At 39.7% G+C, this 144,179-nt stretch overlaps 5 protein-coding genes and 1 non-coding gene across 6 annotated transcripts; 4 read left to right on the top strand and 2 right to left on the bottom strand.

Moving 5' to 3' along the window:
- The first annotated feature begins 62,426 nt into the window (after nt 1-62,426).
- LOC145780701 (uncharacterized) lies at nt 62,427-62,945 on the top strand. The gene has a single exon (XM_082592323.1). The coding sequence runs from the start codon at nt 62,427-62,429 to the stop codon at nt 62,943-62,945; it is 519 nt and encodes a 172-aa protein (XP_082448449.1).
- A 23,220-nt stretch (nt 62,946-86,165) lies between these two features.
- Nucleotides 86,166-89,011, top strand: LOC145780700 (uncharacterized). The gene is made up of 3 exons (XM_082592322.1): nt 86,166-87,133; nt 87,345-87,993; nt 89,006-89,011. The coding sequence occupies exons 1-3, from the start codon at nt 86,166-86,168 to the stop codon at nt 89,009-89,011; spliced, it is 1,623 nt and encodes a 540-aa protein (XP_082448448.1).
- Nucleotides 88,662-91,657, bottom strand: LOC145781376 (uncharacterized). Its single transcript, XM_082593163.1, has 4 exons — nt 91,075-91,657; nt 90,536-90,742; nt 90,075-90,201; nt 88,662-89,474 (listed from the first exon to the last, which is right to left on the bottom strand). Exons 2-4 carry the CDS (start codon nt 90,677-90,679, stop codon nt 89,440-89,442), a joined length of 306 nt encoding a protein of 101 aa, XP_082449289.1. The 5' UTR covers nt 90,680-90,742; nt 91,075-91,657; the 3' UTR covers nt 88,662-89,439.
- A 4,091-nt stretch (nt 91,658-95,748) lies between these two features.
- On the bottom strand, nt 95,749-96,572 carry LOC145780699 (uncharacterized). The gene is made up of 2 exons (XM_082592321.1): nt 96,297-96,572; nt 95,749-96,171 (listed from the first exon to the last, which is right to left on the bottom strand). The coding sequence occupies exons 1-2, from the start codon at nt 96,570-96,572 to the stop codon at nt 95,749-95,751; spliced, it is 699 nt and encodes a 232-aa protein (XP_082448447.1).
- A 25,980-nt stretch (nt 96,573-122,552) lies between these two features.
- LOC145781479 (U6 spliceosomal RNA) lies at nt 122,553-122,654 on the top strand. The gene has a single exon (XR_014290769.1). It is a non-coding gene; the product is annotated as a U6 spliceosomal RNA (small nuclear RNA).
- A 14,844-nt stretch (nt 122,655-137,498) lies between these two features.
- Nucleotides 137,499-137,864, top strand: LOC145780698 (zinc finger BED domain-containing protein 5-like). Its single transcript, XM_082592320.1, has one exon. The coding sequence runs from the start codon at nt 137,499-137,501 to the stop codon at nt 137,862-137,864; it is 366 nt and encodes a 121-aa protein (XP_082448446.1).
- The last annotated feature ends 6,315 nt before the right edge of the window (nt 137,865-144,179 follow it).

Genomic DNA, 144,179 nt, shown 5'->3' with positions numbered 1-144,179 from the left:
TGGCACACAGAGTCAAAAATCAGTAATCTATATGCTGATTTAATGTTTTTTATAAATTTTATTAAAAACTTTTAGAATTTTTGAGACTGGTAAAAAGAATATTTCCCTTTTTTCATTTGCAATCAGTATTTCATTGTAATTACAGTTGTGGCAAAACTGTGAGTCCTAATAGACTGATGACTAACGTTTGCATTTTTAAGTGAAGCATTGATCAACATTATGTTGTCTCAAAAGAATTAAGTTGAACATAGCCAACATAGCCTAATTAAAAAACGACGCACCAGTGCGTTGCGACATACAGTTTGAGAATCACGATAATACACAAATAAAGTACAAACAACTTTTAAATTTTGTAATTTATCAATTATGCTGCAAACACGGAAATTTTCATGGACCCCTTAGGGTCCGCAAACCCCCGGTTGAGAACCACTGACCAAAGTTGTTGCGACCGTGACATGTTTTAACCTGAGAATCCATTAAAAACGCCAAATTTCTCAAATTTAAGTTTAAATCCACCAATATGGAAATCCTGTTTGAGCCTCGTCTTGCCCGGTTGCATTTGGCTTCTAGTCCGGATGCTATTATAGCAACGTCCACGGGTGGAGCAACAAATGAACTGAGAACCAAAACAGTTTGAGAAACTTAAGTTGAGAAACCAATCTACAAAACTGATCAATCCACGGCAAATATTACAACTTTATTCTATACCGATCAGTTTATGTAGCAGGTGCCCTCGTTTGCTTGTATTGTTGTCACAAATACATGTCAGTCATCGGCGTATGAGCAGGTCTTTCCAGTTAGATTGAAGGGCATGAAGTCATCAGCCACTCGACAGTCTCGTCGTCCAGGACCCTCAGACTCAGTCCATGAGCACCGTGTGGAGGTCGGTGGGTTAGGCAGTGGGGAATGACACGGTCTGCGGTCTGTTCCGTGGCGCCACACTCGCATTCTGGCGGAAGAGCCAGGCCCCTCTTGTGCATGTCCGAGCGAAAGCGGCCGACACCAGTTCGAAGGCGTTTAAGCCTGACCAACGCAAGTCTTGCGAGGGACATCCCCGGTGGACGGGGATCAGCGTCGGGTATGAAGTCACGGAGCGTGGAGGTGTGGTTTTGCCACTCCGTGTTCCACATGTCGTTCGTCCAGTGTTTCGCACTCAACCCAAGTTCTTCTGCGTTTTTAAGCAGTTGTTGTGCGGCAGGCACAAATGGGCGTCTTGATTTCAGCCGCTGCTTTATAGGTGGTGATCGCATTAATGTTACATGCAGAGGATGGGCGGGGTCCAGGGCGCGGCGAGCGAGAGAAATCGTGGCTCTATTACGAAGTACAGGTAGCTCAGCAGGTTGGATGCCTGCCAGGATGGGACGCAGGCATTCAATCACAGTACGCAACGCGCCGTTGATGGCGGTATCAATATGGTGGGCGTGAGAATTACGGCATCAGACTGGTGCGCAGTACTCAGCGGTGGAATGAGCATTGAGCAAGGGCTAGGATAGCTGTTCGGAGAGTTTTGGCACCAGCCCCCCAGCCGGAACACGCCAAACGCCTCAAAAGTGCGACGCGTGTAGATAGTTTTTTGCGCAGTGACTCCAGATGTCGGCGGTACGTGAGTGACCTGTCCAGGGTTATTTGATGTTTATCTCAAGCAGTGCCTCCCGGTTGTTAAGGTGGAAGGACGCCAACACTGTTTTTGCCTTGCTGAGCTGTAGCTTCCATTTCTGGAGCTGCAGTTTTGCACAAGTTCCATTATCATATGAGCTAGGTGTCTGTCAGGGAGCTGACGGAGTAACTTGCAGGTAAGGCCGCTGTGCCATACAGTATCATAGGCAGCCGTGAGATCAACAAACACGGCGCCAGCCTTCTTCTTAGCCGAATTAGTTTACATCCTCAATGTCTTGGGTCATAAGTGTGACCTGGTCTATGGTTGCTCGTCCGTGTCGGAAGCTAGCTTGTTCACGGGGGAGCTGCGGATCTATTATCGGTTCGACACGGGCGTAGATGAGTCTCTTGAGAATCTTGAAAGGGATGCAGAGCAGTGATTTTGAGGGGTAGCTCTTCGGTTCCCCTGGGGGCTTCTTCGGCTTAGGAACTGCAACCACAAAGGCTCTTCTCCAGATTCTGGGAATTCTTCTTAGGTGGCGCAAGCAGCAGGAAAGGAAGTCTTTTAACCAGGACTTTAAGGAGGCAGCAGCATGGAGTATCAACTCCCGGCATAGGTAACCAGGGCCCAGGGCTTTAGCTGGATTTATGTGTTATAGGGGGCGGAAAATTCATCCGGGGTGAACTCACCCGAGATGTTGTCCCCGTATGGGGTTGTTACCCTCCAGAGGTCCGTCATTTCTTGTAAGATGGATCTGTCTGATTCACGTTCTCTCGGTTTGTATTTCCCGTCTCCACAAGTTGTGAGGCGATGGAATTTGCTAAAACGAGACATTGTTGACGAGGCACGTGATCTGCCAGTTAGGTTGTTCAATGTACTCCATGCTATGCGGCTGGAGTGCGTGAAGTCGATTGATTCAATGGCTTCTGTCCAGCGCTCCTTCCTCTGAGTCCAGCCTTGGCAGCAGGGCTGTGGCTGAACTGTTGGTTTCATTGCCCTGAAGGGCGTGGAGGAAGCCAAAGTAGAGGCTTTCGCACTCCTTATCCCAGCACAACATGTAGTTCTTTCATCGGTCGCGGGGAATGGAGTGTTTTGCCGCTGATGTTATTGCATCACAAAAGTCTTTGGTAGGCTTCTTCCGCGTTGTTGGTGTTTGGAGATGGGAGATACTGTGTGGCTTCGTTGGTGAGGAAGCTATAGTGGTCCCAGTTAGCCATTCTAAAGTTCCATCGCTTAACAGGCTTGCTCGGGACAAGCATTGTGAGAGTTGAAGCCGTAATGAGCGAGGGTCAGTGTTGGGACCGTGGGAACTTCTCTAGCACACATCTGTCCGGTTGGCAATTATCGAGGTCATCATGAACGAAAGACATAGCCTATCGGAGTTTGTACCAGTGTTCCAGCGCCCGGAGAGGAAGCTCGATGCACCCTTGGGATCGTGCAGTAGGGTGATGTTATTATTGGCTGATCATGAGGCCAGGCTTTCTCCGTCGGTGTTGGTGGTATTGTAGCCCCAGTCAACGTGGTGGCAATTAAATTCAAAACCACATAAAATTTACACCACAGAATATCACATTTTTATCCAATAAAAGCCGTAATTGTTATCATAGAACGGCGGGGTAAGATAAAGAGGTTGGCTGTAATGGTGGAAAAGATAAATGAAAAACGATAGTCAAATATCTTTGTTTGTTCTTTATAATTAGCAATGTCATTGGTGCAATGTTGTGATTCAACTTGTTTGATTCGTTACCTCGTTTAATTTCAGTTGGTATGGAGGACATGTACAAAATATTAACGCAATTAAATGCGATGGACGTTTCGAATGCTTATATGGTGAGGATGAATGTGGAGCTGGCTGCCCTGGTGAGTTGCAGATATTAACAATTTCAACAAAAATTCAAAATTAGTTTTATTTGTTTTTTAAATTCTCACTGAAATCGCATAAACCTTTCTGAATGAATGTTTGTTCAAGTAAGCAAAAAATCATTAACTTGACAAACGTTGTTCTGCCTAAGTAATTGTCGACTAGACCAGAGTGTCTTAAATTTTTACTTCATGTTACGATTTTATCATCAAGTCGTTATTTGACTTGATGTTTGTTTTACAATTTAGGTAAAGAGGTTAAAGTGCCTCTGACAGGTAAATAAATTCGCTAAATTTACCTAAGATACCAAAAAGATGACACTAACAAACTTCCCTGGCCAGCAAATCGTAAAAAATATCAACAGGCTACTAAGTTACACGCTTGCAAACTTTCGTTGACATCGGCGAATCTGGCACTCATTCAATTGCGAAAATAAAAACGGCAACACCGCTGTGACGTCACAGTAAGCGAGAAGGATACATTCTTTCTCTTTGATGACTTGGTAAAGTATGGTACGGCTACTGCAAAACGTGAATGTGTGGGGCTCTGTTGGTCTAAAGCATGTGCAAATTAAGAATTACCGAAATGAAAAAGTCAACTTATTATAACTATCAGGTTTCGATCAAATAGGTTAAGTTTACTTTTATCAAACAGCATCTCAATTCTATTGAAATTGCAGTTTCATAGGGCTACAATTTTCATACTTTTTTATTTGTCCTAATCTGGCTATAGCCATTTGCAGTGTAACAACAGTATCTCACAAACAGTACCTTTAATTTATGGTTGAGGCAATGCCTACAAATTGCTGTTTATGTGACATTGTCAGTGACAAAGACCGTGTGCTTTTTTTCCCACTTTCCCACAAAACAAGGTACTGAGAAGAAAATGGTCAAAGTTTTCTTCAAGTGTTCGAAAGTGGGTTGGGCCATACAAAACCAGTCGTATATGTTCATTTCACTGAAGATGATTTTGTTAATACCACTCAAGTAAAAATGCCTACAGGCATGTGTTGAAGTGTATACTACAAGGTGATGCTCTCGGCAGCAACAATCGAATTGTGATGCCGTCATGCATTGTTTGGCGAATCCGAAACAATTTTCCAGATCCAGATGGCCGTTACACAGGATTTCAATGGCCAACTGAAAGCACATTATGAGAGAGAGAAAGAACTTTTATTTATTTTTGAATAGTGATGATGAATTAAATATGAATGATGATTCGTACGATTTCTTCATTTTTCACTTCAAGTATATTTTAGGTTTTGTAGGAACGTATCCAGTACAGTTTTATTAAACTGCAAAAAACAATAAATCTTTGAAAAAAGCAATCGTTTGTACCAACTCCGACCAAACTGTGATCCACCAATTACATCTAGGAAGCGTTTGTTTCATCCGTTGCTAACGAGTTCCACTTAGGATGACGTAATACCACCAAAGTCGTCCCAGAGCAGTGAAATATGGAATTTCGCCTGTGGTGGCGCTGCGGAGCAGTTGTTTGATTAAATTACGCCCTAACCAGTCGAGCTACGAGGTTAAGATTAAAAAGTTCGCTAAGTGTAATTCTGCGCTAGGAAATGCTTTAAAAAGTTACTATACTTGGATTCAACCTGTCAGGGGCACTTTAATATTTTAAACGATATACGGACATAGCTGAGCAACGCCACAACATTTAACATCATAATATACAAACATAAAATAGTGAACGTTTTCGGCTATGCATAAGATAGACCATTTCAAGCTATTAAAAGAAAATTAATTTTACTTTGTATAAGAATTACCTGAGAAACCTACAGTATAACAACTAAAATATGGTTTGATATAAACATTTGAGAACTGCTTATCTTGCTCACATATGAAATAATAACTAAAATATTACGCAGCACAACAGGTCAAGTATTTCATAGAAGAAAAATGAAGTTCAGAGGAGAAGTGTTCAAGCAAATTATGCAAGATAAACGGAAGCACAATACGAAATTATTGCACAAAACAAAGCATAGTACGTGAAGCCAAACGCGTGACAATGTAATCACGGTTAATTGATAGGAGGTTCCGTCGGCAAACAATTGTCTGTTAAGCTCTGGGTTGGAAGATTTAATAATTAGTGTCTCGTGGATCTTTTTGTCGAACTAGGACAAACAATTACGAACAATCAGGAAAGACTCCAATGAGGGTTTATTATTTTAATACGATCGGCTGTTCAGAATATGATCTTTAATAGCACTATTTTACAAAAATTAGCTCAATTCAAATGCGCCTCCATTCTCGTGGCCAAATGTCGCCTGGACATACCAACGTATGTCGAACTCGCATCATGCGAGCAATTGAACTTATAGACGACGTTCGAACATAGGCGGAAAGGAATTTTAGACTTCAACTGAAAATAGTAACATTTTATAATTCATCAATTATGTAGCCTACAGCAAAGGTGCCCAACCTTTTAGACCCAAGAAATCCTTTGAAAGTAGCCTAACCAACCTCCTGAGATCAACCAGATCAGCGTCAACATCGCAAAGCTACAAATCGTTATCAATCATCAACATGAGCAATAGCCATAATTTGACATGTCAACTTACATTTATTGAAGATTCGAGCAGGGAAGCCTACCTGCTTCTCTTTTGCAAAACTAAAACCGGTAATATAGGCTACTGTAGATTATAAGTAGACTACAAGAAAACTCGTTAGGTATAGGCTATGCAGTTCATACGAATAATAACATGTTAGCTGTTCAGATTCACCAAAAACTACCAGTGAAATCAACACCACAGCTGTGTCGTATACAGTATGTGTATTGAATAACACGTAATTTTTCACGCAAATCTCTTGTTTCTGTCGTACCCAAGCTTACTCTCAGCAGTTCAAGATTTAGATTAAGTGGACGAGAAGGCAAGGAAGCCAATCTTCGTGTCCACTTTTGGGCACGCCTTTAAGTGTCTTGCCAAAGACACAGCCGCATGCTTTTAAGTGGTGTCGACCTGGCGCCCTTTTGAATGTCGAACCATCGCACTCACCACTCGGTTATCGAGATATCTCCTGTGGCACGGTAGAAGTGAAAAAAAAATACTTGAAATAGGTAGATCTCTGAGTTTAAAAAAGGGAAATCATATCTTGTCCTAGTGCAAAACCTGAGACGAGAAGGCAAGGTTTTCGTAGTCAGGAGTGTAGAAGCTGGTTGAAAGGAGTAGGCACGCTGCAAGGTGGTCATCAGTAATTGTTGATCTGTACTTGGACTTTATGATATTCATGTGCGAAAAGTAGACTCGCATAAATAAGTGATTAAAAAGAGCTGTCAGACTTAAGGCATATCTTTTGAGATTGGGATACAAATCTTCTGATGTCAGTTAAGACTGTGGATAAATTGCATGAAGCGGCCAATACAGAAATGCAAGAAGTTGTCAAATGGCTTGTAGCAAATAAATTATCACTCAATGTAAACAAAACAAAATACATGGTATTTGATACTAATACATGTTATTTGATACTAATACATGGTATCTGAGAGAGTAGCCTACGAAATATCCGTTTTCTGTGCCTGATTCTGAATGAAAATCTTTCATGGAAACCACATTGCTGCAAAAGCTCCGAAGAAATTTTGGCATAATTACCAAGATTAGACCTTGTCTTAATTTGTCAAATTTGATGTGCTTAGGGGAAGACGGGGCAAAGCGGGACGCGGGGCAAAGCGGGACATCGCGATTTCTCACGTTTTGTATTCTTTGGCTCCCTCTAACCGGAAGCACTAGTTTGGCAACCATAAACTGTATTTGCTGTGAAAAAATAGCGACTGGCAGAGCACAACGCGTGTCGTGAGGAAGCAAAATGTGTTTTGGCATGGTTTGTTATAAGAAAGAGATGGAAAAGTAGCTACCACATTCGTTAGCACAAGCGAATTTCTTGGTAGCTTTGTTTTTATCTTAGACATTGAGACAGTATTTGTTGGTAACAAAAGCAACTTTTACCTAAAACTTTACAGGTTTCAGCAGAGATGTGATTTTCTAAAGGCTATACTTTGGGGCAAAGTGGGACAGCTGTATTAGGGCAATGTGGGACAGTGCATTAGGGCAATATGGGACTCTAGAAGTCTAGATTGTAGCCTATCTGTGGTTCTTCTGTTGATTGAATTTTTGTTTATAACTCTTTTAGCCTTCAAGATTCTAAAATATTTATCAGCATTCATTTGCATTGTACCGGTAGGCCTACACAATTTAATTCTGACAATGGTTCGTCGCTATAAGAGTAAAACTGAAATAGGTAAATGGACGGATAGGCTTTCAATATTAAGAATGCAATAAAAGATGTGAAAAGCAAGAAATTGTCTTTGAGAGAAGCGGCTAAACAGTACCAAATCATGCAAAAATGAAGTGTCCCGCTTTGCCCCAATCAAAAAATTTTTCTTTTTTGATTTGTACTATAACAGTAGAAAGATTCCGCTTGATCTTCGAACCAAATATGCTGACCAACTAAGGCTTTCGATTAAAAAAGAAATTAACTAAATCCAACCATCACTGTTGCTGAAATTACGTTTTTACGAAAAGTGTCCCGCTTTGCCCCGTCTTCTCCTATACCATTCTTTAATTGAAAGCAACCTGAGGTATTGCATTACAACTTGGTAATATGGCAACGAAGGACTTATACAAAAACTTTAAAAAAATCTGTGACAAATTTCATCGTACATTTTCCGTCGCAACAATGATAGTTGTAGCAAGATGCCTACATCAATAGAGCAATTGTTCAAACTGGAAATTGGTGTTTTCGTATTAAATTTCACAACAATTTACTACCAGATTGCTTCTCCAACCTTTTTAAATATGTCAAAGAGGTTCACAGCCTGTCTACAAGAAACCATGATAATGATTCATTCCATACTTCCTCAAAAACGCTTACTCAGTATTCAATAGAATTCACAGGTGCGAAAATATGGAACGAATTTCCTTCTTCAATTAGAAAGACTGATAAAAAGTCACTTTTTTGTCCACAAGCTAAAACAACATTTAAGCAAAACGGATACGCAATAGAAAGACAACGTAGAAAGGCCGTTTTGCATTCTTGTGAAGATTTCAGTTGAAATCCGAAATAATTTACAAGATTAGGCCTACCTGTCACGATTTCTTTCTATCTCTTACCAGGAAAGAGACCTTGAAAGGTTCAGTGACGTAGTTTAATGGGATATTACTGAAAGGCAGTCAATCAAAATGGTCGGATAGTTCTACTAATAAGATGATAAACAAAAATTCTTGAAGGACTTTAACGAAGTTCACTCACAGCTTCTCGTGTAACTCTAATTTCGATCACAATTTATATCAGCACCAACTCTCATCTACTTGTATTCAATTACTTCAACTCTCAATCAATAACAATATCTGCACCTATTACCAGCTACTACAACAACAATTTACAACTCATAATAATTACGCAAATTACTACACCACTATTTATAGCAGGTTGATTGGTCTAGTAACTTCGAGAAGGTTACGTAATGTTACATCATAACAAACAACATCTGGCAATTGTGAAAAACAAAAGAATATACCAAGCTCGCACGTTCACAAAATGTTCTGGAAATACGTCACATAATAAAGATTTCGCAATCAGAGGTTAGTACAGAACAGTAACCGATAATAGCATATAGAATAAGAATTCCACAATCAAAGCAGCACGTTCGGTCAAGATACAAAGCAGACCGTCGCGAGGCCTTGCACATTGATTGTGGCACTACCTAACAATGTCAACTGCTTGTGCTGTACTTTTATGTTTGTAGATATTAACAACAAACGCAACACTCCATAACCAACACGACACCGTCACAAAAGGGGATGAGAGCTTCAACACCATCATCTTATCTACCAGCTCATCCATTCTATCACCCACCAGGACAAGAAACAATAACTTAAACTTGATCTCGAACCTCAATCGTAGTAGGCTACTGTGTGATGTGCAGTCTGACCATCAGAAAGAGCTCAACCCCTGCTTTCCTGGGCCACATCGAAACGAGCTTTTGCCTGAGGATGGGTTTCTTTTATGTCTGGTTTTCTTTCTACATCATATTATTATGATGATGACTGCTCATCCACATCAATATTGGAACTGGCAAATTCAATCCGCAAAACTTTTCATCAGGCTGTCATTCATTACTACATGTGTGCTTATTTTTGTTTTTGCTTTATTTTTTGTGGTTTGTTTTTGGGTTTTGTGGCCGTGCTAACTACAGACATATAACCTTCTACATAATTTTCTATTCAGGCACGTTTTAAACCTTTCAAGGTTTGGGGTTTGGAAAGCGGTAAATACGACCGTGCATGACTTAAGCTATTACACATCATGTTTCTGTAGCAACGTTTCTATTTTTTAACAGTGAAAAAACATTAAACAGACTAAAATGATGGGGCCACTAGTCAGCCGTTGGCCCCTCCTGGCCAGCGGGTAGGGGGGCGGTTAAATTTGCCCTGATTGCAAGCAAACTTTTTGATTGGGACTTCACAGGCATGATCTTCCAAATGTTAAGAATAAACTCAATGAATTTCAAAGTTTCTAAAAAAGGCAGGTCGTGTAACCATCCAGTTGCAAACATTGCACTTGCACTATAGATTCATTAAAGACACCTGCAAGCAACCAAACATATTTACATAATAAAAGTCATGTTAAGGCAATTGCCCATTCCCATGGAATAGGGAATTGAATTTGCAATTGCCCATTGATGATTAAAAGAAAGTAGATATTAACTTACTTTTTTCATGAAAACCTGCTTGCTGATAAAGACTATAATATCGAAGAAGTGGCTGAAAAAACAAAAAACTATCATTTCCGGCAAAAACTGCTGTTAAATAGTGACTTGGCGGTGACCCATATTACACAGTAGCTGTGTAATATGGGCTAATCACTGTGTAATATGGACTCCCGAATCTGCTAGAAGAAAATCAACTGTTTCTTGTCTAATATTGATTCAATTAGCTAACCAGTTCTTAAATATAAAAATAATTTAGTAATGGAAAAATGTTAATCAAAACAAGAAACCAAAAACACATCACACAGTATAAAAGTTGATGCACAAATAACAAAAAAATTTACTGCCCATTGTCGCAGAAATATCGCTTTGCCTGAGTTAGATCACCACATGCCCAATCTTGGTCCTGGTTTTTATATTTACATTTTTATTAAATTTTGCTATAAGTATAGTCTCACTGCCAGTGGTGTAATATGGGCCACTAGCCCATAGCTACTGTACAACACAAAGTTACGTGGCACGTATTGCACAACCGCACCACCTTTTGTAATTCCTCATTTTCCAATCAAATATGAACATATCACTTAAAAGTTTGAATACTGAAAAGTTTGGGTGTTCATCAGGACAATTATCGTTTCTAGCACTAGTTGCTACGTTCAATCGCACTGCAGTATATAACCTGGTGAAATTTTATTTTGTATGTTATTCGCTCTGAGGATGCGCATTGTCATGGTGCGCGAAACGTCAGTGAAGCAATAAACCATCTTGTTTGTTGTTAATTTTACTTTCAATGTCATCAGATGAACGTAGCAACTAGTGCTAGAAACTTAAAAGTTTTCTGCTACATTATACACAGATATTCTGGGAATGTTTTAAAGGGCCATGCAAGTCCAAATTGTATTTTGCGATTTTTTTGTTTGTATGTGCTCTAGGCGTTTATGATAAAGGGTTGTTGGTGAAATTTTCCCAAAATTTGATTGCGTTTCCTCTGTAGGGCCGTTTTTGTTTGCTCTATATTTGTTGGCGGCGCGCGCGCACTGAACCGTGCGATAATCACGTGTGACGTCATAAGAGTACAAGTTGATCTTCGCATTCGGGCAAGATGCATTGCAAGCGGTTGTTTGTAGTGTCGTTTCCAACAAATACAATGAACTATTGATGTCGATTGTAAGCGGCTTAGTAGTTGATACAATGAACACTGAAAGCAACCACCTTTCGGCAAGTACCATATTAGTTTGTAAAGGACTAGGAAGATTCTCTCAGGACCTCTAGCATAGCTTACTGGACATGTACAAAATTCACTCTCTCTGTGCACACGGAAAAGCTTTTCTCAAAGCAGACTTTGTATTGTGACTTTATTTCAAATCTGTATTTCAAATCGTATTCGTTTTTGTCACGTGGAAACTTCGATCTAATGGCCGAAACAACGCATGACACCAGAGGCACACGGATTGATCTACCAAGACAACCCCAGATCCACCGAACAAACTGTCTGCGAGAAATGTGCTTATAGCATCTGTAAAAACAACTTTTGGTTATATTTACTCTTGTATCTCCAAAATCCTAATAAAATAAAAAGCATCAGTCAGCTACCAGAATTGCATAAAGTAGCAGTCACATTCATTGTGACAATATTCTAACTGTACATAGCCTACCTTTCGCAACATGCCAGACAGGCAGACGTCAAACACCTGTTCAACTTCTGGCATGTGATCCCGCATACATGCAATGATTTGTGGATGGCGGTCAGTAACGAGAAGTTTCACCCGCACATCAAAGCAACATCTCTCAACGAAATCCATAGGGGAAGGGAAGGTAATTTGATACACTTTTAACATTTTTTCCTGTTTACTGAAAATTACGTGACACAAACTATTGATTTTTAGCTGAAATGAAAGTCTGATCCCTTACACACTTTTTAAAAACATTTTCACTTTTCTATTTTTGTTACTTTTTTTTAATTGAAATTTTAAAAACGTCACTCAAGTGTATCAAATTACCTTCCACGGAAGGTAAATTGATACACCCGGAAGGTAATTTGATACAGTAAAACTAACACAGAAATCCCCTTTGACAGCAAAGCAATAAATGAAAATTTAATATGTGGTTGGCGTGCTTGGGTGCAAAGATGACTGTTGAGGACCATATGTGCGGCGAAGCTTCTGCAGCGGGACGGACATGGAAAGGATGATTGGCTAGAGTTCTTATTCAAGGGGGGTGCTGTGCGCTGTTTTCATATTTTGTCAGCAGATAGCGCGTAGGCCTACTAGGGTTGCCAGATTTTTTCCTCAAAATAGTGAACATTTTGAAAGCGCGCGACTGCATCCTCAAAGTTTTCAAATCAGTAGCGTAGCCAGAAATAGTGAAAGGAGGGGGTTTGACGGCCGACGGTGTCTTCGCCAAAGGCGACACCCAGTGGTAGGGGGTCTGGTTCCCCAGAAAATTTTGAAAAATTACTTTGAATTTGGTGCATTCTGAGAGCATTTTTAACAAAAATGGGGGAATAAATATTCCTGTAAAATGGTGCTGTACGGTAGCATAGCAAAAGGATAAGATCATGTTTTTTTGGGCATTTTTCGGTAATAAAGCTACGTCTCTATGTTTTCTTGTTGCTAATTCCTGGCTGCGATATCTGAATGTTTGGTATTGGTAAAACTGGCTCTTTTAATGCAGTTTCGTTTAAAATTAGGCAAACTTTGTTTTAGAGACATAGAGACTGAAAGCATCATTCTCAATATCGTGACGTCACACGCATGCCAAAGGGGGGTTGTAACCTCCAAAACCCCCTCCTTGGCTACGCCACTATCTCAAACACATGCCAAAATACGCGCAATTGCACCCTCTAACGCATGCCATGCGCCTATATGTGTGCAACCACGCCCAAATATGCAAAGCATTATTGCATAAATAATATGCAAAAATTGTTGCAATACTATATGTGATGTTATCTGACACAACAATTTGGTTCATAAGTGATACCACATATGCAGTCTTCGAAATTAGCCTCGGCAATCGGCAATTGCCGAGGTGATTGCCGAGGCGGATGCATGAATCGCACATTAGCCTCGGCAATAAAAATGCCGAGGCCACACGAGCGCTTGTAAGGACCACAAGATTACAAAAATAACCTTAATTTTCTTAGACCACACCAGACTAGGAGGTTGATTCAATCTTACTATTGCTTGATGTTTTTATTTGGGTTACTTTCTACTTCGCCGGCGCTTAGACACGTGCCCAGTTGGGTGAATTCAATCTTTTATAGAAACATCACCCTATTTGCATTGATTCAACGCCAGTAGACGTCAAATTGTTGTAAGCATTTACTCCTTATCGCGCTTCGCCTTCCGTTATCTCGTCCAGCTGTATCAGAAACGATCGCGCCGCTTTCACAACGAACCACACAACATCAACAGACGTCGAATACATGTAAGTAATAGGTTAACGCGTTAACCTTTAGAGTGAGCTTTGTTAATTGCGGTTTGTGATAGATGTCTTGTTGCGTAACAACAACAGGTGCAATTTTATGCGCTGACAATGCTCATGTGAACTATAAAAAAAGTTTGCAACCTTATAAATACTGGCTTAATTGTTACGCAAAAGTTATTCTTTCATCGAATTCTTGTTTTTTACCAGTGTCATTGCCAATATAAATCATGGTAAAGGAAGAGAAGATACAGTTAAAAAGTGGAATTTACCTGCTATAGGTTATGAAACAGAGGGGACAGAAGGAAAAGTTAGTGTAGTATTTTGCAAAATTTGTAAAGAATTTTATGACGGAAACAAATCGGAATTCGAAAAGCTATGGGGCCCAGTTAAAATAGTACAAAATTGGATAAATGGGTACTTCGGCAGTAAAGAAAAGTAATGCTTCCGATCATATGACATCGCGCGTTCATGAACGGGCAGTTTTGCGTCTTCAAGAAACTAGCACCAGCAGCGAAAGTTTGACTCCAGGGGAGACTGCAGCGTGTGCTGTTTCGAGTACCCAAAGTAGCATTCTTCACCATATTTAGGCGCTAAATTTGCAGCAACGGGACCAACTCATGAAAAAGTTTCCAATGGCCCATTTCTTGGCTTTGAACAATAAATCTTTCAATTTTACGAAGAACTACATAAATTTGAAAAAGGCGTTTTTAATGCTGACTTGGGAGTTGGATACTCTACTGATAAGGCCTCTTGATGTGTCTGATTCCAGTGAGGACGAGACAACCTCATCCTCCTGGGGTCAGTCTTCGATGATCTGATGTCAGGTCAGCATCTTCAGGTCAGCATCTCAGGTCAGCAGCATCTGATGATTCCGATTCTGACTAGTTCTTTATCAAACAGTATTTGTGTTGCTCGCAGTATACCGTACCAATTGTGCTGAAATTATGTTAGTGTAAACGTAAATCGAGGCAATCTTCTCGCAGGGACCTATTAATTTGTTACCGGTACCTGGTTGAGCAATTAACGCTATTTTATGATAAATTCAACGTCGCTAGATGTCGAATTAATGCAAAACAAATGTAAATTTCTTATTGGGCATTGTTGTTACGCAATACAACCGGTCGGGAAAATTAAATCGATTTGTGCTGACTCAAACGTTGAATCAACCCAAAATTAACATACTTCCCCCCCCCCTCGTGAGTTATTTAACATGAATTATCGTAACAGCGTGCGTATCGCGTTGCTCGCTTTATCGCTACTTTTGGTATTATTACATCACAACAAATCAAACAATACGGTCTTGATAGACTACTCTATTATATTTTTCGCTTCTCGTTTTACATGTTGTGGTAGCCTACAATTTTTTTGTAATAAACGTTCACAGCAATTGCCGAGGCAATTTCAACTTTTGCCGTTTGGCCTCGGCAACGTTTTTGCCGAAGTAAAAATATGCTAATTTCGAAGACTGCATATGAAAATTAATAAAATTTTACTTTCTTGATCTTCTTTAGCAAGTATAGTGCTCAACTTATCACAGGTTGAATCCAGGTAATTGGCTAGCTAGTATCTTGCAGTGTGCTGTACACAGCATATCCCTACTGATGCTAAAATGGCAAGAGACCCACGATTAGAAGCGGCAAGCGCTAATTAGAACACTCCTACTTGCTTATGTAACTTAGTTTACTTAACATACTTTTCATGCGACTGCTGCTTTCAATAAAGGTTTGTTTACAGAAATTTGTTCTTTAAATTCTAAGCAGCTAAAAGGTATGTTAGAACAACTGAACTGAACTTAAAGAATACACACAACACAATTAACTTTTAACAGAATAAACAGCTAAACGGTTTCACTCATCTGTCCATATGTTACCCATAACACTGAAAATTCTCTCAACATTGGCATTAGATACAAAGATAGACATTACGTACTGGACAAATTTTAACAAGTTAGGTGCAGTTTCTTTCTGAAAGAAGTTAGTCCACTTTTCCAGCGATGATCTTAACTTATTAGTAACATCACACATGATTGAGCTGGCCTACACACACAGTCTATAAACAAACAGTTAAATGGCCAAACTTCTAGGCTGTTAGTTGCTCGGGCTAGTGGCTTTCAGTTTGTCAGCTACCTAGTGTACACTCCACTGTTGGACTTCGTGCTGGCCAAGCCTGGCTTTGGCGAAATTACACTGGGGTAGCATATTACGGGTTTTTCCGCAAAGCACCAGACTCATGTGCTTTTACTCTCTAAGCAGCAGAAGTGTATAGTCACTGGTTAATCCATGGCTATTGGCTAAAATGTATTGACAAATTGTTGACAAAAATTAATTGTCAAAATAGTGAACATGTTCACTATCACTATTAGCAAAATAGTTTACAGGGAACATTTTCTTAAAATAGTGATTTGTTCACTAAAATAGTGAACATCTGGCAACCCTAAGGCCTACGAAAGCATATATAATAGTTGTTTCTCAAAGTAGCAGGTCTAGTTAATAAAGAATAACTTATTTAAATCAACTAGATCAATGACAACATTTATTACAGTCACAAAAAAGAATTTAATATACTGTATCAATTTACCTTCTCCACATGTATCAATTTACCTTTTTCAAAAAAAGTTATAAAATTCTGCTTTTTGTATGCTTGGATGTACTTTGCAGAAAAATCGTAACATGCCCTTGAAGCCTTATCAATGAACTGTCAAATGAGTTTGGTTTCATCTTTCAGGAACTTTTCTTTAATTTTCCAGACGAAAATAATCATGAGTTAAAAATTTTACGAAAATACTCAAAAAACGCACTTTTACAATTTTATGCCACAAAAGCACGAGTTAGATGCATGGTGCAATTTTGTAGGCATTATTTTCACAGATCTTCCACCTAATAATAATATTTTTGACTAATTTTTTTTTGTACATTTCTGTAGGGGGGGTGTATCAAATTACCTTCCGTATCAAATTACTTTCCCTTCCCCTACATTTAACTAGCCCAGCCTTTTCCATCGCATTGCTGCCACCACATACATTTCTCTGCAACAACATTCAACATATCAATTTTGCACAATCTGCTTTTATCTACTCTTACCGGGAAACGCTATGGCCGCGAGTGTTGTATGTGCCGATTCGATGGGAGACGGCCATGGCCGAAATTTTTCTTGAAATGGCAATGGGAAACATGTACCTTGTACACTGTACACTGTACATTGTACATTGTACACTGCCAAATACAACTTGTATTGTTTCAGCTATCTTTCAGAAATAGCTTAGCATCAATAAATCATCATTACGTTGCTGCTTTCTGGGCGAAGTTGGCCTGTTTACAAGCAGTTTTGAGAAAAGTACCCATATAGCAAATCAGTCGCTTTTTTACATTGATTCAACGTCTGCAGACGTTGAATCAATGTAAAAAGCGACTGATTTGTTATCTGGGTATGTTCACACTGAAACGACCATTTATTAGGTTTAAATGAACTAAGAAACGAAGTACATCTGCAAAACACAAGCCAATTATATAAAACGAACAAATTAAGTCAGTCTCACACAGAGAAAACAATCAATGGAAAGCGCGCCGAGCAGAGAAACTATAACGTACAAACATACGTAAAATAAACGTAAATTTGTTATAAGACACACTGGCTTTTCAATGGAGTCATGTAAAAGAAGCTGGATTTGCTAGCTAAAGTGTAAAATGTACTGGCTGAAGTCCATACCTGAAGAAGTTGCAAATCCACTATTTTATTCAATCTTGTGTCCATGATCGTGTATGTGCCGTGCTTCCCACAATGTCCAGGAGAATCTACCCTTCCATCTCCCGCTAACATGAGGTCAATACCATCACCTTCCAATTGTTGAAGTACAGTATTCTGCTCAATGACATATTAAAAATTCTTATCAATGACATTATTTTGAAGAAAAGATTGAGCACTTCCGTATACAGTATGTGTGTGTTTCCATACATCAGGAAGCATTCATAAAATATCTGTAGCAGATATATCATTGTTTACAAACTTCTATTTGAATAAGTTTATACTGATGAAGCCTCACTTGTGTGGCGAAAGCTCTGTATTTAAATAAACTGATTCTTCTGATTTGGTGTGATATTGTTTAATTTATTTAAAATGTTTTGTCACACCGTGCATCCCAGTGGATCATCAGTTGAATTATAGGAAAATTTGATGAAAAGTTTAGGAACGAAGTTTTGTTTTGAAATTTTGCAAACTTACCCCGGCTTTTTACTACATTCATTGGTAGACACCTCCGAAAATGTAATTATTGAGAAATTTGGATAGTGCATTTCATTATCTTCAAAAGATATGTCTTGCAAAGCCATTTTTGCTTTTTTGGGAGTGGAAGTAAGGTAATCTGGTGGAATTCGTTTTCTTTCTTGCAAGTTGCAGGTCACACCTACAGAATGTGTTAACACCAGGGCATTAGCCTGAGTTGCTGCAATAAACATATTCCAAATCAAGCAAAGCAACTTTTACAGTATTAAAAACAGAGAGAGACTGTTCACCAGGCATTTTACAGTATTATTTGGCATCACTTCTCTTTCCAAAGCTATTAAAATGTACACTACTGTTATTTCATAATATGTCATATTATAGAGTCAAAGTTTCTTACCTTTCGCCGCACTCATTGGCTTCAAGGCAGCTTGGCATCCTTTTGATGAACAAGCACGGAAATCTAACACGTCATATTGTGTTACAGCATCACAAGTAACCATTTCTGAATGGCATGACACATTAGAATACTGGGACAACTATAAACAGAAGAATGCACAATAGCACATTACAAACAGCACAACAGTAACAAATAAAACCCACATTTATACACTAAACATTCCTGCAATTGTGTGTATTCAGCTTGTTCATTGTCAACACTAGTGCTAGCCACAGAAATAGAATAGATATAGAAAGCTCATAGAGCGCTTAAAATGGCACCGTCGCAACTTGCTAGCCGCCATCTTTGTTAGCGCATGGTATTCACCGCTGGAGCTTTCTCAAGTTGATATACGTGCTACAAATAGTTTACAAAATGCCTTATTGTGCAGCTATAAACTGCACAAATCGCCACAAAAAGGGCTGAGGGAAAACTTTTTCAGGGATGGTCGAGCATTTTCAGGGGTTGTCGAACATTTTCAGGGGTTGTCAGGCATTGTAGAGTATAGCTACTTTCAGGCATTGTCGATAATTTCCAGGCATTGTCTAGGATTTCCAGGCATTGTCGCTCAATATCAGTGGTTGGCAGGTTTGGTAGTCATTATGGAACATTTTCAGGCATTGTCGAACATTTTCAGGGGTTGTGGAGCATTTTCAGGGGTTGTCAAGCATTGCAGAGTAGCTACTTTCAGGCATTGCCTAGGATTTCCAGGCATTGTCGATCATTATCAGTGGTTGACAGGTTTGTTAGGCATTATAGAACATTTTCAGGCATTGTCGAACATTTTCAGGGGTTGTCGAGCATTTTCAGGGGTTGTCAGGCATTGTAGAGTAGCTACTTTCAGAGATTGTTGGGAATTTCCAGGCATTGTCCAGGATTTCCAGGCATTTTCGATCATTATCAGTGGTTGACAGGTTTGGTACCGTAGTCATTATGGAACATTTTCAGGCATTGTCGAGCATTTTCAGGGATTGTCGAGCATTTTCAGGGGTTGTCAGGCATTGTAGAGTATATAAGCTACTTTCAGGCATTGTCGATAAATTCCAGGCATTGTCTAGGATTTCCAGGCATTGTCGATCATTATTAGTGGTTGACGGGTTTGTTAGGCATTATGGAACATTATCAGGCATTGTCGAACATTTTCAGGGGATGTCAGGCATTGTAGAGTAGCTACTTTCAGGCATTGTCTAGGATTTCCAGGCATTGTCGATCATTATCAGTGGTTGACAGGTTTGTTAGGCATTATAGAACATTTTCAGGCATTGTCGAACATTTTCAGGGGATGTCGAGCATTTTCAGGGGTTGTCAAGCATTGCAGAGTAGCTACTTTCAGGCATTGTCTAGGATTTCCAGGCATTGTCGATCATTATCAGTGGTTGACAGGTTTGTTAGGCATTATAGAACATTTTCAGGCATTGTCGAACATTTTCAGGGGTTGCCGAGCATTTTCAGGGGTTGTCAGGCATTGTAGAGTAGCTCCTTTCAGGCATTGTTGGGAATTTTCAGGCATTGTCAATCATTATGAATAGTTGACAGGCTTGTTGTTAGGCATTGTCAGAAATTTTCAAGCATTGTCGAACATTTTTAGGTGTCAGGGGTTCTCAGACATTGTAAAGTACCTTAGATTCTTTCTGGCAGGCATTGTCGGCAGTGGCGTAGCTAGGTAATGTGCCGCCCGGGGCGGATTCAGGTTTTGCCGCTCCTTCAAGAAAAAGCATGCAAAACCAGCCCGGATTTAAGGGGGCAGAGGGTGCAGGTACCCTGGACCCCCCGAATTTTAAAGGGCCCCCATACGTGAAAAAAGTGTGATTTTGAGTTATTTTTTTTTTAGGTTTGTAGTTTCTGAAAAATGCTGTGCAGTGGTGGATTAATGCTACTGTAGACGTCGAGGGGGTGTTTCGCGAAAAATTTTTTGAACGGGGGCCCTCCGATCAAAAAGTGCCCCGGGCCCCCATCAGCTAAATCCGGCCCTGTGTGAAAATGAATTGCGTTTTTTTATCAGATTATAATCAAAATCAAAAATCGTTGTCTGAAAGTGCCGCCCCCAGACGTGCCGCCGGGGCGGTCCGCCCCTCCCGCCCCCCCTGAAAATGTTCGACCATCCCTGAAAATGTTCGACAATGCCTGAAAATGTTCTATAATGACTAAAAAATCTGTCAACCACTGATAATGATCGACAATGCCTGGAAATTCCCAACAATGCCTGAAAGTAGCTACTCTACAATGCCTGACAACCCCTGAAAATGCTCGACAACCCCTGAAAATGTTCGACAATGCCTGATAATTTTCTATAATGCCTAACAAACCCGTCAACCACTGATAATGATCGACAATGCCTGGAAATCTTAGACAATGCCTGAAAGTAGCTACTCTGCAATGCTTGACAACCCCTGAAAATGCTCCACAACCCCTGAAAATGTTCGACAATGCCTGAAAATGTTCCATAATGACTACCAAACCTGCCAACCACTGATATTGAGCGACAATGCCTGGAAATCCTAGACAATGCCTGGAAATTATCGACAATGCCTGAAAGTAGCTACGTACCGTTCTCTACAATGCCTGACAACCCCTCAAAATGCTCGACAACCCCTGAATATGTTTGATAATGCTTGAAAATGTTCGACAATGCCTCACAAGCCTGTCAACCACTGATAATGATCGACAATGCCTGGAAATTCCCAACAATTCCTGAAAGTAGTTAGACTACTCTACAATACCTGACAACCCCTGAAAATGCTTGACAACCCCTGAAAATGCTCCACAACCCCCCAAAAAGCTGACAATGCCTGACAATACCTGATAATGCCCGACAATGCCTGACAATGGGTATTTAGAGGTACCGGTTGAATAGGCTTTCACGATTGGTTGTGCTAACAAAGATGGCGGCATCGCGGTGTGTGGAGCGTGAATGGGAATGAGCCTTCTATATCTATTCTATTTCTGTGGTGCTAGCCAGTGGGTGAAACCTAATTCGTACCCTGAAAAGATCGAGAGAAAAAATTAAAAAAGCCGAAGTCGCTGATCGCAGTTTCCGTTTTTCCGCAAACATTTTAAAATTTCCGGTAATGATCCTAAGAGTTTTTGTTTGTTTGGGGAAACTCCGATCAGCGACTTCGGCTTTTTTTAAATTTTTTCTCTCGATCTTTTCAGGGTACAAATTGAGGGTAGGAATTGTTCAGGGTACGAATTTGGGTGCATCCCTAGCCAGTAACTGAAAAAGAAAACAACAATGTATATACCGGTATGAAGGAACATTTTTTGTTAATGCACTTGGTGCAGACTTGGTGAATTATACATGGGACGTTCTAAAAGCGCATGTAGCTGGGAATCACTATACCAGCAGGCAGCATACTGCATACATATTGTAAACTTATGGAAAACAATTTCTCAAGGATGCAACTTCATTACTGATGTACGGTACTTTATAACAATCATGTAGTAATATATATAATTGTTAGCTTAAAATTACCTCAAGAACTTGCCGCTTCCTAGCAGCCGATCGCATGGATGAAGTGGAATTTTGTTGTGGAGTTGTCTCTCCACTGGAATATGAGTCCAACGGTTGCAAAGTTGTTGAAATGTTTTTGTTTGGAAAAATTAAAGGGCATGCATTAAGATTTAAATTGAGACGTGTGGCATGACCCATGTCAAATTGAAAAAGATTTTGAAAATCTGTTTCCTTGAAATGGAGTCGACATATTGTGCTGGACTCTGTTGATCCTGGCCAGTGGCCACACTCTTGTGGTGTTTACAGACTTGTTCCATTTCTTTTTATGGTACGATTTTTTGGAAAATGGAACAAAGAAATTTTAAGAACTGCCAGATGAACAGTTATATACGGTACAAGTACAACACACCGATTTGGCATGATGAGTACCAAATTGTAACAGGTTTAGCTTAGTTTACTCACACAGCACTGGGGAAGAGTGCATATTGAGATATAGGCCTACTTGTCTAGCCAATACACAATCACAAATTGAAATACATTAGTAAATACTGAGACTGGTAGGTAGGCCTATCGTGCACACAGCACAGGATGCAGCACTGACTAATCATGAAATAAAAAATAAATGCAAATCTCTGCAACCCTTGACTGTCTGAACCTCTTGCTGATAAATACCATCAAAACTATGCAAACACTGCAAGGTCTAGCCCAAAATGTTTAGGTTAAACGTCCAATAAAAAGTTTAGTGTAGTCTGTAAAATGATGTAAGCTAGCACCAAGGCTACAATAAACTAAATTTGAACTTCAATTGTAACTTGGAATAATCTTATCCACTGCTGCAAACGCATGTCACATCCCAGACTCAAAGTCTCAAACAAGTAAAATATTTCCCCAGTTCAGGCCCCAGCAGTACGGTACTCTCATGACGTCACCCGAGAATTTTTTTTGTTTCGACAACAGTTGATGCGATGTGTGTTCGCATTGCAAAACCAAAGCTTTGTTTTAAGATTACGTGAGAACAAATGAGTATTTTTTCATAAAAACAAGTGCAACGTGTTTTTGAATATCCCCTTTATGTACTTCAACTCTCAATTTGCATTTGAAAATGGACTTGTCTGCCCCTTTAAGCTTTTAACCATTTTTCTACGCGCACTAGCTCCAACACTGTAACCTATTTGCGTTCAAGCAAAAATTACAACAACTCCTACCAAAAACCAATCACCACGCTGCTGCATTCACGCAAACAAAATTTCCATCAAACTTTGCGTTATTTTCTTTGTCGACAAGTTTTCTTTCAAGTCGTTCAGGAACCGTGACCTCAGGCCCAAGCCCTTTTTAAATACGCCACACAAGGGTGAACCATATTATACCAACTGGCCCATATTACCCTACTATCCCCTATAGGCTATAAACAAAGCAATAATTGGCTACACGCTGATGAGAGCCAGTAAATGTGATCTGAAAGGCAGTTGAAACATTGTCAATTAGCCTAATTACCCGTTAGCTCAATGGTACGCGCCCGGCTCAAGATCACGCGGCGCGAGTTCGACTCTAGGGGTGAGCGCTTGAGCAACGCATTTTCAGGACTGCTCTCCATTCAGCGGCATCTAGTGAATGGAATAATTCCCCGGCAACAACACTTCAACAATCAGAAAACTTCACTCTGACAATCTCGGCAACCTGCCATGTGTCAAGAGTCTCTACAAGTATGCGAAACTACCAGGATAGTTTATTTTTTATATTAGATTATAAAATGAAACGAATTAACTACATTGTGTGTTTGTATTACAGAGGAATCACCTTACTGCGATTGGTGGGATTGCATTCGGAATGATCGTCAACCAAACCCACAACTACAAGGCAAATGCGGTGATCGTTGCGGGCCACATCCTTGGGATGCATGCGATAAAAGGGCATATTGCAACGACAAAAGTGATGAAATGTTTTGTCCTCTTCTGAAGCATTGTGACGAAAACGATCCTTCATCACCAGTTTATCATGATCATTGTGCGGGAGACAGGTGAATGGAATAATTATTAAATTCTGTGTAAACAAATTGAGGTTTCATAATTATGGACAAATAATAGCATTTATTGCGTCCCATGCACTGTATTGTAGGTGAGGTCAAAGTTGCCAGTTTAGCGGTTTTCCGGCGAAATTGGGCTAGTTTTGTTTCGGAGTTGCGGAAAAATTCAGCAGTCGGCGGGTTGTGGTGTTTCGGGCTAATTTTGATTTGGTTGCGGTTTTTGGGCTAGTGTTTTATATCGCGTATGACCCGTATGTTTTTTTGGTTTTTGATTGAAAGTGGTGAGCTTACATTTCACGCCGTCATAAGCAAAGCTATTATTCTGTGCGATGTAATTTTTTGGCTTTGCGCGTAGTCATACGCATAACGACAAAAGTCACACTGTTCACTGAGCACTGATTGCCTTACTCAGTGTGTCTGTAATAATAAATAAGTTTTGCAAAGTGAGCTGCACAAAATTTTGATGTACCGTACTGCGAAAAAAAGTTTACACATTCAAAACCTTTGCGCTAGTTTTCTTTTACATTTGTTTAAGATAGTGTAGTTATAACTAAACAAACTTAGATTAATTAGAAAAGTTTTGGCGAAGGCTGGGCAGGGCAAGTGGGTTATACGTAGCAAAGTTTTTAAGAAAGTTAGAATATTAATTGAATTTTGGTAACTATTTCTTAACGACAATGTTCTGGCAGAACGTTGACTGGTTTGATGGCCATTATAACGTTAATGTTAATGAACATCAAGAATATCAAGGTTGATGCGATAACATGATAAACTTGTTAATTTTACAGGCTGTAAGGTTTGAAATTCACTGGTTGATTGTTTGAATCTTTATCTTCGAAATGCTGGCAAAACTTCGAACGAAGGTTTGACAAGTGTTTCCAGACTAAAATTTTACATAGATTTCAAAAGTAAACTTCTTACTGATACTGGTCTGACCGTTTTTGTTATATTAAGCATTTTCCGAAATGATACCTGTCAATATCGCTACATCCGTCTGCTACAGTATGTGACTGAATGCTTCTCAAGATGGTATACATCACAGGAAACAGTAATAGGCAATATAACATGATTTTAATGAAAAGTAAATTCGAAGTTAAAGATGTAGGAACAACATGACTTGATATTATGATCAAAATTAACACTTTTGTTTGATTATACGCAACATGGTAACATGCAAAAAGTTTCAATCACCAGACAAAATACTTTGTAATTTCTCTGTAGCCTACGGCAGGGCTTCCCAAACTGGGGTTCGCAACCCCCCAAGGGGTCGAGTAACAAACTTCAGGGGTTGCAGAAAGTATAACCTACCAATTTGCACAAGGTACTGCATATTAACACTTCTGTGCGAAATGCTGACAGTTATTAACTTTATTAAGAGTCGCACACTCAATAGGCTGCCCGTATTTTTGAAAATTTCTGAGGTGAAATGGAATCGGAGTTAAAAACTCTTTTACTGCATCGCGAAGTGAGGTGGCTTTCAAAAGTCAAAGCTTTAAAATGGTTAGCCAATTGAGGTAGAAAACCGAAATCGTAATTTTTGCAACAGAATAAAATTCAGTCTTGGTCCACCATTTTTGCAGTGACATCTAGCTTTTGAAATTATGCAAAATGTCAGATTTGCTTGAAAAATTCCGGGACATAAGGCTAAAACCACATTTTTTCTTCCCAGGTTTGAAACAAACTTTGGTAAAAAAACACTCCATTTCTTGTGTGTGCAAGTGTGGAGTGAAAATTCACACGATATAAAAGATTTACCGTTCTATTGCTTTAAAAAAAATGTCAAAAGCAACTGTTACATGAATATACATGCGTACTTTAACCTAAGTGCTCAATACATAGGATAACTTACCTTTACAGTATATCATCATATCGTACTTATTAATCTTTGTTCTCTACAGTTAGTAGCCTATCAAATTGCCCTGTTTTTGTATGCTTTACATAAAAATTGTTGCAATTCGGTGGTGGTATTCACGTTTTTCCCGTTATTTCAGAAAAACTTTCGCAAGTGCTGTAGCCTATTATAGCACACAATCACATATTGGTCGTTGGTTAATTCTTGGTCGCTGGTTTGAATCTTCATCCTCGGCTTACTCAGTCTGAGAATGCAGATTCAAACCAACAGCAGTTGTTTTTCAATCTCAGTGGCGAACCCTTTTTATTCAATGAAGTAGTGTGCTTGCCTCTGCACACTAGTGTGTATGAATGTGTAGTTAGATTTACTGTGATGGGGTGGTGGCTGACTAGATGACTGCTTATGGTCTTTCGCTACCATCCTGATTGCGCCATAATCTAACCAACAGTTGTACAATGTACAATGCATTGTTTTGACAATTACATTTTACTCTGATTGTTTGTTAATATATGGCGCTGTTAAAACAAAATAAATTGACTTGACTTGACAAACTGAACGAATTTAATTTGTCCCTCCTAGGAGAAAACATCAATATTTTGAATTGAAATCTAAAAATGAAGCGTTCATCAAAAAATTGAACATCTGGAAACAAAAATTTCAAACTGATTTATCTGAAATGTTTTCACTTCGCCTACAGTTCCAGCTTAAACAACATTGAAACCGCCTTGAGACCTGCAATAACAAACACTGAGCCACGGCTGGACTTACTTTGTTCACACTGAATAAATGTGTTCACACTGAACTGAATAAATGTTTGTTTTGTTTCCAGCAGGCTACCCATAAGCATTGTTATTATGGTCAGAAATGAATAAAAACAAACTGAACTGAGAACGGTAAATTGTTTTTGGTTTTCGTTAGATTCAAGTTTTTCAATAAATATCACAAATGTATATTTCGCACTGTTCGTCGTTTTAATCGTAAGGAGCCGCGAAACGTTTTAGGTCTACAGGAGTGTCCAACCTTTTTGGCCAAAGGGCCACATGTAGTTTACGAATGGTTGCGCGGGCCACTTGAGTATTTACTGCTAATTTGTAATCTTAAAAATGACTGTCTGATAATTTCTAATTAAAACCCTCACACTCAAATTCTAATCTTAGAAATGTGTTTGTACATTTTATGGGTTATATAAGAAGAGTGAAGTTGGTTTTAAAGTAGTTTAAGGTTTTTAGTTGAAAGCAAGCCAGCAGCAAAGCGTAAAAAATGTTAAATTGGCAGTTGACCCTTCTGATGTTGCCGGAACAGCGGAGTTGCGCGTCCCGTAATGTATTGTCCGGCTGGCCCTAGGTTCGTACACGAAAAACTTGCTCGCACAAGTAAGTGCTGCCGAATAATGATGTCACGAAAACTGCCAATCTATGAATCCTCTGATCTTTTTCTTAAGAAACAATTTTTTTTGTAAAATTCTAGCAATAGAAAGTTTTGAACTTCTCTCGCTAAAAGCAAGAAATATTGCTGATTGACTGACTCTTGAAGCACCAGTAGCCTACTATTGTGTGGAAAAGGGTGGACGTAACAATGTGGAAAATGTGATGCGTAACAATGTGCATTCCATTGTGATACAATAAAATTAATTTGAACAGTTGCGCACCCCATGCACTAGGGATTATAGAGTAATAGAGAAAGAAAGCAAACAATAAATGCCAATTTATCGGAATGTAAGTTCGCCATAAATTACGGTGGTGATTGAGTTGATTATATTATGTAATTTCGAAAAATATCACGCGGGCCACATGTGGCCCGCGGGCCACGGGTTGGACGCCCCTATTTAGGAGATTAAAAGGGGTCGCGAGCAAAAAAGTTTGGGAAGCCCTGGCCTACGGTACCGGTATCTAGTACATTCCGTAACTATGAAAGGTAAATAGAAAGTTTAGATTTTATATCTTACATAGAACATAATGTAAACATAGACAGTGGTGGCTGGTGCTGTTTGTGAGCAGTGGGGCTGCAATAAATAGTGGGGGGAGGCGAAGCCCGTCGCTGAGTTCGCGGAAGGTGAACGACTTTGCGGAAGGTCTCCTCCCAGAAAAAATTAAAAAATCGCATTAAATTTAGTGCGTTCTGAGCATGTTTATACCCAAAATTTTGAAAAAATGCATTTAAACTTTATTGCAAAGTTGATGTATTCCTAAGCTGTATTTAAAAAAAAAACTAACAGTATTGCTTTGGAGACAAACTACCAGTATTGAGCTTACTCTTGACTAGCCTAGCCGTTGCATATAAGGTTCAAGTGATTTTGAGATGCCCTAAGGCTGGACTAGCACTTCCGATAACCTGTTGAATACCCTAACTCTACAGCTATCACTTCTACATTTATGGCTCATCTCTACTCTGCGAAATAAAAACTAACTTTAAAAAGTCTGTAAAGTTATTCGGTTTGGTGGGGCTGTTTTTTATGCAGCCCCAACAGATTCAAAAATTGCTGTAAAATACCAAAAGAGGTGGAGCTTCAAGGATAATTTTAGCCAATCAGAGCGCTTGAAATCCAGAATCTCGGGCTGCTGTGAAGTTTGGTAATGACTAGAACATCACACAACTAAGGCAAAAGAGCCAAGTCCATTGAGTCCTCTCTTTGTCATGAGCTACCAAGGGGGGTGGGGGGACTTGTATACCAGTCCCAGGTCTCAAGCAATCCCAGGTCTATACCAGTCCCAGGTCTCTTAGGTTAGGGTTAGGCTAGGGTTAGGTTAGGGTTAGGTTAGGGTTAGGTTAGGGTTAGGTTAGGGTTAGGTTAGGTTAGGGTTAGGTTAGGTTAGGGTTAGGTTAGGGTTAGGTTAGGGTTAGGTTAGGGTTAGGTTAGGGTTAGGTTAGGGTTAGGTTAGGGTTAGGTTAGGGTTAGGTTAGGGTTAGGTTAGGGTTAGGTTAGGGTTAGGTTAGGGTTAGGTTAGGGTTAGGTTAGGGTTAGGTTAGGGTTAGGTTAGGGTTAGGTTAGGTTAGGGTTAGGGTTAGGTTTGGGTTAGGTTAGGGTTAGGTTAGGGTTAGGTTAGGGTTAGGTTAGGGTTAGGTTAGGGTTAGGTTAGGGTTAGGTTAGGGTTAGGTTAGGGTTAGGTTAGGTTAGGGTTAGGTTAGGGTTAGGTTAGGGTTAGGTTAGGGTTAGGTTAGGGTTAGGTTAGGGTTAGGTTAGGTTAGGGTTAGGTTAGGTTAGGGTTAGGGTTAGGTTAGGGTTAGGTTAGGTTTGGGTTAGGTTTGGGTTAGGTTTGGGTTAGGTTAGGGTTAAGGTTAGTTAACTAACCCTAACCCTAAAATGAATCGTTCTGTCAACCTAACGTCCTGTCGACCAAACGTCCTGTCGACCAAATGTCTGTCGACCAATTGTCTTGTCGACCAACTGACCGGGTACCTGCATTTCCTAACGTATCTGTTGTACTAAGAATGTATCTTTGTCTGATGATTTCTAATTGTTGTAGCGAGCGCTCATTTTCAGTGCTAAAAAGAGTAAAGAATCAATTGCGTTCATCATCATCATCATCACGTGCCGTCTCCGATCCGGAGGTTGGCTGTCACTTTCTTCCACAAGTCACGTTCTTCCGCTACTCGGTTACTCGATTACTCCTCGATTACTACTCGATTAATTGCGTTCATGCATTGAAAACAAAGTTTTGTAAAAAGTAGACACCGATGATGTTATTATCAGCTTTCTTTTGTCTAAATCCAGAAAACATGTCATTTGAATGCATTTAATAAGTAAATACTGTAGTTCGGGTAGAGCTGAGCGATATTGGTAAAATAATTTCGATAGGATATTACCAAAATAAAACGATATTATCTAAGTTTCGATATTTTACGACAAATCGCAAAGCACGGCTTTCTACAACTGCATGAAAAACATACTGAGCACTGGTACTGAAATGAACAACATTTATTGCAAACAATGCTGCGATTTAACTGTCGCAAACTAAAGATTTTTGGACAAAAATGTCAGCATGTTGACAGTGCAAGGCTTTAGGCACGATCTCTTCTTGGAAACAATTCCGCCACTAAGTGAAAACACCCTTTCATTACTAACACTGGTGGCTTGAATACACAGAAGTTTTCTTGCAACTGTTGCAAGTGCAGGAAAAGTCAGTGCATTACCTCGCCACCATGTACAGATGCAGCTATACCTGTTGATAGTTTTTGATGCAAAATAGAGATGCAGCTCTGATCTTAGTTTTTCAATTGCAGTGCTTTCATTCTCATCGGTTGGTAATTTTGGTAAATCAGTGTCTTCAAAAAATTGTGACATGCACAACCGGGGTTTTCTAACCTCCAAAGCTGTGTCATCAGCTTTTTCATCATCCGATTGTGAATGGGTCAATAAATTTGGATGTTCGGATACATACTCTGTAACAGCTTCCACAGGATCATCGAACATGTTGGAAAAGTTCTTGAATCGTGGATCAACAAGCGTACAGAGCTGTAACAATATAACAACGCAACACGCAAACACGTGGGAATCAATGAGCAGGATTACGTAATCACGAAGACTGCTTGCAATGCGTAAATAATGCACACACGCCTGAGGGTTGTCTCCGCATGCGATGTCAGACTGCTCGCAATGCGTAAACAATGCACACACACTTGTGGGTTGTCTGCGCATGCGATGTCTGTGTCACTGCGCATGCGAAAATGTTGCTATAATTTCAGTACATTTATAAACGATAAAATCGGAGCTTTGTGAATAAATATCGCTGCCGAAAAAATATCGTACCGTATCGAAATATCAAAATATCGAAATATCGCCCAGCTTTAACTTCGGGTATAAATTTTGTTATTTCATTTTAATTGTGATTGGTACAATGTGGGGAATGAAATATAGGCCTTAGATTACCATATAGCCCCAGGTCTATCAAAACCGTAATACGGCCCTGGCAGTGTTGTACGCGTCAATGAAATAAATTGACTGCGTCAGCGCGAATTGCCTAAACACTTTACGGCGTAAAGTACTGCGTCAGCTCTCAAAGAAATTGACGGCATCAGCGTCAACGCTAATTTCTAGCGCTATTTTAGCCAGGGTCTCACAAAACGGAAGTATTTCTACCAAGTTTAGGCTTAACAATAGCTATGAATAAAGAGCAGGTATTATGTTTTGAGACTGTATTGTAATTAGCCGGTTGGCCTATTAGTTATTTCCTTGTAGAAACACAAGTATTTCAATACGTTTGTCTGACAATCTGCTGCATTTGGGACGCATAATGTCATTTCCAAGTGAAAACATGTACGTGTTCCACAGCAGCGCTGGATGGTATTGGTGTGTTATATTTCAAAAATATGCCTTGAAAACGTTCACTCGGAAATGTATCACTGTTCCAAGCGATGGGTGATGGATGGTTTAGCATATATAAATCTTTTAACGAGGTCCACTGCAACAAAATCGCTCTTTTCAGGGGCATAGAGTTCTTGAAATAAAGTTTCTTCAACCTCTGCGATGACATTCATTGATTTTTCGCTTTCTCTCTCTGATCCTTCGTTTTCGATACTGCTCACGATATGAGTAATCACCATTTGGCGAACTTCTTCCGCTTGTATTCCAAGTAGCCATTCCAACCAACGCGAAAGCCGGTAATTCTGATGAGTCGCGCTGGCCAAATACATGATGAAACTCTCATTGTGAAACGATATAACAAAAAATGGCGCATAGCGCTTGACGCTTGAAATCGGCAAAATAGTTGACGGCGCTATCACTTCCGTCAATTAACTCTTTCATGCCTGGGCGAGGGCATCTCATGCCTTACGAAATTTTAAACGCTGAGAACCATACGATAAAACTATTCTAAAAAGCTAAAATTTCATGACTGTCACAAAGTTCATACGCATATTGGAGATGCTACTCAAAAATTTGTATCTCAGATACTTTTTGAAATACAGTACAACGTGGTTTATGACACCTTGTCAGAAACATTTTTGCAGTTTGCTCTTTTTAGGAGCAAAAGTTTCTCCTGTTGTATCTTTATTCGCTGGTGTTACGCGCTGGTGCATAGCACGTGCCCAGCTTGGATAATTGAATCTTTTATATAAACGTCACCCTATTTGCATTGATTCAACGCCAGTAGACGTCAAATTATTATGAGCGTCTACTTTTCGTGCGTCGCCTTGCGTTAGCTTGTGCAGCTGTACCCGAAATGATCGCGCCGCTTTTACAAGACATACACAACATCAACAGACGTCGAACGCATGTAAGTAATAGTTTAGAGTGAGCTTTGTAAATTGTGGTTGGTGAGGGATGTCTGGTTGGGTAACAACAAAAGGTGCAATTCTGCGCTGGCAAAGCTCTTCTAAACTGTGAAAGAGTTTGCAACTTATAACGTGGACGCTTCATTGCGAACGGCGAAGGCAGTGTAGATTTACAGCCAAGCGATGCGTCTTTTGATGTGTCTTACCCCATCCTCCGATACAGCATCTCAGTGGCATAGCCAAGGGGGGTGGGGTTTGGGGGTTACAACCCCCCCATTTGGCACGCGTGTGACGTCACGATATTCGATATTCGACACGGGCTATTTTAGCCCCGTGCTAATTAATCGCTAATAACGGGAGCTATGAAAATCACAGAGCCAAAATATTTTGCAAGATAATAGCCATGTGTATTGTGCGTGTAGAAATTAAAATTTTACCCCACAAAGTTATTGACATAAAGTGTTTGAGATGAAAAAACGATAGAAAGTAGGTTTTTATTCTAATTTCCCGAAAACAGCTTCAAAATTGACCGTTCGAACGCATATTTTTGAATTATAACATGGAGTAATGCTAAACTAAACAAAAATTTACTTTTCCTTATAAATATAAGTCATTTTTGGGCGTTTTTACATTACAAAGAAATTGCACTAATATATATAATCTACCATATAATTTGTTTGCTCAAATATCAAGCAGCGAAAGGTCAACTCTGGTTTGCCGCTCTTGCCCTGACCTAATTGTCATCGTAGAGAAATAAGCACAGCTTGATATGTCCTATCGTGTCATTGCGAGTGCTAACAGGTTATAGATACTTTGCTGATGTCGATACAACGTTCAGCGGTGTTGGGATACAACCTAAGAAAATCATGAGTTTGTTTCGAATTGCATACCTCTAGAATGAATGCTTTTTTGTTACGCAAAACTTTTGCAGGAAATATCGGCCGCTTTACAACGGTTCACCATCGTCAGACGTTGAAACAGTACAAACATTTGAACTGTGAAAGTAATGCCTATCAGCGAAAATGGAAACACATAATGTTATCCAGGCACTGTTTATTGAAAATGAAGACATGTAGCTCGTCATTGCATTGAGAAAAACTGACTTATCAAAATTTTTCGAAGACAAGAAATTCCAGTCACAAAAAAAATATGACTTGTGCGAAATATTGTACAAAACAGACCGTATTGCAAGTGTAGCAAATTAGCATCGTCAAGTATAATGGTAATGAAATTGAACCGCACAGCTTATAAGTAATATTTCGATCAATTAATAGATAGAAAAATACTCCGCTTTTGAATAAAACGTTGATGACCAAATCATAATCATCATCGGCCATGCCTGAATAAGGCGTCGGCTACCGTGAGTCTCCACAACGATCAATTGTCCATACTTCTAATTAGATTTTCAAAATTTTGGTTTGTCCATGTTGAAAGATTTTTGAAGATTTCCAAACGTTGACGCCCCTGGTGTCTCTGACCAGGAAATCGCCTCATCATTGCCGAGTGTTCAATTCCGCGTTTGCGGTAGACATGCCCGATAAATGTCATTTGCCTTTTTTTGATAGTTGTGATGAGGACGCCAGGGGTGCACCCAGAGCGTCTCCACACTTCTTCGTTAGTGATTTTATCCATCCAGTTAATTCCCATCATTCTACGAATGAACCAAATTTCAGCACTGTTGATCTTCTTCACTATCTTCGGGCATACAGTCCAGGATTCACAGCCATATAGCAGAAACGACCAAATACTGTGATTAAAATATCTAATGAAAACCACTGGTAATAGCAAATTTGAGTTTGCTGTTAATCTATGGTTTCGTCTCAAAAATGTTGACATTGTATGGCGAAGTGACCCACGTAGAATAGGTACATCATCCAATCGTCTAGACATGTGTGGTTTGACTAATGACATGGCTAGCTGCCACTCCTCCACAAAACTTTCGTCTCCCTTGGCTTGTGAAAAGGACAACTCGCGGTTCAAGTAACTAATGGTCATCGCATTGACCTGCGCAACGTCTAAAATGTAAGAAAATGCAAACACAGTCCATTTTGCTGATTTCGGCTTGACGCTATAATATGCCATCTTCTGGTCGACGACATCAGTCCCACCCTTGGTAAAATCGTAGAGCTTGATTATTGCAGGTTTTTCCTTTCCGTCATCTTTGGTTACTCCAAGGATTGGCTGCATAGTTGATAACACCAGAACATTGATTTTACCGGTAGATTTTGGTTTGACTGCGTACGACGTAACGGTAATGTGGTTTCTCGACTCCTCCCAGTAAATTGTGGAACTGAAGGCTTCCCAATCAGTGAAAGATTTTAACTCGCTAACCCCTTTTCTATTGCTTTGCCATTTTCCAACTAAAGTTATGTTTTTGTTCCAAAGCCATTCTGCCTAATCAAGTGAAGTGTACAAGCGATCAAGGTATATGTTTCGTCCTTGAAGCGAAGAAATTCTGTCCAAATTGTGTACCAACGTTTCCACATATTCCATAGTGGAAGTCAGATAGTGTGGTCCTGGTACACCTACTGGCTTACCCGCATAAGCTATGGCGGTATAGGTGAATGACATACGCGCACTATTTATGCTTTTTAGAAACAAATCATATTTAGCAGGCTTATTTATTGTCTGAAGCTTATTGCCTGAAGGACACACCAACGCGGGATAGAAACAAAGTCTCATCCAGTGAAAGGAAGTCTTCTGGTATTAAAATCTTTTCACAATTGCCAGTAAAATATTGGAAAAGTTCTCTGATTGCTGTAAATCGGTCACTTTGCCAGCGATTGGCCCTAGTGCTTTTATCATCAAAACGAATATTTGCAGACAGAAGTTTGAATCGGTTCAACGACATTGTCGCACTAAATATAGGATGTCCATATAAATGGGAAAAGCAATCTTAATTCGGTGAAATGTTCGCTTGAGTAGTCCTCTAATACACCACAATCCAATGAATGCTTCTAGTTTCATGGCATCAGTTTGCTGAAAATGTGAAGCATGCCAAGATGTTCGTTGAGCCTCCGATATTCGCGATAGCCTCTCTCGTATACATGTGCTGGTGCTTGAAACAATGATGTAGATCATCTCTGCTGTAAATAAGAAACGCCATGCATCATACGACGTCGTTGCATATTGATAATCGCGCTTTACTCCTGGTAAACTGTGCACCACATTAGCAGAGTTTTGTCTTCCTCTTATTGATGGTTGCTTGGTACTCCAAACAATTTTCACTCTACATCTTTAGTCAACAACCACCGACATTCGCTCCTCTTCCTGGTCAAGCAATGTATGGTAATTTTCCTCATCCAAGGCGCTATCTAATGATTTGACGGCATGGCTCCTACGACGTTGGGACTGCCTATGTCTGACGGTCACGACCTCATCTTCGTTACTCTTGTCAGATGTTAGCGGACCACCTTCACCATCAGATAAAGGCAAATCAACATCACTATCCTAAAAATTTGCATCTCTTTCATCTTCGGTTGCTAATAAATTTGCCGTTTGCCTTGTGTTCTTTCTTTTTGATAACCGCTATGTATATGAGCTGCTATCCAACCTGTCTTCTTCCTAACTTTCGACTCAAGTTCCACATGTGTTGAGTGAAGATTGATGGTATATTGTTAACAAGAGACGGGTTCAATTGTGATGTGGAATAGTCACTTCACACTCTTCTTACGTCCGTTCGTTAGATTCACACATCGTAAAAGGAAGACGAAGCACGTTTGGATAACACAAGTTAGAAAATTAGAGAAAGAATGACGAGAGATTGTCGCTCAAGCGTGACAGTGCATCGCAATGATGACGTCACGATTACGCGACAATCTATGTCACAATACGGAGACAGATAACTTGGCCATAATTTCGTGAACACCTTGCATCATAATACACATTCGAAACCATAATTTTGAACTGTGGTATAAGGTACACACGGGCCACTTGCTGAAACAAAATGACTTCATTTTGCAAGAAAAATAAATCCAACATAGGGTGTGAGAAGATTTTTTTCTTCAACTGTTCGTGTTTTGACCAATTAAGAAGTTAAATTTAATAATACAATAATTGGAGGAAAGAGCAGACATTCGTTACAATTATTATTCAGACGCTATACTATCCCTTGATGGCAGAGTCAGCCATTTGCATTGATTCAACGTTGGCAGATGTTGAATCGTTGTTGAGTGACTGATTTTGATAGCCGAGGTGACTCAACTACTGTATCGCATTTTTCGCTTGATTTTGCCATTGTAAAAACATAGCTTCATTCTTACTTTTGACTGACGATGAAAACAGCAGTTTTCGAAACGTTTGAATAATATGTTCGCTAATGTGTTAGCTTTGATATTCATAGTCCGAATTTCCTCTAAATCCTACGGTTATGCTCCGAAGTTTATTACTTTACTTCTGGCCTTTTCAATATCAAATTAATTGGGCCATAAAACATATTTTTTTCATATAGCTTAATGATGTAACCTGACTTGTAATATCGCCATGGTATTGTGCATTTCTATATTACTCCTGTACGCAACGTTGGTCTTTTAGTCCGGCAGCCCGTGACGTATTTGTAACATCATAAGGTACAAAAGGTTTGAGTGTTTTATCAACCTTGCCCCACTGTGGGATGTTCAGAAACCCACATCCGAGGTTTCAGTGCTGGGGCGTTTGGGGGCTACGGCCCGGTGAAAAATCTATTTTGGAGGCCAAAAAAACATCATAAGGTACAAGAACAAAACCTACGCCAGATTTTGTGCCTTCACTTGTAGACTTTGGAACAAGTCGATCTGGGTGCCCCAGGTGGGGCATTCCCGAATAAGGGGCCTCCAAAGTTGGAGCAAAATACGTAAAAATAACATCATAAGGTACAAAGATGGAACTTCTTTCATCAGTTAGGGCATGTTCCACTGAGTTCGAAACAACTTTTCTTATGGCCCCAAAGTGGGGCTTAACCTCATTTTGGGGGTATAACTCTAAAATTCACAAAATTAACATCATATGGTACATGGATGAAACCAAGTGTAGGTGATAGCACTTCACTTACGGATTTCAGAACATTAAAATTTGGTTGCCCCAGGTGGGGCATTCCCGAATGCGGAGCCTCCAAAGTTGGGGCAAAATACGTAAAAACAACATCATAAGGTACAAGGATGGAACTTGTATCATCAGTTGGGACGCGTTCCACTGAGTTCGAAACAACTTTTCTTATGGCCCCAAGGTGGGGCTTAACCTCATTTTGGGGATATAAACCCTAAAATTCACAAAATTAACATCATAAGGTACATGGATAAAACCAAGTGTAGGTGATAGTACCTCACTTACGGATTTCAGAACATTAAAATTTGGTCGCCCCAGGTGAGGCATTCCCGAATAAGGAGCCTCCAAAGTTGGATCAAAATACGTACCGGTAAAAATAACATCATAAGGTAGGCTACAAAGATGGAACTTCTTTCATCAGTTGGGGCATGTTCCACTGAGTTTGAAACAACTTTTCTTATGGCTCCAAGGTGAGGCTTAACCTCATTTTGGGGTATAGGCCTAACCCCCAAATTCAAGAATTTAACATCATAAGGCACATGTAGGCTATAAAACCAAGTGTCTCTCGTATATATTTCAAAACGTCTGCAAATATTTTGGAAAATCAACGAAGCATGTAAGATATAATATCTACACAGCGTAACATTTGCTTATTAGGTTAAAATTTATCACTATGAAAATAGATATTGTACGCAGTAGTGGATTGGCGGCTAATCATTAGCAGGGACGTGCAGTCAGGGTAAGCAGGTGAGGCAGTGCTTCACCTGCCAACATCTGGCAAAGCAAAATTTATATCAAAGATATGGTTATCACAGAATAAATATTATTTGTTAAAAAGTAGTAAATATTGCACGTTTTTTAGGTGCTTTTATCTGTGTGAATTGCTGTAGTCGTGCCCCCCTTCCCTCAAATTTTACGTTTCTACATCCAAACTGTGCTTTAATTTTTTCTGTTTCTGTAACGATATTCTTATCGAGCGTTCACGTGGTCAAAATCGTTGAAATACTCGAGGAGAGGCAACGCCAAGCTGTGCCTCACTTTAGATCAGAAAACTTCCATACACTTCATTATGCGTGCCTTTTTCTTTCGCAAAGTCGCCCAGAAATCATCATGAACGATTTAGCTACGATTTGAGGCTTGCCTCAAATGTGATGTCACAGCTATGAAACCTTTTTCGTCAAGCTGGTATGCCTGCATAGTACGTGGTATGTGACTTCTTGCAGTGTAAAGGATTGTTTCTTATAAAATTTAACTAAAAAATGGAGGAAGATTTAGTATCAAATCTGAGAGATTTTTAAAAAATAAACTTTCAATCCAAAGTTGAAGTCATAAATAAAAGAAGACCGGTTTTAAATTTATAAGGTTTGCATCAGACGACTTAACAAAATAAAAATAACTTGCAACTTTCAAAGAGATTGCTGCTCAAAAAAGAAGTGGCTGTGTGGCTATGCTTTAAAAATTGCCTTTTCTGCTTTTCCTGTCTCTTGTTTTCAATATCTAGTGATAATGTTAGGACTAAAGAAGGGTCTATACAACAAAGTCACAAATGTTTTAGTCCAACAGGATAGGCGCATGGATTTTATTTTTAATTTAATGTGAAAGCATGCTGCTAATTTTTTTCATTAGTATGATACCATTTTTGTTGTTAAAAAATTTTATTGTAAAAGTGACTTGAAAAAGTTAGTGCCTCACCATCTAGGAACCTCACCGCACGTCATTGATCATTAGCCTACTGGGAATTCGAGAACGTTCCCGGTTGGCCGGTCAGAGGGTCACTGTCCTGTTTTATGTACAAAAGAAAATTTTATTTGAAATGTAATAGGCGTAGCACTATATCCTCATTCTTTGTTTGAATAACACTGACAATGATTCAAGTTACAAATCGAAGCTTGCTATACAAATACGTACAATGTCTAGTTTTATAGCCTACAAAAAAAAAACACAAGAATAAAATAGTTGATCATGAGGTGGCGCGAAAGACCATGTTTCCGATGTAAAAGCGGCCTCGTATTGCGACACTTTCACAAACCACTTGCCAATTTCTTTCGCTTTGCTTCAAAGGAATCTGTACCGACCGTGCGCTTACATTTTAATTGTAAAATTCACTTGCGATTGCCGATTGCAGCAAAACAACAAGAGACTTGTTGCATGCATTTCATTGCATTGCAATTTGCAACTCTAAAAATTATTGTGTTGTCAGGGCCGTCGCTGCAGGGGGGCGTGCCCCCTCCCCTGACAACGACCTGTGTACACACACTTCAGGCACTGAAGAAGAACTGGTTTTAATTTTAGTATCATTAACTAGGTGGCTAGTAAAAATATTACTTTTCATGGTCTTTCCACTTGTGTGTTGATCCGAAATAAAATTTATCGACGACTATCGGCGATAATCAAATATTGCCTTTTTGGCGATAACGATAAACGATAACTGAAAAAATAGTTAAGCGATAACGATAAGCGATAAAAATTTATCGCCGATAAATTATCGCCGATAATGCCCATCACTGATTACACTAAATTATCTACACTTGCAACAAAGAGTCAAGACAGAAACAAACTTGCATCCATGATATGTCATAATTTCAAGTTCCAATATTAGGTGGTGATAGTCATAACGATTAAAAGCTTAAAGAGTATCGGTCCACATTAGTAAATTACACTGCATTCAACTTTAATACTCTGCAATTAGATAGTTTTTGTAAAGTTTTTTAAATAAGTCAAAAGATTTTTTTTTAATATCTAGTGGGATTGAGATCCATATTTTTACTCCACTAAACTTGATGCTTCGTTGAAGTTTTGTAGTAGTGTCACGGTTTGTCTGATTTACAAACTCGCGCGGACTGCTATGCAAGAAGCACTTTTTGTGTAGCCTTTAGTCACTTTATTAAATACAGTTTACAACATCAATCAAGTCTTATTCAAATAGAATCCGAGCATGAAAAACAAAAAGAATGGCGGTTAGAAATACATAGCACACCCCAGTTCTCTCAGTTAACCAAGTAAATGGATAAAAATTAGTAGTTAAGTTACTTACAGTCTCATTATAACTGCAGAGCTGGACTAACTGGTCAGATAAATATTTAATCAGGCTAAAGTAACAATTATCTAGTTATTACAGACGACAGATGATAAACGACACTCTTACTTAGCTATAACAGACTAATTGACCCTTTTTCTTAACTCTAATACACAACAGTCAAAAACAGATAAAGTAAACTTTGTCTAGTAGCAACAAGCCATGCCTCAGCTAAAATGAACTTTGACCAGAGTTGCCAAAATAAAATCACACAATGACATAATAAAGCAAACGGGACCATGATAGGTCACAAAGACTGGGCTTGACTGAAAGCATAAGCAGCAGAACAATTGAATTTGTGACATTTCCCCCTGTCAAGAACAAAATTCTCAATTTTTGTCAACAACACAAACACAAATTCTATGAGCAAAGTACGAAATCGTACAGGGTACATACACAATAAACCATGCAATTAGTTAATTCTACTCATGCAGTCAGCACCAATATTATCGCTTCCCTTTATACATTGATACCTTATACGATAATTCTGCAAAAACATTGCCCAACGCATGACTATCGTTGATGAATTTAGCTTGGTCAATATACTGCAACTGCTGATGATCGGTTTGCAAAATAAACTCAATACCACACAAATACATCATAAATTTCTTAACAGCCCAAACAACTGCCAAACATTCACGTTCAATAGTGGAATAACCCTTTTCAGCATTGCTCAACTTTCTGCTAGCATAACTAACAGGAAACAACACATCATCATGCTTCTGCAATAAAACAGCACCCAATCCAATTTTCGAAGCATCAGTACGCAGCACAAAATCTCTGCCCATATCAGGCAATTTTAAAATAGGTTCACAAGATAAACAATACTTCAAAGCATTGAAAGCATTCTCTTGGGGTTTACCCCACTCAACCAGATTGGGGTTTCCCTTTCTAGTTAAATCAGTAAGTGGCGCTGCCACCGCTCACCGCTGCATAATGCGGAATAAAATCACGATAGTAACCGGTGAGCCCTAAAAATGACCTCACTTCCTTTTTAGTTTCAGGCCTTTGCGCATCTTTAATTTTTGATACATTGTCGCGATGTAAACCAACGATGCCGGTCTGAGTATTATGCCCCAAAAAATCAACAGTATTGGAACCAATAAGACACTTCGACGGGCGAACAGTTACACCAGCATCTTAGAATCGCTGAAACAATAAACGCAAAGTGCACACGTGCTCTTCCCAGGATTTCGTGTGTACGATTACGTCATCAATGTAATGTTTAACATTGTCTAACCCATGTAGCAGTAATCGCATAGCTCTCACAAAAGTAGCGGAAGAGTTCACCATGCCAAATGGCATCTTGAGAAACTCGTAAGTCCCATCGTTAGTAACAAAAGCTGTTTTGTGCACATCACCCGGTGCAACTGGGATCTGCCAATAACCCTTGGTGAGATCCAATGTTGTAAAAAACTGATCATCACAAAGCTTTTCGAAAATTTCACTGGTTGTTGTCATCGGTTCTGGATCAAACACAGTTATCTTATTTAATTTTCTGTAATCAATGCAGACACGGTTCGAGCCATCTTTCTTCGGTACCACCACAGGTGAGGCATAAGCTGAGTCCGACGGACGTATGACACCACTCTCAAGCATCTCATCATGGTCTTGCTTGAGTTGAGCTCGTACACTGAACGGAATTCTGTACGCTTAGATCTAACAGGCTTTTCAGACGTCAAATCAATCCTATGTTCAACAAGATTAGTGTTGCCAGGTAAACCACTAGAAACATCACCAAATTCTTCTATCAGTTCAGCAGCTTGATTTCTTTCATTCTTTGACAGCTGTTGACCATAGTTAACTTCTTCAGTTGACTCTTTGGATTTCATTGGTATAAACTCCAGCAAATTTTCATCAGCTTCTTGTTCTGGCATAATCTCAAGTTCTGCAGCACCAACATCAATTTCACTCTCGTCCTCTCGCACATAATACTTCTTCAACAAATTTACATGGAACACTTTCAACTTTCCACCAAGATCAAGTTTGTAGTCGTTCTGGCCAATTTGACTGATTACCTTGAAAGGGCCTTTCCACTGCATCAGTAGCTTGTTGTTATCAGTACGTAGGTAGTAAGATGAGAACAAGGTCATCACTTTTAAATGTTCTCTGCCTTGTCATGCGATCAAAATTTCGTTTGTAACGAGTCTGGGCCTTTTCAATTTCGTTGCTCACAACCTTGAAGGCTTCCTCCATTCTCTCTCGAAAGTCAAATACATACCGATAGCTGCTCAAAACTTCGGGCTTGGTGCTCGAGTTGGACCACATCTCCTTTAAAATGTGCATCGGGCCTCGCACAGATCTGCCATACAGCAACTCGAATGATGCAAATCCAGTTGTTTCTTGCGGCACTTCTCTGTATGCAAAAAGTAAAGCATTGATGAACCTGTGCCACTGTGTAGGTTGAGCGCTACACAACCGCTTCAACATCATTTTCAACGTGCCATTGAACTTCTCTGAAAGACCATTGCACTGCGGATGGTAAGGTGTCGTTGAAATATGCTTAACTTTTATCAGTCGTTCTACTTCTTGCATGCACTCGGAGACAAATTGCGTCCCCATATCACTCAAAATTTCCTCCGGAATCCCAAGTCGACTGTAAATATCGACCAGTGCTTCAGCGACAACTTCTGTGGTAATGCTTTTTAGAGCGACAGCTTCTGGGTAACGCGTGGCATAATCCACTAAAGTCAAAATGTACCGATGACCTTCAGCACTGGGAGGCTGAATCGGTCCAACTAAGTCCACTGCAACTCTTTTGAATGGAATGTCAATAATAGGCATCTTCTGTAACGGAGCGTGTGGTACCCGACCTTTGGATATCGTCCTCTGGCATATGTCACATGAAGGACAGAACCGCTTCACGTCATTTTTAATGCCAGGCCAATGGAAGTTTGTCAAGATTCTGTCCATTGTTTTCTTGACTCCCAAATGACCACCCATCAAAGCATCATGAGCCGCTTCCATGGTCTTTAATTGCAATAACTTTGGTACCACTAATTGCTGGATCCACTTCCCACCATAACTTTTGGGTGCTGATACCAACGATACAGCAAACTTCCGTCCTCTTTAAAGTAAGACCTTCCCTCTCCTTTGATTCTTTCTTCAGTCATGGATCGAAGGCAAATGAGTGAATTATCTGCCTGTTGAGCATCTTTAAACTCTTCTCTGTTGACTGCATGCCAAGGGCTGCTTTCATCAATCTTCAGAGGTTTGAGGTCTTTTTTTTTCTTTCGAGCTTGTATTCTAGTTGTCACAGCAGATGCTTCCTTCCACACTGGGTCCGGATCATCTGGTTGTCTGACTCCACTGATATTACCAACCACCAGGTCATAAAGAGACTCTTCTAGACAAAGAGCATCCACTTCACCTTTGTAAAACGGAGTGTCAATTAGAATTCTTGCAATTGGAGCATCAATTTCTGCTTTGTTCAAAAGCTTCAAATGACCAGTTGCTCCTGTCAATTGAGAGTTTTTCACTAACTCTCGTTTAACAATTACTCCATTGCAGCCAGTGTCTCTAAGCACAGTGACCATTGTTTCCCCAACTAAACCTTTATTAACAGGAAACTCCTCGGATACGGTACACGATGCCAGACATGCACAGTAGGGTGGATCGTTTTTCAACTTTTTTTCTTAATTGCTTATTAATAGTGCGGAAAAGTTGTGCACTGACATTATAAGCACAACACAAAAAAAAAATTTCAAAAATTTTAATATCTTGGGTTGCCCCAAAGAAGTTGAAATATTGGAAAAAGTGGAAAATTTCCAAAAAAATTATTTTTTGTTTTAGTTTTTAATCGCTTTTTAAGAGCGCGGAAAAGTTGTGCACTGACATTGTAAGCACAACACAAAAAAAAATTTCAAAAATTTTAATATCTTGGGGTGCCCCAAAGAATTTTATTTTTTGTTTTAGTTTTTAACCGCTTCAGAAAATTTCTGAAAATCAATATTTACTTCGCATTGCTGATGTCATGGTTGTCTGTATCCTGTTTAACCCTATCTTAATACGACACGGGGTCAAATGAGGACGCCCCACTCTAGTAGTGAAATATTTCACAGAAGGAAATATGCTAGAAATGTGAAATTTCTTGACTTTTAGTTTTTATTCTTTGCGAATTTTTTAAACCTACTCTGGTCTTTTTTCTACCTTCCTGCCCTTCACAATAAGCATTTTGTCCCAGGTGGCTAGACATTTTCATGAAACTGCCTACATTACAGCAGTTAATTGTCGTGGGAAGTTTTTCTCCCGCTGTGTGATCCAATTATCCAATATATCGTTTTAGGACATTCGTTCTAATCCTACCCCGAGGCGCTGCTTCGCCGCAAAAGCGTAAAATAGGATTGTGAGGTTTTAATTACAATCTTGTGTGTGTTCGAACAATGCCCTTAGAATTGCGACTGCTTTCCACATTTTGCTGCTTTCCAGATAGAATAAACAAGTTTTAGTCCGTTACAGAAAGGCTGTTCCTGATATTTCGTCGATGCATTTCTACGTTGAATCAACGTAAAATGCTTGATCGTTATTGTAACAATATGTTGCTTACTTTGATTGTAGCGTATCGCACAAACTAGTCAAACATTACGATTTTATCTTTTTATGTGCTCTACCCTTGTTCGACGACATTACCGAAGCCATAAATACGCTTGTTTCTTAGAAGATGCTGAAGCCCATATTTATTTTTGATTTGATTCTTTTTGATGCATGTTGTATTCCCATAATCATAACAAAATTGCTCGATTATTGATTTCACAACGCCTTATCGTACCCTCCCGTACTTGTTACCTTGCCGTGGTGGGGAGGCTTGAGTACCTCAAGGATCCTGTGGGCTATACCGACGGGGGCTCGTAGCCCCTGGCAGGTCTAACCATGTCGGACAGGTTACAGGTGAGAGGTCAGACAAAAGACAGTACAACAACAGCCGGGCAGACGGAGCCCGTCAGCCTTGGACGGCAGTTCGTCTAGGGGAAGGCAAACCCTGATTCCAAAACCTCCGCTGTCTTGCGGCTACATCCAGTCCTGGAAAAGGCTACGGGAGTCAACCCAGACAGAAAATCCGGAGTGGAGTACGTGAGGCGGTCGACTGTCAAACTCTGATATCCTTCCGGCAACTCCTGCAGCCAAACCGTCGCCGAGTGTCACGCTTTGCGTTCCCTCGGACCACGCCGGAGAGGCAGAGAGGGGGGTCCTGTTGTGTTTTTGGGCAGCGCAAGACCTCCATACAGACGCCCAGGCCAGCACTCTGGAGAAGCCACTCCAATCGCCCCCATTCCTGGGTGCGTAAAACAAACCGGAGGACAGCAGTCTACGGGTTATAAGTCTTTGCTAAATTGACGTAAAAGCTAGACGCCACGGGTTGTCTTCGACAGTGGGAAGGATCCTCGAAATCCTACTGGTTCAGCTACCGCCCGCTTTAAGCCGGGCAGCCCCCGGCCAGTTAGGTGCTGACCCGTCACGACTTACCTGCTTCATTGGGTGTGTGGAGCTTAGAGTCTTACTCGATAGGTGGGTTGTATGCCATACACCAGACAACAAAGTAAGAAATGACAGAAGTAAACAGAAAACTCCACCCATTCGTATTGCAAGCTGGAATGTACGAACTATGCGTACTGGTCTATCCGACGACTTAAGAGATATACAGGACTTTCGTAAGACTGCAGTGATCGATCGCGAACTCTACAGATTGAACATTGATATAGCTGCTTTGCAAGAAACAAGACTTCCTGACAGTGGGTCCCTAAAGGAGGACTCCTATACCTTCTTCTGGAAAGGGAAAGCAAGGGATGAAACCAGAGAACATGGGGTTTGCTTTGCCGTTAGAAATACCATGCTGCACATGATAGAACCCCCTACGGGAGGCACAGAAAGAATCCTTACACTGCGCCTTTCCACGCATGACGGTCCTGCAAACCTCGTGTGTGTGTATGCGCCAACACTGCAGGCCACACCTGAAGCCAAGGATCAGTTCTATGAGCAATTAGACAAGGCTGTTCAGGAAATCTCAGCATCAGAGCACATCTTCGTCTTGGGGGACTTCAACGCCAGGGTGGGGGCAGACAATGAGTCTTGGCAAAATGTGCTGGGTCACCATGGGATTGGCAAAATGAACGACAACGGGCAAAGGCTCCTCGAGCTTTGCTGCTACCACAACCTTTGTGTAACAAACACTTTCTTCCAAAACAAGGCTATCCATAAAGCATCCTGGCGACACCCCAGATCGCAACGATGGCACCAGTTGGATCTAGTCATCACACGACGTACCTCTTTAAACAGTGTCTGCAACACAAGATCATACCACAGTGCAGACTGCGACACTGACCACTCTCTTGTTGCCTCAAGGATATCAATAAGGCCCAAGAGGCTGCATCACATCAAGAAGAAAGGCCAGCCAAAAATCGATGTCAGCAAAACCTCCCTTCCAAACAAAAACCAGAAGTTCTTTGAACGTCTTGAAGAAAGCCTGAACATTGCCCAGACTCAGGACGCAGAACACATGTGGGAGTCACTGAGTAAGACCATCCACCGTGCAGCCGTCCAGACCTATGGAGAGAAGGAGCGAAAGAACACAGACTGGTTTGAAGCACACATCTCTATGTTGGAACCTATTATCGACCTGAAACGTAAAGCACTGCTCAGCTACAAACAAAACCCGAGCAGTCAGAACCTACAAGCCCTAAAAGCCGCCCGACACAAAGCTCAGCAAACCTCACGCCGCTGTGCTAACAACCACTGGCTTCTGCTGTCAGAACGTATCCAGTTTGCATCAGACAGTGGCAACATAAGAAAAATGTATGAGGGCATCAAGCAAGCAACAGGAAAACCAATCAAAAAGTGTGCCCCCCTTAAAGCATCGACTGGCGAGATCCTTACAGACAAGAACAAGCAGATGGCACGCTGGGTGGAACATTACCTGGGACTATATTCAACAGAAAACTCAGTCTCTCAAGAAGTGCTAGGCAACATTGAAGATTTACCTGTTATAGCAGAGCTTGATGCAGAACCTACTTTAGAAGAACTGAGTAAAGCCATTGACTCTATGCAAAGTGGGAAAGCACCGGGAGAGGATAACATTCCAGCCGAGGTCATAAAGTGTGGGAAACCTGTCCTGCTAAAACCACTGCACGAGCTACTGCGTCTTTGTTGGAAAGAGGGCCAAGTACCGCAGTCCATGCGCAACTCCAAGATCATTACTCTGTACAAGAACAAGGGGGATCGCACTGATTGTAACAGCTACAGAGGCATCTCTCTGCTTAGCATCGTGGGAAAAGTCTTTGCCAAGGTGGTCCTTAGGCGCCTTCAGGTATTGGCCGACAGGGTCTACCCTGAATCTCAGTGCGGGTTTCGCGCCCAGAGGTCCACAACAGACATGATTTTCTCCGTACGACAGCTTCAAGAGAAGTGCCGTGAGCAGCAGAGGCCGTTATACATCGCCTTTATTGACCTGACGAAGGCTTTTAACCTTGTCAGCAGGAGAGGCCTTTTTCAGCTACTGCAGAAGATTGGCTGTCCCCCCCAGCTGCTTAGCATCATCATCTCCTTCCACAAGGACATGCAGGGTGTGGCCAGTTACGACGGGGAGACCTCTGAACCCTTCGCAATTCGGTCTGGTGTGAAACAAGGATGTGTCCTTGCGCCGACTTTGTTTGGGATTTTCTTCTCTCTGTTACTGAAGTTTGCATTCGGTCACTCCACACAAGGTGTCCACCTACACACCCGCAGTGATGGGAAACTGTTCAACCTGGCCCGACTGAGAGCCAAGACGAAGGTTCGCACAGTGCTGATTAGAGAACTGCTGTTTGCCGACGACGCAGCACTGTCAGCACACGCCGAGCACGAGCTGCAGCAGTTGCTCAACCAGTTTGCACACGCCTGTAAGGAATTCGCACTGACCATCAGCATCAAGAAAACAGTAGTCATGGGCCAAGATGTCCCCAAGCCACCTGTCATCACCATAGGACCAGAAGTGCTCGAAGTGACAGACCACTTCACCTACCTTGGTTCAACGGTCACCAGCAACCTGTCCTTAGATAAGGAAATCGACAGACGGATAGCCAGGGCTGCAGGAGTGATGACTCAACTCGGGAGGAGAGTGTGGGACAATAATCTTTTGACACTTAACACAAAACTCAAAGTGTACCGTGCGTGTGTTCTTAGTACTCTGCTGTACGGTAGTGAGTCCTGGACCACTTACGCTAGACAAGAAAACCGCCTTGAAAGCTTTCACCTTCGTTGCTTGAGGCGCATTCTTGGTATTTCCTGGAAGGACAGAATACCCAACACCACTGTTCTGGAACGTTCTTGCTCCCTGAGCATACACCTTCTCCTCTGCCAGCGACGTCTACGCTGGTTGGGGCATGTATCCAGAATGAAGGATGGGCGCATTCCAAAGGACATTCTGTACAGTGAACTTGCCACAGGGAAACGCCCAGTAGGACGACCCGCACTGCGTTACAGAGACGTTTGCAAACGAGACATGAAGCAGACTGACATAGACCCTGCCAGCTGGGAACTGATCGCAGCAAATCGCAACAGATGGCGCTACGAAGTCAGTGCGGGTCTAGCAAAGGGTCAGTCGAGGCGGAGGAAGCAACTAGAGGAAAGAAGACAAAGAAGAAAAGAGAGACAGCAGCCCCAGAACTCCTCTGATTTCATATGTCCAAACTGTGGACGAGACTGCCACGCCAGGATTGGACTTCAGAGCGATATGAGAAGCTGCCGTACCCAGACTGCTACCATCATCTGAAAAGATGGAAGGATGCCTACTACTACTATCGTACCCTAGATTCTTGTAAGTATATTCACTTATATTTATCTCGTAGAGCGTCGATACAATATAATATAACACCTGTCATGCTACATAACATACATAACGTGTTTTGTCAGCACCACGGTGTAATGAACTTTAGGTCATTGATTTTCGTTATGAGTTCATAGCGTCCCTACAATAAATAATGAGAAGTACTTCAAGCGGTCCCATCATTGCTAAAAATCATTATACGTTTCACATATTTGTGTAATCGGTTGTAACCGTCAAATTATGCCAATTTACTGTCATTCAACCTATTTAGACAAATATAGATGAGTTTATATCGGACAGAAAACAAAGTATCCTCGCTCATTTTAATTTCTTTGCGCAAAATTTATAAACTTTACGGCTATTCTACGTCATTTTGATGTCTCATGGCACTTTGTTATTTATGAGATGAAGAATACTTTGAATAAGACACAAAGCATTCCTGATTATTGCGGCAAACTCTTGAATTATGTAAAATCGTAATGATGAATTCCTCCAAAGGTGCGATATAGATTATCTGCAACAAGCTGGCAGTATATTTAGCTCTGGGAGTACCATGAGCAATTGTCCAAATAAAACGACATCTACGATATGTTAGTATGCTAAAGACCAACTTTGCGTACAAGAGTAATGTAGAAATGCACATAATACCATGGTGATATTTACAAGTCAGGTTACATCATTAGGCTATATGAAAAAAATATGTTTTATGGCCCAATTAATTTGATATTGAAAAGGCCAGAAGTAAAGTAATAAACTTCGGAGCATAACCGTAGGATTTAGAAGAAATTCGGACTATGAATATCAAAGCTAACACATTAGCGAACATTTTATTCAAACCTTTCGAAAACTGCTGTTTTCATCGTCAGTCAAAAGTAAGAATGAAGCTATGTTTTTACAATGGCAAAATCGAGCGAAAAATGCGATACAGTAGTTGAGTCACCTCGGCTATCAACATCGGTCACTCAACAACGATTCAACATCTGCCAACGTTGCCTGACCAGGAAGAGGAGCGAATGTCGGTGGTTGTTGACCAAAGAAGTAGAGTGAAAGTTGTTTGGAGTACCAAGCAACCATCAATAAGAGGAAGCCAAAATCTGCTAATGTGGTGCACAGTTTACCAGGAGTAATGCGCAAATATCAATATGCAACGAAGTCGTATAACGCATGGCATTTCTTATTTACAGCAGAGATGATCTACATCATTGTTTCAAGCACCAGCACATGTATACGAGAGAGGCTATCGTGAATATCGGAGGCTCAACGAACTTCTTGGCATGCCTCACATTTTCAGCAAACTGATGCCACGGAACTAGAAACATTTATTGGATTGTGGTATACTAGAGGACTACTCAAGCGAACATTTCACCGAATTAACATTGCTTTTCCCATTTATATGGACATCCTTTAGTGCGACAATGTCGTTGAACCGATTAAAATTTCTGTCTGCAAATATTCGTTTTGATGATAAAAGCACAAGGGCCAATCGCTGGCAAAGTGACCGATTTACAGCAATCAGAGAACTTTTCCAATATTTTACTGGAAATTGTGAAAAGATTTTAATACCAGAAGACTTCCTTTCACTGGATGAGACTTTGTTTTCATCTCGCGTTGGTGTGTCCTTCAGGCAATAAGCTTCAGGCAAAAAATAAGCCTGCTAAATATGATTTGTTGCTAAGAAGCATAAATAGTGCGCGTATGTCATTCACTTATACCGCCATAGCTTATGCGGGTAAGCCAGTAGGTGTACCAGGACCACACTATCTGACTTCCACTATGGAATATGTGGAAACTTTAGTACACAATTTGGACAGAGTTTCTTCACTTGAAGGATGAAACATATCCCCTGATCGCTTTAACACTTCACTTGATTAGGCAGAATGGCTTTGGAACAAAAACTTAACTTTAGTTGGAAAATGGCAAAGCAATAGAAAAGGGGTTAGCGAGTTAAAATCTCTCACTGATTGGGAAGCCTTCAGTACTAAAATTTACTGGGAGGAGTCGAGAAACCACATTACCGTTACGTCGTACGGCGTCGTACGCAGTCAAACCAAAATCTACCGGTAAACGCAATGTTCTGGTCTTATCAACTATGCAGCCAATCCTTAGAGTAACCAAAGATGACGGAAAGAAAAAATCTGCAATAATCAAGCTCTACGATTTTACCAAGGGTGGGACTGATGTCGTCGACCAGAAGATGGCATATTATAGCGTCAAGCCGAAATCAGCAAAATGGACTGTGTTTGCATTTTCTTAAATTTTAGACGTTGCGCGGGTCAATGCGATGACCATTAGTTACTTGAACCGCGAGTTGTCCTTTTCACAGCCAAGGGAGACGAAAGTTTTGTGGAGGGGTGGCAGCTAGCCATGCCATTAGTCAAACCACACATGTCTAGACCATTGGATGATGTACCTATTCTACGTGGGTCACTCCGCCATACAATGTCAACATTTTTGAGACGAAACCATAGATTAACAGCAAACTCAAATTTGCTATTACCAGTGGTTTTCATAATGAAATAGCGGGCTATCATAAGATTTGTTCTTATCATGTTATCGTTGATTATGGGATTAGATATTTTAATCACAGTATTTGGTCATCACCGTTTTATTCAAAAGCGGGGTATTTTTCTATCTATAAATTGATCGAAATATTACTTATAAAGCTGTGCGGTTCAATTTCATTACCATTATACTGGACGATGCTAATTTACTACACTTGCAATACGGTCTGTTTTGTACAATATTTCGCACAAGTCATTTTTTTTTTGTGACTGGAATTTCTTGTCTTCGAAGAATTTTGATAAGTCAGTTTTTCTCAATGCAATGACGAGCTGCATGTCTTCATTTTCAATAAACAGTGCCTGGATGACATTATGTGTTTCCATTTTCGCTGATAGGCATTACTTTCACAGATCAAATGTTTGTACTGTTTCAACGTCTGACGACGGTGAACCGCTGTAAAGCGGCCGATATTTCCTGCGAAAGTTTTGCGTAACAAAAAAGCATTCATTCAAGAGGAATGCAATTTGAAACAAACGCATGACTTTCTTAGGTTGTATCGCAACACCGCTGAACGTTGTATCGACATAAGCAAAGTATCTATAAGCTGTTAGCACTCACAATGACACGATAGGACATATCAAGCTGTGCTTATTTCTCAGCGATGAGAATTGGGTCAGGACAAGAGCGGTAAACCAGAGTTGACCTTTCGCTGCTTGATATTTGAGCAAACAAATTATAAGGTAAATTATAAATATTAGAGCAATTTCTTTGTAATGTAAAAACGCCCAAAAATGGCTTATATTTATGAGGAAAAGTAAATTTTTGTTTAGTGTAGCATTACTCCACGTTATAATTCAAAAATATGCGTTCGAACGGTCAATTTTGAAGCTATTTTCGGGAAATTAGAATAAAAACTGACTTTCTATCGTTTTTTCATCTCAAACACTTTATTTTAATAATTTTGTGGGGTAAAATTTTAATTTCTATACGCACAATACACATGGCTATTATCTTGCAAAATAGTTTGGCTCTGTGATTTTCATAGTTCCCGTTATTAGCGATTAATTTGCACGGGGCTAAAATAGCCCGTGTCGAACTTTCCGCGTACAAAAACAGCTCGTATTAAGATAGGGTTAATAACATGAACATTCACCACAGTTTGCTTTCTTCTCCTTAGTGCGGGCCTTTTGTGTGTTATGTGTAGGCAACACAGCACACACTTGACTTACTGCAGGTTTCAAGCTGTATCTCTCTCACGCAGCTACTGCGGGTTTCAAGCTGTATCTCTCTCCCGCAGCTACACGGATCGCAAATCGATCTCATGATGACGACCATGACTCTAATTTCGTCCCACCATACTAGAACACCAGACCTGTGGCGATGCGTTCGATGGCACTTATGTGGGATCGCTTTGCCATCTCTGATCGAGCAGCGGCCGCTGTAGCGTCTGCTGCATTGCACGACGTAGGCATGGTAATGGTTAGTGCTGATAAAACTGGTATTATTGATAGAAACAAAGTTCGGAGATCAAGAAGTAGAAATCGAGAAGAATCGCAAGAGTCCATGTCGGACGTTTTACACGGTTTGTATTTTGATGGCAGAAAAGACAAGACACTAAAGATTGAAGTAGACGATCATGGGGTGTCTCATAGAAGATCTGTTGTTGAAGAGCATGTGTGTATTATTATCGCCGAACCTGGATCTCAGTATTTTTGCCAGGTAATTCCAACCGCGGGAACAGCAAGAAGCATTGCCGACTCCATGATATCAGCAGTTCATGATAGAGGAACAAACACCAGCTTAATAACAGCCGTGGGGTGTGATGGTACTGTGGTAAATACGGGTCATGCAGGCGGTGTTATCCGACTGTTGGAATTAGAGTTTCGAAAACTGCTGCAATGGTTGGTATGTCAACTCCACGCAAACGATATACCCCTGTGGCATCTTTTTGAGTTTTTGGATGGCAGTACAACTGGTCCTCGTGGGTATTCCGGGCAGATTGGAAAGGCTTTACTTACATGTGATAAAATGCCTATCCGACGATTTAAATCAATACCAAGTAATTTTCCTTATATGGGTGTGACCGATTTAAGCACAGACCAAAGATACCTCCGGACATTTGTCATTGCGTTTGTACAGGAGAAATTCCCAGTTCACTCGCCACAAGAAGTCCAGGTAAGTTTAATCACTCACGCTCGCTAACTGTGGGGAATCGCATTCTGCGTTTTATATAGGGACCTCAGAACCCTCTGATAATTTAAAAACGCTGGCTACCTTTTTCATTATGAAGGTATATACTCCTATGTGGTTTGAAATAAAGTGCAATCTACTCTGTATCAGCGGTGCTTTGCATCTATGGCAAACCATCAGCAAATCTTGCTACGTGTCGGATAAACTAAAGGCCATTGTCGACCCTGTTATTCAAAGAAATGGAGTTTTGGCCACAGCGAAAACATACTTTTGTCAATGCTGTTTGACAAAGAATCACATGTGCGTGAGCTGGGAATACGCCGTATACTGCTTGCACGAGAAACTCCCGTTTACGCTGAAATCCGGCGATTCAAACTGCCAAAATTCAATTTTAACGCTGTCAGTTATGTTGATATGATAATTATGCTGGCAAACCGATAACGACAAAACAGAACCTCCAATAACTATGAAAATGACAACAGAGAACTGTGGTCGTGCAAAAACATCAACACAAGCCAACAGTCTCTCAATTTCCCCTGCCACACGCAAGCATTCGAGCGAGGTATCAAGGTTGTCACGGAGGTCTCTGTTGCAGTATGTGGTGCCGCTAACCGCGTTGGATTCATCAGAAGTCGGCTACAGTCCAGCAAAGACATGCCCCGTCTCAATACAAAACAAGATTTTAGATTATGTTCTTAAAAGGTTTGGGTATCTTACATGTACTTGTACCATAATTCTACTTGTAAATATTGATTTTCTGCGTAATTTACAATGATTTGCGGGAGGCAGTGCAGTTACAAATGTGTAAAAATGGAATTTTTAAAAATTTGCAATTCTTTTTTGAATTTTAAACTTTGTTAGGGCACCCCAAGATATTATTTTTTTTGGAAATTTATTTTTGTGTTGTGCTTACAATGTCAGTGCACAACTTTTCCGCGCTCTTAATACGCGATTAAAAATTAAAGCAAAAAATAGAATTTTTGGAAATTTTTCACTTTTTCTAATATTTCAACTTCTTTGGGGCAACCCAAGATATTAAAATTTTTGAAATTTTTTTTTTGTGTTGTGTTTACAATGTCAGTGTACAACTTTTCCGCGCTCTTAAAAAGCGATTAAAACTAAAACAAAAAATAAATATTTTGGAAATTTTCCACTTTTTCCAATATTTCAACTTCTTTGGGGCAACCCAAGATATTGAAATTTTTGAAAATTTTTTTTTGTGTTGTGCTTATAATGTCAGTGCACAACTTTTCCGCACTATTAATAAGCGATTAAGAAAAAAAGTTGAAAAACGATCCACCCTAATGCACAGCCATTAGAAGCGTAAACATCTTGGGAATCTCTCTTCTCGATTTGTCCTGCAGCTGCAAATTTCCTAGCTGGAACGCGTACTCGGCAATCTTTTGCCAAGTGCCCAATCTTGTTACAAATGTAGCACTTTCTAGCATTTGGCGTGTCTGATTTGAGTTTCGGACAATTTTTGACTATATGTCCACGACTCTTACAGTTAAAACAGTGTGGGCTTCCTTTCTTGCCCTCATTTTCTGCATTTGTCTTTCTTGTAACTTCTGATAGGTCGAGATTGTGTGCTCTTAGGAATTGATCAGCGATGGTAGCTAGTGTAGATAGATCTTTCGGCGCTTGCTCCCTCAGATATACGGCAAGACTCTTTGGACATGACTAGACAAACTGCTCTTTTACAAGCAAGTCTCTAACACCTTTCCACTCTGTGCCACATCCAGCCATTTCAACCCACTTCTCAATATAATTTTGAATCCGCACTAAAAATTGTTCTGAAGTCTCTTCCAGTTGAGGTTTCGCATCTCTAAATTTCGATCGATACCCCTCTTCAGTTAGCTCATACCGGTTGAGCAACGCTTGCTTCAACTGGTCGTAATTTACCGCAGCCTCATCGGATAAATGCGAATAAACATCCAAAGCTTTTCCCGTCAACAAAGCACTTAGCGACGTTGCCCATTCTCCTTTGTCCCACCGACTAGCTGCAGCGAACCTTTCAAACCTTAGCAGGTAGCTATCAAGCTCATCTTTCCCATCTACAAATGTTGGCAATTTAGGGGTTTTTCCTTTGTGGGAAAGCACCGAGGCAGTGTCTCCATTGACTTTCGCAAGCTCTAGTTCCAATTCCTCCATTTTTTGTTGAGCTTCTGTCGCTGCTCTCCTCTCATCAGCCAGTCGAAGCTTCTCTTCTCTTTCAAAAGCTTGTTGATCTGCCACAAACTTCCTCAACTCTTCACCTTCGTATCCCAGTTGTTTTCCTGCATCAATAAGCTTATCCATTGCAAGCAACTTCTTTTTAAGGCAAAGTACAACAGGTTTGCATATACAGTCACTTTTTTTTGGAATAAAAAGTTCCCGGACGAGCCCCCAGATGTCACGATTTGTCTGATTTACAAACTCGCGCGGACTGCTATGCAAGAAGCACTTTTTGTGTAGCCTTTAGTCACTTTATTAAATACAGTTTACAACATCAATCAAGTCTTATTCAAATAGAATCCGAGCATGAAAAACAAAAAGAATGGCGGTAAGAAATACATAGCACACCCCAGTTCTCTCAGTTAACCAAGTAAATGGATAAAAATTAGTAGTTAAGTTACTTACAGTCTCATTATAACTGCAGAGCTGGGCTACCTGGTCAGATGAATATTTAATCAGGCTAAAGTAACAATTATCTAGTTATTACAGACGACAGATGATAAACGACACTCTTACTTAGCTATAACAGACTAATTGACCCTTTTTCTTAACTCTAATACACAACAGTCAAAAACAGATAAAGTAAACTTTGTCTAGTAGCAACAAGCCATGCCTCAGCTAAAATGAACTTTGACCAGAGTTGCCAAAATAAAATCACACAATGACATAATAAAGCAAAAGCGACCATGATAGGTCACAAAGACTGGGCTTGACTGAAAGCATAAGCAGCAGAACAATTGAATTTGTGACAAGTAGCATACAGAGGAACAAAGTAATTATCGTTTTTGATTGAACATCTAGTTGAGCGATTATGAACGTTTGATGACTTTTTGAAGTAATTCGAAAAAGTACAGGGTAAAGAATTATGGTTATATTTAAACATTAAATTAGAAATCTCTAGTTTGTAAATGTCTTTTATTTTTAGAACTTTTACCTGCTTGAAGTATGGCGTAACGTGTTCTGACCACAACACCCCAGCAACTATTTTTATTGCTTTGTTTTGCAACTTTTGTAGTTTCTCGATATATGCTTTGTATGCAGAGCCTCAAATGGCTATTCCATTCATAATATGTAGGTGTATGAGCGAATAATACAACTGCAGTCTAGCACTGAAAGGAAGAAAGTGTTTAAGTTTCGACAAAATACCAACAGATCTAGCAAGTTTAGATCTAAAAGCGTGAGGTGCGAATGAGAGCTGTTTATCAATTATTATTCCAAGATACTTAGCGTGGTTGACGGTTTCTAGCTCAACAGCCCTATAGAGAACATGGAATTCATCGAACTTGTTGTAGCCTTTTTTAGGAGGAATTACTAATAGATTGAATTTAGAGGCATTAATGGTCAATTTGTTGGCATTAATCCAACCTTCTACAGCAGCTAATTCAGCATTAAGTTAGGTTTGCAATAAATTTAAGTTATCAGCTTTAACTATGAGACATGTATCGTCAGCAAACAACCTTGGCATTGTCGACATGCTGTTTGGTAGGTCATTAATGTAAATTAAAAACAAGAGTGGACCTAGAGTTGAACCTTGAGGAACACCATATCTTGTGATCTACTGCTAAACATAGAAGCCTTCCCATCAAATTGCGTTCCATTCTCAACTGGGAAAATTTGCCTTCGTCGCGGGTTATGCTTTTCACAACGGCAGCTTCAGAAGCAAAGTTGCAGATTTTGTTTCTACGTATTGGCTTGTTGAAGGTGCTAGCGTCCTGGTGGCATTAACTTATAAATTTGTTTCTATCCTCAGTTCCTTTTTGAAAAACAATCAAAAGAAAATTTGAAGTGGCAGGAGCGATTGCTTTTCCTGTGCTAATATTGAATAGAAAGGATACATCGAAGCTTGCACTAAATGGATTAACTGTACTGCTTATTTTTTGCATTGGTTTATCCAAATGTCTGCGATCTCTATCGGTGCTTGATGGACGAAGGTCAAATGATGCTTCCTCTGCTGATGTCATCCCCAGATATTCATAGAAGTGGTGAAGGATCGATCGGCCCATAAAGTGGGTAAGTGCCCATCTCTGTCTGGCATCAATTGAATTGGGGAAATACGTAATCCCAGTGAGTCGATTGGCGGATGCTGCATTGATTGTTTGCTCCAAAGTTTGATCAACAGCACATCCACAGAAGTTTTTTTCAGTTCTTTTTAAGGACAAGATGCCTTGTTCAAACAGATCACTTATTCCAGTGTGAATTTCTTCCATTTTTAGCATGTTATCCTGCAGTCGCAAAATCCATCTTGCATAATTTAGTTGATTGAAAATGAAGAACACGCTTGACATCTCTCCTATGCAGTGCACAAACAACTGATGATTTGCAGAATGAATACTCCGAGCATAGAGGAGGTACGTCTTGACAAGTTTTAAAGTGCAACTGCACGATGACTTTGACCGCACTTTATATGAAAGAACATGTTTCAATCCATAAATACCAACATCGCCCTTACTTTTTAAGGCTATATTTATCTCAATAAAAATTATCAAAACTATGGTTTTCCACGCGCTTGTATTTTTGGCCACGTTCCTGCAATGGCGGATTGCATTGCACAACACGCGGATTATGACGTCAGTTGGAGTCAGACAGACGCGACAATCGCTTTTGCAAATCCTTTGATTGTGTTTGTTCTAGAATCTAGAGCAGTAGTCGGCAACCTTTTTTTAACAAAAGAGCGATTCTGTTACATATTTTGGCAGAAATGACCAGCTGAGAGCCACAAAACGTGATATTATATAATGTGTTTCAAGCAGATCAGACCACAGTTTCTTTGCTATCCAACAATTCTTTTTTATGCCGTCATCTCTATCTGTGTACGGCTTTCCTCGCTTACAATCTATTGAGCTGCCACAAAACTAGCAGCATTGGTGTGGCATGAGGCTGTTTTCGATTTATTGAAAGCTTCCTTACTCTGCTCCGATCTTTGCATAAGTTCCAATACTGCCTACTTTATCTAATCTCCAAAAGGGGATAATGTGCAGCAAAATTAATGCTCTATGGCTGTTCTGACAGTGCCTTTTGAAGTCATTTATTTTGGGATTTTTCCCCAGATATGCTATTAAGCATGCAGATATGCCAACATCATTTACATTGAATGCAAAGTTCATGTTTATGTCCAATTGTCCATGCTGAGTAACATCTCTGTTTTCGCCTAAAACTTTTCTATTTTTTATTTGTGCATGGCTACTGATAAAAAAGGGTATGCTGTTCACGCCAAAAGCTGTAAACTGACCTGATAAAGTCAAAACTTGAATAACAAAAATTGAAAAAAAAAGTCTAGGCCTATTATTTTCTGACAGAGTATCACTCCATCAGAGTTGGCTCATTGCTGCATCATCTTGCACAACTAGTAAACAACGTTTTGATGCCGTTTTGTTTTTGTTTCATTATCACAGTCGAACGCATAGGCTATACCAAATCATGTCAAATCTGGAGGGAACCGCTTCAGAGGAGCTAAAGAGCCGCATGCGGCTCCGGATCCGCAGGTTGCCGACTACTGTCCTAGCGGAAGGAGGTTTTCTTATCGCTGCTTCGATCTTGTTGCACGTGCTTTTTATGTGAAGGCAGGTAGTAGCCTATAGGCTCATTGCAATCTCGAGTTTGAAAAAAATAAGCCAGGTCTGTTGATTTATCCATTGAAATTATTGGTTAATAGGCCCATGCGAGGTAAGATACGGTACGTCTTAACCAATGTTATGTGATATTCGAACCACGAAATCGAGCAGTGTGTAAGGGTGCTTAACGGCATGGCGGAGAGCACCTCTTGCATCACTGTGTTGGACGACTTCCATGCAATGGTCAATCCAGCATGTCCTACAAACCTTCTTCAGGGTTGATAGGAAGAATTGGGAAGAAGATGGCAAGCCCAGAGGACGCGAGGAAAAATTGTCAAATGAGTGAGTTTACTTGAGCTTGTTTACTGTTCAACAGCCTTTCAAGAGCTGGTTGCTTAATTGTTCCATTCATATTTAAACGAAGCTGTTATATCTCTCAGGCAATTCAGGCTGGTCGCTTATATAGGCACGTGCTGGAGTGGTTGTTGGATGAAGAAGTCCTGGGAAGGTCGAACAAAGTCATGCTGCCATCCTGCATTGTCTCTTTCATCCGCAGAAAGTACCCCAGCGACGATGGAGATTATGCTGGGTTCCGATGACCAGTGTTACCATTTTAGTCTTTTTAAAAGCAAATCTGATTTATTTGCAACCGTTTGGTTTATTTTTTTTCGATTTGGAGTGTTTTTTTGGTTGGGTTTGTTTTCGATTTGTGCGTCGTAATGCGATTTGGCTGTATTGTATTGCTGATATTGGCTGTAACAGTATTGTATGTTGGTTTATTGTGTGGGTTTCTGAACATCCCACAGTGGGGCAAGGTTGATAAAACACCCAAACCTTTTGTACCTTATGATGTTACAAATACGTCACGGGCTGCCGGACTATTTAGCATACTAACATATCGTAGATGTCGTTTTATTTGGACAGTTGCTCATAGTACTCCCAGAGCTAAATATACTGCAAACGTGTTGCAGATAATCTATATCGCACCTTTAGAGGAATTCATCAGTACGATTTTACATAATTCAAGAGTTTGCCGCAATAATCAGGAATGCTTTGTGTCTTATTCAAAGTAATCTTCATCTCATAAATAACAAAGTGCCATGAGACATCAAAATGACGTAGAATGGCTGTAAAGTTTATAAGTTTTGCGCAAAGAAATTAAAATGAGCCAGGATACTTTGTTTTCTGTCCGATATAAACTCATCTATATTTGTCTAAATAGGTTGAATGACAGTAAATTGGCATAATTTGACTGTTACAACCGATTACACAAATATGTGAAACGTATAATGATTTTTAGCAATGATGAGACCGCTTGAAGTACCTTTCATTCTTCATTGTAGGGACGCTATGAACTCATAACGAAAATCAATAACCTAGAATTCATTACACCGTGGTGCTGACAAAACACGTTATGTATGTTGCATGACAGGTGTTATATTATATTGTATCGACGCTCTACGAGATAAATACAAGTGAATATACTTGCAAGAATCTAGGGTACGATAAGGCGTTGTGAAATCAATAATCGAGCAATTTTGTTATGATTATAGGAATACAACATGCATCAAAAAGAATCAAATCAAAAATAAATCTATTGCTGTCAAACGTCGTCGTAATCACCGAATTGACATAGTTTGTTTGTTGGCCGGCCAAGCGTAACTAATCAGGCGACAATACGTCTTCACAGTTCAGTAGAGTTTTGTTTTTATTTCTGACCATCACAGCGAAAAAGAGGTCTAGAAAAAGGCAAATGACACGAGAGTGGGAAAAACGAAAGATTTGTTTCTTTATTATAAAAATCAGGCAGCTTTCAAATTTGACCCGCGTTCATAAACAAGTTTATTAACAAACTTTAATAATATATATTACAAACATGTTAATATCATTCAACGCTCAAAGGCCTTGCGATTGTTTTTCCAGCGGTAAAAGATTCTAGTTCATAACTGAAAGAAGTTATAAACGGTTAAATTTTAAGGCACTTTGTGCCCCTGCCCAGAAAAACATCGTCTAAAAAAGCCCAGATATGAAAGAGTTAAAAAAAAACGACGGCGCTAGCCTCAGCGTCAACAAAAAGTTGACGCCGTCAAATGATGCCGTCAACGTACAACACTGGGCCCTGGTTACATGTCTTGTATTCATAAGTCAATTCAATCATAAACAGCTAAAAATCGATTTCGATCAACTCTAGCAGCTAGATCATCTTCAGTTCAGCTGAAAGCAAACAGCACAAAAGAATCAAATGATGAAGGTGCGAAAGAATGAAAAACGTTTCACTCTTGCTACGTTTAAGAATTGATGGAAAACCAAAGGCAAAATAAATGAAAAATGGCATGAAAGAGTGTGGTATAAAGTTGTGCCGTCATAAGCCTAACCAGAAAACATCAACAATACGCAAAATATTGGTTAAATTGACAAAAAAGGTCAAGTCTGCGCTTTAACCGGTAAGGCGCCTATTCTAGTAAAATTGTACCACTAAAACAAAACTTAAACTGCGAAACCTTTGGCATATACGTTGCCACATGCGAAATATGTAAAAAACAAAATGTTGGCCAAACTGTTAATTCTTTCCCTAAAAGATGGACAGCTCACCGAACAATGTGGAAAAACTACTTTTAAACCTTGAATAACACAAAAGCATCCCTACTACGGATGACATCTTGCAACATCGTAATTCAATTTGAAAAAGTCTACAGGTTATAAGGATGTTACTACTGGCGTAATATGTAACTGTAATTCTGACTGTGAAAAATGAATCCCCTACCAACTTGCACTGGACCAGCACGGCGGGGTAAGGCCCACTCTCCCCATCATCTGGATAAAAGGACTCGAAAAAGCCTAAAGATCGCTACATACAATGTCAGAACACTATCTGAAGAAGCTCACTTGGAAAACCTGTTGAAAGAAATCGAAAACATAAACTGGCATATAATTGGTCTTAGCGAAATGAGAAGAACTGGCGAAGGAACCATACAATTAAAACACCACCAGCACCTCCTGTATCACAAAGGCAAGGAAAACCAAAAGCTAAGTGGTATCGGATTTCTTGTTCACACAAAGATTAAAGACAATATTAAAACAATTAACGGAATCTCGGACAGAGTTGCCAGTTTAACCATTAAAATATCAAAGAGATATGATCTAACGATTATCAAAGAGACATGGTCTAACGATTATCCAAGTCTATTCACCTACTTCCGCAAGCTCACAAGACCAAATAATAAATTTCTATGAGGACATTAACAAAGCAATTCAAACAAACAACAGCCATTACCTTGTTATTATGGGGGACTTCAATGCAAAAGTTGGTCAAGGAAATAAAAACTGTTTTGGAAAATTTTCTGCCGGCCCAAGAAACGACAGAGGAGAAGATTTGATCAATTTTGCAACTTCAAATAACTTGAAAATAACCAACACTTGCTTCAAGAAAAAGTTAAACCGTAAATGGACATGGAGAAGCCCCAATCACCAAACGTATAACGAAATTGACTATATACTCATAAACAAACCTGAGGTAGTGCAGAACACAGAAGTCTTAAACAATGTGAAAAGAAGTGATCATCGAATGGTAAGAAGTACACTGAAAATCGATGTGCAAAAAGAAAGGAAGAAACTCCACCACTGCAAACTTCAACCACTCAAAATCAACCAAGAACAGGTCAATAACTTCCAGGAAAACGTAGAAACAGCTCTTAAAAAACAAGAAGCAACAAACACCAGTCAACTCAACATCATAGAGGAACTTTACAATAACATAACCATTCCCTTACATGAAACTGCCTCAGCATACAGAAAAAAATAATGAAGAAAAGCAAGTTATCTGAAAACACTATGCAGCTAATGAAAAAACTTAAAGCATGGAAAACAATGGACAATAATCGAAACAAAATCGAAGAGATAGAACTAAACAAACTAATCAAAAAGAACCAAAGAATGGACATTCGATCCCATAACATGAAAATAATTGATGAAACTAAGGTAGAGGATTCAATTTTGCATAGAAAAAACTAAGTCAAGGGAAAAGCCAAAAAACAGCTATAAAAGAAGAAGACGGAAAAGTCACGAACAATCAAGATCGAATTGTTGAAAGATCAAAAGAATTCTATGAAAAACTTTACAGTAGTAACAACAATCTGCAGAATCTCTCCAAAACACCAAAGCCAAAAATAGCAACAAACCACGAACCACCAATAACTGTTTCTAAAGTGAAACATGCTATTGATGCTTTAAAAACACAAAAAGCTCCAGGACCAGACAACATCACTAATGATCTTCTAAAAGATACTGGAGAGACCATATTGAAAGGCTAGCTAACCTCTTCACTGAATGCCTTCAGCAGGGAAAGACTCCGGAAGCCTGGAATACTGCTTTCATGATCTTGCTTCACAAAAAAGGAGATCACAAAGATCTGAACAATTACCGACCAATCAGTCTAGTGTCTACAAACTTTTCACCAAAATCCTTTCCTATAGGCTAGCTAATCAACTGGTTGAATGCCAACCAAGAGAACAAGCTGGATTTAGAAGTGGCTACTCCACCATAGATCATCTACAAACAATCAACCAAATAATCGAAAAAACAAATGAATACAACTTGCCTCTCTGCCTTGTCTTTGTTGACATCAGTAAAGCGTTTGATGCAATACAGATCCCTGCAGTGCTACAAGCCATCAGAAACCAAGCAATTGACCAGACATATATCAACATCCTTCAACATATCTATCAAAATTGCTTTTCCTTCATCAGACTACACAAAGACTCAGCCAAATTTCAACTTAAACGAGGTGTTAGGCAAGGAGACACCATCTCTCCTAAGCTTTTCACAGCAAGCTTAGAAGAAATTTTCAAAAATTTAAATTGGGAAGAAAAAGGTATCAAAGTAGATGGCGAATACCTATCCAATCTCAGGTTTGCTGATGACATCATTTTGATATCTTCAACACCCAATGAACTCCAAGCAATGTTGACTGAACTCGACAAGACAAGCAAAGGGGTCGGTCTCAAAATGAATTTGACTAAAACACAATGAATTTTGACTAAATCACCATGTCAAAAGAAATCAAAACATTACATTAGATGGAGCCAATCTCCAAAACGTAAACAAATACACATACCTTGGCCAAATAGTAACCACATCACCTGATAAAGAAGAAGAAATTAAAAGAAGAATTACACTTGGTTGGCAGGCATTTGGAAGAGAGAGCTCAATATTTAAAAGTAAATTTCCGATCTCAATGAAAAGAAAAGTATACAATCAATGCATTCTCCCAACAATGACATACGGAGCAGAAACATGGAACTTAACGAAAGCACTGACATTCAAACTACGCACTGCGCAAAGATCACATGAAAAAGTACTCTTAGGCATTACAGTACATGTAAAGACAGGAAACCAGCCAAATGAATACGACAACAAACACAAAGCAAAGATATCATTCAAACAATAAAAAGTTTAAAGTGGAATTGGGCAGGACATATCATGCGAACAACTGACAACAGATGGACAAGAAGAGCTACTGACTGGATACCGCTTGACAATAAACGCAAAAGATAGAAACAGAAAACAAGATCGCGAGACGAACTCTACCAATTCGACAAACACTGGACACAAACGTGCAAAGACAGACAAAATTATAAAGATATGGGGAAGGCCTTCATCCTGTGTACAAAGTACAACTATCCTACTGTATACAGTATAAGTTGTATAACTTGTATACTGTATACCTACTGTATAACTCGTACCTACTGTAAATGTATAACTTGTACCTACTGTATAACTTGTATAAATTAAAATAAAATTCAAAACATACTTTTCACTTGCTACCTTATGCTTACAGATGCAATTTAGTGAAGTATTGCGACAATTTGGTGGATGAATTGAATTGTCCATCTCTGACACATTTTTATTGCGACGACAACAAAAGATTTCTTCCAACTCATAAAGTGTTTGATGGAGTCTTTGATTGTGACGATTACACGGATGAATGTCTTGTCACAAACTCAAGTATTTCATCACAAACCGAACTTATTGGAAACATATCTTTTCGAGTTGCTTTGTGGATCATAATGATATTAGCGATGGTGGGAAACTTGATTGTAATCATCAAAACATCTGTGGACATTGGTGAAGCCAATCGAAACGCAAACGCTACTACAAGTACAGCTGGTCTCTGTTTCAACATCATGCTCCTAAACTTAGCAATATCAGATTTCCTGATGGGTTTCTATCTTTTATTTATTGCCTCAAAGTCACTTGAATTTTCTGGAAGGTATTGCGAGCAGAAACGAAATTGGTTACTCAGCAATCAATGTGTGTTCGCTGGTGTCCTTGCTGTAGTTTCAAGTCAGATGTCCGTTTGCATGTTGATTGTGATGTCATCCTATCGATTGTATGTAGTTTGGAAACCTTTCAAAGCAAAGTTCATGAGTTGGAGGCGTCTCAGTTCCATAATCGCATGCTTGTGGGTCTTGTCAATACTTCTTGCTGTCATTCCAACTTTCCCATCAATCTCCAACAACTTGGCAACTGAAATTGTCATAGATCAACCTTATATACCACAGTCCGTCAGTGCAAACCAAGTAAAGTACTTGATTGAAACTGCAAACGAGCTTCCTGGTGAAAGACAAAGTATTCCAGAAGTTACTTTTCTGTCCATTACAAGCTTTTGCAAGATATTCAACAAGTCTTTAGTTGTTCCTTATTATTGTGAGGAGTCCTTCCAAACTACATTCGGATCATTTGGTTATTACAGCACAGATGGAGTTTGCTTGCCAAGGTAAGTGACAAACTTTAAACACCCTTCCTGAACAGCTGAAGATGTTTGAAACAAAAACAACCGACTTGAATCGGGGCCGTAACTACCGCCAGTGCTACCGGTGCAAGTCATTGGGGCCCCAGGGCAAGGGAGCCCGCATTGCTACATTTTATTGTAAAATATTTGTGTTCAAACTAAAGTTAACTTGTTGTTACTTTGTTATGAATCTACACGCAGGCTATAGTCTGTTCCGTCCAGAATTTTTGTTTATTATTTTAGGTTTTTGTCGCAGCTTAGCCTACTTAGGGCCCCACTTTAGCCACATACTGCTTTTGTTTGAATCGCCTCATTTTGTTCTTATGAAACTTATAATATGTTGATACCAAATCAAACAGCATTTTCATTATTTTTAGTTATTATTTTGTGTCGAAATAGTTACAATCACAATTTTTCAATTCTTGGAACACGCTTGCTTAACAGTTAAGTAGCCTATTCCTGTTAGGTATTCTGATATCTGTAGGCTACGTCTGCAAAGACTCTGCATCCAACGGTAGGCCCACCTGGCACAGTTGCTACGACTGAAAGATCTTTTTCAAAACTTCAAATTGATCAAAAACATTCTTCGAAGCTCTATGTCCCTAGTGAGACTTACAGTAGCAGTTTGCCTGTGCTGTTGATAGAAAATGTACGAGCTAAAATTTAAGACTTTGGAAAAGTCATTCAGCAGTTTGCTGGTGCAAAAGCAAGGCGGGAAATGTTTGAGTTTCCCGAAATTAAAATACTAAATTTGTGTTGACATAGACCAGTGATGTTCAACTTGCGGCCCGCGGGCTGTACTGCAGCTCGCCTGAGATTTTCGTGCGGCCCGCTAATCATTTTCACTCCGTCTCCAAGTAGTATTTTGAACTTTAAATGTTAGCCTAATAAAAATGTACCAATCAGTTTTTGGGGCGTAGGCGTAGCAATAGTATTGTATGGGAGCAACAGGATATATATAGTATATAAGTCCGATTATATCTAAAGTCCGATGGCTCAGTAGAGCAGCCACCTTAAAAAGATTTCAATTATTGTTAGCCTACCGGAAATAAAACAGTTCCTGGAGAAAAAGAAATAAAATGTGAACTTGAAAGAAAATGAAGAATGGTTGAATTATTTGTCTTTCTTGGTTGACATCACAGAAATGCTAGCTGAGCTCAATTTGCATTTACAAAGAAAAGGTCAGTTGTGTAGTGTAATGTTCGAGCGAATAAGTAGCTTTACTAGAAAATTAAAACTTTTTATAACTTAGCACAACTGAAAGCTGGCGCAATTGTATATTTTCGTAGTCTATCTGAAAGAGCTCAAGACTCTTCTGTAAACTATGAAAATATGCTAAGTTATGTGAATTACTGGTTTGCTTGTAGAATTGAAGATTTGCTTGGAGAATTTACAGGCAGATTTTCTGACTTCAAACAGAATGAAATTGACTTATAATAATTCAGTGACCCAGTTTCATTTCAGTGTGATAAAGCGCCACTCGAATTCCAACTTGAATTGATTGAACTGCAAACAAGGCCTATGAGAGGGGGGTGCGGAGGGTACGGTGTACCCTTGAGGGCCCGGGACTGTGATTGTTGGGGGGCCCGAAATTATGATTTTATAGTTTACGCGCAAAAATGTTTGGTTAAAACCATCCTAAACGACTAAATTCAAGCATAAAAGTTGTTATTCTTTAGTCCCGTGGGGCCCGTAATGTAGAAAAAAGGCCCGAAAGGGTAATTGAATGCAGTCCGTGCAAATTAGAGGCCCAAAGTGGTGATTTAATGCTTTATGTGCAAACTTTTTTTGTTAAAAACATCCTAAATTAAATCATAAAAGTCGGTTGTTCTCCTGTCCGGGGAGCGAAATATTTTTTTCCCACGAGATTTTTGTCTCATTTGCATATTTTGGTAAAAGTTTGGATTAAAACCGTGTGAATTCAGCGTTTTCTCGTTGGCACGGTTGGTTCAGTGGTTTCATCCTTGTCTAGTGATCGTGAGAACGAGGGTTCGACGCCCGTCGAAGTCAAACTTTTTTTTTCTTTAAAATAATTTTGCGGTGCACAAGAGCTTTTCAAAAAAGTAGGGTTAGGGAAAGCCTATATTTTATTATCATTGCAAAATTTCATTGGCAAATAGTTATTTCGCAATCTGAATCAACCAATCTCTCAAAACACTTTCGGAAAATCTTACTTTTAGAGTGACTACAATCAATGAGACAGAAATCTCGTGGAAAAAAAATTTCGCGTCCGGGGAGGGGGCATAGTGTAGCAAAAGCAAAAGCATGGTTGAGAAAAACCGGGATTTTTTAAAAAGCCCACCCGGTAGTTTTTTTTTAAAAGAAGCCCAGGTATTTTTGGGCTTTTTGTGTTTTTTAAAAACTATTTGAAACAGGTAGTTTCACGCGTATTTTACTTCAAAATTAATTTCGGTGCAGGGAGCGCAACCAGAATAAAAAAAGTGACTTTGTTCACCTCTGCTAGGCCTGTGGTGAATGAAAAAGTTAATGATGTTATAATTAATGAACAAGATGTTGTATTTGAGCCTTGGTAGAGAGCTTGACTTGTTGTACCAGATACATATTACACTCAGTAACGTTAACGGATTTCACATTTTTTGTTAAACACGCAAAAAAAAACAAGAAAACAATATTAAATCCCACGTTTTCGACACCACATGGTTTCCTCATCAGGAATATACGCTATACAATACATCTAAGAGAAATAAATAAATGAATTTGCAAATTTTGTTTTAATGCTGTACAAGCGATTTCAACAGCACCATCAACAACTGACACACGAGCTCAATGCAGGATACACAAATTGGCAAGGGACAGATCACAAGATGTGCACAACACAAAATAATAATTTTATTGCAGCCTGATAATATTATTGCGCACAGATGTCCAATTCTGCAGTAAAATGTTTTATGGTGTGCAATACGCCTAAGCAAACATCACGCGTTTTGCCCATAAAAAGGGGGCCCGGAGTGACAGGGGGCTCGGAATTACTCTTCGTACCCCTAGTGAAAATGTCTCTCAGAGGCCCTGCGAGAAAGTTTGAAAACTTCCACAGAGAACACACTTTTCCTTTATTTTATAAAGAAATACATTCATGTAATGAATTTAATACATTAGTTAGTTTGTCCAGAAAATTCAGTGATGTACGCGCATGCAAAAAATATTGACGCCGTCAGCGTACACGCAAACGTTCGAAAAACCATACGCCGTATGCGTCAACGTAACTTGTAAAAAAAGTTGGCAGCGTCAGCGCATACACTAGGGTAAACTCATTTTGTTTGCTGGGTGCCAAACATTCACACGGCATAAACCACTCGAAACAAACAAGTTATATTTTGAATTTCCACGAAGAAACACAAGCATCTGAAAGTGTTCATCTGACATTTTGTGTTCAGATTCGTCCATATTTTTGTTGTGATGTGTGTTATTCTTTCGTATTTCTTTTAAAAATATTTTTCTTATAGGCTTGAAAAGGGCTGTATGACTAGCCGAAAACGTTAGCTTCTTGTTTTTTTTTATACTGTTAAATGTAGTGTTGTTGCTGGGTTATGTCTACTTATGGTTTAAAAAAGTTACCTCACTATCCAAATTGTAAATCACAAAACGTTAAAAAATTGTGAATCATTGGATTTTGGTCTTCATCTTCTTTTTGCTTATGAGACAGCAATCCAGGCAGTATACCTCAACTGCTGCAACCAGTGCAATGTATCAGTGTTGGGATCTATTACGTCCACACGTCCCGTAGTTCGAAAAATTAAGCAGGGATGTATGTGGTCGTCATGGAACCAGGTCACGTGCTTTTAGTTTTTCCGTTGATTCCAGAGTTTTGTGATCGTTGTCCGTTTCATTTGTTTCCAGCAAACGCACGCAAAACAAAAGTATTTAGGCGTATAGAAGACAACCTTTTTAATCAAGAAACATACCTTCTGGCTATGATTTACGAAGAAAAAAAGTTACGGTTTGTCATTTCACTGATGTGCGCATTTTTGCTTATTTTTTTAACACTGAATTTCTGCTTTTTTCAACACCTGCATTCAAAATTGCCAAGAAAATAGTAAAAACAAGTTTGGACTTTATGTCTTCGAACTAACCATAATCATAATTACATATCAACCGTGCAACAACAAAAAATGGGACTTATTAATGCTATTTTTTGCGTCGATTCGATGTTCAAAGACTTCAAATGCTCACAACAAAGACAAGCAATTTAGTGCGTTGTACGTTCCTTCTGCTCTAACGTTTCTTGGAACTTGTATGGATTAAAGTGACTTTACAATGAGGTAGTGTGTCTTGTTGTCGAAGTTTCTAGAATCATTATCATGAAGCATCTTTAACAAATCGTGCTGAATTTCAGATGAAACTAAGTTTTATTTTAAAATTTTATTTTTAAACAAAATCAATTGAAAGCATCAACTATTGCATCTAAAGAAACAAAAATTCAAGACAAACATTTGCTGGGGCCGAGGATCTATCCATTTGCCACCCCAGATTTACGATGTTCCCGGACTACACTGGAAGGCTACTAGAGAGCAGCCAGCCCTTGGTTTCATCATCCATGACGGGCAGACCTTCCATTTCATTAAGTGGTTTGAAGATGGTACAGTCATTGATGATGACTATGGTCTGCGGTCTGTTCCTCGGTAGCACATTCATCGGAGACGGTTGAAGCGTACCATTGCCTGTCTTTGTAGTGTCAGGCCGAAAGGGCATGTGTCGGCTTCGGAGATGAACGAATGGAGTCTGGTGGTACTTGACTTCCATTCAGAATTCCATTTATGGTCCGCCTAAGTAACTGCAGAGATGTCTTGTTCATTAGCTTCGTTGATCAGAAGTTGAGCGGCTGGCACAAATGGGTGTCTTGATTTCAATCGACGGGGATGCTCGTTTGGGAGAGCAGAGATCTTGTGCTGGAGAAAATGGTTAGGCTTCAGTACCCGTCGATCGAGGGACAGAGTCGCTTCTTCGCATCGAAGCTCAGCAGGTTGGATGCCAGCAAGGATGGGAAAATTGTCCTATGGTGTGGGACGCAGGCATCCGGTGACTGTGCGCAGGGCGCTGTTTACGGCAGTGTCGGTGTTATTGCAGTGAGCAGTTGAGCACTGCAACACCAAACACCAAACTGCACAGTACTCTGCTGAAGAGTGGACAAGGGCTAAGGCTGTAACACGCAAAGTGTCAGCCCTCGCCCCCCAAGCTAGAGCCTGCCAGGCGCTTGAGTAGCGCAGCGCGGGATGTCAGTTTCTTGCGCAGTGACACCAAATGGTGATGATCTGTCTAGCGATCACCACAAGATACCTTGGTTCGGGGCAGAAGGGCAGAATTTTTTTCATTGTTTTTGATATGTAGCTCACAATCAGCTTTCCGATTGTAGAGGTGGAAAGCTGCTGCCACAGCTTTGGTTTCCCAGAGTTTCAGTCGCCAGTTCTGGAGAATGGGTTGCTGAATGCTGAATGGGTTTTTATGTCCTGGTTCAATGTGTTTTCTAGATTTTCCCACGACTTTGTAGAGTGGAGAATTGCCAGGTCGTCCGCATAAGTGTATTTAGCGTAGACCGTAGTTGGCAGGTCGTGGGTGTAGATGCTGAAAAAAAGTGGAGCCAGGAGCGATCCCTGTGGGACACCGTTTTTTAGGCGTCTCAGTCTGCTTCGCCGTGAGTTGCCGGTGGTGAGTTGCCATTCAGCAACCCATTCTTCAGAAATGGCGACTGAGGGTGAAACTTCGATTCCTGACAAGTTCCATAATCATATAGACCAGGGGTCACCAAACTACGGCCTGCGGCCGGAACCGGCCCGCAAACTAATTTCATCCGGCCCGTCACGTGCTGCGGAAATAACAGCTGCACTACAACTGTTAAGGAAAAAAAGTTACCAAACTTGTTGTAAAGGTCTGACGCTGCTGTTTATCATTAGGCCACCACAAATGGGGACAGCCTAGGCCAAATTTGGAAAGATGTAATGTTTTTTCAGAAGCACGATGTCCTGTAGTGTACCACAGCAGGGGATAACTTTTCCAGCAACCTTTCGATTTTCATCACAATTTTGCTATTCCACCGCTGACTTTGTTATTTATTGTGCTCAATTCAAGTCAATGGAGGTTCTAAATAGTTGTAGGCTATAGTCTGGGGCTGAAAGTGGGTTTTTAAAGTCAACCTATACTGGAATACTGAGTGGAACTTTTTTGTAGAAATACTTAGAGGGGTCCTATAGAAACAATTTTAGAGATGTTGCCACCTTCCAAACCCTGGGCAACATCCCGATTTCGTTCGGTTTCCAAAGTCAGTAAAATCGGGAAAATCCGCCAAGACAAAATTTGGAAAAAATCTCAATTGGTTCAAACATAAGCATGTTATTTGTCATTTTAAAGGATTTTTTGTCCAGATTAATAATATTGAGGTCTTAAAAGTTCTAATCACTTTGAATCTAAGTTATTTAAATTAACAAATCTCGATTTTTTTTTATAAAAAATTGTAAGAAAAAGAGGGATTTGGAGAAGCATTTTTTTGAAAAACTGCTGAACTCTTCTTTTTATTTAACAAAGTACATAGTCATTCTTTAGCAGATAAAAGTTCTTCGTCGCTGTCACTCTCACTCGGACTATTACCAACATTCCATTCATTTCGCAATTGCTGCATGTACAAAAATCGGTACAGCCAATTTTCGATTTCGAACAGGAACATGCTTTTGTGTTACATTTCGAAGCTGAAAAGAGAAAAGAGTTTGTTTTAGAGTTTTTCATGTTCATGATAATTCTTGTCTTTTTACCACTAAACATGGCTGTCAAGTCAATTCATTCTTCTAAAGATGGATGGAGCAGCCAAACTGAATGGTAAAACAATGAATTCGTGTATCACGTGACGTGACTATCATTGATCGAAGCTATGGAAAGATTAAACTTGCTATTATATGATATTATACATATTAAATACTAACTTGTGCATCCACAGCTACTGATTTTTAAGACCTCGTCAGAAGCAGATTTGATTCCAGTTGGTAGCATAATTGGATGGAGTGTTTTGGTTTCTTCATCTTTATCCCATCCGTACTAAAAGAAACCAGAAGAAAGAAACACAAAAATTTCGATCTTTTTGAATTGTATAACAATCTTTTTCAATGAAATAAATGCCTAGTTACACAGAATTAAAACAGAATTGAAATATAAATGTCTATCTATTTTAAACTACCTGGCAAGGGTCCAAATTTGGTGTTTTGTTTGGTTTATTTTTCTTTCTTTTCGCGCAAGTTCGAGAGCTTCATCTGTTGGTGGTAGAGAACAAAGAGGTGGTGGTGTGGAAGTTATTTTGACTCCCCCGGTTTTACGTCGCCAAATAGTTTCCCTGAGAAGCAGTATTGTATTTAGTTATTTATTATTATGATTTGTTTAAGGTTGTGATTATCACAGTTGCATCTGATGACTGACGAATGTAACCTAGGATTACGAAACGCTTTGCGCTATTTCCAACAAATGGTTTTCTTATTTGGGCTACTGTTCACAATAGTTTATTAAGAGTTGATCGAAAAAAATTATTGACGCTTTTTTACGAGTAGCCTAATAAAGAAGAAAGTGACCTGTTATCTGCAGAGCTCGTGCTTTTTCCGTTGTAACAAGTAGCCACAAAGTTCTTGCACTCGTTGATATATTCATCCTCGTCAGCTGTTTTGTCGCCAAGGTGAAAAAGGAGTGAATTTTTGATGGCACTTAGAGCTTTCTTCTTACCCACACCATACATTATAGGTACACTATCACAACCGGTCATTGCATGCATGGACATGATCTGGGGAATGACATTTATGTGGGTGAATTTTTGATGGCACTTAGGGCTTTCTTCTTACCCACACCATACATCATAGATACACTGTCACAACCGGTCATTGCATGCATGGACATGATCTGAGGAATGACATCTATGTGCTTTCGAACAGACTCTTTGATAGAGATCAGATTCTTTCCTTCTTTAAATCCTTCCATGAATACTTCAGCTTCCCACTGTTTGATTTGATACGAGTGGCACAGAAAAACGAAAACATCCGTATCTTCACAACAAACTTTGATTGATGATTTGCCATCAGTGATTGCTACAAAAACCTGACGAGGAATGATAGCATCAGCTTCTTGTTGTGTCGTCATCAAGTCGTGTCTTTCTGAATGTCTACCATCTTAGAAAGCCATCAGAGTCTCTCTGCATTCATCCATGAGATTTTCGTGTTCAATAACACTGTATTCATTCTTGGAATGTGGCAGCTTACAAATCTCCTCCTTTATTTTCTTTGAAAGGACACTCATTGACGAATCAGCGTCATCGTTGTCGGTTTCAGAAACAGCCTTTACCAAATGGGACGCTTTTCGCTTCAACATCATAGTGTTTGCTACTCCTGGACAAGAAAAGACATAGATTTCTTCATTCATATGATCCTTCAATTTAGTGATAAATCTTGATCGATTTCCTTCTATCCATCCTTGGGCCCTATACATCTCGTGAAGCTCCAAAGATTACCATGATTTGTCTGGAAGGTTTCTAATTGACCTCGAAACGTACTTGAAAGAAGAGATCTCTGGTGAATTGATAGAATTATCACGCTTTGCTGATGCGATCTTTTTGGGGTTCTGGAATAACTTTAAACATTTTTCATGGTACCTGTATAAAGGACATAAACAAAACAATGGGCAATTAAAGACAGTTGCTTCATGTTTTAAAGAAGGAATATTGCACCACACAGACAAAAACAAAGGTCAAAGAAGATCACTGTGCTACCTACCAAAAAAAGGCTGTACGCTGGTAGATATCACTATATTTCAAAAACTGTAATGACTCATTAATAATAGTGACACTGATACCTCGCCTCTGCTGCATGCAAGTCGCTACATGCACCTTCTATTCTGATTCTAACTAAATCTCCAGTTGCATCACCACGTTCCAAACATTGCTAAAAGAAATAGTATCCAATTTATATATGGAAATATGTAATACTAATCTCTAAATACTACTCTTTAATCTCTAATTGGACCATGGCCAAATCCCAAAGAATTAAAAAAAGTAGCCTACACTCGGAATTCATTAACTTTGTATAAAGCAAGATTTGTTTTGTAACTAGACAAAACTTTTTCCAGACAACACAAAATTCAAATGCGATTAAGCATACTTGAAGAAGTACGTCTTTAAGTGATAGCTTTACCTTTCCACGATCGGCAGTTCTGCACAAGAAGCTTTTGTTCTTTTCCCATCTTTCTGGATGCTTTTTATCCTTCTCAATGTCACATGCTTCCCAACATATTAGACAATTTTTCTTGCAATCAAAAAATGTACTTGAAGATCGTTTGCTACGTTTCACATAATATGATGTTTCTTGATTTTTGTTCTTCCTTTTCAGATATCTCCCAATATGATTGTTTGATGTGATGTATAAGTAAGATAACAGTTTTGATGGTAATATAAGGCATTGCTTGAATCCAGTGTTTCATGAAAGTGATTTTCTTTCGCTGCATTGTTTTACATTTTCTTTACGTGTCAATGTCAATTGTGCCTCCACTAGCTTATTCGTATCAGAACAATCCAATATACTTTGAAACATGCAAAGAGATTCCATACTCTGCATATTATTATTTAGACAAATTACTTTTTATTTTTCTGAAAAAACGAAAAGAAATAAAATGAGAAAACAAACTCACTGCAAATATTCCAAACAAGGGTGATGAAGACATGCCATAGCTGTTTAGAATGAAGTTCAGAAATCGAAATGTTGCCCAGGGTTTGGAAGGTGGCAACATCTCTAAAATTGTTCCTATAGGACCCCTCTAAGTATTTCTACAAAAAAGTTCCACTCAGTATTTCAGTACAGGTCAACCTCACCAGCCCCGGACTACTATATCTTTTCGCAATTTGCATCCGGCCCTCAGAGAAAGCAGTTTGGTGACCCCTGATATAGACCATGGGTTGGTCAGGAAGCAGGCGAAGCAGATTGCAAGTAAGGCCGCGATGCCATACAGTGTCATGGGAAGCTGTGAGATCCAGAAAGACAGCGCCGGCCTTCTTTTTTGCCTCAAAGCAGTCCTCGATGTTTTGGGCCAAGAGTATAACCTGATCTACAAAAGATTTCCACGACGAGACCCAGCTTGCTCTTTTGGAAGGAGCCGGTCGATGATTGAGTTTACGTGGGCATGGAACAGCCTTTCAAGGAGTTTAAAAGGAACGCAGAGGAGAGATGTCGAACGATAACTTCTTGGGCCCTGTGGTGGCTTGAGGCTTAGGAATCGCAACTACTAAAGCTTTTCTCCAGATTTTTAGAATTGTGAGGTGGTGCAGGCAGGAAAAAAGAAGTTTACGTAACCCCAACTTGAGGGCAGGGCCAGCATGGAGCATAAGTTCAGGGCAGATCTTATCTGCCCTGGAGACTGGTGTCATTTTAATAGGCGGAGGACGGTGGCGAATTCCTCTGCTGGAGTGAAATCTCCAGAGATTGTTTCTTCTTGTAGTGTTTCCACTCGTCACAGGGCAGATACTTCCTTAGCGACAAGGCGGAATGCCTTGCGGTCCTTTGTCTTGTAGACCCCGTTTTGCACTAGCTGGGAAGCGATGGCATTAGCAGAAACGGGGCACTGGCGAGGGGAGTTTTACTCACTCTCCATGCTTTGCCGCTTGAGTGTGAGTAGTCGATAGTTTGGACGGCTTCGTTCCATCGCTCAAGCGTCTTTGCGTCCAGCCGCTCAAGTAGTCTAGTGGCGTTAGAAGCAGTACCAGGTGTGGCGTTTAGGTAGGAGCAGGGAGAGCCTCACACTTAGAGTCCCAGAATGGTGTGAAGCTGGTTCGATGGCCACGTGGTATGGTAGCCTTTGCTGCAGTTATTATGGCATTGCAGAAGCCCTCCTATGCCTTGTCTACGTTGCATGTTTCAGGTGATGGTAACTTTGTAGTAGACTCATTGGTCAAGAAGATGTATGGATTCCACTCGGATTTTTTGAAGTTCCATCGCTTCACCGGTGAACTCGGGACAGGAGCCACAAGTTTTGGGGCGATGATGAGGGACGGCCAGTGTTGGGACCGCCGGAACTTCTCAAGCATAGGCTACGTCTGTCTGCAAGAGAGCTGCCGACACTCGCGAAGGCCAAGTCAGGGTTTGTCCTTGTTCCCCAACGACCTGAGTGCAAACTGACTGGTTCCTTTGGATTGAATAGGAGGGCAAGATGGTTTGTAGAGGCCCAGTCAGCCAGCAATTATTCTCCATCGCTGCTTGAGTTGTTGAAGCCCCAGTCGGTGTGCTGGCAGTTGAAATCGCCAGCGTAGAGACTGAGGAGAGGAACGTTGGAAGGGATGATGGCAACATTCGCGAGGGTGGTGGCTTGTAGATGGTGGCGATGTTTTAGCCTTAGATACAAATGCACATCCACTCAATCTCGGCATCAATTGGAGATTTGTCGACAAAGATCCACTTCAGGCTCTCATGCACAAACGTGCCAATGGCGTGCTTCCTGCTTAAAGTAGACTCGGCTAGCGTGTAGGTGGGAATAGATAGCCATGCTTGGTACTCAGTTCTGTGATATTTAGGCTAGTACTGCAGCCAGTGCAGAGTGGTAGATCAAGAATCTTTGCTGTCCCAAACCTACTCAGTAGCCTACTGCCTAGTTACTTACAAACCTCATGGCTGATAAGCTGGTCAGTGGTCACCGGAGCAACTTCGACTGCCAGAATTTTACACAGCTTGCTGACAGTTAGCCTAATCATTCTGTTCTGCTACAATTTCAACCATGTTTTTGCTGAAAGCATGGCTAGAATAGCTGCGCCACTAGCGGCGCAAGGTGTTGCTTAAAAAACGGCCATAACGTTTTTTGCCAAGGGTCTCTGGTTGAAGGAGAGTGATAATCCTAATCTAGAGGAATTAAGCTTTCCAACGATACCAAATTTGTTAAGGTCGCAATTTATTCCAGGCGGCCCTATATTTTCGCATTTTACGCTCAGACTATATGTGCATATAAAAAACATAGAATGTAAACAAGGAAAGGAGTCTAGAAAATGTTGTTTTGCCACAGAGGGCCTTATCAAATTTTGCCACCCATTCAAGTCCACTTACATAGCATAGCCTACACAGAATTAAATTGCTAAACTTGATTGCAGAGATGAATTATTGCAGAGATTCTAACCCTTAGAATATTGTTGCAAACAACATAACAACACAATCAATACAAAACACACTACAAAATAAAACACCAAAAAACAATTAATTACTCAATAAATCAATTCTCATAAGTCCATCGTTGCATGATCTACCAACGATAACTTTTCTCAAAACAATAGTCACGTTTACTGTGAAAGTTTTCATCGTCCTCAATGTTTTCAATGCACCGGCGAGCAAGATGACCCATCTTCCTACATCGGAAACACCTCCTCTCCGGACAGTCCTTGGCGAGATGACCTTCTTTGTGACAGTTGTAGCAAGCCTTTTCATCAAAAGAGCAGTTCCTGGCTATGTGTCCAATCTCTCCGCATCGGTAGCAGTGGTTGTCACGGCAACGTCTGTTTTCCGAATGTCCGCCGTCAGCAACGCACTCCCTGGCGAAGTGTCCGCGTCTACCGCATCTATAGCAAACTCCAAATGGTCGTCGCCTGCCTCTTCTCCTCGGTTCATCGCGCTCGTAATATCCGTCATCGTGAGATCGTTGCTGATTATCTACAGAACAATCTCGAGCAAAGTGACCATTCTTGCCACAAGAATAACAAGTAACTTCAGAATTTCTCTCAATAACATTTCCGATTATAAGATCAACTAAAGAGTTTTGTAAACATAACGCTTTCACAGTCCCACTACAATATGGAGTTTCGATATATATCTTCGCTAACGGTCCTTGAATTGAAGTGTTATTTATCGACATCACAGTTCCAGTTTTTCCCGTTAACTGACTATCTTTAACCAAATCTCTCCTCACTATTATACCCGTAGAACCAGAATCACGTAAAACTTTTACCTTTTTGTTTCCAACTTTTCCATCCACTACTGGCAGGTAATCTTCAGGTATTATTTTTCCGCAAACATCTTCATCCGGTTTCTCCTCGTCAAGCGTGGGTTCAGGAATCATTAACGCACAACCGCATCGATAAACGTCCGTGTCTTTATCTTTTCCAGACTGATTGGATAGGGAAAACGACTTGTCCTTGCATTCCTTCGCTTCGCGCCCTTGCCTATTGCAACGATTGCACCACTTCCTCGATTCCTGATGATTTCTATTAGTCTTCTTCCGGCAATTAACAGACTTATGACCTAAGCCATTACAATTAAAACAACGCACTTCTCTTGGAACCGCACCTCCTTTAAAATTATTTGTTTGCTCCTCGTCATTATCGCATGACAACGTTTCTTCAGTCGACAACTTCTCATCATGAGCAACTAAGTACTGTTCTGCCACACTGGCTATTTCTTCTAGAGTCTTTGGACTTCTCTCCATTAAATAAACAGACAGATCTTTTGAACATGAATCTGTGAATTGTTCCTTAACTATAAGGTTTGCCAATCCGTCCAATGATTGCTCGGCCCCCGAAAGTTCAAACCATTTTAACAAAAGGTTTCTCAAACGTTCAATAAATTGACCTGGACTTTCGTGTCGTTCAGGCTTTGCCTCACGGAATCTTTGACGGTATCCATGCTCGGTAAAATTGTATCGCTTTAACAGAGCTAACTTCAATCTGTCGTAGTTCATGGCTTCTTCTTGCGAAAGTCTTGAATATACATCAAGAGCTTGTCCCGATAATAACATGCTTAGCTGGGTAGCCCACGTCGACTTCTCCAATTTGGCTATTGTAGCATATCTTTCAAATCTTAACAAATAACTATCCAACTCATCTTTTTCTTCAACAAATGATGGCAAATCTGGACGTCTAACTTGCGCCACAATAACATCTCGAGCATTATCATCAGTAGAATTAGATCGCTCACCAATGTCCAGCTTTTGTCTTTCCAATTCAAGTTTTAACTTTTCCAATTCATATTGAGCTCTTCTTTCTTCAGCTTCTGCTTCGCGTTGCGCCCGATTCTCTTCGGCTTCTCGTTGAGCTTGTTTCTCTTCAGCTTCTCGTTGAGCTTGTTTTTCTTCAGCTTCGCGCTGCGCCCGCTTCTCCTCTGCTTCAGCTTCAAGTTGTGCTCGCTTTTCCTCAGCTTCAAGTTGTGCAGCTTCAGCCTCACGCTGTGCTCGTTTTTCTTCAGCTTCAAGTTCTGCTTTCCTTATTTCACAAGCAGCTCTTCTATCTTCTCTTTCGTCAGCTTCTCGCTGAGCTTTTTGGTCCATTATCTTGTGATACTCTTCCATCACAAACTGAGACTTCTCATTACCAGTCAGCCCCATTCGTTCAGCCATGCTCCCTAAGTCTTCAATCATCTCATGTTTGACAGTATCCGCCATCTTGACATTAAGTTATTATTCTTTCAATAAATCTTCGGTATTCTTCGGTTTTTCGGTTATATTCTTTTTCGGTTTATCCCGGACGAGCCCCCAGAATGTCACGATTTCTTTCTATCTCTTACCAGGAAAAAGACTTGGAAAGATTCAATGACGTAGTTTAATGGGTCAACCGAAAAGCAGTCAATTAAATGTCGAATAATTCTACTAGCGAAATGATAATCTGACTTCTTGAAGAACTTTAACGAACGGCTTCTCAAATAACTCTAATTTCTGCATCAACTACCAATCCACAACTCATAGCACAACTCTCATAATCAACTCATAATAATCACCATAATAATAAATAATAACACAAACTACACCACTATTTATATAGTTGGTTGTTCAGTCCAGTAACTTCGAGAAGGTGACGTAGTGTTGCATCACACGAACTCATCGTCGGTTACGTAGCATCGAGCGGCATAAACAAGCAAGTTTAAAGAAATCTAAAGAATGTCACGTAGGGGTAGAGGACTGTTACATAATACAGATTTCGTAATCAGAGGTCCTTCAGGTCATAACCGATAATAACACATCGCACCAGAATTCTACAATCAAAACAACACGCTCGTTGAAGATACAAAGCAAGCCATCGCGAGGCATTGCACCTTGATTGTGACAGTGAGTGACCTGTCCAGGGTTATGCCGAGGTATGTAGGTTCGGCACAGTAGGGCAGGCGTTCCCCATCAATCTTGATGTTTATCTCACGCTGTGCCTCCCGGTTGTTAAGGTGGAAGGCCGCCGACACTGTCTTTGACTTGCTGAGCTGTAGCTTCCATTTCTGGAGGTATGCTGATAGTGTTTGCATGTCTTGGCTGAGGTTCCTCTCCACTGACTGCCAGTTTCCTGCTTAGTGCAGGAGTGCCAGGTCGTCTGCGTAGGCATATTTCCTGGAGATGGTGGGGGGCAAGTCGTAGGTGTATATGTTGAACAGGAGAGGAGCCAAGACTGAGCCCTGTGGGACGCCGTTTTTAAGTCGGCGTGGTCTGCTTCGACGACCGCTACCGGTTGTGAGGGTAAAACTGCGGTTTTGCACAAGTTCCATCATCATATGGACCATGTGTCTGTCAGGGAGCAGACGGAGTAACTTGCAGGTAAGGCCGCTATGCCATACGGTGTCATAGGCAGCCGTGAGATCAACAAACACGGCGCCAGCCTTCTTCTTAGCCGAGAAGCTGTCCTCAATGTCTTGGGTCATAAGTGTGACCTGATCTACGGTTGATCGTCCGTGTCGGAAACCAGCTTGTTCACGGGGGAGTTGCGGATCTATTATTGGTTCGACACGGGCGTAGATGAGTCTCTCGAGGATCTTGAAGGGGATGCAGAGCAGTGAGATTGGACGGTAACTCTTCGGGTCCCCTGGGGGCTTCTTCGGCTTAGGGACTGCAACCACAAGGGCTCTTCTCCAGATTCTGGGAATTTTCAGGTGGCGCAAACAGCAGGAAAGGAAGTCTTTTAACCAGGACTTTAAGGAGGCAGCAGCATAGAGTATCAACTCCGGGCATAGGTGGTCAGGGCCCGGGGCTTTACCTGGATTTATGTGCTGGAGGGCGGCGGGAAATTCTTCCGGGTGAACTCACCCGAGATGTTGTCCCCGTCTGGGGTTGTTACCCTCCAGAGGTCCGTCATTTCTTGCAAGACGGAACTATTTGATTCAAGGTCTCTCGATTTGTATTTCCCGTTCTCCACAAGTTGTGAGGCGATGGAATTTTCTGAAACGGGACATTGTTGACGAGAGGCACGTGATCTGCCAGTTAGGTTGTTCAGTGTACTCCATGCTATGCGGCTGGAGTGCGTGAAGTCGATTGATTCAACGGCTTCTGTCCAGCGCTCCTTCCTCTTTAAGTCCAGCCTTGCCAGCAGAGCTGTGGCTGAGCTGTTGGTTTCATTGCCCTGAGGGGCGTGAAGGAAGTCGGAGTTGAGGCTTTCGCACTCCTTATCCCAGCACGGTATGTAGGTCTTTCGTCGGCCGCGGGAGATGGATTGTTTTGCCGCTGATGTTATTGCATCACAAAAGTCCTGGTATGCTTCTTCCACGTTGTTGGTGTGAGGGGATGGGAGATACTGTGTGGCTTCATTGGTGAGGAGGCTATAGTACTCTCAGTTAGCCATTCTAAAGTTCCATCGATTAACATGCTTGCTCGGGACAGGCATTATGAGCGTTGGAGCCGTGATAATCGAGGGTCGATGTTGGGACCGTGGGAACTTCTCTACCACACGTCTGTCCGGTTGGCAATTATCGGGGTCATCACTTGCAAAAGCCAGATCGGGGTTTGTACCAGTGTTCCAGCGTCCGGAGAAGAAGCTCGCTGCACCCTTGGGATCGTGCAGTAGGGTGAGGTTGTTATTGGCTGACCATGAGGCCAGGCTTTCTCCGTCGGTGTTGGTGGTGTTGTAGCCCCAGTCAACGTGGTGGAAATTAAAATCGCCAGCATAGAGGCTGGGTTGGGGGAACACTGGGATGGCTGTTGGTGTTAAGCGTGAGGGTGGTGGCTTATAGACATTGATGATGTGATAGCCTGATATGTCTATGCATAACCACTCTATCTCCGATTGGGCACTGGACTGGTCTATTGGCGTCCAGCTCAGTTGCTCATGGACAAACGTGGCGAGGCCGTGTTTCCTGCTGATGGTTGCGCCTGCGAGTGTGAAGTTGGGTAATACCAACTTATCCACAGATGTGCAGTGGGTCTCCTGGAGGAGAATAACGAGAGCCTGATGTTTTGTGGCCAGATACTCGATGATGCTGAGCTTGCTGGCCGTAATGCCCTCGGTGTTCAGCTGCAATACGGTGGGTCGTCGGTACTTTTCGACAGAGGAGCTGCCGCGCCCTGAGAAGGGCGTTTCCCTATCCACCCTGGGCTGAACCTGGGCCTGGTTTGCTCGAGTGTGACAAGCTTCGCTTCGCATATCTTTTTTCATAAAGATATGGTACTGACGGGAGGGACCACGAGAAGGTGCTTGTTCTTCCCCCCTTTTTATTGTTTTTATTGTTAAAGAGTATGTAGTTAGTTTTACTCAAGTTGAGTGTCAACTGATTGTTATCAAGCCAAGTGCAGAGTTTACATAATTCTTTATTCATTATCGGCTGGAGGTTGTTGGTAGTTTTTTGAGCCAAATAGAGAACTGTGTCATCAGCATAGAGTAGAGTTTTCAAATTAGTTGCATCGGGAAGATCGTTTATGTAAACTGAAAACAAAAAGGGGCCAAGTACACTGTCCTGAGGAACTCCAATAGTAATATTTGAGCGAGAAGAGTTGATTTCCCCGCCATGTACATATTGCTGCCTATTGGTTAGATAGGAATGAATAAGGTTTTTAACGTTTCCCCTTACGCCATAATGATTCAACTTGTCAAATAAGATTTCGTGATTAACTGTATCAAATGCTTTTTTGAGATCTATAAATACTGAGCACACAATGTGATTGTTGTTTAGTTCATTTATGATATCTTCATGGAAGTGAGTAATTGCTAAATTGGTTGAGTAGTTTTTGCGAAATCCAAATTGTAAAGGGGAGAAGAGTTTATATTTGTCCCAGAAATTAGCCAAGCGTTTGTGAATGATTGTCTCAAATATTTTGTTGAAAGGCGATAAAATCGATATCGGTCTGTAATTCTGAGGTTCCTGCTTGGAGCCTGATTTATAGATAGGTATGACTTTGGCTATTTTTAAAGCTTCAGGATAGTGTCCACTAATCATACAGTTATTAAAGACTCTGGTAAGATAAGGAGCTATTAAGAACTTGGAGCTCTTTATAATAGTCAAGGGAATGTCGTCGTATCCTGGGGACTTGTTATGCTTGAGGTCATCAATTATATTTATTACTTCGTTATTATCTGTTGGTTGCAGGCTGACGGAAGTAACAGGGCTAGACCGTCCATTTTTTAGAGTATTTCTGTAATTTGTGCTTATTTGTTTACCTTTGGCTAATTTATGACCAATATTCACAAAATAGTTATTCATTTCCTCGCAGATTTCTTCTGGTTTTTCTGTAGTTGTGTGATTGTTAAGAGAGATTTTGGATGGTAATTCATTAGTTTTGTTTTGTTTACGTATTATCTTGTTGATAGTCTTCCAAGTATCTGAGGAACTTCTACCTAATTTGAATATTTCTTTGTAATAAGCCTTTTTCGCTTTGGTTTTTATGCGAGTTAGTTTGTTACGAAATTGCTTATATTCGTTGTGTATTGTGGGATCCTTATTTTTGAGAAATTTTCGAAAAAGTTTATGTTGTTTTTTGATAAGCTTCAAGATACGATTAGAAATCCAAGGTTTACCTGATGAGGAATGTTGTTTACGTGTTTGTTTAACTTTAGGAAAATGTAGGTTTGTTAAGAAGATCATTTTAGCAATAAACCATTCAATACTATTACTGCTTATTGCGGTTGAAGTTTGAAGGATAGAGTCAAGATCAGCTAGATATTTTTCAAGCCTTTGTGCGGTGATTTTTCTAATCAATGGCCTCGTCTGCTCTTTATGTGATGCCGTAAAGTTTGTTTTGACCATAATGGGCAAGTGATCCGATACGTCACTTGAAATTACAAAGGGTTTCATTTTATGGGCGTGTAAACAGTTGGTGTAAATGTGATCAATAATTGTGCTGGTAGTTGTAGTTATTCTAGTTGGTATGTTTATTAGTTGTAACGCACCCGCAGCGGTAACTTCATCAAAGTAAAATTTTAGTTTATTGTTTTCTTTATACTTTTCAAAGTCGATGTTGAAATCACCTAGGATCAGATACTTCTGTTTAGGTTTGAATGATTTAATCAAATTAATAAATCTTTCCTGAAAGGAGCCTATGTCGCTAGAAGGATGGCGGTAAATCGATCCGACGATAAGGAACTCATTGTTAGGCAACGAGATTTCAGCCCAGACGTCTTCGCAGTTTTTTAAATTAAGGCGGAGAGTGTCTAAGTTATTGAAAGTTAATTTATTTGATAAGTAGATACCAGCTCCTCCTGCTTTTGTGCTGGAATTCACGTTAATTAATTCGTACCCAGGAAGCCGAACGAGACTTTCAGTGCTAGTGGTTAGTCGTGTTTCAGTCAAGCAGAGTGTTGTAAAAATATTGGTTCTCTCTTCTGATTGGTTGTGTTTAATTGATCTTGCGTGCTCTGTGCACAGTCGACGTGTTTGGCTTCTGGCGTGATTCGCGAAGCTCTTGTTCAACATTTCTCTTTGTCCACTCTTCAGTTGTGTTGTGAGGGTTGTGTAAAGTTTAGGTGCTAACTTTATGTTTATGTTTAGCCATGTTTTATAAAACCTTTGTTATGGTAATCCTATTAAGTAAATTAAATATGTCAATTTATAAAACATAGCTTTTGAAGAGATAAATAGAAGAAATGGATAAAGTGTTGAGACCAGACAAATTGGATATTGATCCAAGCGAGAAGGAAACAGAATGGGCATAGCAGCATTGGATAAAGACTTTTGAGACTTTCTTGGCGGTTTTGCCCCAAGAAAACTTAAACAAGTTGAGTGTTCTATTCAATTATGTGTCTCCACGAGTGTATCGCTTTATTAGCAATACCACTTCGTACGAGGAAGCTAAGCTTCAACTTGAACAAATTTTCGTTCAGCCAAAAAACGAAATATATGCTCGCCATGTACTCGCAACTCGAAATCAACACAATTCCGAAACCATTGCCGCATACTTGCGTGCATTACAAGAGTTATGTAAAGACTGCAATTTTCGTCAAGTCTCAGGAAAAGAATACGAAAACGAATATATTAGAGATGCTTTCATAAGAGGAATACATTCTTCGTGGATCCGTCAGAGGCTCCTAGAAAACAAAACGCTTACTTTAATGAGATGACGGATCAAGCAAAATCCTTAGAAGCAGCTATAAAGGATTCGCAATCTTATGCAACTCAGAACGCTATTAATGCCACCTATCCCGAAGAATCAGTCGTGGAAGATGTTTCTGAAAACACTTTGTCGGCCTCTATCAATAAGGAACAGTGTATGTTTTGTGGGAGAGCAAGACATTGCAGATCTGTTTGTCCAGCTAAAGAAGCACATTGCTTTAATTGCCAGAAATTAGGACATTTTGCTAATGTGTGTCGTGCAAAGAAAAGTGTTAATGTTATGAAAACTAAACCAACTAAAATATCTGCTTCCATTTCTTATTCTACAATCGGAGCAAGTTTCAAACAGTACCCTGCACCAAGATTTACACTGGGATCTGTCAAAGGTTTCGTTCCTATTTCTCTTTCAAAGGCGGCGGCCCCTGTTGTACTGAGCGACAAAACTGTTTCTGCGTTGTTTGACAGCGGAAGTTCTGAGAGTTTCATTCACCCTCGCATCGTAAAGTCTCTCAATCTCAATTTGGTCCCACAAAGGAACACTATAGCTTTGGCGTCTTCGAAATGTTCCGCTGAACTTTTGGGTTATGTGGCAGTAGACGTCTCCTACCAGAACCATGTATACCCAGGTATGAAGCTCGGTGTTCTTGACGCCTTATGCGCGGATGTCATACTCGGATTAGATTTTCAATCTCAACATGAAAGTGTGATATTTCATTATGGAGGGAAGAAGCCCAGTGTTTCTGTGCCTGTGTGCAATTTTACCTTTTTGAAGATTAATCCCCCAGAACCATTTAAACATCCAACCCCAGACTGTCACTCCATCGCTACGAAATCACGAAAATACTCTCTAGATGATCGGACATTCATTCGCAGAGAAACCACTCGTTTGTTGCAAGAATCAATTATTGAAGAAAGTCAGTCACCTTGGAGAGCTCAAGTCGTGGTTGTCAAAGGACAAAACAGCAAAAAAAGGTTAGCAATCGACTACTCACAAACTATAAATAAATTCACACTATTAGATGCTTTTCCGTTGCCTAATATGGGAGAATTAGTGAATGAAATTGCTCAATACCGAGTTTTCAGTACGGTCGATCTAACTAGTGCGTACCATCGTCCCTCTTCGAATAGAAGATCGAAAATTTACAGCGTTTGAAGCCGATGGTGGGTTATACCAATTTACAAGGCTGCCGTTTGGAGTCACTAACGGAGTAGCTTGTTTTCAACGAGTAATCACTGAAATCATCAAAGAAGAACACTTAGAAGGGGTCTACCCATATTTAGACAACATAACTAGGCCTATCTGTGGACACAATCAAAACGATCACGACAAGAACCTCAGGAAGTTTATGGAAGTTTCCAAGAGAAAAGGAATCGTTCTCAATGAAGCGAAAAGTATTTGGACCACAAGGAAGTTACCAATACTTGGCTACGAAATTTCTGAAGTTGAGATCAAACCGGATCCGGACAGACTGGAACCCTTACGTCAAATGCCTGTGCCAACTAATGCGAAAGAATTAAGTCGTTGTTTGGGATTTTTTTCTTATTATTCAAGGTGGATACCCCGTTTTTCTCATCGTATACAAACACTCACCAAATGTAAATCGTTTCCTTTAGATGAAACAGCCGAACGAACATTTGAAGATCTTAAACGAACTATTGCCGAAGCTGTGGTAATAGCTGTAAACGAAAAAGCAACTTTCGAAATTGAGACAGATGCTTCAGAGAACGCCTTGGCTGCCACCTTGAATCAAGAAGGAAGACCTGTTGCTTTCTTTTCACGGACACTTAGAGGCTCAGAACTAAAGCATCCAGCTGTGGAAAAGGAAGCACAGGCAATTGTACACTGTAAACGAAAAAGGCTCGAAAAAGAACCTATAAGGGAGCTACTGCGAATGGGGTTCTTTTTAAGAAAAGAACCCTTTAAGGAGTTCTTGAAAGAACCTATAAGGGAGCTACTGCGAATGGGGTTCTTTTTAAGAAAAGAACCCTTTAGGGGGTTCTTGAAAGAACCTATAAGGGAGCTACTGCGAATGGGGTTCTTTTTAAGAAAAGAACCCTTTAGGGGGTTCTTGAAAGAACCTATAAGGGAGCTACTGCGAATGGGGTTATTTTTAAGAAAAGAACCCTTTAGGGGGTTCTTGAAAGAACCTATAAGGGAGCTACTGCAAATGGGGTTCTTTTTAAGAACAGAACCCTTTAGGGGGTTCTTGAAAGAACCAATGCAGGATTCTTTCAATAACCCCCAACGGGTTTTTTTCCTTAAAAAGAACCTTTTTGAGGTACTATTCTGAACCTTCTGAACGTTCGATAAAATACCTTTCAGGGTTTTTTTCTTATTTAGTACCTTTTTGAGGTACTATTATGAACCTTTGATAAAATACCTTTCAGGGTTTTTTCTTATTTAGTACCTTTTTGAGGTACTATTCTGAACCTTCTGAACGTTTGATAAAATACCTTTCAGAGTTTTTTTCTTATTTATTACCTTTTTGAGGTACTATTCTGAACCTTCTGAACGTTCGATAAAATATCTTTCAGGGTTTTTTTCTTATTTAGTACCTTTTTGAGGTACTATTCTGAACTCTCGATAAAATACCTTTCAGGTTTTTTCTTATTTAGTACCTTTTTGAGGTATTATTATGAACCTTCTGAAGGTTCGATAAAATACCTTTCACGTTTTTTTTCGTATTTAATACTTTTTTGAGGTACCAACCTTCCTATGGTTCCAATAGACACCTTTAGATAAACTTACAGTGCTATAACTGATGCTTAAGGTTTTATTGAAAAAGACGGTTACAAAGCAAATACCTTGACAAAACACGATTATCAAGAAATCGTGTTTTGTAGAAATGAACAAGTGTAAAGAAAACGAAAAACGATGAAGCATCTTCATTCTTTACATATAGGACGATAAAAAAATACAGACCACAACAACTACAAAAATTATATAGGATGATCGATAGCTTTTAAAGAGCGCAGAAAACGTACTTGCAACAACGAGATACCGGTACACGTTTTCTGATCTCCTAAATACCTTCCGAGCATCCTGTATAATCACTGCCCATTACAATATATTCACAAAACGCAATACCTTGCTTGTTACCTCCACATCTAAATGTAAAATGTGGGTAGAGAAAAAAGACAAGGTATGCTTAATGGATTTGGGGTACTGGATGTTAAACACCCAGTAAGTACTCATCAGCACGGCCACAGCATCCACTAAATTATCCATGCCAATTACTTGACACCCGTCAACCATGACAGTGAAGCCATCTTCTTCTTCAAACTGTATAACCGGATATGTTGATTCTGGATTCTATAACAAACAATGAGCATATTATATATCAACTCGATGGCCAGCACAAGTGCGGGCATTGAGCAACATTCACTTCACCAAACAAATAGCCTACAATGGGTGGGAGACACACAACCAAGAGCCTTTTACTTGGTATCACATTTAGCGATTATCAATCAAGTGCGATGGCTCGCCATGCAGGACATCAGTAATGTTCTTAATCAACTTTTACATTCTTAGTTAGCTTCATTATAATCACCAATTTCCGTAACAAAGCATGCATTGAAAATTGATGCTTATTGCATTGGTTGTGATGTAGCCATGATAACTCTCATGAAAGAGTGACGGTACCGTGAGTATAGCCAGCTTGGATTAAACTAGTTCTTCTCTAAAAAATGATCTATTATTATCTATTAATTAATAGTTGCTATACATACTGTACGAACTACAAATTAGGGAGCGTTCAACGTCAACCGGTAACTGGGGAGGGTACCTGAAAGTTGATATTGGAGGAGGGGGTGAAAAGCTGGGTGACGTCAATTGTAAACCCTTCTCCTCAAGCAAAAAAAGATAGTTTAAACTTAACTTGATATAATGAAAATGCAAGTTTAGTTATGTTACCTGTTAAGTTCAGAATGTCCGCCGGCAATTTCTGCTTTTTAACGTCCTGATAAAAACGGTGGTGGCTAGTTTCTGAGAGCAGTTCAACACAATCTTTTTGCACCAGACTGTTCATTTCTTCGATCATCTGCAAAGACAAAAACCTCAAATTAACCCTCACATACATGCACGATTTCTGTCACTATATAGGATATATTAAAACTCATAGTATAAACACAGGGTCAGTTGGATAATAATCCTTAAAGGCGAAATATATTTGTCAATTAATCAGGCTTCTGTGTTTATACTGTGAGTTTACTGCACTGAGCTAACAAGTTCCAGGAGCGATCGCCTGATAGTTGTCGCCTGATATATCGGATGTCAGCTAGATCCCAGTCACCTTACTAACCAGTACGTCACACTGGCTTTAGTCTTTAAATAGTGCCGTATATATATAAAAATGAACGTAATGTTCAACATACCCAAACAGCGGTTCCCAACGACAGATATTTCGCTTGCAGATCCGCAACCGACATTTCGTTCCCATTGTGCAAACACGTGGATCGAGTGCGCAACATTCGGTCGCGAATCAAGCCGTTGTTGCGACAGCTCTCCCCCTTCGCCATCTCCCCTCTCAATTGTTTCAAATGACGCTCAATGTTGAAAGCATCTTCTACCTCGCCAACCAACTGTAAAACACAACAATTAGCACGCACACAACCATAGATACAAGGTTTGCAGTAATAAGGTTTATAGTAGAGTAGACATTGACAGTTGACGGGTATCCAGATGCGACGGTTTCTGAAGACAATATTATAAATTGTAAATAGAAACAGAGAATTAACTGTTGTTTTACAAAGTATAAAGTTGTTGTTATTGTATAAAGAAGACCACGTTGCGTAATCACAAAACAACAGACGAGAACATTAATCTGACGTCAGAGGATCCTTAGAATACAAACTTTTAACCAGTATATCGCCAAAGTACGACATAATTAATAATATAAAGAACAGTATCTTACCAACTAATTGTAGCATACAGATCTTCACGAGTTGATTTCTGCACTTCGATAGTTGGCATAATTACTGATACTATCTTATATATGCAGCAGCAGATGTCTTGACTCTATGTCTATACACTAATCTAACTATCGTAAACTGTGAAATGCGTTGTAGTCACCACATACACTGGCTTGACCGGTAAACTGGTCTGACCCGTAAACGTACGATAACTAGTAGAAATTACGTCAAGAGACGCACAAATGCTTCCTTCAGCTTACGAAGACGAAAAAAAAGTTTTCTAAACGACGACTTCAAGCTTGACTGAACAGCGACACAAAACGATAAAAACACAAGGTTGTTTTGATAATTTTACGTTAGTTTTTTGTTTCGCCTACTTGTGTTCCTTTATTTCGTCATGCGTTCTTTATTGTTTTGCACTCTCTTGCACTGATCGCCAAAAGAAAAAAAGATTCGTAATTGGCAAATCGGTTTGTATTGCATTCGTTCTAAAATTGCTTATTTCAATATTTCATTTGTTTTTTTTTGTTTGTTTATCTTTATCCTGCATTGCGGGAAAGCGGACTTGAGCGCTATGCATCGGTGTACGCCTTCCGACATACACCTGACCCACGCTGCAGCCGACGGCAATGTCAGTTTCCGGTTGTCTACTCTACTTATGACTTAAATTTAGTACTACCCATTACTCGAAATCGATCACTGGGTAGAGGCAATTATCGTTAAGTTTCTTGCCCAGAGAAACAACAGCAAGTGCGGGTGGCTGGAGTCGAACATGCAGGCTCTCGACTGCGAGCCCAACGCGCTAACCACTCGGCCACGGCTGCCGACGTCATAATTTCAAAGACAGTCACAAATCGAAAGCTCAAAAGTTACAGCGCAAGTGAAATTGTCTAACACGCACATTAAAGTAGCCTAAATTAATGCACATCAAGCATATTAAAAGCACAAACAAAAACCAAATCAAAAATCGTGTGTCGTTTCATCTCATTTTACAAATGTTGTAGACTATGTTTTAATCATCATCATCATTCGTTCAGTCGATTGGAATTGTCGGTCACGCAATATGCCTTCTCTCTTCACAGCTGTACAGTTTTGCGTTTATCAAACCTTACTGCATCAATATCGGATTGCCCATGCACAAACTGTACAGTCTTGCCTTTACCAAAATGTAATGCACCAATATCAGAATCAACATATCCGGTTATACAGTTTGAAGAAGAAGATGGCTTCACTGTCATGGTCAACGGGTGTCAAGTAATTGGCATGGATAATTTAGTGGATGCTGTGGCCGTGCTGTTGAGTACTTACTGGGTGTTTAACATCCAGTACCCCAAATCCATTAAGCATACCTTGTCTTTTTTCTCTACCCACATTTTACATTTAGATGTGGAGGTAACAAGCAAGGTATTGCGTTTTGTGAATAAATTGTAATGGGCAGTGATTATACAGGATGCTCGGAAGATTTTTAGGAGATCAAAAAACGTGTACCGGTATCTCGTTGTTACAAGCATGTTTTCTGTGCTCTTTAAACGCTATCGATCATCCTATATAATTTTTGTAGTTGTTGTGGTCTGTATTTTTTTATCGTCCTATGTAAAGAATAAAGATGCTTCATCGTTTTTCGTTTTCTAAGGTTGGTACCTCAAAAACGTACTAAACACGAAAAAACCCTGAAAGGTATTTTATCGAACATTCAGAAGGTTCATAATAGTACCTCAAAAAGGTATTAAATAAGAAAAAACCTGAAAGGTATTTTATCGAACATTCAGAAGGTTCAGAATAGTACCTCAAAAAGGTGTTAAATAAGAAAAAAATCCTGAAAGGTATTTTATCGAACGTTCAGAAGGTTCATAATAGTACCTCAAAAAGGTAATAAATAAGAAAAAAATCCTGAAAGGTATTTTATCGAACGTTCAGAAGGTTCATAATAGTACCTCAAAAAGGTATTAAATAAGAAAAAACCCTGAAAGGTATTTTATCGAATGTTCATAATAGTACCTCAAAAAGTTATTGAAAGAACCCTGTATTGGTTCTTTCAAGAACCCCCAAAGGTTTTTTTTCTTAAAAAGAACCCCCATTCCCAGTAGCTCCCTAATAGGTTCTTTTTCGAGCCTTCTTCCTTTACAGTGTTGTTGCTAAAGAATCTCAAAAAAAGGTTAAAAAAAAAACGTTTCGAAAAGAACCTTTCTGCAGGGTTCTTTTCGAAACAAGTTCCGAAAAAGAACCCCAGGCTTAGGGTTCTTTTGGCAAGCAAAGGGTTCTTTTTGCAATAAAGAACCTTTGTTGTTAAAAGAACCCTAAGCCTAGGGTTTTTCTCGAAAAAAGAACCCTAAACGAACCTTTTTCGAAACAAGTTCCGAAAAAGAACCCTAGGCTTAGGGTTCTTTTGGCAAGCAAAGGGTTCTTTTTGCAATAAAGAACCTTTGTTGTTAAAAGAACCCTAAGCCTAGGGTTTTTCTCGAAAAAAGAACCCTAAACAAACCTTTTTCGAAACAAGTTCCGAAAAAGAACCCTAGGGTTAGGGTTCTTTTGGCAAGCAAAGGGTTCTTTTTGCAATAAAGAACCTTTTTTGTTAAAAGAACCCTAAGCCTAGGGTTTTTCTCGAAAAAAGAATCCTAAAAGAACCCTAAACGAACCTTTTTCATTTACAGTGTAGAAGCTGTTCGCCATTGGCGCCATTACCTGGCTTGTCGTCATTTTGTTTTAAAAACTGATCAAAAAAGTGTTACTTTCATGTTTGATCAACGACGCAAAGGTAAAATCAAAAATGACAAAATTATGCGATGGAGACTTGAACTGGCTGGATACCATTTCGACATCATGCATAAACCAGGAAAGGACAATGTAGCTCCAGATGCTCTCTCAAGGATGTCGTGTGCTCTTCCTTCAAGTGAAACCTTGTACAAAATACATGATAGCTTGAATCATCCTGGAGTTACAAGACTGGCCCACTTCGTGAAGGTGCGTAATCTGCCTTATTCAATTGACAATGTCAAACAAACTGTAGCTGATTGCAGAATATGTAATGAACTCAAACCTCGTTTTCACCGCCCAGACGAACGACACCTGGTGAAAGCAACGCAACCATTCGAACCTTTGAGCATAGATTTTAAAGGACCTCTCCCATCTCGTAATCGTAACAAATACTTCTTGTGTGTCATCGACGAATTTTCTAGATTCCCATTTGCCATACCCACTCCCAGTATGACCACTGAAAGTGTAATCGAAGCGTTAACTTCATTGTTTACCGTTTTTGGAATGCCTGGTTACATACATTCTGATCGAGGGTCTTCTTTTATGAGTCATGAACTAAAACAGTTTTTGTTGGAAAGAGGAGTAGCCACAAGCAGAACCACGCCGTACAATCCTGCTGGAAACGGACAAGTCGAGAGATGCAATGGCGTTATTTGGAAAGGTATTCAACTAGCCCTAAAGTCGAAACGCTTACCTACTGAGTGCTGGCAGGATGTACTTCCTGATGTCCTACATTCGATGACATCACTCTTATGCACAGCTACTAACGTCACTCCACATGAGAGACTTTTTAACTTTGTTCGCAGATCTACAAGTGGATATTCAATGCCTACGTGGTTGTCGACTCCGGGCCCGGTGCTTCTTAAACGCTATGTACGAAAGTCTAAAAACGACCCGTTAGTTGATGAAGTACAACTAATTGAAGCTAATTCACATTACGCTTGTGTAGAATATCCAGATGGACGAACCTCAACAGTAGCTACAAAGCATTTAGCACCGTATGGAGGATCTTCCGAAAAACTGGAGGTCATACCCAATTGTGACAAAGTGTGTGGTCCAGATGATGAAGATGCCCATGAAGAAAATACTACCAGTACTAGTAAAGTCGCCGAACAAACTGACTTCACCGAAACTCCTCCAAGAGCATCGGAATTGAATAGCACACCGATTTTGTTCGAAGAAGCCGTCTCTCCAATTACTGATACACGGTCTGACACTGTTACGGACGATCTAACTAAAGGGCAAAGTGTTGTCGCACCAAAAACATTACGTCGATCTACTCGTGAACGACGCCCCGTTGATCGTTTAATGTATTATTAGTTATTGTCAAGTTTTTGTTAGTATGCATTGCTTTCATTTTAAAGTTTGGGAGAATGTTGTAAAAATATTGGTTCTCTCTTCTGATTGGTTGTGTTTAATTGATCTTGCGTGCTCTGTGCACAGTCGACGTGTTTGGCTTCTGGCGTGATTCGCGAAGCTCTTGTTCAACCTTTCTCTTTGTCCACTCTTCAGTTGTGTTGTGAGGGTTGTGTAAAGTTTAGGTGCTAACTTTATGTTTATGTTTAGCCATGTTTTATAAAACCTTTGTTATGGTAATCCTATTAAGTAAATTAAATATGTCACAGAGTATATCTATTGGTTTTAAAATGTCAGAAAGGAGTTGATCTAGTTTTTCTATGTTTTTATTTAGACTCACTATGTTAACATGACAAACAGTTAGATCTGATGTCGTGTTAGTAAGTAATTCTTTTATAACACTGGTGGTTGTGTGTTTTTCACATACATTTCGATAGTTACTACTAAAGTCTTCATCTATTAATTCCATAAGCATACCGTTGTGGTATTTTCAAAACAGTTAAAAACAGGTAAAAGTAATAAGTACGGTAAAGAAAAGACAAGAGGAATAACAAATACACCCACCATCACAGCTTTTTTAGATCGTCTTCTTTGTTAATTATAATTGAATCGAAACCATCACTCTTTCTCACATATATCCGTCCATTTGTAGTCCAAACATATCGGTATTCTTTGCTTTTTGCTTTTTGTTTGCAGAGCCAGAAAAGCCTCTTTCGTTGCTGTGTTAAATTTTCGTTGATGTACAGTTCTCTCATTCCTTCTATTGGGAATACTTGGTCTCGAGCAGCTTTGCGATTTTTATAGATGCGGTTGCGCACGTTGCGATTGCTGAAGCGCACAATGACCGCAGGTGGTTTCGCATCATCCTTCTGTTGTAGTCGATGTGCTGCTATAATTTCATCTTCTTTTACTTCAACATCGAGCTTGCTGGCCAGTTGAACAACGATATTGCAAATGTCTTCATTTTTCTTCACTGGTATTCCGACAAACTCAAGATTTTGTCATCTTTCATATTGTTCTAGATTATCTACTGTAATTTGATACATTCTTCGTTTGTTTTGGTTTCTAATTTCTTTGCACTAGTATTTATCTTTTCAATTTCTGTTTCCTGTACCTTGTTTGATTTAACCACGGTCTCGTATTGTTTCTTCATCTCTTCATATTTGTTGCATATAAAGTTTTGGCTGTCTTTTAGCTGCTCAATTTCAGTTTTAAGTGGTAAAATCTCTTCTTCGTGCTTTTTTACCAGTCTTTCTATTGCTTTGTTTATCAATTCTTCAATTCTAGGCATGCATTTTTCAACCATTTTATCCAAACTGTCTTGATTAGAGCTGTCCGAATTGCCCTCTCTTACAGAAGTACCAGACTTTCTTGATTTTTCACTTGGCATTACGCCCGAAGCCAGAGAGCAGAGAGAAGAGAGAGAAAAAAAAACACGTCCGTTCAGCAGAACGACAATTTCAGAATGAAATTTCATAAAATTTCAGAATTAAAATGACACCAGTCTCCAGGGCGGATAAGATCTGCCCTGAACTTATGCTCCATGCTGGCCCTGCCCTCAAGTTGTGGTTACGTAAACTTCTTTTTTCCTGCCTGCACCACCTCACAATTCTAAAAATCTGGAGAAAAGCTTTAGTAGTTGCGATTCCTAAGCCTCACAAGACACCACAGGACCCAAGGAGTTATCGTTCGACATCTCTCCTCTGCGTTCCTTTTAAACTCCTTGAAAGGCTGTTCCATGCCCACGTAAACTCAATCATCGACCGGCTCCTTCCAAAAGAGCAAGCTGGGTCTCGTCGTGGAAATCTTTTGTAGATCAGGTTATACTCTTGGCCCAAGACATCGAGGACTGCTTTGAGGCAAAAAAGAAGGCCGGCGCTGTCTTTCTGGATCTCACAGCTGCCCATGACACTGTATGGCATTGCGGCCTTACTTGCAATCTGCTTCGCCTGCTTCCTGACCAACCTATGGTCTATATCAGGGGTCACCAAACTGCTTTCTCTGAGGGCCGGATGCAAATTGCGAAAAGATATAGCCTACAACTATTTAGAATCTCCATTGACTTGAATTGAGCACAATAAATAACAAAGTCAGCGGTGGAATAGCAAAATTGTGATGAAAATCGAAAGGTTGCTGGAAAAGTTATCCCCTGCTGTGGTACACTACAGGACATCGTGCTTCTGAAAAAACATTACATCTTTCCAAATTTGGCCTAGGCTGTCCCCATTTGTGGTGGCCTAATGATAAACAGCAACGTCAGACCTTTACAACAAGTTTGGTAACTTTTTTTCCTTAACAGTTGTAGGGCAGCTGTTATTTCCGCAGCACGTGACGGGCCGGATGAAATTAGTTTGCGGGCCGGTTCCGGCCGCACGCCGTAGTTTGGTGACCCCTGGTCTATATGATTATGGAACTTGTCAGGAATCGAAGTTTCACCCTCAGTCGCCAGTTCTGAAGAATGGGTTGCTGAATGGCAACTCACCACCGGCAACTCACGGCGAAGCAGACTGAGACGCCTAAAAAACGGTGTCCCACAGGGATCGGTCCTGGCTCCACTTTTTTTTCAGCATCTACACCCACGACCTGCCAACTACGGTCTACGCTAAATACACTTATGCGGACGACCTGGCAATTCTCCACTCTACAAAGTCGTGGGAAAATCTAGAAAACACATTGAACCAGGACATAAAAACCCATTCAGCATTCAGCAACCCATTCTCCAGAACTGGCGACTGAAACTCTGGGAAACCAAAGTTGTGGCAGCAGCTTTCCACCTCTACAATCGGAAAGCTGATTGTGAGCTACATATCAAAAACAATGGAAAAAATTCTGCCCTTCTGCCCCGAACCAAGGTATCTTGTGGTGATCGCTAGACAGATCATCACCATTTGGTGTCACTGCGCAAGAAACTGACATCCCGCGCTGGGCTACTCATGCGCCTGGCAGGCTCTAGCTTGGGGGGCGAGGGCTGACACTTTGCGTGTTACAGCCTTAGCCCTTGTCCACTCTTCAGCAGAGTACTGTGCAGTTTGGTGTTGCAGTGCTCAACTGCTCACTGCAATAACACCGACACTGCCGTAAACAACGCCCTGCGCACAGTCACCGGATGCCTGCGTCCCACACCATAGGACAATCTCCCCATCCTTGCTGGCATCCAACCTGCTGAGCTTCGATGCGAAGAAGCGACTCTGTCCCTCGATCGACGGGTACTGAAGCCTAACCATTTTCTCCAGCACAAGATCTCTGCTCTCCCAAACGAGCATCCCCGTCGATTGAAATCAAGACACCCATTTGTGCCAGCCGCTCAACTTCTGATCAACGAAGCTAATGAACAAGATATCTCTGCAGTTACTTAGGCAGACCAAAAATGGAATTCTGAATGGAAGTCAAGTACCACCAGACTCCATTCGTTCATCTCCGAAGCCGACACATGCCCTTTCGGCCTGACACTACAAAGACAGGCAATGGTACGCTTCAACCGTCTCCGATGAATGTGCTACCGAGGAACAGACCGCAGACCACAGTCATCATCAATGACTGTACCATCTTCAAACCACTTAATGAAATGGAAGGTCTGCGCGTCATGGATGATGAAACCAAGGGCTGGCTGCTCTCTAGTAGCCTTCCAGTGTAGTCCGGGAACATCGTAAATCTGGGGTGGCAAATGGATAGATCCTCGGCCCCAGAAGCTCACACGACGATGACGACGACGATTTTGAAAACCTGCAATCACACAGTTTATATTTGACAATGCAACGTTGGAGAAAACAGTATTCCAATTGTTGACAGCTTCGAACACAAAAAGTATAAAGTTAAATAAATATAGAAACAAACCCAATGATCCTTGTACAGACAAAAGCAGCTCAATTGAAAAATATGAGCAGAAAATTAAGGTCCCCATAAAGGATGCTTACACCGGGGCCCTGACTGACGAAGTTACGACACTGCCTTTAATGTTTGTCTTGAATGTTTGTTTCTTTAGATGCAATAGTTGATGCTTTCAATTGATTTTGTTTAAAAATAAAATTTTAAAATAAAACTTAGCTTCATCTGAAATTCAGCACGATTTGTTAAAGATGCTTCATGATAATGATTCTAGAAACTTCGACAACAAGACACACTACCTCATTGTAAAGTCACTTTAATCCATACAAGTTCCAAGAAACGTTAGAGCAGAAGGAACGTACAACGCACTAAATTGCTTGTCTTTGTTGTGAGCATTTGAAGTCTTTGAACATCGAATCGACGTAAAAAATAGCATTAATAAGTCCCATTTCTTGTTGTTGCACGGTTGATATGTAATTATGATTATGGTTAGTTCGAAGACATAAAGTCCAAACTTGTTTTTACTATTTTCTTGGCAATTTTGAATGCAGGTGTTGAAAAAAGCAGAAATTCAGTGTTAAAAAAATAAATAAAAATGCGCACATCAGTGAAATGACAAACCGTAACTTTTTTTCTTCGTAAATCATAGCCAGAAGGTATGTTTCTTGATTAAAAAGGTTGTCTTCTATACGCCTAAATACTTTTGTTTTGCGTGCGTTTGCTGGAAACAAATGAAACGGACAACGATCACAAAACTCTGGAATCAACGGAAAAACTAAAAGCACGTGACCTGGTTCCATGACGACCACATACATCCCTGTTTAATTTTTCGAACTACGGGACGTGTGGACGTAATAGATCCCAACACTGATACACTGCACTGGTTGCAGCAGTTGAGGTATACTGCCTGGATTGCTGTCTCATAAGCAAAAAGAAGATGAAGACCAAAATCCAATGATTCACAATTTTTTAACCTTTTGTGATTTACAATTTGGATAGTGAGGTAACTTTTTTAAACCATAAGCAGACATAACCCAGCAACAACACTACATTTAACAGTATAAAATAAGCAATAAGCTAACGTTTTCGGCTAGTCATACAACCCTTTTCAAGCTTATAGGAAAAATATTTTTAAAAGAAATACTAAAAAATAGGGTGGAGTAAAAATAACTTTTTCGCGAAATTCAAAAACATAGCCCCCTAAAAAGTTGCTTTTATTCACGAAAAACACATTTGTGAAAAAAAAAAAATAAAAAAAAATAATGTCTTGATGAATCTCAATCCACAAATCAAAGATGGCCGCCAACTTTGCTTGAAAATACAGTAAATTCACCATAACTTTGCCAATACTTGCCCAATTTTCATCATATTTCAACAAGCTTTCCTCGTTCATGTCATAAAACACTAGAAATACATATGATGACAGCGTGAGCAAATTATGACGTCACCAAATCCAATAGGGCCGCCAAATTATGTTTTTTTGCATTTTTTCCTTTTCTACTATTTCTTCTTTCATTCTTTTATAGATATATAGGCTACGTTCTCTTCTTTAATGGGTGTGATTGCGTATTGCAGAACTGTTTAAAAGTGTTCATCTTATACCAGAAATAGTTACAGTCGTGTCCATATTAATTGACTCAAGCCATGTTTTTCAGTTAGCCTATATTGCAATGTGTCGTAGAATTTCTGATAAGTCAAAGAAATGCCAGGCAAATGATTATTGGTAGAATTGATAAAGCAGAAACACAAAAGCTAGAAAAAAGAAACAAAAGAAGAAAATTGTTAAAGCATTTTGAAATGACCACAAGAAGTTGTGCAACTCAGTCGTCTGCATCATCTCAGGTTTATCATAGTGACAGTAACAGTGACACAGAATGTTCTAACAATAGTATATATAGATGCTTCTTGTCCAAAGAAGAGAAAGGTCTTCCCCAAATCTTTGCAAACAATGGCAACCATGTGTGACAGATATGGAGTCTCAGATAGGGCAGCAGAAGCCATAGCGAGTTCTGTTCATACTGATGTTCAAGGCGGCAACTCCTTGGTGATCGACAGAAGCAAAGTTCGCAGGGAAAGGATGAAGAAACGCACACTCGCACAGCTTTGTCAGATGAAGCCAGCACAAAGATTACAGGTTTATATTTTGATGGCCGAAAAGATAAGACAATGTTTAATGCAAAAGAGATTGATGGCAAATTTCACCGTAAAATAATATCAGAGGAACACATGACAATTATAGCAGAACCAGGATCATTTTACTTCGGGCATGTTTTTGCAAGTAACAGGACAGGGGCTGAAATAGCTTCAAAGTTGTTAAATTATTTAGAAAAAAGGGGGTTAGATACAAATGAACTCAATGTAGTTGGTAGCCTACTGATGGAACAGGCGTCAATACTGGTGTAAAGAAGGGAGTCATTCGATTAATTGAAGAGTCACTAGGTAAACCATAATGGTGTATCTGCCTGTTGCATGCCAATGAGATTCCTCTCAGGTATCTTTTTCAGAAGATAAATGGTCCAATTACTGGCCCCCATGGATTTGCAGGACCAATCGGCAAAGCCGTTCATACCTGTGACCGTCAACCACTGGTAAATTTTGACAAAATACCTTGTGATTTAGAGCACATACCGCAACCCAATGACTTAAGCACCGATCAGAAGTATCTGTTTGAAATTTGTCTGGCTATTAGCAAAGGTTGTTGCTCCTTGGACCTTTCACACAAATGCCCTGGTAGCTACAATTAATCAAGCAAGATGGCTGACTTTAACAAATCGCATATTGCGGTTGTATATTTTTCAACAGAAGCACCGTCCATAGAATTGAAGACTGTTGTCACCTTTATTTTGAAAGTGTATGCACCGATGTGGTTCTCTATTAAAAAGGCATCTTTGTGTACAGATGGAGCAAAACATGTCTACAACATGGTAGACAAGGCCAGATATCTTGAGGATGAGCTTAAGGAAGTTGTTATGAATGCTATCCAGAAAAATGCCTTTTTTGCGCACCCTGAAAACTTTCTGCTGGCAATGTTGGCAGCCGACAACATCAGTATCAGAGAACTGGCTCTCAGGCGAATACTGAAGTCCAGAGAACGCAAGAGCAGCAGTACAGTGCGAGTTGTTAGAGTGCCAACCTTGAACCTTCACGCTAGGAATTATATAGAAATAATTGACTGGTAGCCTACTGAACTGGCACGAAGATATCACTGAACCTCCCCACACCAAGAACCTTAGCAATGAAGATTTGATTAATACGATCAAAACAAATCCATTCACGATGAGTCCTCTCACAGTTGAAAGTTTCCCCTGTCATAACCAGGCTGTGGAACGCCATGTTAAGCTTGTGACAGAGGCTTCAGGCTCCGTTTGTGGAGAAGATAACAGAGATGGTTTCATCAGGGCTCGATTAGAGAGCAGGCGCAAAATGCCAAAGTTTGACAGCAAGGCTGATTTCAAAGTTTAGAATTTCAGTGAAGGTTACATTGAACAGGTCATTCTGGGGTGAAATTCATATTCCTTGGACTTCCCAGAATGCCCTTGAGCGACAAACGCATTCCATCTCCGGTTTGTCCCCTAAAAGGTTCACATGTAGCCTGTAGGACTACCTCCACGTGACGTGAACTGGAAACTTTAATTCTACAGGCTTAACGGCTAAACGTTCTATCCTACTCTGTTGCAATTATTGAAGGTATTTTTAATTTCAAGATGAATACTATACTAAATAAAGCTTCCATCTGTATTTACTATTATCAAGAGGAACAATCGTACCCAAGACAGAAGACAGGATAACACCATATAACTATCAAACGTTGGAGAAAATCGAACAAGAAGTGTGTAACATGGATAGGACATGTAAAAAACTGAATTTGGCGGCCATATTGGATTTGGTGACGTCATAATTTGCTCACGCTGTCATCATATGTATTTCTAGTGTTTTATGACATGAACGAAGAAAGCTTGTTGAAATATGATGAAAATTGGGCAAGTATTGGCAAAGTTATGGTGAATTTACTGTATTTTCAAGCAAAGTTGGCGGCCATCTTTGATTTGTGGATTGAGATTCATCAAGACATTATTTTTTTTATTTTTTTTATTTTTATTTTTTACAAATGTGTTTTTCATGATCAAAAGAATCTTTTTAAGGGGCTATGTTTTTGAATTTCGCGAAAAAGTTATTTTCACTCCACCCTACTAAAGAATAACACACTTCACCACAAAAATATGGACGAATCTGAACATTTGCGACACTTATTTAACTTGCTCATACAAAATGATAACTGAAAATTACGCAGCGCAACCGGTCAAGTATTTGAGAGGTGAAATTAATTAATTGTTCAGAAAAGGACTCAGGCAGATTACGCAAGATGAACAGAAGCACAGCACGAGATAGTGGCACGAACAAAGTAAAAATACGAGAAGCACAAGACGTGACAATTCAATCAAAATTTTTTAAAAGATAGGAATTTTGCAATACTTTTGCATAACACACCCTACTCTGAGAACCAAGATGGCGTAAGGTTTTCTTCCCGATACGTTCTTGATTTCCCTGAGTGGGATAGTTGGCGTTTTCAAGTTAAACTACAACTAATCCCTTGCCATGTTTGCCACTGTCGCACTTGAACATTAGAACCGAATTATATTGTTACATTTTCGCAATTGTCACAAATATGCTTGCTTCAATACAAATACAGTCTCATCTTGTAACTTCGCCTTCATCTATAACTCTAGTTGACAACTCGATACGTGTGAGTGAAGAGCACGATTCGATTTTAAGGGTCACATGATAAAGTTTGAGAGAATTTTGTACTTTTTCATCGATATCTTCTCTTTGGAAACTAACTGTTGCAATTTATACCTAATTATGTCTAACTATACCTATTGCTTATACTTTCGATATGTTTTTGTAAGCCTCCATCTTTATTTTTATATTTATCAGATATTACGGTGATTCAAACGAACCGGCATTCATTTACTCGTTTGGGATCTTAATGGTGAATTTTGCAGCATTCATGTGCATGTTCATTGTTCATGTGATACTTTACTATACTGCAAGTTACCAAAAGAAACAAGGTAATGTGTTCGCCCCCCTGGTAAATATTAATGAAGGTATTGCTTATTTATTGTCGCCCGAAACTGCTGTTGTTATTCACGACTGTCTTTTTCCATTTGGATCATATCCAAGAGCCTCCACTCGGACGGCACAAATGCAAGGGGGCAATGAACAAGTTCAGACGCCCCACCATTCTGCAGCTCAACATAGAAGGCTACACAACAAGCAAGATCAAAGTTGTGGAGCAGCTGGCCCATACCAACCGGGCACTCGTCATCCTTCTCCAAAAGACCCATGGAACCTCTGCAGATAGGCTAGCGATTCCCAACTACACGATAGCCGAGTCTACCTTAAGCAGGAAGCACGGCATTGTCACGTTTGTGCATGAGAGCCTGAAGTGGACCTTTGTCGACCAATCTCCAATTGATGCTGAGATTGAGTGGGTGTGCATTTGCATCTCAGACTACAACATCGTCAACATCTACAAGCCCCGAACCTCGCGAATGTTGCCACCATCCTTTCCAACGTTCCCCTCCCCCAGTCTTTACTCTGGCGATTTCAACTGCCAGCAGCACATCGACTGGGGCTACAGCAACACAAGCAGTGACAGAGACTTGGGGCCTCTACAAACCATCTTGCCCTCCTATTCAATCCAAAGGAACCAGCCAGTTTCCACTCAGGCCGCTGGGGAACAGGGACAAACCCTGACTTGGCCTTCGCGAGTGTCGACAGCTCTCTTCCAGACAGACGTGTGCTTGAGAAGTTCCGGCGGTCCCAACACCGGCCGTCCCTCATCATCGCCCCAATACTTGTGGCTCCTGTCTCGAGTTCACCGGTGAAGCGATGGAACTTCAAAAAAGCCGATTGGAATCAATACAGCCTCTTGACCAATGAGTCTGCTGCAAAGTTACCATCACCTGAAACATGCAACGCAGACGAGGCATACCAGGACTTCTGCAACGCCATAATAACTGCGGCAAAGGCCACAATACCACTTGGCCATCGAACCAGCTATACACCACGCTGGGACTCTGAGTGTGAAGCTCTCTATCGCTTATACCTAGGCGCCACAAGTGCTGCTGCTTCTAACACCGCCGCCACCAGACTACTTGAACGGCTGGACACAAAGAAGCTTGAGCGATGGAATGAAGCTGTCCAAACCATCGACTTCTCACACTCAAGCCGCAAAGCATGGAGCATAATTAACAACCTCACTGGGCGCAAGGCCTATGAGAGGGGGGTACGGAGGGTACGGCGTACCCTTGAGGGCCCAGGACTGTGATTGTTGGGGGGCCCGAAATTGTGATTTTATAGTTTACGCACAAAACTGTTTGGTTAAAACCATCCTAAACGACTAAATTCAAGCATAAAAGTTGTTATTCTTTAGTCTTGGGGGGCCCGTAATGTAGAAAAAGGGCCCGGAAAGGTAATTGAATGCATTGCTCGCAAATTAGAGGCCCAAAGTAGTGATTTAATGCTTTGCGTGCAAAAATTTTTTGTTAAAGGTATCCTAAATTAAATCATAAAAGTTGGTTATTCTCCTGTCCATGGGAGGTGGGCACAGTGTAGCAAAAGCAGGTTTGAGAAAAACCAGAGCTTTTTAAAAAAAAAAACTATTTGAAAAAGGTAGTTTCACGCTTATTTCACTTCAAAATGAATTTCAGAGCAGAAGCTGGAGTGAATAGTTTTGGAGCAGGAGCGCAGCCGGAGTAAAAAAAAGTGACTTCGTTCACTTCTGCTAGACCAATGGTTTCCAACCTTTTTGTTGTCACGGACTCCTTTAGACAAATCATTAATTCTGCGGACCCCTACCTAAATTTTGCTTGAAACTCAATTAACATACTATTGAGGGCAGCAGCATAGATTTATTTTAATGCATACCGGTACAGTTTATTCTCACGGGCTTGAGCTTGACACATTTGCATTTGAAGAGAGAAATGAAAGTAAAAAGATCGCTTTTCGTTTTTTTTTTTCTCTAAAATTCATCAAGGTAATCACGGACCCCCAATTGTTTTCTCACCGACCCCCAAGGAGTCCGCGAACCCCAGGTTGGGAACCACTGTGCTAGACATTTGGTGAATGCAAAAGTTAATGAAGAAAGGTTATTGGTCAGATGATTAATTTGATTATGTTTTAACAAGATGTTATGTTTGAGCTTTGGTAGAGAGCTTGACTTGTTTTTCCAGATACATAGCCTATAACACTCAGTAACGTAAATGGATTTAACATTTTTTATTAAACACACAAAAAAAGAAAAAAAAGTACTAAATCCAACGTTTTCAACACCGCATAGTGTCCTCATCAGGAATAATTATAGGCTACATCTAAGAGAAATAAATAAATGAATATGAAAGTTTTATATTAAAGCTGCAGCCTACAAGCGACACCTCTCAACAGCACCATCAACAATTGACACACGAATTCAATGCAGGATACACAAATAGGTGAGGGACAGATCACATGATATGCACAACACAAAACACTAAATAATAGTTTTATTGCAGCCTGATACTATTATTGCGCACAGATGTCTAATTCTGCAGTAAAATTTTGTATCGTGTGCAATACGCCTAAGCAAACATCACGCGTTTTGCCCAAGACAAAGGGGCCCGGAGTGAAAGGGGGGCCCGGAATGACTCTTCGTACCCCTAGTGAAAATGTCTCTCAGAGGCCCTGACTGGACGCTCAGCAAACTCTCCTCGTCAGTGCCCCGTTTCTGCTAATGCCATCGCTTCCCAGCTAGTGCAAAACGTGGTCTACAAGACAAAGGACCGCAAGGCATCCTGCCTTTTTGCCAAGGAAGTATCTGCCCTGTGACGAGTGGAAACACCACAGGAGGAAGCAATCTCTGAAGACTTCATCCCAGAGGAATTCGCCACCGCCCTCTGCCTAGTGAAACCACACAAGTCTCAAGGGCCGGATAAGATCTACCCTGAGCTTGTGCTCCATGCTGGCCATGCTCTAAAGTCCTGGTTACGTAGATTCCTCTCTTACTGTCTGCACCACCTCACAATTCTAAAAATCTGGAAAACAGCTTTACTAGTTGCAATCCCTAAGCCTCACAAGCCACCAGAGGACCCAAGGAGTTATCGTCCGATATCTCTCCTCTGTGTTCCTTTCAAGAACCTCGAAAGACTGATCTACGCACGAGTCAACCCAATCATCGACCCGCTCCTTCCAAAAGAGCAAGCTGGGTTTCGGCGCAGAAATCCATTGTAGATCAGGTCATACTCTTAACCCAAGACATCGAGGATTGCTTTGAAGCAAAAAAGAAGGCCGGCGCTGTCTTTCTATATCTTACAGCTGCCTATGATGCCGTATGGCACCGCGGCCTTACTTGCAAGCTGCTTCGCCTGCTTCCTGACCGACATATGGTCCATATGATTATGGAACTTGTCAGGAATCGAAGCTTCACTCTCACCACCGGTAGCTCACGGCGAAGCAGACTGAGACGCCTGAAAAACGGCGTCCCACAGGGATCGGTCATGGCTCCACTTCTTTTCAACATCTACACCCACGACCTGCCAACTACGGTCTCCGCAAAATACGCTTATGCGGACGACCTGGCAATTCTCCACTCCACAAAGTTATGGGAAAATCTAGAAGACACGTTGAGCCATGATATGAAAACTCTCTCAGCCTATATCCAGAACTGGCGACTGAAACTCAGCGAAACCAAAACTGTGGCAGCAGCTTTCCACCTCCATAATCGGGAAACTGATCGTGAGCTACACGTCCAGAACAACGAAAAATCTCTGTCTTTCTGCCCCGAACCAAGATATCTTGGGGTGACACTGGACAGATCGCTCACATACCGCGACCATTTGGTGTCACTGCGCAAGAAACTCACATTCGGCGCTGCGCTACTCAAGCCCCTGGCAGGCTCCATCTGGGGTGCGAGGGCTGACACTTTGCGTATAGCAGCCTTAGCCCTTGTCTACTCTTCAGCAGAGTACTGTGCACCTGTTTGGTGCCGCAGTGTTCACTGCCAAACATCGACACTACCATAAACAGCGCCCTGCGCACAGTGACCGGATGCCTGCGTCCCACACCATAGGACAATCTCCCCATTCTCGCTGGCATCCAACCCGCTGAGCTTCGTCGCGAAGAAGCCACTCTGTCCCTCGGTTGACTGGCACTGGAGCCTAACCACCTACTCCACCACAAGATCTCTGCTCTCCCAAACGAGCACCCCCGTCGATTGAAATCAAGACACCCATTCGTGCCAGCCGCTCAACTTCTTATCAACGAAGCTGACGTACAAGACATCTCTGCGGCTAATTGGGCGGACCATAAATGGAATTCTCAATGGAAGTCAACCGCCACCAGACTCCATTCGTTCATCCCCGACGCCGACACACGCCCCATCGGTCTAACACTACCAAGACAGGCATGGGTGCGCCTTAACGTCTCCGTACAGGCATCGGGCTTTTCCGCTCAACCATGTACCAATGGGGAATGGCCTCTTCCTCCTCCTGTGAATGTGGTGCCAAGGAACAGACCGCAGACCACATCATCAATGACTGCTCCATCTTCAAGCCACCTAACGGAGTGGAAGGTCTGCGTGTCATGGATGATGAAACCAAAGACTGGCTGCTCTCTAGCAGCCTTCCAGTGTAGTCCGGGAACATCGTGAATTTGGGGTGGTAAAAGGATAGACCCTCGGCCCCAGAGGCTCACACGACGATGATATTCAAGATAGACAAACAATAAATGAAGCAATTTTAGTAGGTTTAACATGTTTTATTATAAAGAGATATAACATAAATAAAAATCAACTCAAACGTTTTCGACACGTACGTGTGTCCTCATCAGGAATTACTTAGATCTGCAGTATGCATGTACATAAAATGAAAATTATAAGATAAATCTGACTATGCACTATCACTGTAATGACACTCCGGAGTGAAAAGCACAAATTGAACAAGTGATCCAAGAATGATCATGAGTAAATTATACGGAAAATCACATGAAAGAAAATTACAAATCACATGAAGCGTAAAGTACAGGCATGTGACAAACAATTAGAACACATACAAAAGGAACCATAAGCCACGGGCGAATAACTGCCGGTTGAGAGACAGAATATTACCTTTGATTCTTAGGCTTCCATGATCTTGGTCTGAAATTCAGATCTGCCTCGAGAGATGATTTTAAATTGGTCGATCGAGACATTGTCAGTGCACGTTTCACAAGAGGCGACGTGCTTTTTAATTGCACTTTTGGTTGTTAAGTTTGGATGTGCTCCCCGGCCCTTGTCAAACGTAATGACCATATCTCTCAACATCTCTCAACCGGCAGTTATTCGCCTGTGGATCATCGTTCCTTTTGTGTGTGTTCTAATTGTTTGTCACATGCCTGTAGTATACACTTCATGTGGTTTATTTCCTGCCGTATAATTTACTGGTAATCATTCTTGTGTCAGTTATTCAGTTTGTGCTTTTCACTCCGGAGTGTCGTTACAGTTATAGTGCACAGTCAGATTTATCTTATAATTTTCATTTTATGTATGTTGCAGATTTAAGTAGTTCCTGTTGAGGACACACGTACGTGTCGAAAACGTTTGAGTTTATTTTATTTTAATTATGTTATATCTCTTTATAATAAAACATGTCAAACCTACTAAAATTACTTTGTTTATTGTTTGTGTATGGTTCAACAAAGCGAACTCTCTACCAAGGCTTTACCATATTTAAGATGTAAGACAATATTAACAAGATAGCGACTTGTTCGGTCTGCCTCTCTTAAGAAGGTACACAATTGGTGGCGATTTTAAAGTTGTTGGTATGATCCAACCAGGTGGCCATGATCCAACTTGAAATCGAACCCTAGTCCACTAGTAATATTTTTGATCATAATTTAGCTATTTAACATTATTTTAATGTAACGAACAATCTTCCTACCAAAGACTGCGTTGTATGTTGCTGTTTTGCTCGGCTTTGCTTAATTGTTGTTTAATTTACATTCATAAAGAAAGTAATATATTACTTAACTTCTACTTATTTATTATTATTATAGCTGCAGCTAGACAAGGCAATGTCAACACAGTCAGTCAAGCACAAGGCGAAAGAAGCAAAGACTTATCGGGAACAATCATGTGCATTATGATCACCGACTTCTTGTGTTGGACTCCTATTTGCATTATGTCCTTTCTGTCGTTTGGTGGATTTGAAATACCAGGCATCGCGTACCCGATAACTGCCATCTTTCTCATTCCGATCAACAGCGCAGTGAATCCGTGGATATACTCGTCATTTCTAACAAGAAAGATAAAAGAGATTCCGTCGTTGATAGGCATCCAAATGCAGCAAAGACAAAGATTATGAGCAACAAATCACATGAACATGTTGATCACCTCCAGTCAAAATTTAAAGTGTTCTTCATGAATATTGACAAAACAAGCGTGATTAACAACGATTTCTGACGCTATACTGATGTTTTGCATGCAGATGCAAATATATCTTTGGAATTACTTGTGATTTATGTGATCAACAAATCACATGAACATGTTGATCATCGATCATTAAAATTAAAGATTTTGTTCACGCTTATTGACAAATGATGCGTGATAACTTGGGCCGCAAAAGTCGATACAGTCAAAAATTTTTAAGGACCTCGTTTATCCACGAATCAAAGAATAAAGTTGTTTTCAGCGCCTATAGGGGACTGTTTCTGAGAAGCTTGTAGGTCAAAATAAAGTCAAAATTGACAATGAAGTCAAAATTTTCAATAAAGTCAGAATATGTCAAATTATGGCTTTTGACAACTTTTTTTGTTTCTTGAGAGTAATTTTTGTCAAAATCCTCGTAGAAGCACTGTAAATCAGGAACTGCAGCACAATTAAACCATATTAACCCTTTGCTTTTCAACGTTTTTTTGGAAGTTAACTGCTCAAGGGGGGGCCGTTTTTGGATCAAATTCAATCAGCTGTTACGTGTTATCCGCTGATGCTATTTCAACAGAAGTTGCACTGGTGTGAAAGCAAATCATTTGTCTATAAGTTTGAAAAGTCATTATTTTAAAATTTTATATGTTAAACTTGATATTTCAATTTTTGCAAAGGTACCCAAAAACGACAATTTTGATTTAACTTGCCGCTATTTAATTACCGTGCTAATCCGATTTCATGCAAACTTCTGAATAACAAAGAGCTCGATCGAACGCACGAAGTGTGTGTGCGGTGTGCCGAATCATTGCGTTGATCAGAATTTACGACTTGCGAGCAAATCTTATTGTAAGCTACTCACTGATTCTAAAATAGTTACAATCAGAGTAACATTGTTACACGAATTTGAAAAAAAATCAAAACTGCGTTTGTTGTCTTACATTTTTATCCTAAACTAATGCATTCCGAAACTCATGGCTAGCTTCTAATTTTATGGAACCAAATTTTTCATAAGTAACAGGCTAACAGCTTAGCCTGCTTGAATAGCTGTTTACATCTTCGTTTGTGTATTTTAGGTCTACAATTGAGTTCGTAGTATGAATATTTTTAGTAGAGAGAAGACAATTGAACATGTGGTTGAAATTATCTGAAATTTCTAAGTTCAAATTAGGTGCTTTTGAAATTGTGGATTTGTGTCAAGTCGCATCACAAATATCATGCAGGCCACATCATAAGTCATTTCGCTTACGGGTGTTTATAAACATGACTCATAAATTACATCCACAAAAAATACAGCATTTACATCAACAAAGCTAAGTTGGAAGCTCACTTTTTATTGAAGATTGTGTCAATCAATTTGAAAATACATTTTTAGTCCGCCAGCGTCGTAATAATGCAACAGCGAATTGAGGAACATGCGTAACAAAGGAAATGTGAAATAACCCACAGTCAGCAAATCTACATAAATTTAACGTTTACAAATGTTGAATCAATGTAAAAGGACTGGATTGCTGACTGGGTCCTTATTGTTTGAAGCACTAAAAATACGCGTAAAAGCGACAACATCAGCAAGGCAGTGATTATGTTTCTAGCCAAAAAACAAAATAACTTTTGACTTCAAAGATAAACATGATTATAACAAAGCTTCAAAGTTTGTCGTAAAAATTTTTACAGAGATACAATAAACATAATCATTTTGTGCCAGATTGTGAGAAGATTTCCTAGATTCTTTCCAACCATTTGCAGGATTGCAAATTATTTTCCATAACTTTATATTGCTAAAAAATGGCTTCTTTGTTGAAACAACGTGGCTACAGTTTTATAAAAAATTCTTAGGCCTACTACATTGAAGTAATGAAATTTTTTTTGTGATTTTGCTGATGACGTTTTACAATATCCGAGAAGTAAAAAATAATAATGATGAATTATTTTACAAAACCGTGGTTTGCAAGTGCTTCACAAAAAATTGTTGGGGGAAAATTTACTTTTAGACGTAAAACGTTTGTAAAAGAAAATTGTCGGTTTACGTATTTATAATGTTTATTGCGCTGTTATCGAATTATAAACTGCCTGTAGGCTATTGTCTACCTTTGTAGTTGCCGGCCAGCTTAGAGCAGCATGCACACTAAGCGTTTATGGTATTTGCATCGTGTTATGATTCTCGAAATTTCCCACAAGGTCTTTATTTTTATCGTGATATTTTGTGCCTCTTCTGTCCTAAACTTGAAGTTATTGTGCAGCACAATCCACATCGGTTTTTAGACTCAGTCTTCATTGAAAATCTTTTGTGTGGTGCATCATTTCAAGTAGTGTCTTCCCCTAAACTGTTACACAAATCGCCCAGAACCAGGTTGATTATTATGTATCTTACAGCAGTTGAGAGCCCGTTATTGTATGTGTGGAATTATTACTGTAGATGTCTGACTAAATTCATGCCAAAGTCGAGCAAATTCTGCTTTCGGGATCCTTGCCGTTATTTACGGTATTTTTTGTTGATAAGTTTAGGCAGCATTTTTCCAAGATAAATGAAGACATCGGTATTGTTCGTCACTTAGATTTAGTTTTCTCAGCATTGTTTATTCATTCTTTGATCCACTAGTTTGTCCCACTTTTGGTATAATCGGATCGTTTATAAATGGCGGGTCTTCACAATAGCCGGCCTCTTATACATTGGCGCAACGTATTCAGATGTTGAATCAATGATGAAGAAAGCTGATTTGTTGTTTGTCTTATGTGACGCCTAACTTTATGCCTCGTCTGCAGTACAAAATATTTTGTAATGTACATTGTGTACATTGTACATTTTGTTTGTAGGTCTACATTACAAAATATTTTGTAATGTAGATGAGGCATTATCATCTTTATTTTGCGCTCTTTGGAACAAAACACAGTGCACTGTGAAACAAAAATACAGGACATAACAATAAGTAGGCGACATAAAGCATTGAAGGGACGCCATCGAGTTAGCTGATACGTGTAAATGGAGCCTATCTCATAATTTTGAGTGTATCTCACAATTACTGTTTGCAAAAACGCTATTTCTCCGGCTTCTCCCAAAAGCATTTGCAGTGATACATTTCCTCAATTGCAAGTTTTGTCAATGAGAGCATTTCCATAGAACGTTTATTTCGAAACCAGGTTTTCGTGTCTTTATCCAAGAGAAGATTTCTTATTGTAACGTTTTTTATTCGTCAATGAATATTATCTGCTTGAAACAACTGTTTTGAATAGTTTGTGGCCTCCATAGCCTACTATTTTGATCGTGGATTGCTATTGTTCTTTGTAGAGCTGATAACGCAAAAAACGTTTGCTATTATTGTTTCTAATTAACAGCTTTACGATCACTGGCTTTTCTTTGTAGCATAAGAAATAACGCGCTTTGTATTATTGAGGTCATACCAAACAAAGGAAAGCAAGAGGATGCTTCTCTCTGCTCGCGCATATCGATGCACGAAGCAATTATGAGCTTATGGCTTGTCATCGCAATGTAATCCATTTCACGCTTTGCTGGAAGTGAGCTAGAAATAGCAAAAATTCACCAAAATCTTGAATTTACAAGAAAACTACACAACTTTTAGCATCAAATTTAATATCATCAGATCCGCCTGGCAATTTTAGGAAAAGTCAAGAAAAACCAAGTGCATGGCGTTACTGTGCTTCAAATAATTAAAGGAAATATGAGGGGGGGGCCAAATCTGGCCTCCCTTTGAGGAGCAAAGTGTTAACCCATGAAAACAGGAAATATGTCACAATGCCCACTTAGATCAGCAGTAACTTTTATCGCAAATTATCCCTTGTTTATTCATTGATACGTATTTAAATAATTTTTATGAAAAACTCCCTCTTCACAAACGTGGATTTTTCGAAGATCAACAGTTTGGATTTTAGGAATAGCCTACTGAATTTCTGTAATATAAAAATGCCTAAGCAAGCTAAGTCGTCTTCAGAAAAAGTTAGACAGGTTTGTCGAGATTTTTCTGTAGCCAAAAAACACGACGCACTTTTTATAATCAATAAAATACCTTGACTTTTCAACAAAATATTACGTTTGGGTCTGAAATCGACAAAATCTTATGTTTGAGTAACTGGTATCAATTCAAGGAAAAACTGTGGTCTCTACAAATAAACAATTTCTTTAGGTCAAAATAAAGTCAAAACTTGATAAAAATAAAGTCAAAAAATTTTTTTTAGGTCAAAATAAAATGGGCCCTAGTGATAACTAGCATTTTATGACGTAACGGTGATGCTTTGTACGCTACGCATGTTTATGAATTATTTGAAATGGCGTGTTCTATATCAGTTTTCTTTACATTGTTATAATATATATACAGTAAAAATAATATTGACTATCTTCGGAAACGAAGGGCGAACATTAATATATATACATCGGGGATCGACAACCTTTTTAATTCCAAGTGCCAGTTTACAAATGACGTCAAACCAATACTGACTTTCGATGAAAAATATCTTGTTCTGCGTAGGCTATAGGTTCGTAGCAACTGATCTGAACAGAAATCAGGAAACGGCTTCACTTGGTTTGTTATTTATCGTCAAAACCTTCATTGAAGTGAAGTAAATAAGTGACGCATTGTTTTTACTCTGCCTTTAATTTGTTGATGTAAGCTCACTCAACAATTCCGCCGACACTAAAGACAAAGTTTTCTAATTCATCAAAACATAGCTAATGTTAAACACAATTGTGTTTCAATGATGTTCTTGATGCAATTCAAGTTTAGTTCAATTTTAGTTTTTCTGCTCATCTTACGTTGTACAAGAATGGAACAGCCATTTTTGTCATCGCTACCCGGAATCGAACCTACGCGCACAAAGTCTTACCGATCATTCCAGAAAATGACCAATCCAAAGAGCTCCAAACGTTATTAAAGATCCCAGATCCTTTTGGACACCTGAGATTCTCCACATCTTGTAGGCTACTGCTGTATTATCGTACAGTGTCCTTAGTTGCGTTTATTAATATTCGTCTATCGTTTCAATGTGTGCATATTATTCTGGAGGTGTTACAGTTAATTTTCGATTTGATTTGTTCAAGTTTTGTATTTAGCCTACATTTTAGATGGTGGACAGTCACGTATTTGAACACTTTGATCTTCAGGCATCTCTTTAAGTGTCTCGCCAGGACACTGCCACGTGCTTTAGACCTGTATTGAATCAAGGCCTTGTTCGACCCCACCTAATGACTTCATTGAAAAGCACAGCAGCCAGACCATCTGTAGTCAAACAAGATTGCAAGAATTAATCTACTTCTGGAAAGACTTGAATAGGCTACTCTGTTTGAATGCTTTGCCTTAAACACTAGATATAAACATTAGATAATACAGTATAGGACATAAGAACATTAGAACAGATTATTGCATATAATGACATTCACAATTTAGATCTTCGATGACACAACCATGTAAATTAAAACAATCAAAACATAATTATTGTCACCTTTTCAAAAGCGATGAATTCCTCATGTAAAAATTTCCAACCTTGTACTGTAAGATAGAGAGACACCTTGCTTTTAAAAGAATAATCTTATTTTTTTCAATTATGTTATGTGCCTACACAGTTTACTTGGAGGATTTTTGAATAATTGTCTACTTCAATATTGACGTTCATTCGTATCAAATCCATCTCAGTGTGCCTTGATTACAGACACTACAGTTGAAGCTATCGCCTGGTTTCGAACTTAAAACCTTTCGAATGTCAATTCAACAACATTCAACAAACGTTGAGTTGATCATCATAAATATTTGTATTTCAAGTTTTGACGCTTTGTAAACAACTTTTCAATGATTGATTGTTTAGCCATGAAGTTGCCAAAAACTGTTTCACAAAATTGAGAAATGTTGTTTCAAACTAGTTTATGACTGTAAAAAAATGTAACAATAGTAGATGCATTAAATATTAAAAACAAAATAAAAAAATACAGTATATGAATTTTTGCCATTGTTACAATCCATGATTTGTTGCTGTTTTATATATTTCGTTGAGAATATTTGTAAACTCACCTTGAGATTACTCATGATTGCTATGTGATGATCGATAAACATTGTTTACACTCTAATAGTTTGCAGTGCAATCCTGTGAACCAATGAGAACCCGGGGTGGTAAAAGGATAAACCCTCGGCCCCGGAGTGTTTAACAACATAGACTGATAAATTGTTTACTGCTTATTCCTGTATCTGGGCTTATGCCTTGTAAAGATGATGACTTATAATGTCCTCCCGATTGCTCAAGTGGTTAAATGCCTAACTCAAGATCTAGTCGCGCTGGTTCGAATCTCGATGTGTGCGCTGGAGCAACGCATTTCAAAGACTGCTCTCGATTCAGCGGCACCTAGTGGATGGAACGATTCTCCAGCAACACTTCAACAACAATCGGAAACTTTACTTTGTCCATCTCGGTGACCAAGCCTCCACAAGTATGTGAAACCACCAGGAATAAGTTCTCAAACGTTTTCTCCGAGCATAAAGTTTTCAACAACCAATGTAAATTGCAGAGGATGTATGAGAGAAGATAATATTTTCTGAACTTCATTATATTCTTTTTTCTCTTCTTCAACTAATATTGGTTTGAAATAATAATTTATCTGCTTCAAACAATTCTTCAAGTTTGAAATACTGGCGGTACTATTTGTTTATCATTGCCATTTAATAGTTGATTAATTTGGGTAGGCTAACCTAAACCATGAACAATTTGAAACCATTCTGCTTAATGCTGTATATTTGTATATAATCGTGCAATGAGTGAACAATGCATTTACGTTTCGTTTTAATGAAGTTTATGAGTGAAGAAGTTGTTTCTAAACTTTATTTGTAATGTCTCAAAAGGAAATTAAAAATGCTAGAATGCGGTGGAAAATTTGAAATGCGTGATATTGATGATAATTATAAAGATAGACTACTGATGACTATCGGTGTAAACTACAGAGTATGTGTGAAAGAACATAATTTTTTTTTAACTTTTTATATATATTTTTTTCTTTATCTGCACCTAGCAATAATGTTATGGGTTCATTTATTGTCGCTCTAGTACAGCTAAGTTCTTTTAGCGACAGGACTCAAGCTTAATTGTGTAAAATGTCATCACATTATAATTCTCACTGCGTTATGCAAGAAAGAACACAATCGGTGCCATTTTTTAAGTCTTCGTTATGACCCGAACTGGAAAAGATCTCAGATCTACCAGCTCCAGAGGCCAAGGCGATACCACTGCGGCCATTGAGCTGGTTTTATCTGCAGCTAATATTTGTTTGCGATGGCACACAGCAGCAGCTTCATGGGCGATTTTGTTGAAACACTTTCCGTCTATAAATTTATTGATGCTTTCAAAGTTTACACTGATTGACTTTGGTAACTTGGTAATTAAATGTAATTTAATTTGCCGTTAGATGATTGGTCAATAATCTAGTTCACCAAAAGTTGAACAATATAAAATCATTCTATGTAAAATATGAAATGTGTGAATCTTGCGGCTTGTTTTTCATTGTTTGCTTATTGTTGCTCAGGAGTGTTCAAAACTGGAAAACTTTGTTTAGATATAATTTTTCTTTTAGTTTCGTATCGAACCGAGTAAAATTTCGTTTCGTTCACATAATATTTGTTCAGAATCTGATAATTGTGGACACCAAGGGCAGCACTCCGACGCATGAGTTGTATATTGTACGCCTGTGGCCCAGGAGGTGTATGTTGTACGCCTGTGGCCCAGGAGGTGTATGTTGCACGCCTGTGGTCCATGAGTTGTATGTTGCACGCTTGTGGTCCATGAGTTGTATGTTGCACGCTTGTGGTCCATGAGTTGTATGTTGTACGCCTGTAGTCCATAAATTGTATGTTGTATACGCCTGTAGTCCATGAGCTGTATGTTGCACACCTGTAGTCCATAAATTGTATGTTGTATACGCCTGTAGTCCATGAGCTGTATGTTGCACACCTGTGGTCCATAAGTTCTTTGTTATACACCTCTGGTCCATCAGCTGTGTGTTATCTGGTCCAGAACAATCGTGTTAACGATCGTAGCTTTCTATGTCGACTGAATTATCGACATTGTTAATCATGATCTTTTCAGTTTCATTCTATCACAGAAGTATTTCTTGTATAGTTACTCAATGTTACACAATGCACATTGCACATAGGCTACTGTAGCGCAAAACATTTTAACTTCTTAACATTAAAGTTTAATCTAAGATGTTACACTAGAACTAGAACCAGTCCCAAATGTCTCAGGTTTAATTCTTTGTCTGGTGTTGACTTTTCAAACTAGCCTCAAGAGTGCTGACAAATATCTCCAATCAGAAAAATTCACAATGAAATACTGCAACACTTGCATTTCAATTTCATTTTATTCTAACAAATGCACTAGACTACATGTTCACGTAAATACTTTGATTCTTCGTCTTACTTTGTTTGCAATATATTTGGCTTAATTCAACTGTCTGTTTTTTTTTCGTTTGTATGAGAAAATTTTCATTGTTCAAGGTAGGTATAAGTAGAAAGTAATAGCTTCATCCAGTGCTGCCATAAACTATTATGCATCCTGCTTGCTGCCTTATAGATAGGATGCCCAAGAATGTCATGGTCGACAATTTGTTTCTCCTTTCAGCAAAGTCAGATACCGCTTTCAGTTTTTTTGATCTTACTCATCTTATAAACAAACGATTTGGCTCATTGAGCACTCTCTTTGTCTCAATTTACATAAAAAGGTAAAGGTAGGTCCCATACTTGATTCAAGCATCGGGGGATGAGAAGACAAGATTATCATTGTACTAAGCCTTCGGCACTAACAATTTACATATAGGCTACTATTGAGTAGTGGCGGATTCAGAACGTAATTTATGGTGGGCCTTGGAAATAGCTTGCAGGGCCTTCACCAATAATGCCACGCCGGGCCAGCATACAAAACTTAGTGTTACCGAAGTTTCTACACAAGGAGGAGTCTCCTAGGTTTCGAGTTCAAAAAGTTGATTATGTCATCATAATCCGAACTGTCAATGAATTGTCTTTCAAAAGACAAAAGCATCAAGTTGTTAAGACAAGGCGTCCAGTACTCCAGTAAGCACGGGAAAACGGCAGCTGTCTGGTACTTCCATTAATCTAGAAAAGTTTTCCCGATCCATCTTTCGTCTGATGTGTTGAATGAATAGGCTACAGCAGGGGTCACCAACCTTTTTTACATGCGGGCCACTTTGGCACTAAGGAGAGCTGTGGCGGGCCGCACTAATAAAATGTTAGGTAGGTTGACTCTTATGCTAGAAAAGAACGCATTTCGTACCCAGTATCCAGCGTTACATGTTGTTCATTAGGGTGGATCAAAAAATCCAAAATTTTTATTTTTTTAAGCTAGTATGTCAAAAAGGTGCGAAATACTCATAATAACATACATGCAAATTTTTTTTTGGTTTTGATAATTGTTTGATCGCCCCCCGCAAGGTTTTAATTTCCCTAATGTCGGGTTGGAGAAAGTCTCCTGCAAAATTGGTCAAAAGCATAGATACTGTGTGACTCACTTATGCGCTATATGATGTCATAATAAGCGACTTGTGTTTAAACAGATAGGCCACAATTGACCGTTTTATCACCATTGCTAAAATACTTGGTTGGGTATCTCAACAATTAGCTGATGTAGCATTTGATTCTTCAAAAGAATTCTAGATATAAAAGAAGCTTTATACAGTAGTACAATTATTGGAACTTGCTTGCACTGCAGGTTCCACAAAGTTTAATAAAAGTTATATGCGCTTCTTACAGATTAAAAGGCAGTTCACTTAGACTAGTACGGGTAAACCCTTCTTGGCGATGGCCTAGTTTTATTATTACTTGGTACTCCCTTCAATATCAATCTTCACCATTCAGCGTACCAGTTTGACTGCACTGGTGAATGTAGCATTGATCTGGCGATGCGAAAACCAGGATGCTTGAATCACTCATACACTCACGATGGCTGACTACAGCTAATTAATAGAACCATTAGATTATATGTCAGCGATAATAATCCGTATGAGAAACTGCAAGCATTGGTTATATTCATTATCCGTGTTTACTGTTTATGCTCCAATGTGGTTCACAATAAAATCACACTCATCTTGCAAAGATGTAGCTAGACGCATTCACCAAATGATAACCACATCACGATATTTTAGTCTGCAGCACAAGAAAATTATCGACCCAGTTATACACCGCAACTCATACTTTGCTCATCCGGAAAATTTAATTTTGGCTATGATAACTTACCATCGACCACATATTAGAGAACTAGGCCTGCGTGGAGTGATGAAAGCTAGAGCTACAAAACCCAGCGGAAAAATACAAAAATTTAAAGTTCCCTCAAAGCTGAAGTTTGATGCAGTGAAATACTTCGAATTGATTCACTGGACAGATCTTCCTATCACGGAGCCTCCTGTAATTAAAACAATGACGGATGCTGAGCTCCTGCAATTCATCATGATAGATGTGACTTCCACTGTATTTTTTCCCGAATTTCCATGTCACACGCAGGCTGTTGAAAGGCTCGTGAAGCTGGTTGCCGATGCATCTAAAGCAGTTTGTGGACGGAAATATCGAGACGGCTTCATTCGTGCCCGAATTGCTTCTCGTCAGTTAATGCCAACATTTGAGTCTAAACGTGACTTTACTCACTTCAATTTGTAACTGTTTGTTATATTGCATGCAGTCTTTGTATGCATGAGCGCATAAATTAATAGGAACTGACTTTGCCAATGGGCCACCTGTCAACCCAGTCATATAAAGTTTAAGCTTGTGAGTCTATAGCCTACTCGGCCATCTGATGGTGATGGTTAATAGGCGTTTACCTGTTGGAACCGCGGGTGGTCCATCCGCCAAGTCACTTTAAAATTAATATGCTGAAAGAGGGTGAAGTCAAAACTCTTAAGCACACATATTTTCATTGTATTAGGTGTTATATTAGAACCTTTTTGCCATGTCTGCAAAGCGAGTTAAAATCGAAAAAAAATTGCCATGCAGTTCTTGTATGTATAAGTGCCTAAATTTGTATATCGCGGGGGGAGATCAAAAACTTGTTCAAACCTCTTCAATTTTTTATATTGCGTTATGGTGACATATTGGCAACTTTTGCCATATCTAGCTAATTAAAATTGAGAAAAAAATTTTTTTTGCCATTTTTGATCCACCCTATTGTTCATAGTTATGTTAGAATACCGTAGCAACAAAATTAATCGAACAACGCTACTGCTAGGCCAAGCTCCTTTTACAACACTTTTGACTTTTTTAACAATGCCTAATAAATAGAGGCCACTTGTTTTGTGCACTTATAGCGAGGCGAGCGGTTTCATCAGAGTATTCATCGCCAAGCAAGAGTGGTGTTGTTACTTCGCTTCGCAAAAGATATCTTGCAATTAACAGTTTCAGTAAACAAGGAAATGTTTGACACATCGCAATACAGGCAACAATAGTGACCTGCAAACATATCAGCAAAAAATAGGCTCCAATAACAGGGAAAAAGAAACCAGGTACCATCTTCTCTTCTCTCGTGTTGTCGCTATATGTCAGGGCATCCGTTGGCTAACCACTGCCTGGTGTCGTCATCGATGGAAACTAGGCCTTCCATACCATGAGGAGGTCTGTATAGCCGGCAATCCTTGATAATGTGGGCTGCCGTCTGCATTTCACCACACTCACAAGCAGCACTCTCTGCCGAAGAAAGCAAGTACCTCCACCTGGCCGCCCCCGCAAGTACCGACTTTGGAAAACTAAACTTGCTACAACTGTCGCTATAAAGTTATGCGGAAGAACAATCATCAGAATGGCACCCCCAGACCAAGCACAGCGCCCTTGTCAGGGCGAACAGCACCAGCTGTTGTAGGTCAAGGAGTGACCATTCTGCAACTAAATGTTAAAGGCACCACCAACGCTAAACTAGACATCATCACACCAGGTGCCATGAAACAAACGCTTGTGGAAATCACCGAAAAGTCGTAATTTATGAACAGTCTTCCCTCAAAAAAGCAATGAGTTGGTTTTTCATCCTTTTTGTGAGAATCTATAAAACCGTCTTTCTTTTATTATAGACAACTGTCACTTGCGGTGCTCATCAGCGTGGCAAGAATTTGTTGATTAACAACATTTTGCAGTACTTGCTTCAGCAGTACATATACTATAATTGGAACGATACAGATTAGCATGGCTCCTGCGCAAGGATGACACGCAAAATCGTGAAGCGTTTCATACTTCTTAAAAAAAAAAAGTTTTGCAGTAGGCCTACTAAGCTAAATATTTTCATAATATAATCAGAAAAAGTCTCTAAATTTATATGTAATATATTGCCAATTTATTATAAATTGAGTTGGCACACCGACCCATTTTGTCAACAAAAACTTGCATAAAGAGAACACTGCTCGTGAAACACAATAACGGTGAAACTCGCACTAGTGTTTACATGACATTTGCAAACTTAAAGTAAGCAACCCTATGCTCACAGACAATTTCAAAATTCGAAAACAGACGTTTTAATCACCCACTGGGACAGTGTGGCTGGACATCGCATTGGAATAACTTTAAGCAACCCCCACCTAGAACTATAATCTGATTGGTCGATCGGTGGAATCGTATGCAAAGCGAAAATATGCTTCCAGGAAAGTATTTTTTGCCTTCGTGCTCTTTAACTCCTTCAAGAAAAGTATTTTTGGTTATACTTGTACGCTGATACCTTCCGCGGGCCGCAGCGATACAGCGTGGCGGGCCGCATGCGGCCCGCGGGCCGCCATTTGGTGACCCCTGGGCTACAGCATGTTCAGCATCTGCAATCTCAATGCCATACAGGACACACGGACCATTTAGAATGTTTTTTTCGCCAAAAGTGGCCGATTCAGGTGCGAAAGAGGCCGCTGCTCTCATTAATCCATACATGTCGTCCATAAAGCGGCAACTTAATTCCGTTATCTGCCTGTCAAGAATACAGTTCCACAGCGCCCTTAAATCCTCATTGCTCTTGACAGCTGACGTTTTTCCCAGCGTTGTGGTGACAACAGACTTGTGAAATTTATCTGTGAAATTATCAGTGCTTTCTCAAACTATCGAACGATACTACAGCAAATTCATAAACTCTTCTGTAGTAATAATTATAGTCTAACTTTTGAAATAACTGCCTGACGTTGCTGGGGCCTACTGCCTTAGAGTAAAGCCATAACCACAATAAAGTTGTAAACAACCACTTCAACAGCAATTAGCTTTAGCAATTTGAATGGCCTAACTGACTGACTTTCTGCTTTTTGAATTTTAAACAGTTAAAATGAACTGTACGCTCTTAATTGATTGACTCAGCGATTTAGAACAGAGAAAACAGCGAGACAAGAGCGTCGGTGAAGTGTGAACAATCAAAGACGACAGTAGCGAAAAACTAACCTTTTTCCTGGGAAACATCGCTTTGTGAGAATTGTTTATGAGCTATTAAAGTGGTATCATGCTGTGAAATGGCGATGCCACAGACAATTCAATGCCACTTGGTTGTTCTAGTGTTAAACATTAATAGTGTTTTTTTCCTGAATCTGATTTTGGGTGGGCCCACTGTCAACCTGGGTGGGCCTGTAGCAATCAGGCCCACCCGGTAGATCCGCCAATGCTATTGAGTATAGGAAGACTATCACGATTTCTTTCTATCTCTTACCAGGAAAAAGACTTGGAAAGGTTCAATGACGTAGTTTAATGGGTATAACCGAAAAGTAGTCAATTAAATGATGAATGGTTCCACTAGTGAAATGATAATCTGACTTCTTGAAGGACTTTAACGAACGGCTTCTCAAATAACTCTAATTTCGAACACAATTTATATCAGCACCAATTCTCATCTACTTGTATTCAATTACTTCAAGTCTCAATCACCAATAATTTCTGCACCAACTACCAATCCACAACTCACAACACAACTCTTATAATCAACTCATAATAATCTCAGAATAATCATTACGCAAATCACACCACTATTTATAGAAGGTTGTTTCAGTCTAGTAACATCGAGAAGGTTACGTAATGTCACATTGTTCTGTCAAGTTGCAATAATGTAAACAAGCAGAAGCTCAAAGAAGTTTAACGAATGTCACGTAGGGTAGATGATTCTTACATAATAACGATTTCGCAATCGGACATTTACTGATAAACAACCTTATGACGTCATGACAAACGACGCTCAGAAATCATGAAAAACAACAGAACCTTCTAGATTTGCATGCTTACAGACGTTTCTAGAAATACGTTACATTTCTCATTCTAAGGTTACTTCAGGTCATAACCGATAATAACACATCGCACCAGAATTCCATAATGAAAACAGCACATTCTGTCAAGACGCAGAGCAGCCCGACGCGAGGCCTTGCACATTGATTGTGACATACGCCCCCCCTTAGAATATTGTTGTAAACAATATAACAACACAATCAATACAAAACACATTACAAAAACAATTAATTACTCAATAAAACAGTTCTCATTAGTCCATTGTTGCATGATCTACCAACGACAGCGTTTCTCAAAACAATGATCACTACGTTTACTGTGAAAGTTTTCACCGTCCTCAATGTCTTCAGTGCACCGGCGAGCGAGATGACCCATCTTCTTACATCGGAAGCACTTCTTCTCCGGACAGTCCTTGGCCAGATGACCTTCTCTGTGACAGTTGTAGCAAGAGTTTTCATCAAAAGAGCAGCTCCTGGCTATATGTCCAATCTCCCCACATCGGTAGCAATGGTTGTTACGGCAACGTCTATTTTCCGATTGTCCGCCGTCAGCAACGCATTCCCTGGCGAAATGTCCGCGTCTACCGCATCTATAGCAAGCTCCAAATGGTCGTCGCTGATTATCTGCAGAACAATTTCGAGCAAAGTGACCATTCTTGCCACAAGAATAACAAGTAACTTCAAAATCTCTCTCAATAACATTTCCGATTATAAGATCAACTAAAGGGTTTTGTAAACATAACGCTTTCACAGTCCCACTACAATACGGAGTTTCGATATTTATCCTCGCTAACGGTCCTTGGATTGAAGTATTATTTATCGACATCACAATTCCAGTTTTTCCCGTTAACTGACTTTCTTTAACCAAATCTCTCCTCACCATTATACCCGTAGAACCAGAATCACGTAAAACTTTTACCTTTTTGTTTCCAACAGTTCCATTCACTACTGGCAGGTAATCTTCAGGTATTATTTCTTCGTAAGCATCTTTTTTTGTCTTCTTTCCCGTTTTCTTCTCCAACTGATCATCTTCATCCGGTCTCTCATCCTCAAGCGTGGGTTCAAGAATCATTAACGCACAACCGCATCGATAAACGTCCGTGTCTTTATCTTTTCCAGACTGATTGGATAAGAAAAACGACTTGTCCTTGCATTCCTTTGCTTCGTGTCCTCGCCTATTGCAACGATTGCACCACTTCCTCGATTTCCGATGATTTTTGTTAGTCTTCTTCCGCCAGTTAACAGCCTTGTGACCTAAGCCATTACAATTAAAACAACGAACTTCTCTAGGAACAGCACCTCCTTTTAAATTATTTGTTTGCTCCTCGTCATCATCGAAGGACATCATCTCTTCGGTCGACAACTTCTCATCATGGGCAACTAAATACTGTTCCGCCACACTGGCTATTTCTTCTAGAGTCTTTGGACTTCTCTCCATTAAATAAACAGACAGATCTTTTGAACATGAATCTGTGAATTGTTCCTTAACTATAAGGTTTGCCAATCCGTCCAATGATTGTTCGGCCCCCGAAAGTTCAAACCATTTTAACAAAAGGTTTCTTAAACGTTCAATAAATTGACCTGGGCTTTCGTGTCGTTCAGGCTTTGCCTCACGGAATCTTTGGCGGTATCCATGCTCGGTAAAATTGTATCGCTTTAACAGAGCTAACTTCAATCTGTCGTAGTTCATGGCCTCTTCTTGCGAAAGTCTTGAATATACAGTACATCAAGAGCTTGTCCCGATAATAACATGCTTAGCTGGGTAGCCCACGTCGACTTCTCCAATTTGGCTATTGTAGCATATCTTTCAAATCTTAACAAATAACTATCCAACTCATCTTTTTCTTCAACAAATGATGGCAAATCTGGACGTCTAACTTGCGCCACAATAACACCTCGAGCATTATCATTAGTAGAATTAGATCGCTCACCATTGTCCAGTTTTTGTTTTTCTAACTCAAGCCTTAACTTTTCCAGTTCATATTGCGCTCTTCTCTCTTCAGCTTCTGCTTCGTACTGTGCTCGCTTCTCTTCAGCTTCGCGTTGTGCTCGATTTTCTTCAGCTTCAAGTTCCGCTTTCCTTATTTCACGAGCAGCTCTTCTTTCTTCTCTTTCGTCAGCTTCTCGCTGAGCTTTTTGGTCCATTATCTTGTGATACTCTTCCATCACAAACTGAGACTTCTCATTGCCAGTCAGCCCTATTCGTTCAGCCATGCTCCCTAAGTCTTCAATCATCTCATGTTTGACGGTATCCGCCATTTTGACAACTTCTTGTGGATTTATTATTCTTTCAATAAATCTTTCGGTATTCTTCGGTTTTTTTCGGTTTATCCCGGACGAGCCCCCAGAATGTCACGATTTCTTTCTATCTCCTACCAGGAAAAAGACTTGGAAAGGTTCAATGACGTAGTTTAATGGGTATAACCGAAAAGTAGTCAATTAAATGATGAATGGTTCCACTAGTGAAATGATAATCTGACTTCTTGAAGGACTTTAACGAACGGCTTCTCAAATAACTCTAATTTCGAACACAATTTATATCAGCACCAATTCTCATCTACTTGTATTCAATTACTTCAAGTCTCAATCACCAATAATTTCTGCACCAACTACCAATCCACAACTCACAACACAACTCTCATAATCAACTCATAAATCTCAGAATAATCATTACGCAAATCACACCACTATTTATAGAAGGTTGTTTCAGTCTAGTAACATCGAGAAGGTTACGTAATGTCACATTGTTCTGTCAAGTTGCAATAATGTAAACAAGCAGAAGCTCAAAGAAGTTTAACGAATGTCACGTAGGGTAGATGATTCTTACATAATAACGATTTCGCAATCGGACATTTACTGATAAACAACCTTATGACGTCATGACAAACGACGCTCAGAAATCATGAAAAACAACAGAACCTTCTAGATTTGCATGCTTACAGACGTTTCTAGAAATACGTTACATTTCTCATTCTAAGGTTACTTCAGGTCATAACCGATAATAACACATCGCACCAGAATTCCATAATGAAAACAGCACATTCTGTCAAGACGCAGAGTAGCCCGACGCGAGGCCTTGCACATTGATTGTGACAAAGACGAAGGATCATCAAAATGTTGACGCTTTGAGTCGGTTACCAACAGGAGGGGATTATGTCGTCCATGAAAAGGAAAATACGAATGACATCGATATCGTCTGTGCAATCGATGCCTTATACTTGCAGGTTCAGACCCCATACTGCTTCACTACCCAAAGAATCTTCTGACGATTTTGTAATTTCCACAGTAACTCGTTTCATCCATGAAGGTTGGCCGCCCAAGTCTTCTCCACAAGACCCGGTCGAACCGTTTCGTAAGTACGCAGACTCTCTCTCTACTTGTTATGGATATCTACTCTACGGTTCCAGAGTAGTCACTAGTCAGTATGTTCAAACTTCGTCCTCATGTCCTCCACTTGCCTCACGAGGGACTCGGCATTCAGAGAATGAAGCAGTTGGCAAGAATTTCCACTACTGGCCAAACATCGATCTGAACATAACGAAACTTTGCCACAAGTATTGCAAAGTTCTACATAAATCACCATTTTGTTACTCAGTATTGATGCTTTTTCTAAATACTCATGTATTCATGCAACTACTTCCTTATCTTCGACAACTACTATTAACGTTCTAAAAAAAATTTGCTCATGTTGGCTATCCCTATACGGTAGTCACTAATCACCTACAGCCTAACGTATTGGGTTGCGGGTTGCGAAGTGTCTGGTAGGCTACGTAGGTGCAAGCCTTTCACGAGTGTTCGTCGCTGGGTTCCATCAGATGTGATTGAGCGCCAGGGCAGCCGAATCTTCCTGGTACGTCTGCGTCCACCTGGAGGTGTCGCATGGACTAACTACAACCTCGCCACGCGTCCACGGAGGGTTAGAAGCCAGGAGTATTTCCTCCACCAGCTCTTGAATCAGAGTTGCCCAGTCCCCTTAAAGTGGGCTAGTCTTTTCAGGATGGAGTAGTCAGCTCAAAGTGTATCAATCCTCTCAAAGTGGACCAGTCATCATTCGCAGTGGCCAACCAGTTCAACCAGCCGATGGTTAACAAATTGTTTGTTAACAACAAGTCCGAACTGCGCTGGTGGTCAGTCCCCTCACGGTTTACCAGTCCTCAGTTGCAGTGGTCAAGACAACGCGATCGTAATGAAACCAAGACAAGAGTAAAAATATGTTTCGTAGCATTGACGTCATTCTGGGGGCGCAATAATGCAACGCTTATAAAAACAAAACAGAAATGAAAACAAATCTCACGTCGCTCCGATGTCGGTTCGATCGTGATGGAGTTGTATGAGAAGTTGTGTGTGCAGTACGTTGAAGTCAATTATAAAAGTTACAGATGTTGGAATCTATTGTAAAAGTTGAGAAGTTATTGCTGTTCACAGTTATTTTGATTATTTGTTGAAAGTGCTGATTTATTCGTTAAAGTCCTTTAAGAACTTTGATTTATCACCTCACAAGTAAAACTATCTGACATTAATGGACTGTTTAACATTTGATATCCCAATAAACTACGTCATTAATCTTTCTATTCTCTTTTTACGTATTAAGATAGAGAAGAAATGTGAACTAGGAAATAATAAAAGCATGTTATCTGGCAACACTGATCGGTCAAACTTGTTTGTCATACAAGCTGATATGGAAAGTTCTCGAAACAAAACGCAATGCAGAAAACTTCAGTAAGTCGATCACTTCGCTCTCCGCTTTGAGATGAAATCTGTTCTGGTCTTGCGTTGTTATAACGTAATTTTCATGTGCAGGGTAACTCCGAGTATTTGCATTCTCATGTACAGGGTACAAACGTCTGATTTGATTAATTATATTCGTGCGGCCTTTCTAATCAAATCAACGCTTTGTACTCTTCGCCATAGCTCCGTTGTGCGTTCCTTTTGCATTATATATCACTTTGCGGTATAGCTCAGTTCATGTACATAACCAGGATTGCCATCAATTTGTACTCAAAAATAACCAGCCGAGGGATTTCATCTTCGGCTTTAATGCTGGTGCCTGGTAGGCCTGAGATCGATTGCAGATCGGATCACACCGAAGACTTTAAAAACGATACCTATTTTGTTCTTTGTTGCATAACGCAGTAAGGATGAATCGAGTAGTAATGTGATGGCATCGTAAACCTGATATAAACTAAAAATGAGCCCTGTTGCTAAGATCTCCGCATTTGTGGAGCGACAATACATAAAACCAGAACATTATCATTATTACTCAAAAATAAGGACGACGAAAAACGACATTTTTCGGTTTAAACGTTAGCACATATGTCGAGCATATCATTGTATGAAAAGACTGAGAGTAGAATTTATATTGGAAGAAACGATTCTGGTTCAGTTCCCCTCAAATGAGGGTCAGAGATGCTTTTTTATTGAAGCCACTCCCAACAGTGGTTGATCGTAATGAAAATCAGAGGAGGTAAGAAAAATAAACGAAAACAAACAACAACGTTTCGTGCGTGCATGGAGTTGTTGAACGAAGCTGTTTGTTTGATCACAATAACGAAAGTTGTTTTGAAGGAAGTTGAAGTTAAGAATAGACGAGGTAGCTTTCTTGCGCCATGACTCTAACTCACACAGGAAACTACTGACGTTAGACGTAGGGAGGTTTGCAAATTCGCTGCACGTAAACTGAGATCTCGAAGTTGTTTTTAGATTTTTAAAAATTTGCAATGGCATCTACGACGTTGCTGTTAGTTTTATCTGAAATAAATTGATGAGGTTTCGTTTTGCTGTGAAAACACACTAAATACATAATTTGTTTTCATATTACAGTGATAACTATTAAGCTTTACTCGCCTATACCCAGTAAACACTGATTGTTGGGGCAACATTGGCATGAAGTTGGTCGCAACATTGGCAAGATGCAGACGCCAACATTGGCAAGATGTTTTATGCACCATTTGGATGCATCTGGCCAGCGTTGGCGTCTGCATCTTGCCACCGTTGGCTTCTGCATCTTGCCAACATTGGATTATGCATCTTGCCAACGCTGGCTTCTGCATCTTGCCAACATTGGCTTCTGCATCTTGCCAACGGTGGCAAAATGTTTTATGCACCATTTGGATGCATCTGGCCAGCGTTGGCGTCTGCATCTTGCCAACGCTGGCTTCTGCATCTTGCCAACGTTGGCTTCTGCTTCTAGCCAACATTGGTTTCTGCATCTTGCCAACGGTGGCAAAATGTTTTATGCAACATTTGGATGCATCTGGCCAGCGTTGGAGTATGCATCTTGCCACCGTTGGCGTCTGCATCTAGCCAACGTCGACTTCTGCATCTAGCTAACGTTGGCTTCTGTATCTTGCCAACATTGGCAAAATGTTTTATGCACCATTTTGCTTCATCTTGCCAACGTTGGCATCTGTATCTTGCCAACGTTGGCAAGATGGCTTGTGCACCATTTTGCTTCATCTGGCGCCTAAATTCTGGTTGACTTTTATGCACCATGATGCTGCTTCATCTGATTTATTGACTATTGTGATGCCCGCGCTTTGACCAAGGTTGGCCATGTGAAGCAAGCTGGTGCATAAAACATCTGAACAGCATTGGCATCTACATTTGCCAAACGTCTCTGTACTTAAACCTCGCTCATCACCAAAAGTTTATTGTTGAACCTAGCTAATCCTTGGGCGAAAGAACAGCAGCAACACGGATTTATAAGCAACACTACTCCCTTTGTGACAAAGCAAAGTAACAGCCGAGCTTCGTATATTTTCACATTTATTAGAAACAAGCCACATCAAATCGTATTGATAGATGGAGATTCATTGCACATCAGCAGCTTTTTCTTGTGTATCTTTATCATTGTGAATTCCTGCGAATGAAACAAAAATATTTAATTCAAGAGGGCTGTTTGGCAACAGTGTAGGAATCATAGGCGTAGCCAGGGGGGCAAAAGGGGCCATGCCCCCCCAAATTTTCAAACTTTGGATTCCGAAGTTGAGCCCTTTGTTGAAAATGCAATAAAGTCTGTAGAAATGTATATCGTTTTCCAAGTCCTTGGTGCTATTAACACCCCCAAGGACTTGTTTTAGACACACAGAAAGACACCAATAAATTTGTCCAAATCGTAAATCGCCCAAAATTTACGCGATTTACATTTCTTTGAACTAATTTGTGGAAGCCAATTTCAGAATGGCTTACTCTGTTGGGCTTTTGTGTAGTTATTGAGTTTTTGTTTAGCTGTGTTTTTGGTGTTCTCTAATTTAGCCGCAGTTTTTGCCAGTTCGTGTGTAAGAGCTATCTTTAATAAGTTAATAGCTGTTTATCTGCTAATAAATTTCATACAAATATTACCCTAAAAGTGTTTTCAGAAAGCGCTATAATCCATTATTTGAGTGTAATTTTTCAAAAAATTTCCGGGGGAGCATGCCCCCGGACCCCCTTAGAATACGCGTGCCTTCGGCACGCTCTAACCCCGCTACCAGTTTTATTGCTTCAACCCACCAGGATACGCCACTGCACATCAAGTGGCGATGGCTTTAAATCAAACACTTTGTTGTTCTCTTCAATTGATCAAATATTTGGCCCCCCACCCCCGCATAACATTTTTCTGGCTACGCCACTGTGTAGGGTTTTGATCAGTTGTCGTTCAGGATACTACGAAATTAATTGACAATCTGCAATATCAATGTAATATCCCTCTCTCCAACGTGCGTGACAAAAACTTATCATTCGATTCTGCGCCACGCAGAGCAATAATCAAGTTCCAATACATTCTAATTGCGTGTACAGTAGTTATTCAACAACTAAAGCAACACATTCGATGTTGTCTTTCAAACATATAACAAGCTCACCAAAAGTTAGTTTTTGCCGTTTTCAGCCACCTTGCCTGTCATTCCAATTTCGAAATCACTCTGAAACTCTTCATCAATTTGCTGCACGGCAGCAGCTTTGTCGTGCGCCATCACCATGTCTAATCATGAAAGTAAAAAAAGAAGTGTTAAATCAGTATATAAATGCCGACATAGCCTACTAACCACCATGTTCGTTGTTCACATCAATGCGAATACACCACTAAAACATTTTCATACATTACTCTATACTCTTCACAATTACATCATACATTAATCAAAAGAACAAAATGGCATAGTTATGACATAATCATTTAGTCGTAGTAAAAACGTTTATCCGTACTCACCAAGAACAATCTTTTTCAGATTCTTTTTTAAACAATCAAACGAGTGCTAAGACTTCACGACGTTTTTTTTTCTTTCTTTTATCTCGACATGACTTGAACTGTGTTGTGTTTGATAATAATAGTTGGAATAAGTCCACTGATACAATCGCTTGCATTTTTGCCAACAACTTGACTTAAATTTGCCACCTGCAAAATGTAAATCGAATGTAATGACAGGGGTTTCAACTGTTACAAATGACAGCCAACGTTTAAAGTTTATATTGGGATTCCAGTCGTCTGTTTTGTTGCGTATGTAGGTCGCAGTGTAGGCTACTGTAGGCTATGTTGTCGAAATGAGCGCAAAATAAAACATGTTATTATTATTATTATTCAGTTGACGGCAATGAAAGCTACATTTGCAAATACTCTACAACCATCACAGACCTATCCACACGACATAAAAATACAAACACATTCAAGCAGTCAGGCAAACACTGCCGGAGCAGCAAAATCAAAGATTGAGCAGAACCCTACACATGTTGTGGGACATCACAAGCTCTGCTACTTTGCTGATATCTTCTTAGCACTCATCTAGAAGCACTGGCACTAAATTTGTCACGAGAATATTTCATATGAAAGTTTTCCATTGGTCATTGAGTTTTATAACTTTCTCTAAATTGAGTTTTATAACTTTCTTTAAATTGTGTAAACGTAGCCTAGTGACAAAAACGACTTTACACAATTATTTCAGGTTCAATAAATAAAAGACATTCACTTACCAGGTTTTCATAAACATTGTCGTAAGTCATTCCTATAGTTTCATTTTGATCATTTCTAAAACTTCTTTCGGCCGTAATAGGCCTATCTCAATTGAATTCGATTTTTTATATTTTTGATGCAAGAAGCGAAAATTCCTCTTAGCGCTGTTCACATAAGCATTGTGCTTTCGGCTCTCTCCACGTAATTGTGTATTGAGCACAACCGCCATGCTTGAACAGTCGAAGTGAATCGAGTGACGTCATAATCCCTTTAGCAAAGGATTACGTCATGGCCTTTGTCTTCCTTCATAAAAAAACCAAGTTCTTCTGCTAAATTGCATCTCCTCACGTTGATATAACACATCGCCGCATTCTAAAGCTTTGTTGCCTCTTTTACTTCAACGCGTCATATTGCCTTGTCAAAGTTTAAGTAGTGACGTCATAATGGAGTTTTCACAACAATTATTGTGCCTGCAGTATTGTTCTATGCACCGCGAGAGGAGAAAAAACGATTCGCCGGATCGTTGAAAGTAAAAGTAGCGATCGTTTTGTGAAATCTCGCTTCAAGAAATTGAGGAGAGATTTCGACGCAACATGACTGCTCCTGAAGCTGGCCTATTGTGCAAGCTTTGCTACATTTAAAGTAAAGACGCCCCTTGTTGGCGACACGAGAATCTCACCCACGTGGTCAAAATCAGACAGTGAGCGAGACTGCTCTCAGAACAAAATCAATAAGTGATACTGCATCAATCGATTTTTTTTACATTGATTCAGCGTCTGCAGACAGGTCAGCAGCGCGGCGGCAGTGCAGCCGCAACTCAATGATTACATGATCACCACAATCATGCTGCTGTGTCGAGCGTTACCAAACATCAACAAGTGAATTCGATTAAGCTTACAAGTTGTTTTAAATTTTCTTGAACTGCAGGCAAATTTTGAGGTTAGTCCTGAAAAAATGCTTTCAAAAATATTACAACACATTTTAGTATAGTTAAACTTGAAAATTAAAAAAGCTTTTGTTAAACACAAGAAAAAAATGAAGACCTGGCAACTTGAATTAGCAACCACGTTTTTAAGTTTATCGCTTGTTAGTTACCTTACCAACGTCTGCAGACGTTGAATCAATGTAAAAAGAACGGATTATGCTGGTTGGGTATTGGAGGCGCCAAAGCCTAAACTTTCTGGAAGTGTTCTCTGAATCACAAGACATTTATTGCACTAAATTATCTGAAGCAATTGAATATGAACAAACGATTTTTATCATGGCGTTGTTGGTACAAGAATACGGTATGCTAAAGAAACTGTTTTTCCACTAAACCACATGAGTCATTTAGTTAAAGAGTCATTTTATTGTTGGCTATTAATATTTTCAAAGAATAAATCCAGTGAAGCTGAAATGAAGTAGCCAACGTTGCAATTGTTTATTTTGTAGAAACGCGTAGGGCGAATGGAAACTTTAAACTGGTTCGGTATCAAGCACGTTATCGCGTTCGCGTTTTGTTGCTCCTACCTTTTTCTGGACCTCTGCTCCGTTTGGCATAAGCAAACTTGGCAAACTGTTGGCTACACTTCTGACCAACGCTGGTCTTAAATATTCATAGTATACTTGTACAGTTTGTGTTAGTAATTTGTGTTAGTAATTTTACTAACACAAAAGAGGTTTGTGTTAGTAATTTTAAAGATTAAAACAAATAAACCTGAAATAAAATCTTTGAGACCTTATTGAACGCATGATAAGAAATAAGTTATTGAAATTGATGGCGTATTGTTGGCAACATGTTGGACATAATTGCCAATCTTGTGCCCTCACATCCAGCATTTAGCCGACATTGCAATTGTTTATTTTGTGGAAACGTGTAGGGCAAATGGAAACTTAAACTGTTTCAGTATCAAGCACGGAATCACGTTCGCGTTTCTGTTGCTCCTACCTTTTTCTAGACCTCTGCTCAGTTTGGCATAAACAAACTGAAATGAAACTACCTTGTTGGCAAACCGTTGGCTACACTTCTGACCAACGCTGGTTTTAAATATTCATAGTATACTTGTACGGTATTATAAAAACAATAACAGCATTGATAGCCTATTATAAAAATGTAAAATTGTAGCAAAATGATGGTATACATTTGCATAATTTTAAAGAAAACACCGAAATTGTTATGAATTGGCACAATGCGGGCAATGCTTCTGACCGATGTTAGCCAACCACACAACTGTGTTTTGAAGCAATACCACATGAAATGAAGTTTGTGTTAGTAATTTTAAAGATTAAAACAAATAAACCTGAAATAAAATCTTTGAGACCTTTTTAAACGCATAATAAGAAATAAGTTATTGAAACTGATGGCGTATTGTTGGCAACATGTTGGACATAGTTGCCAATCTTGTGCCCTTACATCCAGCATATAGCCGACGTTGCAATTGTTTATTTTGTGGAAACGTGTAGGGCTAATGGAAAGTTTAAACTGTTTCAGTATCAAGCACGTTATCGCGTTCGCGTTTTGTTGCTCCAGCCTTTTTTTAGACCTCTGCTCAGTTTGGCATAAACAAACTAAAATGAAACTACTTTGTTGGCAAACTGTTGGCTACCCTTCTGACCAACGCTGGTCTTAAGTATTCATAGTATACTTGTACGGTATCAGAAAATAATAACAGCATTGATAACCTATTATTAAAATGTAAAATTGTAGCAAAATGATGGTATACATTTGCATAATTTTAAAGAAAACACCGAAATTGTTATGAATTGGCACAACGCTGGCAATGCTTCTGACCGATGTCAGCCAATCACACAACTGTGTTTTGAAGCAATACCACATGAAAAGAGGTTTGTGTTAGTATTTTTACAGTTTAAAACAAATAAACCTGAAACAAAATCTTTAAGACCTTTTTGAACGCATAATAAGAAGTATTGAAATTGTTGGCGTAATGTTGGCAATGTTGGCAAAATGTTGGACAAAATTGCCAGCCTTGTGCCAACATACCCAGCATATAGCCAACGCTGGCCCAGCAATCAATGTTTGCTGGGTATGTGGCAGCCTATTGCATATTTATCCTCGGACTGACCTCTGATAGGTTATTCCTGGTACCGGTAGTTTTGCGTACGTCTAATGGCTTTAAACCACTGACACAGGGCCCTGTCAACGAGATTAGCAGAGTGAAGTTTCCGTTTGTAGTTGCCGACGACGATTCCATCCATCAGGTGCCGCTGAATGAAGAGCAGTCCTGAATGCGTTGTTCAAGCGAACACCCGAGAGTCGAACCAGTGCCGCTTGATGTTGAGTCAGGCGCTTAACCACTGAGCTATCACTAAAGAAATGCTGCTACTAGTCACTAAATCAACACTCGTTTAAACAAGTGAGAACTGTCTCTGATAACTTGTCCTCTTTCACTGCGATTGTTTGGTCGTTCCATTGCAGGAATAACATTAGGTAGACCCCATCCTTCTGAACCCTTGCCATAGACCAGTGGTTCTTAAATTGGAGCGCGCGCCCCCCTTGGGGGGCTTGTGAGGCTCACAAGGGGGGCGCAAGAAATTGAAAAACTTAGCATAGATTATGACTAAACATGTCTTCACAACTACGCTGCACAGTCGATTGTTGAAGATGAAACTTTATTTTACAGTAGTAGGCTACCAGTGTTTGTAGAGCGTGTAATTGTTGTCACATCTCGCATTATTTGTGATGTATTAGACGTTACTAAATATTTCCGCGACGCCTTAACTCTCGTAACACAACGGTTTTCTGACACAGCAGCCTCGAGCTCTAATTGTTATAATAATGGCAACGACTGACTAACAAGTGACAGAGGCTAGAAATGCAGAAGTATCCTCAACTCTACAACTGTAGCCTACCATGCGTAAACTTTTTTTAATTTTAGCATTGATTTAATTAGGTTTATTTTTAATTAATTAATTCTATTGACATAAAATGAGTGGAAAAAAGAGAAAGTATGACGAAGATTATCTGAATTTTTACTTTATAGATGCCATAGTAAATGACCAAGTTGTATCACAATGCGTCATATGTTTTCAAAATCTGAGCAACGACGCTTTGAGACCAACTCGTTCGCAGCGTCATCTTGATGAAAAACACCTTGACCATCAAAATAAACCTTCAGCATTTTTCCATTGCAAGAAAGACTCTTTTAAAAAAATTAATATTGCAATTAGTGAGTGCTTTCGCCAATCGTCGTCGGCGGAAGTTATAGAAGCGTCTTTCGGAATTGCTCACATGATAGCTCGGAGAAGAAACGTCACAGACAATTTACAAGAGGACTTCTTGGAGCTAAAATGAACTTCTACTAAAAGGCACGACTTTGAAGCAATGCCACTAACTGAGTTCTGGGTGAAATATGTGCAGACATTTACAAGAGTGTGGGTGCTGTAGCTATACGCACACTTCTTTCATTTTCATCCACTCTATACTTGTGCGGAAATGTTTTTTCTACTTCCGTAAACATAAAGACAAAATCTAGACACAAACTTGACTGTGAAGCCGATCTGAGATGTGCATTGTCTGCTACTTAATCATCGAATTAAACAATTGGTAACCAAAAAAAGTTACATCCTTTGCATTAATGCAACTTACTTGGAAACGAATTGCTGTTCTGCGTAATGGTTTTTTATTTTTAAATAAGGTGGGGCCCGAATTTTGTTAAAATTGTAAAAGGGAGGGTGTCTCAAAAAGTTTAAGAACCACTGCCATAGACGATCTATTTCCAATCTTCCCGTGTTTGTTGCACACAATGTCGTCACAATGCAATGGTGACATCATTCCAGGTTGAGTGGGAGCTTTTCAGCGTTTAACTGAAAGTATCGCGATGTTTAATTTCTGAAGAAGTTTAAAGCTTTTTCGAGAATCTTATTTTCTTAAATTGTCTTCGATAGGTTTGTCTTGAAGAAAACCTAAAATAAACTTATTTGATTGCCAAATGCTATCGATTCCGCTTACTAACACTGTACCAGCCGAGCATCTAGAACCGTTCCATTCAATTGTTATTTACTTTAAGTCGCTATGCACCAAATTATTCCCCAAAAAAAACATTGACTAGACCCAGAGCCGTTGAGAGAATATTTTGGGCCCCAAATCAAGACATTTATAAGAAAAGTACTTTAAATACTGTATTCAGAAAAGTATTAAAGAATAAGCACTGTATTCAAACAATACGCTGTGATTTCTTCATGTTTCTAGGCCCCCTAAAAAGGATCGGGGCCCGTAAAATTATCCCTGCGCTCAGCTCCAAAAGTACTTCCTGGACCCCCTGTCAACGTTACTGACTAGACTATACACACCTAACACCGATAGCAAAGAACATGCTAAAATATGGTTGCCAAGTGTAGAATTAACATACTAGGTGGCGACAAATGCACTAAATGGTGCACATTAATAAATTGCTGTTTCCAACATTACCAACCACTAAAAGCGACAATGAAAGTTTTAAAACTAGAGACTAGAGAAAAACTAGAGAAAAAACTAGAGAAACAACACCAAAAGCACGAAATAAATGAAACCACTCGAATCAAACAATTTCTAAATACAATACATAACAGTCACATAAACGAAGACACAAAATGATGACTCAGCATCGTTATTTTTGCATTGATGCAAAGCTGCAAATTGTTAATTGAAAGTTATTGTTAAATAACATTTTAGTTAATAATTGTTAATTAGCAAAACGACATATGAAAGCAGCCGATGCAGTGACAGCTTTGCTTGCACTCTACAGATCCACTATCTACTGTAAAACACAAAATTAAAGACGCTTTATTCTAACCGTGAGGACTCTGTGAATAGAGCCTTTCCAAGAAGATTTTTCTGAGGGTACAATTTTTGGTTTCAGAGTTTTGTTTGTAAATTGGCTTTCAGACTCGTCTAGGCAGCTGGGGGACTTTCAATATTTGAATGATTGAATCATTTTCTACATTTCTGCAATTGCATTTCTACATTTTTAAAATCTTTCCTGCAAAGCTCTTTCGCTGTTTCACGTTCATCTTCGGAAAACTCACATTTTTTTCTAAGGCTAATTTGTTGCTAGCACTTTCTTCGTTATGAAGCGATTAAAACGCGACACACGGAACAGAATGGCTGATGAAACCCTGGATGCCTGCTTACGTCTGCCGACCACTGAATTTAAACCAGAGATCGACACTATGCGCAAAAGCAAAAAGCAATAAATTGTTTTGGTTTGCTAATTTGTTGACGTGTTATGTATCGTATCTTTTTTACTAGCTGAAAATCACTTTTTGAGTCGCAAGCAGAAATTAAAAAGTAAGTTAGGCGTGCAGCAAAACATTAGGTCGATCAGAACAGCAAACTCAGTCCTTTCATTGCAACTGTATTTTGTCAGCGACAAGATTTGTTAATGTTCATAGCCTGCGAACAGTAAGAATGTAGCTAAAACAGATCGAAATCTATAGAAAAAAAGTTCAAAATCGCAACGTAGTTAAGTTTTTATTTAACAACGTTTCTACTTTCAGCAACGCGTTATCATTTTTCACTATGCGCCCCGTGAAGTTTTTCTCAGACCCTAATGTGGCCCTTCATGTTCGCAGTCGTGGATGACCCTGTCGTAGGCTATCTTAAAATTGGTCCAGCGTAATTCTGCATTGTGGAGATAGCAGAAGACAATGTTGTATGATGCTATGTGGCTAAATGCAATAAATGAGTATACAAAGTAATGAGTAAAAATGGCGTACAGCTTTACTAAATGATTTAAAAATTTTTAAATACAAATCTTCTTATTCTGACTGCAAAATAGATTTCTTGATTTTGAAGTAATGGAAGATATTGCCTTGCCCACTGTTCTCAAAATTTGTTCGCCAAATGCAGTGTCTTTTTCCACGAACCACAATAAACGTCAATTTTAGAAAGGTCATCTGATTCCCTTTCTTCCGCAACTAAATTAGTAAGGATAGCATTTGGGGTGATACTGTAGTAGCAGTAGCTATATCATCAGGTGATGACGGGAAAGCAGTGATCGCACGATTGTTGATAACAATTTGTTCGTGTTCGAAGGATATGTTAGCAATTCGAATTATCCGAGGGTGGCTTCTGCCACAATGGAGCAAAAACTTTCCTGAACCCGATAGGAGGATGACAGGGAATTGCAGAACACCTCCACCGCAAACAACCTTTAAAATGCCGGAGCCAAGCAACAGCTTCCTGTAGCTTTTGCAGATCCGCGTATCGTGCGAACTGCGGAGTCAAGACGACATCTAAACAAGCAACTTGGGCAAAGCATTGTCTTTTACAAAATTTTTAACAAAAAACTACATCATGAAACGAAACACTTTGTTTGGCTGCAAAAAGTACATCTGCAAAATTATGCGGTTCAAATCTAACTAATTCCTTGCCAGCACACAATGTACAACAATTAAGCTGCAAGTTTTTAGTCTCAGGCAATGAACTCAACCACTTTTCCCAATTTAACTTCAAATGAAGGAAAGTTAATAGTTTATTGCAACCGAGGATGAAAAGAGAAACTTAAAACTCTAACCCTTGTCTTAAAAAATATCTTTTTGTATAATCCTGGTAAATATTGATGAGGATGTCATGTTTATCATGATGGATGGCCATTCTGAAGTGGTAAAGTGATAGACTTTTGAGCACAAACGCTCAAACGACAACGATCAAACAGTTTTAGAATTTATTTTTTCTTGGTATTACTAGCACCTGGTGTTGTGCGCAACTATGCATGATAGACAGTCAAGGCACGTTTTATTTTTTGCAATGGCAGTTAAGAACACTGTTGTTTTGAGATCAAATTTATATATAAATACTTGCATGAGTTGTTAGTTTGTAGATTCGTTTGACGGGCTCTAGCTTTAGTATGAAGATATGAAAAAATAAACGTTTGTTTAGATTGTGAAAAGATTGACTAGTAATGTTGAACATACACAACCAAAGAAAGTTACTTGTATGGCATTGAGCACTTTTTGTGGTAAAGATACTATTTATTGTATAACCAAAGTCATGCAAACTAATATCTAGCAGCCTTCCAGTTTAGTCCTGGAACATCGTAAAACCGAGTGGTAAAAAGATAGACACTCGGCGTCAGAGGCTCACATGACGAAGAATAATGTTTTTGTGAAAAATCACACCACATAGTTAACTGAAAAGCGAGAGGTTCATTGCACTAGTTGATATCAAAACGAAAAAAAAAGAAGCTGTTATTTTAATTAGATACCTAATGACCTAATGCGGTGAAGGCTTTCGTGTACAAATTAGTGCTTAAATGGTGTGAAATTTTGAAATATATTCAGCCGCAAACGAGTCATTAGTTTATGGCCTACTTGGATGATTGAATAAAGAATGTTAACTCTCATAATGTACAATATCTTTCATTTTGCTTTTAATAAAACCAACTTTTTTTACGTTTCAAGTGTCCATAAGAGCAAGAGCGAGTGAAGAAAATAAAACTTGAATTTAGATCAATTTATTGCATCTTAAACTATCAATTACAAATTAATTAATTCATAACTTTATTGAATAAACCCTTCCATTGCTATTCGGAAAACCTTCTAACGGTTATTATTCGGAAAACAAACAACTAACTATGCTTGGTTTGTGCAAATGAAAATTTTGCGAAATGAAAAAGTGTGTACTGCTGTTTTGAAGGTTGAAAAGCACAGGCATAGAGTTTCTCAATAGGTGTCGATAGTTTTGAGCATTTTCACTTCACTTCGTGTAAGTAGCAATAACTTGCTGGTTAGATTAACATTAACTTTGTTAATACTGTCGATCATAGCAGTGGGTTGTGATAAAAGTCGCTGTGTTTTCTTGTATTCCAGTAGTCAGACCAATCGTTTTATTTTGTCTGTTCTCTCACAATGTAACTGCAAGTAACAAGGATATGATAACGCAAGAACAGATGAAATAAGCAGCAAGAGCATAGCTAAGTCAAAATGTTAGAGGTAGCCTTGATTTTATGAGTTATTTCAAATATGACCGACAAGTTCAATCGAGTTGTGACAAGCAAGGTTGGCGGAAACAACGGATGGACTTTCATTCATGGCACATAGCCTACTTAGTAGTAATCATGCATACATTACGTTGTTATGACTGACCTCTCACATGTATACTGTAATCTATTGCAATATAATTCACTGTGCAAACGTTACTCAAATGAAACTTGTCACCAGAGGTGGGCAGTAGCGCGCAACTTTTGCAAGTAGTCACTTTAACAAGGAAGAATTCTGCCACTGCAAATGACTAGAATGACACCGCCAACCAATCTCAAGAGCTCCAGCAAGTACGCGAAACTACAAGGACTTGTCAGTCCCAGGATAAAGATTCAAAACCAAACCAAACTGTGCTTTCTACCAGAAAGGTAGAGGGCTTACCATAACGCAGGATAACCACAATTGTAATTTATTAATTTTAATTTAATTTCCATTTACTAATTCTATTTGTCCGAGCCTCACTCTTTGAGAGGTTTAAAGTCCAGTTTAGAAGTATATTATTGTATTTCTCAAGCGTATTCCAAAATACAAACTATCTAGGTTACGACGATTGACTTCATTTTTTTAGTGTATATCTTGAATTGATGTATTAGGTATTGCTTGGTTCACTTATATAAAATTTAGCTGTATTCTAAGTAGAAGTGTTTTCGTGTTCAAAATGCGTGGCAATTTTTGTTGCGTTTTCGCAACGTTTGTCATACCGTGAGCTTTCGATGTGCGACCGCTCTGCATGTTATTATGGATTGATTGCTGTTGATAATAAAATATGCTAATCTGTAAATAAAGTTTTCTTTACAAACTATAATGTGACCCAACTCAATCCATCTGCTATCTGTCTTTAAATGTTTTATAACATATGACTATAGTTTCGTATATAATTACAGTATAACGAAAACCTCATGCAAAAATATTTAACCGCTATCCAACTTAGAATTTATTTGTAAATTAAGATATATTAATTATTAAAATTCTACAATGTGCTTCAAAGATCTGTTGAAGGCTTTCAAGTAATACCCCACAAGCCCGACTTATCTTCCATATCAGAACAATTTTTCAGTGTTACAGGAAATCTTTTTTGCCAACTGTTGGACTAATTTAGTGATTGTTGTCGAAAGCAAATTACATTGTTGTTCTACTTTTCTAATTCTAGTTTTAACACACGTGTGCTTAATTAGTTTTGTCTCCATTGTTAGGAAAAATATATTGGATGTCTCTGCGACTGATGGAAGAAATCGTATCTAGAGGACACAAAGCAACTGGAACAATACGTAGCAACAGGACTGAAAAATGCCCATTTTCCAACATCAAAGTCTTTGGAAAAATGCCTCGTAGTGCTGAAGAACACTTTTTAGAAAAGGACGCAAATATTCTAGTTGCAAGATGGAACGATAACGGGATTGTTTCGATCGCTTCTAATGAGCATGGAATGCAACCCATGAATCGAGTAGAGCGATACTCAGCTGCAGAAAAAAAGAAAATAACCGTAAACATGCCAAAGCTTATCAGCATGTACAATCGATTTATGGGTGGGGTCGATCGTGTGGATCAAAATGTCTCACAATACAGGATAAATATTCGAGGCAAGAAATGGTACTTTTCAATCCTCTCCTACATGTTGAATGTATGTGTGAACAACGCTTGGCTGTTT

The sequence above is a fragment of the Aplidium turbinatum genome, chromosome 12, assembly GCF_918807975.1.
Source record: "Aplidium turbinatum chromosome 12, kaAplTurb1.1, whole genome shotgun sequence".
In the NCBI taxonomy this organism is placed as follows: Eukaryota; Metazoa; Chordata; class Ascidiacea; order Aplousobranchia; family Polyclinidae; genus Aplidium; species Aplidium turbinatum.
Note: the sequence above shows the minus strand (reverse complement) of the source record. Positions and strands in the feature narration are given on the sequence as shown.

What these genes read in the sequence shown, in the direction of transcription:
- LOC145781376 (XM_082593163.1), bottom strand. Translation starts at nt 90,679, where the DNA reads ATGGCGAAGGGGGAGAGCTGTCGCAACAACGGCTTGATTCGCGACCGA. An exon ending in CGTTGGGAACCGCTGTTTGG is followed by an intron (nt 90,202 to 90,535) that starts GTATGTTGAACA and finishes TTGTCTTTGCAG; the next exon opens with ATGATCGAAGAAATGAACAG. An exon ending in GGACATTCTGAACTTAACAG is followed by an intron (nt 89,475 to 90,074) that starts GTAACATAACTA and finishes TGTTTGTTATAG; the next exon opens with AATCCAGAATCAACATATCC.
- LOC145780699 (XM_082592321.1), bottom strand. Translation starts at nt 96,572, where the DNA reads ATGCCAAGTGAAAAATCAAGAAAGTCTGGTACTTCTGTAAGAGAGGGC. An exon ending in CCGTGGTTAAATCAAACAAG is followed by an intron (nt 96,172 to 96,296) that starts GTACAGGAAACA and finishes CAAAATCTTGAG; the next exon opens with TTTGTCGGAATACCAGTGAA.
- LOC145780701 (XM_082592323.1), top strand. Translation starts at nt 62,427, where the DNA reads ATGGGGGACTTCAATGCAAAAGTTGGTCAAGGAAATAAAAACTGTTTT.
- LOC145780698 (XM_082592320.1), top strand. Translation starts at nt 137,499, where the DNA reads ATGAGTGGAAAAAAGAGAAAGTATGACGAAGATTATCTGAATTTTTAC.
- LOC145780700 (XM_082592322.1), top strand. Translation starts at nt 86,166, where the DNA reads ATGACGGATCAAGCAAAATCCTTAGAAGCAGCTATAAAGGATTCGCAA. An exon ending in GGACAAAACAGCAAAAAAAG is followed by an intron (nt 87,134 to 87,344) that starts GTTAGCAATCGA and finishes CCAATTTACAAG; the next exon opens with GCTGCCGTTTGGAGTCACTA.